The sequence below is a fragment of the Panulirus ornatus genome, chromosome 19 (assembly GCF_036320965.1).
Source record: "Panulirus ornatus isolate Po-2019 chromosome 19, ASM3632096v1, whole genome shotgun sequence".
In the NCBI taxonomy this organism is placed as follows: Eukaryota; Metazoa; Arthropoda; class Malacostraca; order Decapoda; family Palinuridae; genus Panulirus; species Panulirus ornatus.
In genome coordinates, this window is record NC_092242.1 from 10087094 (window position 1) to 10199051 (window position 111958).

Here is a 111958-nt window from a genome sequence, read left to right on the forward strand (position 1 = left end):
CTACCATAGAGAAGACAATCATGGCACGAAGTTGAGAGCTAGAAAAAACGCGTAACTTCAGGAAGAAAACGAACCAAAAAAAAACGCTTAACTTCAGGAAAAAAACGAATAACTTCAGGAAAAACGAATAACTTCAGAAAAAACGAATAACTTCAGGAAAAACGAGTAACTTCATTGACGAAAAAAAAACCTGGAGACTTTCGTATTCTGACTAAGGCTGGGTGATGGAGCCAGGTGGGTTTATACACACACACACACACACACACACACACACACATAACCTTTCCAGGTAATGGGTATTCACACTCTCTTTCCTACAGCACAGCTCGTCGCCTTCTAAACGTTCCCTGTCTTCCTTGGCAAAGCGGGTTCATCAGACTTAAGACCACTGAATCACTCGATCTACCTCCTTCCCTCCCTCGCTCCCTCGCTTATAAACAAACCTCGGGTAATGGGAGGAGGAAAGAGACACACAAACGGAGCCAAATGGGTGAAAATGTCAATAGTTAATGTGTGACAAAAGCCCGAGGAACCAATCAAGGAAATAAGCTGTAGAGAGAAAAGGACATCGTCCATCAGCTGATTAATGTTGGCTGAGGCAACAGCTGGCTGGTTGGCTGGCTGGCTGGCTGGTGAGGTCACATACCCCTGGGGTCAACGGGGGAGTCGTATGGTACGTTCGCACCGGTGCGATGTGTGCTGCGGGGAAAGCTTCAAGCTTACTGGGGTGTGTGGTGCGGGGAAAGCTTCAAGCTTACTGGGTGTGTGTGGTGCGGGGATCCCTTCAAGCTTACTGGGGTGTGTGGTGCGGGGAAAGCTTCAAGCTTACTGGATGTGTGGTGCGGGGAAAGCTTCAAGCTTACTGGATGTGTGGTGCGGGGAAAGCTTCAAGCTTACTGGGTGTGTGTGGTGCGGGGAACGCTTCAAGCTTACTGGGTGTGTGTGGTGCGGGGAACGCTTCAAGCTTACTGGGTGTGTGTGGTGCGGGGAACGCTTCAAGCTTACTGCTGCATCGCCACAGCTGGAATACATGCGGATAGAGGGGAGAGTAATGTAATCTTGCTGTGCGTGTATGCTCAACAACGTACAGGGCTGTACCAGTATAATGTAATCCGGGTAATACTCAGTACCGCGTGAGAATAATGTAATCCTAGTGCAGGTGTATGCCCTCCATTATACAGTACTGCGTGAGAATAATGTAATCCTAGTGCAGGTGTATGCCCTCCATTATACAGCACTGGGTGAGAGTTATGTAATCGTGACAATGTGCAGTACTGGATGGGAATAATAAGCGCATAATGTAATCAAAGCAGTGTACAGTATAGGGTAAAATAATGTAATCATGACAATGTGCAGTACTGGATGGGAATAATAAGCACATAATGTAATCATGGCAGTGTACAGTATTGGGTAAAATAATGTAATCGTGACAATGTGCAGTACTGGATGGGAATAATAAGCACATAATGTAATCAAGGCAGTGCACAGTACTGGGTAAAATAATGTAATCATGACAATGTGCAGTACAGGATGGGAATACTATGAGAATAATGTAATCATGGCAATGTACAGTATTGGATAAAATAATGTAATCATGACAATGTGCAGTACTGGATGGGAATAATATGCACGTAATGTAATCATGGCAGTGTACAGTATTGGGTAAAATAATGTAATCATGACACTGTGCAGTACTGGATGGGAATAATAAGCACATAATGTAATCATGGCAGTGTACAGTATTGGGTAAAATAATGTAATCATGACACTGTGCAGTACTGGATGGGAGTAATATGCACGTAATGTAATCATGGCAGTGTACAGTATTGGGTAAAATAATGTAATTCTGACAATGTGCAGTACAGGATGAGAATACTATGAGAATAATGTAATCACGGCAATGTACAGTATTGGGTAAAATAATGTAATCATGACAATGTGCAGTACTGGATGGGAATAATAAGCGCATAATGTAATCAAGGCAGTGTACAGTATAGGGTAAAATAATGTAATCATGACAATGTGCAGTACTGGATGGGAATAATAAGCACATAATGTAATCATGGCAGTGTACAGTATTGGGTAAATTAATGTAATCATGACACTGTGCAGTACTGGATGGGAATAATAAGCGCATAATGTAATCAAGGCAGTGTACAGTATAGGGTAAAATAATGTAATCATGACAATAAGCAAGACTGGGTGAGAGCAATGTAATCATGGCAATATACGGTACTGAGTGAGAATAATAATGTAATCCTGGCAAGGTACAGAATTGGGTGAGACCAGAAATCTTCCTCATCCTAATTAACTTATATATTTCCGAATGACGTAAGAAGATTAATTCAACAGAGTCGATTTTCTTTTCGTTCAGTAAATAAATGGCACACAAGTCACGGGAAATACTACAAAAGATGAAAGAATCCAGTAACTCACTGTAGATTCACTCCACGAGCAGTAACTCACTGGAGACTCACTCCACCAAGACTCCACGAACAGTAACTCACTGGAGACTCACTCCACCAAGACTCCACGAACAGTAACTCACTGGAGACTCACTCCACCAAGACTCCACGAACAGTAACTCACTGGAGACTCACTCCACCAGACTCCACGAACAGTAACTCACTATAGACTCACTCCACCAGACTCCACGAACAGTAACTCAGTGGAGACTCACTCCACCAAGACTCCACGAACAGTAACTCACTATAGACTCACTCCACCAGACTCCACGAACAGTAACTCAGTGGAGACTCACTCCACCAAGACTCCACGAACAGTAACTCACTGGAGACTGACTCCACCAGACTCCACAAACAGTAACTCAGTGGAGACTCACTCCACCAAGATTCCACGAACAGTAACTCACTATAGACTCACTCCACCAGACTCCACGAACAGTAACTCAGTGGAGACTCACTCCACCAAGACTCCACGAACAGTAACTCACTGGAGACTGACTCCACCTAGACTCCACGAACAGTTAGTTAGGCAATTTAAGGAGAGCCATGCGAGGCGGGAGCTCCGGCAAAATGGCTCCCTTCTAGACACTAATTTCCTCGAGATGTCATGTGAACTGACACACTCAGGAATACATCCCCTGATGGAACGGGAGGGAGGTGGTGTAAAAACTGATAAGATGAAAGCTGCAACTGGGATAAGCTGGAAGTGGGGAGGCTGTGAGTCTTGTCGTGAGAGAGAGAGAGAGAGAGAGAGAGAGAGAGAGAGAGAGAGAGAGAGAGAGAGAGAGAGAGAGAGAGAGAGAGAGAGATGGGGGTGGGGAGGTGGTGGGTTAGGGAAGGAAGGTAGGAGTGAAAGGAGATTAACTATTGGATGGAGATTGAGGGTGAAATATGTGTCGTGTCTGAAAGCAGGGTACTGGGAGAGCTCCTGGAACTGGTCCTTTCATGTCTCTCACCAATGAGACCGAGAGAGAGAGAGAGAGAGAGAGAGAGAGAGAGAGAGAGAGAGAGAGAGAGAGAGAGAGAGAGAGAGAGAGAGAGAGCAGGGGAGCGTGTGAGATGTAGCTACAGACACTCTCCCCACGCGACATCAACAACAGTATTACTCTCTACCCTGGATCATCACAAGGCTTATTTACGATCACAGTTCCATCACCATCACCATCATCATCTTCATCACTGTGACTGCGTCGGTCAGAACACTGGCAGGGGTGTCGAGGTGCGAGGCGGGTCCAGGTGACCTCAATTGTCCACCGCCCCCCCCAATGCACACGTCAGGACGACCCCTGAACACAACGGTAAGAGTCCTGAGTATGATGGCCTGGCATTCGCTTGACCTGAAACCTTTAGTGTAAGACCAAAGGCCACGCTATCGTACCCAAGGACCCGGCCATCGTACCCAGGGACCACGCCATCTTACCCAGGAACCACGCCATCGTACCCAGGGACCACGCCATCGTACCCAGGGACCACGCCATCGTACCCAAGGACCACGCCATCGTATCCAAGGACCACGCCATCGTGTCCAAGGACCACGCCATCGTACCCAAGGACCACGCCATCGTACCAAAGGACCACGCCATCGTAACCAAGGACCACGCCATCGCACCCAGGGACCACGCCATCGTACCCAGGGACCACGCCATCGCACCCAAGGACCATGCCATCGTACCCAGGGACCACGCCATCGAACCCAGGGACCACGCTATCGTATCCAAGGACCCGTCCATCGTACCCAAGGATCGGGCCATCGTACCCAAGGACCACGCCATCGTACCCAGGGACCACGCCATCGTAACCAAGGACCACGCCATCGTACCCAGGGACCACGCCGTCGTACCCAGGGACCACGCCATCGTACCCAAGGACCACGCCATCGTATCCAAGGACCACGCCATCGTATCCATGGACCACGCCATCGTATCCAAGGACCACGCCATCGCACCCAAGAACCACGCTATCGCATCAAAGGACCACGCCATCGTATCCAAGGACCACGCCATCGTATCCAAGGACCACGCCATCGTATCCAAGGACCACGCCATCGCACCCAAGAACCACGCTATCGCATCAAAGGACCACGCCACCGTGCTCAAGGGTCGTTACCGTTGTGCTCGAACGGTTAATCTAACTCGCCTATGAATAGAGACACGCCAGGAAGATGTAAATCATCGGGAAAACATGGAACCATACTGGAATACCGACACAGAGCTGACCCGCCATCTGGAATTTACCAGTGTACTCTGAGGGACCGATTTACTGGCACTAGTCTCGATAGCAAATATGCAAGTTTCCCCCAACAACTTTTATCTCGAAAAATCAACCAACCAATCAACCAAATCAACCAACCAATCAACCAACCAACCAACCAACCAATCAACCAACCAACCAACCAATCAACCAACCAAACCAATCAACCAACCAACTAACCAACCAATCAACCCGTGTTCCCTACACATAACTTTTTCCCAGCTCGAACCCTACGGAGTCCTTTTTCCAAAACTACCCTGATGCATCCCCAGACATACAGCAAGACCACACCGACCGTCTCCTGACGAAGCAGAGTGAACCCCGCGTTCTATGACTCACATGTTATAACTAGTGGACGAGTTAGTGAGCAAAGGTCAAGCTAGGTCACACACCCACGGAGACCTGTAACACCAGGAAGTGAGAGTCTGAAACCGAGAGGAATTCGTACCTGGAAGGTGAGGGTGAGAGTACTGCAGTCACCATAAATGGAGAGAATGACTTGAGGGGAAAATGTTGCGGCTGGACTGGACACTTGCAGGAACAGTAACTTGACTCAGGAGCTGCTGTGAGCGTCGCTGGAGACACTCACGACATGATATGAGACTTATCTAATTCCTGGAGAATAAACCTACGACCACGTGAATGTCGCAAAAAATGTATTTCGTGTACAGATGATGGCTAGAGCGGGAGACGCTGTCCAGTGAAGATGAACGGGGAATATGACGTTAGGTGCTCAAGATAGCACATATGTGTGGTCAGTTCATGGATGACCCGTGCCGTAGCGTTGACAAGACGTGTCACCTGTGGTACACAGCCGACAGTGAGAAGCAGTGCCACATCATATGGTGTGTGTGTGTGTGTGTGTGTGTGTGTGTGTGTGTGTGTGTGTGTGTGTAACGAGGCCCCCACCCACCCACCTGCCCTTAATCTGACTCCCAATTTACATGCAACCCCAACCCCATTCCTCCTCCATACTGATCAGAAAGGCTAGCGGTACAACGATGAACCATGGACCCCCTGAACACGTGACGGTACAGTCTTTGAACACGACGGTACGACGCTTTTGAACACGATGGCCTGACCTCTGACTTTCAGGATCAACTCCATGACCAAACCATCAAAGCCATGGGTTGCACCGTCGGGTTTGAAGGATCGTACCGTCGTATTCAAGAGGTCTACATGGTACGTCTCAGTTTCTCCAACTCTACATCATCATCATCAGCTCCGGGGACATTCTCTGGGCAAATATGGTGCGGGTTGTGGGTTGTGAGCAGCCAACTCCAGCGAGAAAGCCTCCGCGCACATCTGCCCTCCGCTATCTTCTGTGGTCGCGTGGGAGACGACTGCCACGGTGAGCTTCCCCAAATATGGCCACAGAGTCACAGGAGAAGTAAGATTACCAAGATACGAAAAGACGATATCGACAGAAACTGGTAACTCTTGTGATTCCCAGAAATTGCCAGGAAAGTTATATTAACTTCTCTGAACGTAGAAATATGCTAAACAAGAATACAAATGAAAACAAACACCTTACAGAACCTCACAGTGTCTAACCAAAATGAGGACACTAAAAGTATTCTTTTTTTTAATCCATGTGTTGCTCATGGCCCTAACGAAGACTTAAGTCTTGTGTACTCGAGGCGTGAGAGGAAGCACTCAAACATGCCCCCCCTTCCCCCCCCCCCCTCTCCTTAAGCTCTTCAGGAAGTCAATAGACAGGGTCTATCAGGTAAACATTAAGGGCAGAGACACGTCCAGTGTCACAAGCGTACCAGACAACCATATCTGGGCGGCGACTCCCGTAAACAAGGGGTGTGTCCGGGGGAGGGAGAGTCCTGTCCTGGCTGGAATGATCGGGTGCGTTGCGTAACACCACCAGACGACTGTTACCTGCAGAGGAGGACACAGCGTGTGCGTCTGGTTTGCGTCTCTTACGTGCCTGTTTCTGAGGCATACGCAACGGGTTGGGTGATGCACCCCCTTTGTGTTCACACCCATGAGGAGAAAAAGAATCAAAATGCAATTCAAATTATTTTTTTTTGCAGTTACATGCCCGCCCGCTCATTCCCTCGTTATGAAAAAGTGAAAACCTCTGGGAACTGGAGACGTAAATGGCGGCATGTGGTACAATATGGTCGGAATGGTAGTTGGTAGTATAACAAAGTCTCTCCCTCCCATCGTCTCCTTACATAACAATTCTTTATATAATCTGAGCAAAATCACGTTATATAATATACACTGGTCCTACGGAGCGATGCCATAATAAACTAGACAGTGGTGTTTACCTTCAACATTTCTTCACTCCCGAACATACGGTGTTACGCTCTCAATATAAAATAATCTAGTGGTCTCTGCTGTGTAACAGTTCACTAGAAAGGAAGGGCTAGTTATGCAGTACAGCAAACACAAGCGTTACGTCCCTAACTCACCACGAATGTTATACATTACACTCGTGTTACGTCCTACACTCACTACATGTGTTACACACTACACCTAACACAAGTGTTACGTCCTTAACTCACCACAAATGTTATACATTACACTCGTGTTACGTCCTACACTCACCACATGTGTTACACACTACACCGAACACAAGCGTTACGTCCCTAACTCACCACGAATGTTGATACATTACACTCGTGTTACGTCCTACACTCACCACATGTGTTACGCACTACACCTAACACAAGTGTTACGTCCTTAACTCACCACGAATGTTATACATTACACTCGTGTTACGTCCTACACTCACCACATGTGTTACGCACTACACCTAACACAAGTGTTACGTCCTTAACTCACCACGAATGTTATACATTACACTCGTGTTACGTCCTACACTCACTACATGTGTTACGCACTACACCTAACACAAGTGTTACGTCCTTAACTCACCACGAATGTTATACATTACACTCGTGCTACGTCCTACACTCACCACATGTGTTATGCACTACACCTAACACAAGTGTTAGAATCCCATATTCACCAGAAGTATCAACAGAGATACGTAGTATAATTCGTAATATAAACCTGTTGTCCTAAGTTCCCAGGAGGGGAACGTGCATCGTAGCCTAGCCCACACGAGAGGCAGGAGTTTCTGCTCTATATGCTTTGAATACAAGCCTAACCGACGTGTCTTCAGTTCATAACCCGGGGTCAGCCTTTATCACGAGCTCGCTGCAAACGCAGCCATTCAATCTGTCAGGACACATTCACACAGGAATGGACGGGAGGACAGCTTCCCCAAGCCTCCTCAACCCACCTGCTCCCCACCAACATCCACACATGACTAACGACAGAGGGGTATACAAACGGAGAAATGACCTGACGCAGTAATATTCTGGCAGTTAGCCGTGAGGTACCGGCCTAAAGCACACATGTCTGTGTTGGTCTTGCCGTGTTTACCCCGCGGGAGGAGTCAATGATGACGCTGCTGCTTGCTGGCTTTTCCACCGTCCTCTCTCAGGCTTATTATGATCCCCGGGACCTGCGGAGGCCAGCGCTCACTTCAGTGACACATCATTTATTGGAGTTCCTGAGTTTATTGTATGAGATTCCTCGGTGCCTTTATATACTGGGATGAATATGGGTATGAACTCTTCCTTGAACATAATATCGTCTCTCCAACACACACACACACACACGTAAACACAAACTTTCCCCTGTACGTTGGTAAAGTTCCACCAAGGGCCAAACAAAATGGTATAAAGTTCGTCATATAAACTCACGACTTTTCCCGACCCTCAGACCGTAAGAAGGCTGCACAGCTCTCCTGATTGCCTGAAATTTTCACGAAGTCTCTCATCTTACGTACACGACTTCCTTGTCTGTTTTCCGTATTGCCGAGATTTCACGAATTCTCGTCTCATGCACACGACTTCCTCCTCCGTGTTTTCCCTCTGTTGCCGACGATACATGGTTGCCCCCCACATGAACCACTAGCGACCGGCGTGATGAATGATGTAACACGGGAGGAACTTCATCATTCGTAAGATGTGATGTACCTCGAACTGTTTGTGGAGACCGTGTATGGGCAGCCACCACTTGACACCGGGGCCGCAGCCACCACTTGACACCAGGGCCGCAGCCACCACTTGACACCAGGGCAGTAGCCACCACTTGACACCAGGGCCAAAGCCACCACTTGACACCAGGGCAGTAGCCAAGACGTGACACCAGGGCAGCAGCCACCACTTGACACCAGGGCAGTAGCCACCACTTGACACCAGGGCCGCAGCCACCACTTGACACCAGGGCAGTAGCCAAGACGTGACACCAGGGCAGCAGCCACTACTTGACACCAGGGCAGTAGCCACCTCTTGACACCAGGGCAGTAGCCACCACTTGACACCATGGCAGCAGCCACCACTTGACACCAAGGCAGTAGCCACCACTTGACACCAGGGCCGCAGCCACCACTTGACACCAGGGCCAAAGCCACCTCTTGACACCAGGGTAGTAGCCACCTCTTGACACCAGGGTAGTAGCCACCTCTTGACACCAGGGTAGTAGCCACCTCTTGACACCAGGGCCGCAGGTGTGATGCGATAATGATCCAGGTGGCCAGGTTTTGCAGGTGGCAGTAGGTGTGACGCGGTAATGAATAAATGGGCAAGTGTTCGCCGGTGGCCACAGGTGTTGCGCCAAAAGTTTGGCCAGTGCGCTCGACCACTGGTGTACAGGAAGTCAGTCAACTGGTCCGTAGTGCTAACAGGCATCACCTTCGGTCTACAAATACCTAAACTTGTCGACCGAGTTTCCACAGACTCTTAAAAATCCTACTCTTAAGCATGTCACTTTCCAAAATGTTGTCGTGTCAGGGGAAAAAAAAAAAAAATATATATATATATTTGAAGTGAGTGGGAAGTGAGTCAGTTGTTGTTCGCTGATGATACAGCGCTGGTGGCTGATTCATGTGAGAAACTGCAGAAGCTGGTGACTGAGTTTGGTAAAGTGTGTGGAAGAAGAAAGTTAAGAGTAAATGTGAATAAGAGCAAGGTTATTAGGTACAGTAGGGTTGAGGGTCAAGTCAATTGGGAGGTGAGTTTGAATGGAGAAAAACTGGAGGAAGTGAAGTGTTTTAGATATCTGGGAGTGGATCTGGCAGCGGATGGAACCATGGAAGCGGAAGTGGATCATAGGGTGGGGGAGGGGGGGCGAAAATTCTGGGGGCCTTGAAGAATGAGTGGAAGTCGAGAACATTATCTCGGAAAGCAAAAATGGGTATGTTTGAAGGAATAGTGGTTCCAACAATGTTGTATGGTTGCGAGGCGTGGGCTATGGATAGAGTTGTGCGCAGGAGGATGGATGTGCTGGAAATGAGATGTTTGAGGACAATGTGTGGTGTGAGGTGGTTTGATCGAGTGAGTAACGTAAGGGTAAGAGAGATGTGTGGAAATAAAAAGAGCGTGGTTGAGAGAGCAGAAGAGGGTGTTTTGAAGTGGTTTGGGCACATGGAGAGGATGAGTGAGGAAAGATTGACCAAGAGGATATATGTGTCGGAGGTGGAGGGAGCAAGGAGAAGAGGGAGACCAAATTGGAGGTGGAAAGATGGAGTGAAAAAGATTTTGTGTGATCGGGGCCTGAACATGCAGGAGGGTGAAAGGAGGGCAAGGAATAGAGTGAATTGGAGCGATGTGGTATACCGGGGTTGACGTGCTGTCAGTGGATTGAATCAAGGCATGTGAAGCGTCTGGGGTAAACCATGGAAAGCTGTGTAGGTATGTATATTTGCGTGTGTGGACGTATGTATATACATGTGTATGGGGGGGGTTGGGGCCATTTCTTTCGTCTGTTTCCTTGCGCTACCTCGCAAACGCGGGAGACAGCGACAAAGTATAAAAAAAAAAAAAAATATATATATATATATATTTATATATATATATATATATATATATATATATATATATATATATATATATATATATATATATATATACGAATAAAAATAAAACAGGAATGAAAATTAGATTCAGAAATATTTTCATTCAGACAAAAGGTCATATCTACTTCATATGCGTATAACCTACCACTAGCGGACAGCCAGAACCGAGGCATCGCAGTGATAACACATTTTCACCTTCTAAAATCCAATTTCGCGCCAGAAAATTTAAGGCCCCGCGGGAAATGACGGACTCTCACGTCCGGCCAGATATTTGGGCCGAGCAGATACGGCGCCGGGAATTTAATCTGGGGGGGTCATGACACGGCACTGCTCTGGTCCGCTGGTGTGGACACGACCCTGGGAGTGAGTGCGAGGGGAAGGATGAAGGGAGGAGGAGGAGGAGGAGGATGGCTCCTGCCAGCGTTAAGGTAGACTACATGATGTGGAAGCAAACAGGAAACGACGATGAATAACAGAGGATTACCTACATCATTCACTGTAAACTGTCTCTGCTTCGAACCCTGGCCGCCACCCTTGTCACCCCACATGACCACCCTTGACTCCCCCCCCTCAGCCACGACCCTCACCCCGTCACCCCTACATGACCAACCTCGACTCCCCTCAGCCATGACCCTCACTCTATCACCCCAAACAATCACCCATCACTCCCCTACCCATTTACCCAAAGTCACCCATGTACTTCACCAGTGCCTACACGAGACTACAACTCCTGCAGTAGCCTGTATACACCCCCCCCCCTCACATGGTATACAATATGCTCCCGTCTCCGTACCCCTGCCAACATATTTTATCCCCCGGTACCCGAGGAATATACTCATAAAACATGTATGTTGCTCATGTTGTTGACGAGGGGGTGGGTGGGTGGGTTTCACATGAAAGTGGAAATCTGTTTGTTTTTACTCATGACAAGCTGCATACATAATTGCATTAATGATTTACACATCACAAACTTTAAAAATGTTTCGTATTAACATTTTCATGAGTGACTGTTCGTGCCTGGTTTGTAATTACCCATTTGTACTGTGAGGGGAGGGAGTGTGTCGCATACCTGATGAATACCGTCCATTATCCAACAGCTTCTTAAACTTAAGTATGCTGTCTGTACTAAGCAAGTCCTCAGTGTGTGTGTGTGTGTGTGTGTGTGTGTGTGTGTGTGTGTGTAAGCCCACGCCGCAAACAGTGATTCGACGATACACTTCCGTGTCACCGTCCACTGAACTAAGGAGCGGGCTGTGAAACACAAGCTACATGAAACCCGCCAAGTTCCCGACACTAATGCACCTGATCACGTGTTACGTGACCTGGGTGACGTGGGAGGGATTACCAGCAGGCGAGCTGCCCGTACACGACGTGGTCACGCACGGGTTAACTGGATCGAGTCAAGCACTGGTATCGCCTGAACACCCATTTTCCATATCAAGCCTCGGATTTTATGATTAGACGTTAATATACACGCAGAACCTTCACTACACCGTGAAGAGGTATATGCACAATCTCTTTCCAGTGGTGATTGGGTATATATATATATATATATATATATATATATATATATATATATATATATATATATATATATATATATTCTTATCCCTGGAGATAGGGGAGAAAGAATACTTCCCACGTATTCCCTGCGTGTCGTAGAAGGCGACTGAAAGGGGAGGGAGTGGGTGGCTGGAAATCCTCCCCTCGCTTTTTTTTTTTTCTAATTTTGCAAAAGACGGAGCAGAAAAGGGGGCCAGGTGAGGATATTCCCTCAAAGGCCCAGTCCTCTGTTCTTAACGCTACCTCGCTAACGCGGGAAATGGCGAATAGTATGAAAGACATATATTCTATGAAGGTGCGCATTCATATGCACTTTGTTCATATATATATATATATATATATATATATATATATATATATATATATATATATATATATATATATATATCGTTGTTGCAAAAGATTCATCCTAGACGTGTAGTTAAAATTTGCTTGGAATACTATTTGGGTTACCCGGTTTCAATTTTCCGCCACGTCATTTTTCTCTCGCTCGGTCCGACTTGTCAATAAAAGATGATGTTGCCCTTAACACTGGATCCCTCGCTGCTCTGAGCGACGTCTCAGGGTGGATGCTGCCTCACATTTTAAACCCCAACGTATTGGATTCCTTCTTCAAGGTCATCCACAGGTTGGGAAAACTATCGAGGAATTCCTACGGTGTCAGATCAACAAAATTCCCATCGATCAAATGATACTGAACTACCTATACTGCTATTTGCAGTTAGAAATATATATATATATATATATATATATATATATATATATATATATATATATATATATATATATATATATATATATAGTGGATGTTTGATAAATGATACACATGATCTATATTCAGTTATATCTGTAAAATCATTATCGGGAAAAGGAGATCAACTGTGCGAGTTTCGTTTATCTTCACATGCATATCCGATCTGCCGCTTCTCGCTAAAACACACACACACACACACAACACTGCCGAAGATTTACTACGTAACAATTTTTTTACGCTCCGCAGGGCAGCAGACTGCTTACCAGCTACTACGTCTTGGCCGATCCACCACGTTACAACGAGAAATATACGAAAAATCTAGACGAAGATACGACCCAACAGAATCCAATCACTTTCTCCCTCCTAGCACGAACAGTCTGGCGAGTATCAGTTCGTGGAAACAAACTTCGTCGTAATGTAATACAAAGCCCTTCATGCACGAACTAAATTCCTGTCGTGTGTACGTCATCATACTTGATACAAATAATGGGTATGAACGGATGTCGTCAACACACACGAGTTAAACACATAATCAACAAAGAGTGTGGTTGCTTTCTAACGACCGGTGTGTTTGGTCGCTCATTTGGGTTTTTAGGTCTATCGACTACCGGGGTCATAAGTCCGTCAAGTGGCAACTATCACTCGAGAAGTCTTTAACATCTTCATCTGCAGAAGAGAAGAATCCTTGGTCCGCGTATATGATCTCCCTATATATTCGGCCTAGGACGAGTATCTCTCTTCGTTCATTCCTCGAAACTGAATACTTCAGCCCTTCACTGATGAAGGACTCACGATCAGTTCATTTATCAGTCTACACTACAATAAATATATGATAACATCTCTCCTGTTTTTGGCACGAGGGTTAAGCAAACTAAAGGAATAAAATGTCAAACAAGGGTCATCCATACAGATCTTATAGTCTTGTTTGTTAATCATACAAGTATTGTTGTTTAGGTTCACTGAAGACTAAAATAAAGAATTACCAAATCAGCTGTTCTGCTCATTTCTATTTGTGCATTCTATAATCTTATATCAATTCATAATCACTTTCTCTCAAAATCTTTTATTTAGGCAGTTGCAAAAAAAAAGGAGACTAATTTCAAAAACATGAAAGGCACAGTGCTGTCACTCTAAAATTAATCTTTGTCCCTTGTGGACGTAACCTTTCCCCCAAATTATATTATACTTGGGAAAATAACGTTTATTCAGATTATAACGCACCATCATTTTCCTTTTTATCGGCCTGACGAATTCAAGCTGGGCCTTTATGTGAGCACTTTCCATATTCATGGTCTAATTTCAAAACTTAGGTGATTTCACTTCTTGAAATAGTATTTTATTCCTAATACAGACTAATATGAACGCGTTAAGAGAAACGTGCTACATTACTGTTCACGAGATCACTTTAAGCTTAACTGATACTTAAGCTCCTGTTCATGATGACGGTCCGATCCTTGGGTTATGATGGTACAACCCCTTAAGTATTATGGCATGACTTTTGATCTGCCGTAAGGGTAACCTTGGTAAACTCGTCTTAGGAAAACCACCAGTCATCCACCTTTACAACCCTGTAAATCAACACTGTCCACTGAGTATCAGTGTCTTTGGTACGGTTAAAATCACCACTTGTTTAGCCACTGCTCTCAGTAGTATTGTAGCCTACTACGTCAGCATGATGGGAATCGAGTAAACTTTCCCACAGTGCCAAAGATCGATAAGTTTAAGCTTTATTTATTTCAAAAGCAATTCTTACATGGAGAAATGTACACCAGGATTACGTGCAGCGCAGCAACTGCCTTTTTTTTTGGCAAAACTTCTAGATCTACCGCCACAACATTCTTACTCATCCATTCATGCTATTTTTGCGACCCACGCACACCATATCACACTTGATAAGACAACTGCACTTTCAATTCATCCACCACCGACAACTAAGCTTCAATGTCTCGTCTACAGCAGATGTCTGGAAGTGACCGGTGGATGGAGCCGGATACCGGGAGCTCCATCGCTTCTGCCAACACGGAAAGTTTGTGGATACCAAAACAGCAGCGAACGGGTTTCCCAAGTTTCATGGTTATCCCGCGTGCTGGCCACCATCCAACCGATCGCCAAGTCTTAAATAACTACATAGTTGGCGTACTGTTCTCTGATTCAATGGTCAAAACGTAAGTTATCGTCTCACAAGGCAAGGAAAAGGTTTCGATATGTTTTCAAAGCTGTGATGTACTGCAAATCGACTATGTCGGTTGTGTTTGGTACGGCAGGTATGGCTGAATTCTATAATAGCTAATGCTGTATATTGTATCAAATCCTAACCGCCATAATCATCCCGCCATTCTCCAAGAATAACTTCCAGCTGCATTAAGGACGTAGTTATAACTCTATTCCAGCTATTACCCGTCCATAGTGAAGCAAACAACTCTACCCGCACAACACAGAAATCGTATTAGGCGTCCAGTTGGCCGACTGTGCGGCGTTGACACGAGTGTAAACATTGATAAGCTGTATTTCCTATCCATAAATTTCGACGACGACATGTAGTTGCAGGTTAACTGTTCATATGAATCTGCATAATACGGCTTAGAATGAATGTACGATCAGTCTAGAAATAGTTCAACACTATGACACCCCCATCGACACATAACTTCCAATGACTCGCTATAAATCTACTGTCTTACCTTACCGGAGACCAACCGATGCGGTGGCTGGCGGTAAAAGGGCACACTGTCACACCATAAAATCAATCATGCTGACAACAGTCAACACGCGTACATTTTTAGGCAGCTGTGTCATATATTACACCATGTTGCCCATCACGTTTGTTGGGAGTTAATTATGGCTGTAATGTCAGCAGTAGCCAGAGGTTGCCACAACCAACTCACACACCGCTGAGCTGGCTAAGCCAACCGAGGCAGGAATTTTCAGTGGAACATGGTACGAACATTTAGTCATTGGTTTCAACGAACAACTCATCCCTATTTTCGAAGCATTATATTTGACTGAAGTTAGATCGATATCTAAATACATCTCACAGGTAATCTAAATTGAAGGAAACGTAAGGCTAGCTAAGGCTGTAATAAACTCATTTCACGGATGGTATTACCGGCAGGGATAAATGATTGCGTCGTTCAACAACTACGACGTCTCATTTCGAACACCATCTCAGTCGCGCGGGAGCTCCACCGAGAACTCTTAACCTTCTTCGTACATTACGTACGACATGGGACCGCTATTCGACTCACCTTCCTAACAGACGCCACGGTAAACGCTGTATGTAACCCTTCGTGTATCATGATACGGGATCATTTCCCTCCCCGCCTTACCAAGGGATAAGATACTCGTCTCATGCCTTCAAATACGTGAAACAGGGTATCGTCACTGCATCCCGTGAATCCAAAACACATCAGTAAATAAAAAGTCTTTATCTAAGAACACATGCGGATGTTGTATAAAGCTGCCGTTGACAGGAACCTTACCTGATGGTGGCGACGTGGTGATGATGAATGCCCTGGCCCCTAGACCCAGGGGCGGGAACCCGGTGTCGCTCCCGCACGCAATAACCTGTGAAAAATGACACTGTATAAACTAGCGTAATATACTGATGGAAGAAACCTGCTCCATTACTCTCTCGTGCCTGGGGATTGATCTATCATTAGTGAGAAAGCGAGGATTAATCTTTTCTGGACGCACCCGATGAACTCGTCATGCCCAACTCCTCCGGTCCTGATGGCGACCGTTAAGTCTGGAAAGTATATCTACCATAATGATCATCAAAAAATTTTGTTAGTAACTCTCGTAGCGAAGGAACTTGACACAGTGAACTTGTGAATATCATTTGTTCGAGATGACAAATGCAATAAAGGAAGATAAAACATACTTTAATCTTTTATTTTCTTGTGGATTCAAAACCTCCTCTATACACCATGCATAAACAAGCCAGTGGCTTTTGTCCTGTGCGCTTTGCGCAGCACAAGTCGGAATATTGTTGTGTTATCTAACTTAATCAAAACGTACCCTAAATTAATTACTGATTGAAGAAAATCCTGAAGGCGCCTTGTGAAAAGATAACCAATTCTTATAATAAACTTATTCCTAAATTACAAGACAGATATGATAAGGGTGAATCATAATTCCACTCAGTCACTGCTAACAGAATATATTTCATCCCTTATATAAATTTCAAAACTGATGCAAGTTAAGAAAAAAAAAAACTACAGCCTTACTGCAATGCAAAAATTATTTCAAAGTCACGTGACGATCTTGACAATGTTTAGAGTATTCAGTATATCTGGCCAATTTCAGCAGCTGATAACAAACACAGACGTCCCAGTGTTATCCTTACAATCAAAAAGCAATTAGTGGCGGATATTGGCCTTCGACCTTACTCTTTAAGGGTCAACATAAATCCATCATACTTAAAAGATCGATCCGTCGTGCTCAGGGGTCGTATGATGTGCTCAAAGGTCGTACCGTCGTGGTCGTGGTCAAGAGGTCAAAAGACTATCTACCGATCAGCGTTATAAAGAGTCAAGTTCTTAACAACCCGGGGTGAGGCTGCAGGGCCACTGGTGCAAGTCTGGTGGAGTAAAAATCATTGGTCCGCTGCTTAATTGAGACGCAACATCCCGGCCACAATGAACCGTAAGGTTAAAGTGGCATCACCCGCACCAACCCCGTGGGTTCATTTTACGCAGCCTATTACACCGAACTCTCCGACTCTGAAGGATTGTCTTTTACTCCGGGCCAGAGTATGTGCGCAGTTTTTCCAGGCTTTAAGGAAATTCTGCCTTACGCTTCAGCTTTGCTTTTAGATTACTAAAACATCCAGGAGAAAAGCCTTGGGCCTAAGGTTAAGCTAACATATTTTAGGTTGCTCTCAACACATCACATCACTCGCAAGCAAGACTATGTCATTTTACACTTTACCTCCGTTCTTTCTGGCTCTTTTTAGGGGGCGTGTTTCTTGTGCATTTCCACTAGCATACAACACTGTCTTCCCAGGTAGACGGACAGACAGATAAACAGACAGACAACTCACAATAGTACTTTATCTGACATATAAACATCCCTTCTACGAAAATAATGGAGTGATATGTCTTCAGACACAGCAGTTTTAAGTCGCACCGCAAATGGTCAGCGGACATATGTATGTATATAGCAGCCGACGCACGCTACACATGCTGCTGTTTACAGACTCGTGTAAGATATACAATGAATAATGTATACACGAGTCTCCAGTCTAAGATGAATTTCCAGTTTCTCCCAACCATCGGCGGCATACACCAGCCATGCCTAGCGTCCTACTGAACTTCGTGATACCACGGAGCAGTGCCCGGAGGTGACTCATACCGGTGAAGTCACCAAATGGCAGAGAGAAAAGACAGTGACTGCAGTGAAAAAAATAAAAGTGCTTATTTGGAAACTATTAACCATTACGGTTGACTGACAGTGGTGGACACTGTTGCACACAAAGGCCAAAGGTCATGGGAAGTGACAAGTCGAACTTCAAATTTTCTACATACGACACCTCCAAAATACTTTTTTTTAACTTAAAACAGTTGCGAAGCGACTGCACCACTGCTGCCAAGTTCACACTAACACTTTGCTTCTTACCCGTTGAGCGCCACAGTGCGACTTCTGGATACGACGGTCAAGCCTTTAACCTGACTCTTAAGGGTCAGATCGAAGGTCATGGCATTGTACCTAAGAGTACAATGGTCGCATCGTTATGCTCAAGACGTTAAAAGACAAGGATCAGGCATGACGACTGTGGCTGTGTGAAACAAGTGTACGCGTGTTTTATGGCTCCGTTGAAGCCTAGCCGTCCGTTGCAGTCTAGTCCTCCGTTAAAGCCTAGTTCTTCGTTCAATCCTAGCCCTCTGTTGAAGCCTAGGACAATGATTCCCCCCCCCCTCCCCCTTAGATGTGTGTGTGTGTGTGTGTGTGTGTGTGTGTGTGTGTGTGTGTGTGTGTGTGTGTGTATGCATTTGCATCTTTGGAAGTTTCTCTTGTCGCTCATTAAATTCAAATTCGGGAAATTAAATTTTCATTCTAGAAAGAGAATACATCCTTGAACTTTCAGAGGCCTGTAAAGAGAGTCACTAACGCGATTAGTCGATCGTCACGACTTGTGTGCGTCTGGTAATGGCAGTGGGAGCCAAGACAGGGTGTGAGTGGGTGTGCTTGTTGTGTACAGATGTTTGGATGCATATTTATGCGCAGATATGTGTGCGCGGGCGCGAGCAGAGATCTTTTATGGGGAAAAAGATGAGGAGGAGGAGGAGGAAGGTGACCAAAGTTGAACAGATAAAAAGAAAAAAGAAGCACCACTTCATCCCTATACCCTACATCTTACACCTACGGTCCTAACTTGCTTCACACGCTCCCACCCTGCCACTACTCAGTTCTACCCATGGCACGACCCTTCCCGCCACACACAAATACCCGACACCCTACCAAATATCACCAAGCCCGGGAGCACTTCAGCAGCCTTGATGCCGCCCGGAAAATTAAACGTGAACATCACAGCAGTGGAGTCTGGCCGGGTCTTTGATCGTGTTGGCCTGAGGGGCGGGTGGGGGGTAGATCACTCTGACTCAAGATATTGTGCGAGAACTTGTTACCGCCCGCCATACCATCAATATTTGGGTTACTACGTCGGAGTCTTCCCAAGTCTCAAGTGGTTCGTGCTGGTAAATGGCTTCAAATAATTTGACGCAGTCAAGCCACAAGAAAATGGGGACACGCAAGTAATAAACTTGGCGAGAGAATTTAATTAAACTATGAATTTTTCCAAAACAAAAAACTACTTCAACAGTTTTACGAGCCTTGTGGGAGCAGAGTAGCCGAGACGTCAACACATATTCCGTATACATTACGACCTCTGAACAACCAACTGGCGAGGGTATAAGCGAGCATCCCTCCCAGGTGGATGACACCTACCTCAAGCTGGGTGTCGCCCACCTCGGCTAGGTTTCACCCGCCTCAGCTCTGGAGACAACCTTCACATCACTTCTGTCACCTCTCACCTCACAGCCTTCACACACAATAGAAACTCTAACCTTGCAATGCTGAATGTGACACTAGCATAAATCATTTCTCGCTGAGAATGAAAACTTCCACCGCCACGACCTCTCATACTCGGAGAACCACACTGCCAACCCTCACCCTCATCACAAATTCTAAAAAAAAAAAAATTAAATAAAATATCACTTAAAGAAAACGTTTATTTTGCTGAACTACAAAAAACAAGAAGTAAATGGTTTCCTTTCCCCATCCTGTACGTCCCCTGTGCACTAAGGTTCGACCCTTGAGTACAATAACATATCCCTACACCTGACCCTCACGGGCCAAGTCAAAGGCCAGGTCGCCATACCCAAATGCAGCAACGCCGTGCTTAAGGATCAAACCATCGTGCTCAAAAGGTTTAAGAAAATATAGAACAAGGACGCGCGCGCCTTATCAGCTGCCTGCCCAGTTCTCGCTTCAAGCCTCCTTCCTCTTCATGTTCGACGTCCTGCTTCGCCTCTTCCTTTATTCTGTTGCTACATTCACGTCAGGGCTCTCATAAGCCTCAGCCCACGAGGTCTGACTGGAAATTCCACCCCGTAACACGTTCATGGGAAGGTGTGCCTAGTGGTACTGGTACCTGGATGACATAATAGTGGGTAGCTCCTAAGAAAACCAACATGGACATTTTTCCTTTTCTGGACACGGTCATGTGGAGGTCTGACCAGGATGTAAAGTTTTCAGTAGACTGGAAAACCGCCGGCAAGACTGACTTATCTAGGGGCACACAACAAGAAAACAAAGTCTGGAGTGACGACTGGGTTCTTCTTAACGGCAGTCAGAATTCTCGGTGATAAATACTTGGAGAAGAAAAAGAGATTTATCAATGAGGCGTTCAAGAAGTTGCGTTGCCCTGAAGGACTGTAACTCAAACTGAAGAAGAAGGCCAATTGGCATAATGGAAAGATACAGAGGAAATGTTGAGAGCAGTAAAAAAGGGAGAATTAGAAGTATACAGCATTCCCTAATTCAAGGAAGGACTCAACTGTGGGTAGATGCTTACAGACAGGGATAAACGTCATTACATCGTCAGGGATGAAGACAAGGGATGTGTTGATGACAAAAAGCGGAAAAAAGTATTTACAAGGAAAGCGTGGTATACAGTATACCATGTACTGGATTCAGGCCATGTACTATGTGGAAACATGGCGAGGTATTGCCAAAAGAATAAGTGAACATAAGGCTGATATACGCTACCGAAGGGCATCTTTTGTTGTCCATATAGACATGTATGGACACCTACCAAAGAAGCAAGAGGCGAATATGGTGCACGAGAGACTGAGCAAGCAAGCAAGCGAAGCCATGAAAGCTGCTTCCATATGCGCGGCTGAAGAGATAAACAGTTGCAAGGACTTTATACGTTTGGCCAGACCAGCGGCAAAAATAACGGTCACAGAAAACAGGGGAACACGGAGGAGGAATGTAGAACACAGCGGTTCGAGGATAAGGAAAGCGGAATCCGGCGTGATAGCACTCTCAGGCGGGGATGTATAGACTTGCGTCTTTGTTCTTGAGTCAGTTTCTCGGCAAGCTTCTGCGCAAGACGAAACGTTAGAAGAATAAAACTCAGAAACTCACCGAGTTTGCTCATCCCGATTCACACATGTCAAAATAAATAATTCATATATATATATATATATATATATATATATATATATATATATATATATATATATATATATATATATATATATACTCCAGGACCTCTTTCTAAGAGAGATTTGGTGTTACCAAAAATCTTTTCCCAAAGGCTGCGCTCCTCCCAGTAACAGGAATAATGTGTGGACTCTAGTGAAATGAGTTCTTTCGTGATACAGCCTCGCCAAAGGCAACTTTTCACTCTCGGTGTAACCACTTGCAGGCGGAGTTCGGCAACACCTATCTATTTACCTATCTCTGCACTTCGTGCCCTAGATGTCCCTTCTATCTTTATGACGGTCATAGGTCATCAAGGAAAATGATGTGTGTGTGTGTGTGTGTGTGTGTGTGTGTGTGTGTGTGTGTGTGTGTGTGTGTGTGTGTGTGTGCGCGCGCGCGCGCGCGCGAGGAGAGTGCAAGGCAAATGAGCAGTGCGCGCTCGGAAACTTCGGTGTGGCACTTGCACTGTTGGCATTGAGGGTCTTGTGATGTGATGAAACGGTGTCTGCAGCGCCGTAGGGATGGGTTATGTCTGGAGCGTAGGCGGGGAAAATACGACTCGTGTATGTCTAGGTGTTGTTCCAGTTGAGTATATGTCTGGTGGGTTGGAGTTTTAAGACCGTGTTGTGAAGGTTTAGTGCCTGGCGGGTTATTTCAGTGCGTATGTGTTTTGTCGGTCTTGCATTTGTCGGGAGGAGGGGATCTTTGTGTAGAGGTTGCTGAAATATGAGGCAGGGATTATTTTTTTTTTAATTCTTCTCGGGCATTGGTGGTAGATCTTTATTTCAGTGTGTTGGAGTTAAGTATCTGTGGTTTCTAACCTGTCAGTGATTGTTCAGAGTACACTATTTTCGTAGACTGTAGCTTTGTTATATTTCCTTTTGAGACGATGGAAGATCACGCAGGTGAGGCATAGTTTAGAGTGGAGCGGATGAATTGTCTCTAAGGATGTTCAGTGGTTCTTTTTCTTGTCTAAGTCTCGACAGTTAGTGTTCGGAGAGCATTTAGTTTGTGTCTTGCTTTAGTGTTGACGTTGTTGGTGTGGGAAGTAAATGTGAAGGGTATATCGTAAGTCATGTCCAAAATCGTTTGTGTTTTAATCTGTGGAAGTGATTGTCAGTTCGAGGTGACTGAAGGGTGTGAGTAGCATTCGTGTATCTGGAGATAAGAGTGATTGAAGACTTCTGTGGAGATACATACGTAGTGAAATATACTATTACCATAAATATACATGCATACATATATGCAGTGCAATCATGAGCATACAGTACATGCCTAACACACACACACACACAAAATGCATCTATAAATTCTGACACAAAAATTACATACACATCGTAGTATGTGAAGACGTCGACTTCATTATATGATCGGAAAGTATACAAAATACATCAAGGATAGACGCAAACACCTACCAATGGCCATCAGTAAACACAACCCCAACTTGCTACAAGCTAAGCTGATAGCAATACATTATTCAACACCGCCTTGAGCTGACGACTAGCTATAATACTGAGCGCTTTCAATTTTTTTTTCCGCTTTTTTTTAGCGTCTTTAACAGTGAATGAAATGGTTTAAAATTAAAAGTATGACTTTAATTATAAATCAAACTCATAACTTCATATTTTGCGAGGATGCATTAAATAAAAATTCTTGGATAAATGTTCATACTGGTAATCTACGGAGTTTGAGCTCAGTGTTTCAGTAAAGGCAACCCCCACATCAATGATCCATTATTCTAAAGCGGCTGAAATAAATGGAATTAATAACCAAATGTGATCTCGTCCGTACTGATTTTTTTTTCATCATTAATAACTGAACAGGACAGGGCATCTGGGGGTGGTGGAAAATGTGGCATTTTATAAACCAAGGTTAATTAAAGATTTTCAGTGTTAAACATCGTAGCCTAGCTTAAACGCGGAGAACGATTTCAAAGTTAAGCACAACTCTTTGTTGTGCTTACAAAAGCTCACCCTTTGTGAAAACTCATGCTGAATACTGATACGATCATGCTAGCCAAGTGAAATCTGCCTCCTAGATCAAGATGCACTTCTTTGTAGAAGGAATGACCAGGGCAGCCATCCAATATTTCTCTTTCATTCGTATCTCAGGGCAACGTTCAAACTGCAACACGGAATCACACTTGAAACAATGTAGTCTCGCTTGTTTCATTGAAGAATATCGGGAACATTACAAACTTTACTCAGCTCATCTTAAATACCAAAACTATACCCTACCTCTCTCGTCAGAACTATAGACGACGAAACTATCAGTATCTGGTCGACTGCTTCAAGATCCCATTTTGTCCAATAGTTTTTATGTACATTGTCTGCACAGAATTATGAAATACCTAAAGTATAAATAATGAATATGTAGACAACAGCACCACGGTTTACTGAATCTAGTGCACTTAAATCAAGACGTAAAAATAACAGTAGTTTTCTCAAGAAACGTCTATTTTCTTGGGGAGCAGATGACTGGTTTTGCTGTTTTTTTTATTAGATGCTCATGCCCAACGATGACATAATCATGTATTTCATGCGCCTTTGACGGATGCTCAAATTCTATGCCCCTAAGTTGTCAAGTCTTTTGCATTTATCTTACGTAAATATAATTACGTTTTCTAAAAATAATCGTTCTTTCTAAATCAAAGACTGTGACGTCGGCAGAGTCAGTTGATTTATTTCATCTGCACATTTTCTCTCTTGCAAAGTCCCACCTACTTTTGCCAGATCATTTACGATCGTAAAATATTTTGGGAAATACCCATAAAAGTCGTTCTTCCCCTCAGAATGTGATTTGGAGCACCATTAGAAATATATATATGCAAGTTTTGTCGGCACACAATAGGGTTGTGGCTGCCCTGTTTAAACTTATACGATGTACTACATCATCTTTTATGTTTGTCTTTGAATTCTTGGAGCACCAGATTCAGAGATCTCAAAATTCATTTCCAGCCTAAGAAAAAGGATATCTTGTTCGAAAAAGAGAGGTGCCTTATCTTTAGTATTATTTTTCTTTTCTTTTTTTGAGTCGTAGGATTTCACTTAACGGTTCTTTCCTAGTTTTTAGACAATTATTAAGGATAAATCCTCAATGTTTACCTATAGTATCTGCACGTCCAAATATCAAGACTGGAATTGTATTCGACATGTTCGAATCCTGGTTGCACAGTCAACACAGATGTTCATCCACCTACAGGGGCTGGTCGATATATATATATATATATATATATATATATATATATATATATATATATATATATATAGCGTTAATGGGATGGCCTTGACTTGGGCCACAGTTGCCCGTGCCGTGTCAGCTAGCATGAAAAAAAGAAATCAGACGACTGATTTCCAATGACTTTATATATATATATATATATATATATATATTTTTTTTTTTTTTTTTTTTCATACGATTCGCCATTTCCCGCATTTGCGAGGTAGCGTCAAGAACAGAGGACTGAGCCTTAGAGGGAAAATCCTCACCTGGCCCCCTTCTCTGTTCCTTCTTTTGGAAAATTAAAAAAAAAAAAAAAAAAAAAAAAAAAAAAAAAACGAGAGGGGAGGATTTCCAGCCACCCGCTCCCTCCCCTTTTAGTCGCCTTCTACGACACGCAGGGAATACGTGGGAAGTATTCTTTCTCCCCTATCCCCAGGGATATATATATATATATATATATATATATATATATATATATATATATATATATATATATATATATATTTCACTTCGTCCTGATACTTAACGGATTACATTTGTTGCCTCAAGAGAATGCAGACGTCGGACACGCAACAACATTAATTAATATACAGGATGCATCAGTAATATCATGTGTACATCTACGCTTTTAATTGCTATGACCTTCAGATATCCAATGGTCTTTGACAAAATGGAAAGAGCTGCAACAGCTTATCTGATATATCTATATTTTGAATGAATCGTTTGTGCACCAATAAACACGCAATGGTTAGATACATGATCATGAGCATCTGTTTGTGGCTTTGTGGGCCGAGTTGGGTAGCTACCTGGCCACTTGTGATGATGATGCTACAAGTCCCGTGTTTTGTTGTTCAAAGTCTTTATCATAGTAGTCTATCAATCACTCTTTGAAATAATGCATGGCTGGGACCTTCTTGTTTATCACATACACTTTGTTATCTTCTGTCCATTTAGAGACTTGAAGATCCTGTTAATCACCTGGATATGTACTGAATATCAAATTTGGGACACCAGGCTCAGACGAGCTTGCAAGTCACCTTGACTGTATGCTATACATAATTATTGGGCAGCGTACACATTGCGCCCCAGCATGGTAAACAATCATAACGGTGTAAAACATAACGAAACTTAGTCTGGCATTAACGGAGAAGAGACCTTTTGGAACTGCCAAACACAGAGAAATCATTTGTTAAAAAAAATGTACAATTTCAGTAACATCTTGTCTTTGTGTTGGTCATCACGTTTCAAACGCAAGCCTAGCTCACTTTATGTACCTTGACCCAAGTCTTGGTCAACCAGGGACAACGTTTTAGCAAACTTGATACAGGAGGTTGCCACGTCTTACTGTGCATAGGCGTATTTCTGGCCGTGAACACGCTCATCTGCAACCTGAAGGCTCGCTCATCTCAAGACGCTGCCGGTACGTGCTGGCTATATACCCAAGGGCAAATCTATCTTCGTTTAATTTCTACGAGAATTTATATGTAACTTTTTTGGGCGCAGAAAACAATTCACCAGGATAACAGCTACAAATAGTCAAACTCAAACCGAGACTGTCACCTGTTGTCTTTGAGAACGCACAATTGGTCACCGATAACCTTCGTAAGATCCAGGTCAGCGAACCCCTGCCTATTCCACAAGCTACCTCCTCCCAGGAGAGTGGGCCGCTCCTATGACGAACAGGGAAATCTAAACAGGTGAGCACAAGCATACAAGACGATGCACCTGACACTAAGGGGTATCTGTGTGGTCAGGGAGGGGTGGTGGGGATTTAAGGGGGCAATCGACCCCTTATTTTGCTTCTTGCTGTTCAGTTCCAAATCAACACAATTCAACCCTGTAATAACATTAACATGCTGGACATACCCATGTTCTCCACTGCCATGGAAGCCACACACAAAATTATAAAGCCTACTCATAACTCTGGGTGTGTAGGTGTCATAATTAATTTTCTTGTGACCATATATCTATCTATCTCTCTCTCTCTCTCTCTCTCTCTCTCTCTCTATATATATATATATATATATATATATATATATATATATATATATATGTCAATGCCCAATCTCAACTGGCCCTAAAAGGTAAGATTAACAGCTGGATTAGTTGTGAGCCGACAACCTTTCCGAGGTTCGAACCCGAGCCTTGTTAGATTGATGGTTACAGCGTTAACTATTGCACTAAGAAAGCACGTTTCTTTATAACCCATTTGTAAGGTATGAAGTGTGTGTGTGTGTGTGTATGTGATCAGTATTTGAGTGTTACAGGATGAGAGCTTTACACTCTCGTTGCTCCGTCGCTTGTGTATATAATGTCAGTACTCCAATGTGTTCTAGCACTCACACTCCAGCCTAATCCAGGCACCCATTTATCTATCAGCCCCTAGAAAGGATGAACATCTGGGTTGGGTGTGAGCTCACTTTGTGCCCAGGATTCGATTCAGACCCCATGCGGGCCCGTGCTGGCCCTTGGTCAGTAACGCTAACCTCTACACCACGAAGGGACGTGTGTGCATTACTGCATTTGTTATGTTACCTATTTGTACTGTATGGAATGAGTTTAATTCCAGTCGGACCCCATCTCTCGAAAAATGTCTATCATACTTCTTATATATGATTTCTGCATTAACCAAGTATTTGTGTGTGGGTGTGTGGGTGGGTGGGTGGGTGGGTGGGTGTGTGTGTGTTATTAACACGATGCTTCAATTTCTTCCAAAGTTTTCATGTTCACCAACAGAGCCACATTACATGGAATATAACTTTCTGCTGTTTTGCTCCGCCTCCCACATACAATTTACAAATCACGACTCTATTGTAAGATGCTTTAAAAGGTCTCCTAACTCTAAACAATTCACTACCCTCCGGGAGAATTCACCAAGGTCCATGGGTCACATGCATAGAGTACATATGGTCTTAAAATTATCCTTAAACACACGAAAGGAGGTTGGTGGATGTAGCTTACGTTGACGGCCTTAATAACCCTAGTAGTTGATAGGCATAAATCCCAAACAACCAAGCTCCTGCGGCTGCCGCGTCTGTCCAAAAGCACGAACCTCCGGAAGTCTTCAAGCACATAAGATATTGAGGTAAATATGATACAGCGAGGATCCATCACTTTCAATGTTTGGTACAAGGTGGAGGTCACTCCTCTAATTCCGGCTGTCAGCTACCGCCATAGATATGCCCGATGATTTTGTGACTACAAATGTTATAAGTGTATTGAATACAATCTCATACGAAAGATAAAATCAGTAATCGTAATAGCTTCACCTCAACACTGCAATCGGTGGAATAATACCACAAAAACGTGCATTAAAAAATACCGGCGATAAGCCTGATGCAATATGGCGGCCGCGTCGGTTCGCCTGGTTCGTGAGCGAAAGCTTGATGCCGGGCCAGACCTTCATGATATCTGAGGAGTAGTGTGGGAAAGTGTCAACGCCAGTTTTTCTAGGTACTTTTTTCAATTTTTGAATGCTGCTCTCAGGTAATAAGCTATACAGGTTAGGATTCTGTTTCCTTGAACTTCGTATATAATCGGTTCACAGTTCTTTCTATGACTTTACCCATCTTGATAAGAGGGAGGTAAGCCGAAGCTTGCGTGAGATCGGTGTAAGAATGAGTATAATAAGACTGACATTTCTCTTTTTCCGGAAGAACTAAAGTATTCAATGAAAATTGGTACAGTTTAGAGTGAATGATAGAGGCGGAGGCGGTCTGACGAGAAGAATGCTTGTTATTTGTCATGTTGGTACTGAAGGAGATCGTACCAGCTACTATAGAAATATTGCCAGCGTATTCGATATTTCTGTGCGACTAATACCATTACTTCAGTACTTCCCACGCTCAGCATTCAGTCTTAATTACAGGTTAGTGAACCTGTTTCTAAGGGGGAAGGTGAATTCGTAGATTTGTGGCATTTTAACATATCCGTTGATATGTTTTACACAGGACGGGCCACACTTAAATGAAATGAGAGCTGCATGTATTGGTAAGCCAGAACACGTTGACAGTCAGTCAATTGGACTAGTATGGAAGGAGTTCCAAAAAAGTCTCCGAGGGATACATAGGCCCTATGGGTTCATCTAATGGCTATTTTACCTAGCACACGAAGTTGGAATTCACTTCATAGGTATTCTTTCATGCTGAAGAACACTGGCTGGCTACGACTCTGAGAGTTCAACTATGACGCAAAGTGGTGCTTCATTCCCATAGAAAAGTTGACATGACATGTCAGCTCCATACTGTTAACTATTGACAAGTGAAATGGACACACAACTTTTAAATTTACCAGATGCTTTGGCATATAGTTCAAAACATCAACATATATACTTAAAAAATATGCTGAATAATACTTGATCAGTAAGGAAAGCATAAAGGCCATCATTAAAATTGTGCAAGTCGAAAAACCCAGAACACCATACTCAGATGCTCCAGGATAGTTCTAAGGTCAAATATGCAAACTGCATGTGTCTCATGACGGTCAAGATTGACTGGTTGGTCTGGTGAATTTTATAGTCAGCGACCTATTAGAGTCATTAGGCGTGCGATCATTTTTGATTCTATACTCAGACACTCCTGACTCTTAAATAATTAGTCTACACTTTAGCAAATTAAAAAAGCAAAGCTAAAATTGCATTTGTTTTGAAAAAATATATATAAATGTATTCTTCCCCTGCAAAATAAAAGGGGGCACAAAAAACATGAAATTTGGGAAACATGAATAAAAGAACCATATATGGAAAATTATTTATTTATTTATTTTGCTTTGTCGCTGTCTCCCACGTTTGCGAGGTAGCGCAAGGAAACAGACGAAAGAAATGGCCCAACCCACCCCCATACACATGTATATACATACACGTCCACTCACACAAATATACATACCTATACATCTCAATGTACACATATATATACACACACAGACACATACATATATACCCATGCACATAATTCACACTGTCTGCCTTTATGCATTCCCATCGCCACCTCGCCACACATGGAATACCATCCCCCTCCCCCCCTCATGTGTGCAAGGTTGCGCTAGGAAAAGACAACAAAGGCCCCATTCGTTCTCACTCAGTCTCTAGCTGTCATGCAATAATGCCTGAAACCACAGCTCCCTTTCCACATCCAGGCCCCACACAACTTTCCATGGTTTACCCCAGATGCTTCACATGCCCTGATTCAATCCACTGACAGTACGTCAACCCCGGCATACCACATCGATCCAAGTCTCTCTATTCCTTGCCCGCCTTTCACCCTCCTGCATGTTCAGGCCCCGATCACTCAAAATCTTTTTCACTCCATCTTTCCACCTCCAATTTGGTCTCCCACTTCTCATTCCCTCCACCTCCGACACATATATCCTCTTCGTCAATCTTTCCTCACTCATTCTCTCCATGTGCCCAAACCATTTCAAAACACCCTCTTCTGCTCTCTCAACCACGCTCTTTTTATTTCCACACATCTCTCTTACCCTTACATTACTTACTCAATCAAACCACCTCACACCACACATTGTCCTCAAACATCTCATTTCCAGCACATCCACCCTCCTGCGCACAACTCTATCCATAGCCCACGCCTCGCAACCATACAACATTGTTGGAACCACTATTCCTTCAAACATACCCATTTTTGCTTTCCGAGATAATGTTCTCGACTTCCACACATTCTTCAAGGCTCCCAGGATTTTCGCCCCCTCCCCCACCCTATGATTCACTTCCGCTTCCATGGTTCCATCCGCTGGCAGATCCACTCCCAGATATCTAAAACACTTTACTTCTTCCAGTTTTTCTGATATGGAAAATATCAGATTATTTATGTTTAGTTGAAGAAAAGAATCAGTTTGTCTATTATACTGATATCATCATACAACAGGTTTATTATATAGTTTATTCTTCTATTGGTTTTTATTGGTGAATGGCTGTATTCATAACTAAATTATCATGTTTTACTCTGAGTTTTGTTGCAGGTCAGGCATCTTAGTAGGTAATTTCTTAATGTACAGGAAACTAGAGATAAAAGGGTGTCAGCAAAGAAAATCAAAAGATTTGAGCTCAAAGATCAGAACCTCATGCCTTTCTGTTCTTACAGTGAAGCAATACATATGAAAGTATGTGATTAACAGATATGTTTCATCTTCAAGCAAGAGGAATAAAATATTTTGATCAAAATTAATACGAAACAAGAATTTACATGTCCTTCAACCAACAACGATGCACCTGGTTTAAATAAAACAAAAATTTATCAAAATATTCTATAACATTTATTTACTGCCACTTATACTATGTACAAAGCTGTGTATGGTCCATTCTATACAGCATATAATATATACAGAACTCCCATGTGTGCAATTTTACAAACTTCTGACACAAACTCTAGGTACTTTTATGAGATGTATTCATCCATATTTCTATATTTATATGGGTCAGTCCAAAAGGTGTATATCAATAATGCAAAAACGAAAGATGTCATCTTTAATCTTATTGACATGAGCACTTTAAACGTGAAGTCAATACTCAAAGTGCATTTTCTAAATTCCAACAAAAATTCCATTCTTTCATTAAAAGCACTAGAAGATAATCAAAAATTACAGGCATGGGCACTTCATTTTTCAACCATCTAAGCTCTTTCCTGACATTTTCATCCTATGGTCCATGGTAACACGGACCCTTAAAGCACCTTATGAGCCTATAAAGGAATGATGGAGGAGCAAGAAAATTCTGAGCAACATTTGAAAAATTTAAAGGAAAAATATGCTTCAACTGTCAGTGACAATGAAACCATTCTGTAAGTAAAGAACAAAATTACAATTGCTGCTCATATTGTTCTCTATAAAGATTTAATTTTAAGTATGATTTTCTTTGGTAACGTAAGTTGTGTTTATTCAACTACACCTCCACTAGTAATATGTATGAAAACCATCAGAATGTGACTATTTTCATATTGTATTCTAATTGTTACTGCCAAATTTAAAATTTTTGTACTCATCCCATCTGAAGGAAAAAATATTACTGATTTTTCTTCACAGCTCTGGTAAAACTAATATTAAGATATTAAGTATGGATCAAAGATCGCCCTTCGAATTATGAAGTAACCTAAAGTTTGGCTAACGTTCATCAAATCCTTAAACTTCTGAGAACATTTTCCATAAGCACACATCCATAAGAATAATAGTCCTGCATTTGCACACTTGTGGGGCATTAAAAATGCCCATTCTTAAAGTTTACATTTAATTTGTAAACTACTAACATGTATCTCATGTAAAAACTACATGATTAGGCAAGTGTTTAAAAACAATTGGAATAAAAGAATCATTTTGTAGTTTTCCTATTCTGAATGTAGACTAAAGAGTTTGGCAACTTCACTCAGGTCATCATAACTCTTTCCATCCCTGATGATCTGAAAAAATGTACAAATGAATGGTTAATATATCATGAGAAGTATATCAAGAACTCCCTCAAGGGGATGGCCACAGCAAAAGAAGTCTCCATATCTGGTGAACTCCAGTGCTGCTTCTCAGCCATTTGTGCCTCACCCTTTGCAGGCCACTGGCAGAGGGCAACACTAGCAGTGTCTTCAGAGGTTCAACAGTACTCATCATATGATTTTTCAACTTTTTTCATCTATGTTTAAATTTCTATCTAACTTATGGTAACACTAGAATCATAAAAAATTCTATTTTCTCTTCTGTCATATGGGAGGAGTGACAAAAGATTCTGTCCTTTTCATTTCTCCCACAACTGTTATGGTAGATGCACATCCGTTGACCTATCAGGTTGTGCGTACACTGATCCTACTGAAAATGTGTAGAATGTTGGGTGACCTAAATGATACCAAAGAACACCAATCACACTGTTTCAACAGATGAAAAAAGTTAGGAAGATAAAGTGGGCGGCACAGAAAAAGTAAGGCAGTGAGTGATTTCGGTGGAAGTGAGGACAGAGGCCAGCACAGAACACTACAAACCCCATTGTTCGGCCTCTGTGCAGTCACACTGAATAGATTTTGCAATTTTTCAAGACCTTATGTATGTGAACAACAGTCTATGGCATGTATAAGTCGACCACCAACTTTTTGCCCCCAAATCCTTAATTTTTCATATATCTTATGAATAAGCCTATTTGAGATAAGAAATACCACCAGTTTTGAATCCATTTAGAAGTGGGACAACATTAAAAGAACAGACATAATACTAACCACTGCCAGGTCAAAAAAATGTGTTCCTGTCAATCTACCCTTCAAACCATTCAAAAAGGAACTCATTGGCATTCTGCATTTCTTTTTTTTTTATTCTCACATTTTTTGGGTACAATTATTTGCATTACACATCATGAAACTAATAAAGAGGAGGATAACTTGATACTTATGTTTGGGAATCTAGAAATTAGTAAGTAAAACTAAAAATTTAGGTTTGGCTTTTGTTTCAAATCTAGTGAACACAAACTAGTGTTTCAGTGGAAATTACAATATCATAAATACAAGTTTGATAACATAAGATACTTTTCTTACATTACCTTGGGATATCATATTTCATATTAAATTTCATTCAACTGTTTGAAAAGGGAAATAAAAAAAAAGACACTTGGCTACTTTGGGCAGATTTTAGGGGTGGATTTAACAGAAACAGTCTCTGGTATGGCAACTGCAATCTGCTGAAGTAATGTAACAAACACTTTGTGAGATAAAGGGAGAATTTGGCACGACAATTAACACACGAGTGTGATAAAATTTCTTTGTTAACTCAACTGGAAAATGGAGAATATGGGTGGTTTTTCTCCTTACTGCACCCAAGAAGAAGGAATCTAGACTACTGTAGGCTACACTAGACCTGAGGGCTTAGGCTACTGCTGTTTAGCCAACCAAAAGCATGGTGCATCTTACAAGTAATTGGTAAACTAATTCAAGGAGTCCTTGATTAACATTTGGGATGCATTTCTAGAAAATACTACTTCAATCAAAATAGATATTCCCACAGATACAATGTCATAAACTAAGGTTATGTTTTCAAACAACAGATAGAAAACATATTTGAGGACAAAGCTTTCCAAGTGATTAATAAAACCAATTAAAATACATGCCAATAAAAAACAATTGTAAAGGCTTCATTGTTGAACTTTCTCCATAATCTTTTCAAAATCTCATATAAACTTATTTCTTTATAATTCAAGCATACCTGTACTCACAGGCATATCCTCTAGCCAAAAAATTTACAAGTACAATACTCTTCTAGAGTAATAAGGCTGAGTAAAGGAGTTAAAAGAACATAATAGATGGAGTAATAATAAGACAGGTGATTTAATACATTCCATACGCATATTGTATTTCTTAATCTTTCATCTGCAGACTTCTCAGCCTTCTCCATGCATCTATTCATTCACTTGAAAATAAAAGGTAACACTGTAAAAAAGGAGGAACGAATATACGATATAACCAGCACTAAACAGAAAACACCCATAGTGCATGAAATGAGTGTGTAAGAAAAAAAACTGTGATGCAAATGATAAATAAATAACCAAACACTGACACTACTTATATCACTTAACATAAAAAAACAGAACAATGCACCATACATGCCAAAAAGAGAAAAATAGAGTGATGATAAGCACAAAATATTCACTGATACAAGTAAGAAATCATTCTAAAAGTAATGAACAAAATATAAATTTAAAAGAAAGGTTCTATCATAAGGAACTGAAGAGTCATATGACTTCAGTACAGCCTCAGTTAATATGAAAAGACAGAAGGGCATCATAAATGCTAAAACTGCTGAAGAAATTGTAAGCATTAATGGACTCTGCCTACATGTGTTTATGCCATGAGTGAAAATTCATCTTCAGAATGGTTGTATCACCATCTGTTAACATAAGAGAGTACAGTCTCCCAAAAGGAGCTACTCACTCCAAAAGGTCTATCACTTCCCTGCTATTGCAAGTAGCATAGCCTTAAAGCTGTACGAGCCCGTTTGGGAAATGGCAAACATATAATGATACAAATATTACTACTGCTGCTACTACTACTAATAATAACAATAATTTTTTTTCATACATATTCACCACTTCCCGCATCAGCAATGTAGCGTTAAGAACAGAGGACTGAGCCTTAGAGGAAATATCCTCACTTGGCCCCCTTCTCAGTTTCTTCTTTTGGAAATTAAAACAGACAGGGGAGGATTTCCAGCTCCCCGCTCCCTCCCCTTTTAGTGCCTTCTACGATACGCAGGGAATACGTGAAAAGTTTTCTTTCTCTCCTATCCCCAGGAATAAATAATATATAAATAATAATAATAATAGATATCTGGGAGTGGATCTGGCAGCGGATGGAACCATGGAAGCAGAAGTGAATCATAGGGTGGGGGAGGGGGCGAAAATCCTGGGACCCTTGAAGAATGTGTGGAAGTCGAGAACATTATCTCGGAAAGCAAAAATGGGTATGTTTGAAGGAATAGTGGTTCCAACAATGTTGTATGGTTGCAAGGCGTGGGCTATGGATAGAGTTGTGCGCAGGAGGATGGATGTGCTGGAAATGAGATGTTTGAGGACAATGTGTGGTGTGAGGTGGTTTGATCGAGTAAGTAATGTAAGGGTAAGAGAGATGTGTGGAAATAAAAAGAGCGTGGCGTGGTTGAGAAGCAGAAGAGGGTGTTTTGAAATGGTTTGGGCACATGGAGAGAATGAGTGAGGAAAGATTGACCAAGAGGATATATGTGTCGGAGGTGGAGGGAATGAATAGAAGTGGGAGACCAAATTGGAGGTGGAAAGATGGAGTGAAAAAGACTTTGTGTGATCGGGGCCTGAACATGCAGGAGGGTGAAAGGAGGGCAAGGAATAGAGTGAATTGGATCGATGTGGTATACCGGGGTTGACGTGCTGTCAGTGGATTGAATCAGGGCATGTGAAGCGTCTGGGGTATACCATGGAAAGTTGTGTGGGGCCTGGATGTGGAAAGGGAGCTGTGGTTTCAGGCATTATTGCGTGGCAGCTAGAGACTGAGTGTGAACAAATGGGGCCTTTGTTGTCTTTTCCTAGTGCTACCTCGCACACATGAGGGGGAGAGGGGGAGGTATTCCATGTGTGGCGAGGTGGCGATGGGAGTGAATGGGGGCAGACAGTGTGAATTGTGTGCATGGGTATATATGTATGTGTCTGTGTATGTATATATATGTGTACATTGAGATGTATAGGTATGTATATTTGCGTGTGTGGACGTGTGTGTGTATACATTGTGTATGGGGGTGGGTTGGGCCATTTCTTTCGTCTGTTTCCTTGCGCTACCTCGCAAATGCGGGAGACAGCGACAAAGCAAAATGAATAAAATAAATAACAATAATAATAAAGAAATGGTAGGAACATAATTCTTAACTATCTTGATAAGCTAGAGATAAAAAACACGTGCTTTAGTATTTTCAACTGAGAAGCAGGCAGGACAAATCAGTCATGTTTGATAACTATATCAAAAGTTGTGACGGTCCCCTACTTTCATAGTAAATTTGCAAGATATTCTCTGGAACTCAATATGTTTTCATCACAAAGTTTGTAATGTGAAATACTGCAGCTACTGACTCACTTCTCATTAGGTATGAGAAGCCAGCATGGTCTAGATGGTTGAGCTGGAAACCATCGAGATGGAGTGGAGGGTGACTTTTTTTCATTTTAAAGTATGCTACATGACACAGGTAAAAACATGCCTAAATTGAGACCATCTTAAATGAAATGGAAAGTGAAGAGCATGATAAATACAATATAGAAATCACTTTGAACTCCTTCGGTGTTTGTAGCAGACTCTCAAAGGTGGAAAGGTTATAAAACAAAAGACAAAAGAGGAAGGAAAATTCCACATGTTTGCCTTGTGGGGAAAGGAGGTATCACAGTAGTCAAACCTCACATAACTGGTCTATGCTCAGAAACTAAGGGAAGCAGTAATCAGGTGTGTGCTACAGGTCCAGGCTTTATTGGCTGCAACACACACAAGCATCTCATAAAAGGAGCAATGTAACTTTAGGAAGTGACCAGCTACTTCTGTTTGAGATGGCACATTCTGTATTGGCTGAAACAAGCCACCTTACTTCCTCACTGACTGAATTCAAAAGTCTGCTGCTGAAAAGCAGGTCATTTAGTTATTGCAGTTTGGTTTCCTAAGGACTGTTGAACTATATGACTTGACAATAGAGATAACAGTTCAGTCAATTTCTGTATATCAAAATAAAGCACTTAACAGACACAAACTAAGCTTAAAACTGCAAAACATCATTAAAAGAAGTAATTTACCTTTCTAGCAATTGGCATCCGGTTGAAGACATTCCACAGCACAATGCCCACCACAATATTATCTCTGAGGTAGAATATCACACCCTTTCCGTAATCTTCACCCTTGACAGGTACATGTGGAGTACTGGAGTGTACCAAGGAACTAGTATCTGCAGCCTAAATAAGAAAAGATATAAAACTGAAACTTCAGGTGATTCCATGAGATCATGATAAGCATGAATTTTCCAAGGGAATGAGATGGATGTATGGCACTGAAACAATAAAACAATAGAATTCCTCTATACCATGAAAAAGCTACCCTAAATACAGCATGGTAAGACTGAAAATGTTTAAACTATGTAAAAATTAATTAAATATTGACTTTCTAAATGGCTTTAATAATACAAGTTTTTATTATCTTCTCTGTACACAACTGCATTTCCTGCCTTAGCAAGGTATCATCAGGAATGTACAAACAATGGCTTCATATAAACACATCCACTCTCTAGCTGTTAAGTTTAATGGACTCAAATGAAAAACAACCATCCATAGTCTAGCTGCACAAACTATTCCATGGTTTACTTTGACTGCTGTATATGCCCTGGTTAAGCCAAATGACGACATGGTGCCCCTTAGTTATCACACTTATCCAATTCACTCTATTCCATGCACACGCTATCCTCCTGAATGTCCATGCCCTACCCTAAAGCCTCCTTCACTCCATCAGAGCCATGTCATTTACAAACACCACCAAGTCATTCATCTATTCTTCCCTACCATGGACTTACCCCTCACACTAATACCCTCGCATTTATTACTCTCAGATCCCCATCCAAACACAGACAATAAAGTATCAATACATAATAACGTGAGCAATTCGTTATTGACATAATATATAATAAGCAGAGTTTAATTAAATTTTCTAAAATTCCAATTCATGACATGACTTGCCTGTTCTGTTTCAGATCTCATGCCTTCACCTGTTGCCTCCACAACAGCCTTTGGTGTGTCTTCCTTGGTGGCTTTTGCAAAGACACCCACTGTGGGTAATGATGAATCAACAATGCCAATGGCCTCATAACCAACTTCAGGCCCTAAATCAGACCAAAACATGGACTGATGCCAGTATGGCTTACCTGTAAAGGAAAATGTACTGCATCAAATAAAGCATTTCATTTACCATACTTTTCAATTCACTAATGGGTGAAGTATAAAGTAAAATATATCATTCAAGTCTTTATGTTCAGGAGCACATCATTTATACCACTATTATGAGGACAGTAGTGTGTGTATTAAACCAATATAGGACCAACATTTTCCTGTGAAATGTAGATTGTATGACAAAGACTTAACAAAGTTCTCAAACTAAAATACAGTAATCCTTGATTCTTATACTATAGAGACCTTAACATCTAAACAAAACTAAGGAAAAACTTAAACCTACAAGTGCTACGGGCATCAATCTACACATGCACAGCAGGATGCACAGGTGTCAATCAATATATTTTACTTCCACCAGCAAGACAATTTCCATACATACTTGATCACATCCTTGAACTTTCTAAAAATGGTATGACAATGCGGACAGTGAATGGTTCTTTGATAAAGACGAGACAGAACAATCACAGACAATACCAAACAACAAATCATATAAAAATAACTTTTTCTAGTATCAAAGTGCTGCAATGGAAGAATGGAAAGACCTAAGTAATGAAACTGAAAGCTGATAATACAGATTAAAAAAGTTATATGATAACAAAGAAGGTTAAAGAGATGGTGGCCTATGACTCTCCACATACAAGATGAATGTGTAACTTTCTATTTACTAAATCTTTCCATAAGCATTTCAAAAAGCCAGATCATGACACATAAAGATGGGGACGTTTGCTTATGGAATATGGGGAGAGAGAAAGAGAACAGACTTTTGGTCTGACAGCACAAAGCCATTTGATGCATACAAAGCATACTTACACACAAACATTCTAGTAAGCTAATAAGGCAGTACACCTCTGATTTTACACTAATAAATTCTCAGTGTAATGCACTGCACCACTTTCAGCAAACTGGGAACATATCATCTGACTGTTCAAAGAAATGGAGACAATAATGTAGGAATGCTGACATCAGTGACCATGTTCATCTTACAGATGAATTCAGGTAGGACTAATTAACTTCTTAAAAGCCACCTTATTTAAAGTTTTGGTACTTTTGGGTTCTCCAAGAGAGCCTACATGTCTGGAGCAAGGATGCTAATTTTCTTAACACTGTTCTTAAATAAAGACAAAAAAAAAAAAAAGGAAGAAATGATGATCTACATAACATGATAATACTAAATACAAGATATAGCTCCTCATAAATGTACAATACATGTAGCCACTTACCACTACCAGTCATGTTCTCGCCTGCTAGCCTTCCAGATACAATGGCATGGTCATGGTGCTCAACCCGTCGACGACCAAGCTTGATGTCATAGAAGCAGGCAGCATCTCCAGCCTGTAACCCAAAAATGTAAGTTTAAAGATTAAAACACCTCTCCTCTCTTAGGTGGTGTCCCATAAACAATGAAAAATATTCCTTGAGGAGTATCAGATCAGTATCATTCTTATTTTTATTTATTTTTTTATTATACTTTGTCGCTGTCTCCCGCGTTTGCAAGGTAGCGCAAGGAAACAGACGAAAGAAATGGCCCAACCCCCCCCATACACATGTATATACATACGTCCACACACGCAAATATACATACCTACACAGCTTTCCATGGTTTACCCCAGACGCTTCACATGCCTTGATACAATCCACTGACAGCACGTCAACCCCGGTATACCATATCGCTCCAATTCACTCTATTCCATGCCCTCCTTTCACCCTCCTGCATGTTCAGGCCCCGATCACACAAAATCTTTTTCACTCCATCTTTCCACCTCCAATTTGGTCTCCCTCTTCTCCTCGTTCCCTCCACCTCCGACACATATATCCTCTTGGTCAATCTTTCCTCACTCATTCTCTCCATGTGCCCAAACCACTTCAAAACACCCTCTTCTGCTCTCTCAACCACGCTCTTTTTATTTCCACACATCTCTCTTACCCTTACGTTACTCACTCGATCAAACCACCTCACACCACACATTGTCCTCAAACATCTCATTTCCAGCACATCCATCCTCCTGCACACAACTCTATCCATAGCCCACGCCTCGCAACCATACAACATTGTTGGAACCACTATTCCTTCAAACATACCCATTTTTGCTTTCCGAGATAATGTTCTCGACTTCCACACATTCTTCAAGGCCCCCAGAATTTTCGCCCCCTCCCCCACCCTATGATCCACTTCCGCTTCCATGGTTCCATCCGCTGCCAGATCCACTCCCAGATATCTAAAACACTTCACTTCCTCCAGTTTTTCTCCATTCAAACTCACCTCCCAATTGACTTGACCCTCAACCCTACTGTACCTAATAACCTTGCTCTTATTCACATTTACTCTTAACTTTCTTCTTCCACACACTTTACCAAACTCAGTCACCAGCTTCTGCAGTTTCTCACATGAATCAGCCACCAGCACTGTATCATCAGCGAACAACAACTGACTCACTTCCCAAGCTCTCTCATCCCCAACAGACTTCATACTTGCCCCTCTTTCCAAAACTCTTGCATTTACCTCCCTAACAACCCCATCCATAAACAAATTAAACAACCATGGAGACATCACACACCCCTGCCGCAAACCTACATTCTCTGAGAACCAATCACTTTCCTCTCTTCCTACACGCACACATGCCTTACATCCTCGATAAAAACTTTTCACTGCTTCTAACAACTTTCCTCCCACACCATATATTCTTAATACCTTCCACAGAGCATCTCTATCAACTCTATCATATGCCTTCTCCAGATCCATAAATGCTACATACAAATCCATTTGCTTTTCTAAGTATTTCTCACATACATTCTTCAAAGCAAACACCTGATCCACACATCCTCTACCACTTCTGAAACCACACTGCTCTTCCCCAATCTGATGCTCTGTACATGCCTTCACCCTCTCAATCAATACCCTCCCATATAATTTACCAGGAATACTCAACAAACTTATACCTCTGTAATTTGAGCACTCACTCTTATCCCCTTTGCCTTTGTACAATGGCACTATGCACGCATTCCGCTAATCCTCAGGCACCTCACCATGAGTCATACATACATTAAATAACCTTACCAACCAGTCAACAATACAGTCACCCCCTTTTTTAATAAATTCCACTGCAATACCATCCAAACCTGCTGCCTTGCCGGCTTTCATCTTCCTGCAAAGCTTTCACTACCTCTTCTCTGTTTACCAAATCATTTTCCCTAACCCTCTCACTTTGCACACCACCTCGACCAAAACACTCTATATCTGCCACTCTATCATCAAACACATTCAACAAACCTTCAAAATACTCACTCCATCTTCTCACATCCTCAACAAAACTGGTGAGAAAGCTTGCATACACTTCTCTTTTTTGGTTGATCTTTTAATCACTATTACCCTATGCTTGATTAACAGGTTTGTTCACCAGCTAATCAGCAACTGCCACAAGGTTAAAGTCACTAACCCACCTACCCATAGCCATCAGAGCTCACAATTCACAGATTGTAGCAGCAAACTAAGGTGGTTATAAAAGGCATAGAGACAAGTTTTTGAAAAAAGGAGAAAGGAGGGGAAGGCCAGGTGGGGCAAGAAAAATGGGAAACTTGCTTGTAGGACAGCACCTCAGTAAAAAAGGGCTTTTCAACTTTCTAAACCTACATTTCTTTCCTTTGCACCCTGTCCCACAAACATGAGCATACTCACATCAAAGAAGGTAAAGCAAAAGCTTTCAAATTAGACTAAAAACAGAAAGTAGATACCTTCAATGACAAAATGGAGGCACACTGGAATCAGACACTCTGGGAAACAGAATACCCAGAGCCACATACAGGGTAGATCCCCTAATGTTTAAGCTAAGGTACTGTTTCAGGAAGATGGAAGAAGAGTGCTAATGGCCCATTTCCTTAATTTCCTCCAGCAAAACGTTTCTGGAGAAGGCTGATGTTGAGGCCAACTTCTTTATACCATGTGCTCCAACAAACCCAAGGATGGGCCTACAAGAAATGCTTCTTGATCCATGCAGAGAAATTTCTCACTGAAAGGGGTTTGAAGGTTCCAGGGTACACCAAAAAATTTTTTCACACCTAAACCACCTCAAAAGTATTTGATTGCTCTATAATAATATTACAAACATCAAATATTGAGCCTTTATCCAAAATCATCATTACAGTATAAAAACTTTTTTTTTTTTTTTTTTTTTGCTTTGTCGCTGTCTCCCGTGTTTGCGAGGTAGCGCAAGGAAACAGACGAAAGAAATGGCCCAACCCACCCCCATATACATGTATATACATACGTCCACACACGCAAATATACATACCTACACAGCTTTCCATGGTTTACCCCAGACGCTTCACATGCCCTGATTCAATCCACTGACAGCACGTCAACCCTGGTATATCACATCGATCCAATTCACTCTATTCCTTGCCCTCCTTTCACCCTCCTGCATGTTCAGGCCCTGATCACACAAAATCTTTTTCACTCCATCTTTCCACCTCCAATTTGGTCTCCCACTTCTCCTCGTTCCCTCCACCTCCGACACATATATCCTCTTGGTCAATCTTTCCTCATTCATTCTCTCCATGTGCCCAAACCATTTCAAAACACCCTCTTCTGCTCTCTCAACCACGCTCTTTTTATTTCCACACATCTCTCTTACCCTTACGTTACTTACTCGATCAAACCACCTCACACCACACATTGTCCTCAAACATCTCATTTCCAGCACACCCATCCTCCTGCGCACAACTCTATCCATAGCCCACGCCTCGCAACCATACAACATTGTTGGAACCACTATTCCTTCAAACATACCCATTTTTGCTTTCCGAGATAATGTTCTCGACTTCCACACAAGTAGTGGTGATGTGAGAAGGAGATGGAGTGAGTATTTTGAAGGTTTGTTGAATGTGTTTGATGATATAGTAGCAGATATAGGGTGATTTGGTCGAGGTGGTGTGCAAAGTGAGAGGGTTAGGGAAAATGATTTGGTAAACAGAGAAGAGGTAGTAAAAGCTTTGCGGAACATGAAAGCCGGCAAGGCAGCAGGTTTGGATGGTATTGCAGTGGAAAAACTTTGGTATAACATCTAAAGCTTAATGTACATGATATTACAGAGTAGTCATTTACAAACATGTTAATTAAAAAATAAACAACCAGAAACCGTAAAAAAAATAGAATCATTATAAACAGTTATGCACCTGCAGTAGTGCACATTTCCATAAACTCACTGCAAGTGTGATGCTGGTAATGGATTTACTATAAGGTGAATATAGCATTATAGAACAATCATCTACCAATAAATGCACATTAAATGAAACAAAGACAAAAACAAAGTTATCATAACCTTTTAATAATGTTATCATAAGTATTATGCTGGGCTAACTGTGCTAGATATGCACATCTTATTCACTTTTTGGTTACTGGGACATTTCTCTCCCTTGTGGGGGAAAATACTAAGTTGCATAACCTTTTTCCTATTTTCCAGTTACTGCCATTTTATGCATTCTTCTACTATGGTCATAATTGTCAAAAGCTCAGGCAAAGTCATCACATCAGTATTTTGTTCTCAGTGTCTCTATACTCTTATAATGATTCAACAACTGAGAAAGAAGCATGATATTTCTACCCTGATACCACGTTACCCTGGCTAAGGTAGACTGTTTGATTCCATGAAGAAAGTTGACTCACAGTTTATGACTCATGAAAATTTCAATGATGTGTGATATTGTTGCTCCTGGTTCCTCCTTTACAGAGTGGGGTTATACAAGTCAGTTTCAAACTTTCTTTCATTCCACGATATATGTAATGCCTATTTTGATGGGACTTTGAATTTTTCTAATACGGCACAATTCCAAGAAAATTATACTACAGCAGAATGCATAGGCATGCTGTCAATGATACCCTCTTCAAATCCTGTGGTGTGGTGACAAATCAAGTATGTGTTCCATAAGGGTATTGCTGTTCAGAAAGTTGTTTGGGTCATTTACCCTGAAGGTGACTTTTTGTTACCTGAACACATGATTCATTCTGTTTCCTGGTATCTTATTAATCTTCTTGCTGTCTGCAAGAAGTAAAAAGGACCCAAGACCAAAGAGATGCTTGTGCATTAAGTCACACACTACATTTTAGAGCAATATCATAGGTAGGGCAATACATTTTATAGAAATATTACATGTAAGGAAATACATCTTTTCAGCAATATTACATGTAGGGCAATACATTTTAGAGCAATATTACTTGTAGGGTTAGCTTCAGCACAAGTCTTCCAAATGGTTGATAATATATCTATGGAATGCTTATTTTGAGGAAAAAGTTATTGGTACAGATTTATCATGAAATCTCATATATTATTTAAATTTATTTTTATTATACTTTGTCACTGTCTCCCGTGTTTGCAAGGTAGCGCAAGGAAACAGACGAAAGAAATGGCCCAACCCCCCCCATACACATGTATATACATACGTCCACACACGCAAATATACATACCTACAAAGCTTTCCATGGTTTACCCCAGACGCTTCACATGCCTTGATTCAATCCACTGACAGCACGTCAACCCCGGTATACCACATCGCTCCAATTCACTCTATTCCTTGCCCTCCTTTCACCCTCCTGCATGTTCAGGCCCCGATCACACAAAATCTTTTTCACTCCATCTTTCCACTTCCAATTTGGTCTCCCTCTTCTCCTCGTTCCCTCCACCTCCGACACATATATCCTCTTGGTCAATCTTTCCTCACTCATTCTCTCCATGTGCCCAAACTACTTCAAAACACCCTCTTCTGCTCTCTCAACCACGCTCTTTTTATTTCCACACATCTCTTTTACCCTTACGTTACTCACTCAATCAAACCACCTCACACCACACATTGTCCTCAAACATCTCATTTCCAGCACATCCACCCTCCTGCGCACAACTCTATCCATAGCCCACGCCTCGCAACCATACAACATTGTTGGAACCACTATTCCTTCAAACATACCCATTTTTGCTTTCCGAGATAATGTTCTCGACTTCCACACATTCTTCAAGGCCCCCAGAATTTTCGCCCCCTCCCCCACCCTATGATCCACTTCCGCTTCCATGTTTCCATCCGCTGCCAGATCCACTCCCAGATATCTAAAACACTTCACTTCCTCCAGTTTTTCTCCATTCAAACTCACCTCCCAATTGACTTGACCCTCAACCCTACTGTACCTAATAACCTTGCTCTTATTCACATTTACTCTTAACTTTCTTCTTCCACACACTTTACCAAACTCAGTCACCAGCTTCTGCAGTTTCTCACATGAATCAGCCACCAGCGCTGTATCATCAGCGAACAACAACTGACTCACTTCCCAAGCTCTCTCATCCCCAACAGACTTCATACTTGTCCCTCTTTCCAAAACTCTTGCATTTACCTCCCTAACAACCCCATCCATAAACAAATTAAACAACCATGGAGACATCACACACCCCTGCCGCAAACCTACATTCACTGAGAACCAATCACTTTCCTCTCTTCCTACACGTACACATGCATACGTGCATATATATAACATTTCCTATTGATGATTATCATAATATCAAAAATTCTGTATATGCAGTAAATACCATGCTCATAAACTAAATCTACTATCTTGATTAAATTCCATAGTACCTGCAGATTCATGTTTAAAACATTGTACTCACCACCCATAGATTGGATCGTGCTTCTAATTCTGCATTAACACGGAAACCTCCATGTGTGTCATCCACTTCAAGTCCAGATGAATGTGCTAATTCCACATTTGGTTCAAGACCAACTGCTACAACCACATGGTCTGTCACAATCTAGAGGAAAGGCAAACATGTCAGATAATATAACAACCATCTTTTACATGAAAACCTAAAAACACCATTTAATTTCTTGGTAAATGACATGGCATGGGTGGAAATGTACTATAATCATCATCATCTACGATGAGAGAGAGTAAAAGAAAACTGAAATGAATCATACCACATAAAGGTCTGTGGGGTTCTAATTTCAGCATATCATATATGACAACTAGACAGTGAATGTAAGCAAATGAGTCTATTTATTCACCTGTTCCAGGTGCTACCTCACTAATGCACAAAATGTCAAACATGCATAAAAAAGTTATTTACACCCATCCCTTGCTTTATGCAGGGGATGTATTCTGCAAAAACTTTGCACAAAGAAAAACTGCACAGAGCCATCCAATAAATATGCAAGGAAAAGTGCTTCATCATCACCACAGGCAGATTCTCCTGCTACTTTCATGTTTTGCAGCTTCTGACATCAAACAACCTATCTAGCCATCCTTTACTTGCTACATTGTTTTCTTTGCATAAACCCTCATAAATCTTCAGAGCTTTAGATCAGGCTGATTCTCTTCTTTGTCTCATGCTTTATGTATAATGAGAACATTTTCAACATCATCTCCATAAATGGATTTCTAACTCCTTTGGTTACCAAGGTACACAGTGGAGCTGAATACCTATAAGTACCTTGAATTTTCTCAGCAATCTTCTTTATGTTGCAGACTGTGTAGACTGTGTAGATTCACCCTAGCACTGATGCTCTCTCACCAGCATCAGTGCATCATACATTTTCTAGCTTCACTTTTAGGGTCAGAGGAGTTCTCTCCCATTTACCTGCTCGTTTAAGTGTAGATGTTGTTTCTGGATGCTTGAATGCCATATTAACAAACACAAACACAGCAGGTTGCAGCAAAATCACATTAGCATGTACACCCAAACTGAACAAGCAACAGATCCACACAAAACAGCAATAACTGTGAGACTGCCCTATGGCAGGATCTTGGTGTGCTCCACTCAGGAACTACACTTACTCCATCCACCAACCTTCACTAAAGTTTTGGAACAATTTCTACAGCACATACCCACATAGTAGCAAGTTTTGATCATATAAAAAGAGGGACTAGTAGAAATAGGTTCCTCACATACTGGCAAAACTGCATACAGTTATCCCCCATAACACGAGGTCTGGATGTACTTATAATTATCCCAGGAACAATTTTATGAAAGAGTCCTGGTGTTACCCAGGACTTTCATAAAGGACTCCTGTAGCCCTAGGCTGAACTAATTCCAGTAGTAGGTAAATATAAACTCCTTTGGAGTAAAAAGTTCTCGGACGAGGTATTACTCCCAATGATACAGCCTCAAAAAAGGTGACTCAGAAAACCTTTGATGGTTTTTCACTTCAAAGAAGTCCATCCTGTCCTTATTAATGCATGCAATGCAGCCTTGGGGCTGTAAAAGCTCCTGATTAGGGGAGTCAGGGGCTGCTTAATTAAAAAAAAAATTTTTTCATACATATTTGCCATTTCACACATTACTGAGGTAGCATCAAGAACAGATGACTGAGCCTTACAGAGGGATAATACCTCACATGGCCCCCTTCTAAGTTCCTCCTTGGGAAAATAAAACACGAGAAGAGGATTTCCAGCCCCCTGCTCCTGGCCCTTTTAGTTGCCTTCTACAGCATACAAGGAATAAGCGGTTAGTATTCTTTCTTCCCTATCCCCATGGATAAACAATGAAAATATGGTTTTTTCATGTACATATTGTTGTTCTATGTGTGAACATGGTAAGTAAATACATAAATTTTCTTATTATATATAACAATACATGCAACAATGAACAGATATGTAAATGATATGTACGGGATGTACACTCTCCAAAAAAGTATCCTCCCAGCCCAAAGTTTCTAATAATCTACATCTGGCCAACAGAGATTTTAATTTGACTTCACTGCCACCCTGATGTAGTTGAAAAGTGCATCAGGGTGGCAGCAAAGTCAAGTTTTAATCTCGGTCGGCCAGTTCTAGATTAGGCAAGGGGGTCGATACTTTTTTGGGAGAGTGTACATAATCACATCTGGAAAAAAATGTAAAATTATGCACGGATATGAGTTTACGAGATACAGAATTAAATCACTCCTAGAAAAAAAAAAAAAATCACCATATTCTTACATAAACCTACATTCTTTTCACATTTCTTCAGTAACACAGATATAGATATTCTGTGGAGAAATTTTTTTTTCTTTTTTTCTTAGAACTGGGTGTGTCATTTCAAGTGAACTCTTCAGTTCAAGTGTTAAATGACCATCAACCAAAGAAATCCAGCCCTTACTGCTTACAACACACTAGCCATCCCACTTTTGAAAAAGCATATTTTGCTGATGAACAATATCTTTTGTGCAACAATCTACTTTCCTGAATATGAAAACAAATACTGTGCATAAAAAATAAATAAACAAATAAAATGAAGAGACTTACCTCCTTGCCAGTGTTGAGGTTTAGCACTAACTTTCCTTCTTCTGTAGTCTTGACTCCTTTTACATAGGAGTTAGTGACCACACTTACACCTTCACTCGTGACCTTATCCAAAGTCCATTTAGACAGATATTCAGGCAAGATCTTACCCATATTGCCTGACTCTGGGTAGACCTGTGTCACCGAACCAGTGGTCGTTTTGGCTGTTGATACCCCATGAAAAGTAAAGGCATAAAAGATAGAAGACATAAACATTATTGTCTTATAGTGCAGACTTTCTTCTGTACTAGATCAACCTGATAACCATGGTTATGTGTCTTTAGACCTTTCTTATGAAAAGTTGCACAGACCCACATAAGTAAAAAAAAAAATACTTAGCTGTGCTAACCTTGTTAATAACTGGCCACTGAAAACCTACAAGTCATGAGTCATGTTATTCATGTAACATATTAGTTAAAACTATTATCCCAGTTGATCACTACATTCTAGCCTGCTGCCTTAGTTAGAATGTCTATCAAAGACATAAAATGATAGCAAGAGTGAGAGGAGGAAAAGTAACTTTGCTCATTTAGTTTTCAGTGAGTCCATGCACTTAAGAATTCTGGACTACATAATTGGTTTCTGTGCCTAGCCACCTACTGATACCTGTTCTTCAAAATTAACCAGCAATCACAAGGAAAGGTTGCTATGCTTTTGTGCAAGATCACTGAAGATGCCCATTAAATATGATACATATAGATCAAAATACCTATCACTTATCACAATCTTCAACATTTACATTATGCATTAAAAACTAGATGTTTAGCAAAGAAACAAAGACATGATTTAAATAGTATATTTGAATGTCTAACCTCATCTTTACAATAAATATGATGCACATGCATCAGTTATTCTCCCTCCTGAGACCTAAAGAAATAAACATCAGAATTATTTGTGTGTGAAGGTAGGAAAAAGGTCAGGTAAATACTTACATTTATGACCTAAAGCACAAGCCAATTCTGAGCCAAGAAAACCACCTCCAACTATGGTGATGTGCTTTCCTTGCTGAACAACCTCATAAAGTTGCTGGAAGTCAGCAATTGACCGGAATAGTGTCACATGTTTCTGTACATCTTCTCCAGCTTGGTCAAGTACTGGCAAGGATTTGGGAGTTCCTCCTGTCAACAAATTTTTCATTTTTTTACATAAAATACAGTTACAGAAATGTACAGCTCTCAAACTTTCTTGGTATTTCAAATGAAAACTTTAAACATTTCTTATCTAAAAATTTCTAATTGAGAGGAAACTTCCTTTTGTAATTTGAATGAGAATTCAATCTAAGTTTGTTCTTGCACAAGAGGAACAAGCCCACTATTAGCAACAATGAGGCACTGACAATGTTATTGTTTCTTTAGGTAAGTCATATTAGATTTACAGTAGTACTACCTAGTTGTTTTAAGTGCATGCTTTAATGTTTGGATGTCTAATGGTGAACTACAGGATTCTAATGTTGAGGAAATAATGACTATTCATATGTCATGTTTTAATGTATTCTAGGTTAGGAAGGCTTGTATATCATTATCAGTTTGCTCAACTTTCAATTTTTCTTTCTCTTTTATCAAATTCACATTGGACTTTTATGATATACATTATCAAAGTAAAATTTTCAGACCATCAGAATTTTGCTCTGCAGAGAAACTCATAATGTGGATATTACATGCATATTATCCTTTCTTTACTGGCTCTGATAATGGTATAAGTAATACTGAAACAGACAAATGAATCTGAAAGATGTTCATCTAAGTTCACTTCTATATAAGTGAAAAGTTTTTATCGAGTATGTAAGGCATGTGTACGTGTAGGAAGAGAGGAAAGTGAATGGTTCTCAGTGAATGTCAGTTTGCGGCAGGGGTGTGTGATGTCTCCTTGATTGTTTAATTTGTTTATGGATGGGGTTGTTAGGGAGTTAAATGCAAGAGTTTTGGAAAGAGGGGCTAGTGTGCAGTCTGTTGTGGATGAGAGAGCTTGGGAAGTGAGTCAGTTGTTGTTCGCTGATGATACAGCGCTGGTGGCTGATTCGTGTGAGAAACTGCAGAAGCTGGTGACTGAGTTTGGTAAAGTGTGTGAAAGAAGAAAGCTGAGAGTAAATGTGAATAAGAGAAAGGTTATTAGATACATTAGGGTTAAGGGACAAGTCAATTGGGAGGTAAGTTTGAATGAAGAAAAACTGGAGGAAGTGAAGTGTTTTAGATATCTGGGAGTGGATTTGGCAGCGGATGGAACCATGGAAGCTGAAGTGAATCATAGGGTGGGGGAGGGGGTGAAAGTTCTGGGAGCGTTGAAGAATGTGTGGAAGTCGAGAACATTATCTCGGAAAGCAAAAATGGCTATGTTTGAAGGAATAGTGGTTCCAACAATGTTGTATGGTTGCGAGGCGTGGGCTATAGATAGAGTTGAGTGGAGGAGGATGGATGTGCTGGAAATGAGATGTTTGAGGACAATGTGTGGTGTGAGGTGGTTTGATCGAGTAAGTAATAATAGGGTAAGAGAGATGTGTGGTAATAAAAAGAGTGTGGTTGAGAGAGCAGAAGAGGGTGTTTTGAAATGGTTTGGTCACAAGCAGAGAATGAGTGAGGAAAGATTGACAAAGAGGATATATGTGTCACAGGTGGAGGGAACGAGAAGTGGGAGACCAAATTGGAGGTGGAAAGATGGAGTGAAAAAGATTTTGAGTGATCGGAGCCTGAACATGGAGGAGGATGAAAGGCTTGCAAGGAATAGAGTGAATTGGAACGATAGGGGATGGGGAGATAGAATACTTCCCACGTATTCTCTGCGTGTCGTAGAAGGCAACTAAAAGGGAAGGGAGCGGGAGCCTGGAAATCCTCCCCTCTCGTTTTTAATTTTCCAAAAGAAGGAACAGAGAAGGGGGCCAAGTGAGGATATTTCCTCAAAGGCTCAGTCCTCTGTTCTTAACGCTACCTCGTTAATGCAGGAAATGGCGAATAGTATGAAAAAAATATATAGATATATATATATATATATATATATATATATATATATATATATATATATATAATGGATTTGTATGTAGCATTTATGGATCTGGAGAAGGCATATGATAGAGTTGATAGAGATGCTCTGTGGAAGGTATTAAGAATATATGGTGTGGGAGGCAAGTTGTTAGAAGCAGTGAAAAGTTTTTATCGAGGATGTAAGGCATGTGTACGTGTAGGAAGAGAGGAAAGTGATTGGTTCTCAGTGAATGTAGGTTTGCGGCAGGGGTGTGTGATGTCTCCATGGTTGTTTAATTTGTTTATGGATGGGGTTGTTAGGGAGGTAAATGCAAGAGTTTTGGAAAGAGGGGCAAGTATGAAGTCTGTTGGGGATGAGAGAGCTTGGGAAGTGAGTCAGTTGTTGTTCGCTGATGATACAGCGCTGGTGGCGGATTCATGTGAGAAACTGCAGAAGCTGGTGACGGAGTTTGGTAAAGTGTGTGGAAGAAGAAAGTTAAGAGTAAATGTCAATAAGAGCAAGGTTATTAGGTACAGTAGGGTTGAGGGTCAAGTCAATTGGGAGGTGAGTTTGAATGGTGAGAGGCTGGAAGAAGTGAAGTGTTTTAGATATCTGGGAGTGGATCTGTCAGCGGATGGAACCATGGAAGCGGAAGTGGATCATAGGGTGGGGGAGGGGGCGAAAATTTTGGGAGCCTTGAAAAATGTGTGGAAGTCGAGAACATTATCCCGGAAAGCAAAAATGGGTATGTTTGAAGGAATAGTAGTTCCAACAATGTTGTATGGTTGCGAGGCGTGGGCTATGGATAGAGTTGTGCGCAGGAGGATGGATGTGCTGGAAATGAGATGTTTGAGGACAATGTGTGGTGTGAGGTGGTTTGATCGAGTAAGTAACGTAAGGGTAAGAGAGATGTGTGGAAATAAAAAGAGCGTGGTTGAGAGAGCAGAAGAGGGTGTTTTGAAATGGTTTGGGCACATGGAGAGAATGAGTGAGGAAAGATTGACCAAGAGGATATATGTGTCGGAGGTGGAGGGAACGAGGAGAAGAGGGAGACCAAATTGGAGGTGGAAAGATGGAGTGAAAAGGATTTTGTGTGATCGGGGCCTGAACATGCAGGAGGGTGAAAGGAGGGCAAGGAATAGAGTGAATTGGAGCGATGTGGTATACAGGGGTTGACGTGCTGTCAGTGGATTGAATCAAGGCATGTGAAGCGTCTGGGGTAAACCATGGAAAGCTGTGTAGGTATGTATATTTGCGTGTGTGGATGTGTGTATGTACATGTGTATGGGGGGGGGGGGTTGGGCCATTTCTTTCGTCTGTTTCCTTGCGCTACCTCGCAAACGCGGGAGACAGCGACAAAGTATAAAAAAAAAAAAAAAAAAAAAAAAAAAATATATATATATATATATGTATGGGATGTATTTAGGGAATCAGTGATGGATTGCGCAAAAGATGCTTGTGGCATGAGAAGAGTGGGAGGTGGGTTGATTAGAAAGGGTAGTGAGTGGTGGGATGAAGAAGTAAGAGTATTAGTGAAAGAGAAGAGAGAGGCATTTGGACGATTTTTGCAGGGAAAAAATGCAATTGAGTGGGAGATGTATAAAAGAAAGAGACAGGAGGTCAAGAGAAAGGTGCAAGAGGTGAAAAAAAGGGCAAATGAGAGTTGGGGTGAGAGAGTATCATTAAATTTTAGGGAGAATAAAAAGATGTTGTGGAAGGAGGTATATAAAGTGCGTAAGACAAGGGAGCAAATGGGAACTTCAGTGAAGGGCCCAAATGGGGAGGTGATAACAAGTAGTGGTGATGTGAGAAGGAGATGGAGTGAGTATTTTGAAGGTTTGTTGAATGTGTTTGATGATAGAGTGGCAGATATAGGGTGTTTTGGTCGAGGTGGTGTGCAAAGTGAGAGGGTTAGGGAAAATGATTTGGTAAACAGAGAAGAGGTAGTGAAAGCTTTGCGGAAGATGAAAGCCGGCAAGGCAGCAGGTTTGGATGGTATTGCAGTGGAATTTATTAAAAAAGGGGGTGACTGTATTGTTGACTGGTTGGTAAGGTTATTTAATGTATGTATGACTCATGGTGAGGTGCCTGAGGATTGGCGGAATGCGTGCATAGTGCCATTGTACAAAGGCAAAGGGGATAAGAGTGAGTGCTCAAATTACAGAGGTATAAGTTTGTTGAGTATTCCTGGTAAATTATATGGGAGGGTATTGATTGAGAGGGTGAAGGCATGTACAGAGCATCAGATTGGGGAAGAGCAGTGTGGTTTCAGAAGTGGTAGAGGATGTGTGGATCAGGTGTTTGCTTTGAAGAATGTATGTGAGAAATACTTAGAAAAGCAAATGGATTTGTATGTAGCATTTATGGATCTGGAGAAGGCATATGATAGAGTTGATAGAGATGCTCTGTGGAAGGTATTAAGAATATATGGTGTGGGAGGCAAGTTGTTAGAAGCAGTGAAAAGTTTTTATCGAGGATGTAAGGCATGTGTACGTGTAGGAAGAGAGGAAAGTGATTGGTTCTCAGTGAATGTAGGTTTGCAGCAGGGGTGTGTGATGTCTCCATGGTTGTTTAATTTGTTTATGGATGGGGTTGTTAGGGAGGTAAATGCAAGAGTCTTGGAAAGAGGGGCAAGTATGAAGTCTGTTGGGGATGAGAGAGCTTGGGAAGTGAGTCAGTTGTTGTTCGCTGATGATACAGCGCTGGTGGCGGATTCATGTGAGAAACTGCAGAAGCTGGTGACGGAGTTTGGTAAAGTGTGTGGAAGAAGAAAGTTAAGAGTAAATGTGAATAAGAGCAAGGTTATTAGGTACAGTAGGGCTGAGGGTCAAGTCAATTGGGAGGTGAGTTTGAATGGTGAAAAACTGGAGGAAGTGAAGTGTTTTAGATATCTGGGAGTGGATCTGTCAGCGGATGGAACCATGGAAGCGGAAGTGGATCATAGGGTGGGGGAGGGGGCGAAAATTTTGGGAGCCTTGAAAAATGTGTGGAAGTCGAGAACATTATCCCGGAAAGCAAAAATGGGTATGTTTGAAGGAATAGTAGTTCCAACAATGTTGTATGGTTGCGAGGCGTGGGCTATGGATAGAGTTGTGCGCAGGAGGATGGATGTGCTGGAAATGAGATGTTTGAGGACAATGTGTGGTGTGAGGTGGTTTGATCGAGTAAGTAACGTAAGGGTAAGAGAGATGTGTGGAAATAAAAAGAGCGTGGTTGAGAGAGCAGAAGAGAGTGTTTTAAATGGTTTGGGCACATGGAGAGAATGAGTGAGGAAAGATTGACCAAGAGGATATATGTGTCGGAGGTGGAGGGAACGAGGAGAAGAGGGAGACCAAATTGGAGGTGGAAAGATGGAGTGAAAAAGATTTTGTGTGATCGGGGCCTGAACATGCAGGAGGGTGAAAGGAGGGCAAGGAATAGAGTGAATTGGAGCGATGTGGTATACAGGGGTTGACGTGCTGTCAGTGGATTGAATCAAGGCATGTGAAGCGTCCGGGGTAAACCATGGAAAGCTGTGTAGGTATGTATATTTGTGTGTGTGGACGTGTGTATGTACATGTGTATGGGGGGGGTTGGGCCATTTCTTTCGTCTGTTTCCTTGCGCTACCTCGCAATACGCGGGAGACAGCGACAAAGTATAAAAAAAAAAAAAAAAAAAAAAATATATATAAACATATATAATCTTTTTTTTTATACATATCCGTCCTCTTCCGCATTAACGAGGTAGCATTAAGAACAGAGGACTGAGTCTTAGAGGGAATATCCTCACTTGGTCCCCTTCTTTGTTCCTTCTTTTGGAAAATTAGAAAAAAAAAAAGGGTGGGCCTGGAAAGAATGAGGAGGCCATTATCAAGACAGGATAGAAAATAATGGGGAAAACCAGTGTTTCCCACCAGGAAGAGGGTTACAAGGTTCTACCCCTCATGTTCAATCTCAACAATATTTCAAGCAATAGGGATAGACTACACATGAAAGTAGAATGGTCACATTCTGACATTTTTATCAGAAACATATTTTTTGGGGAATGTTCCTGAAATCTATATATGCAATAAATAATGATAATGCAGTATTAATAATCTGTGAACTGAGAACTCATTAGAAAACTCTATGAATATAATCTCTCTTAACAGTCAATAGATACCTGTACTCTTAACACTCAATAGATACCTGTAGCAATAAGGCACTTATCATATGAAACTTCACTTCCATCATCCATAAAGGCACGTTTCTTATGTGCATCCAATTTAACAACTTTGCATCCTTTAAGAACAGAGATGCCACCATTGTCCCTTGCTGAAAGCTCACTGACAGGGGTATAGTAGTCTTCATGTTCAAAGTATATGCTGCAAAAACAAAGAAATTGATTATTAGTGGTTTGATACCAATACCAATTTAATGACAGAATGTCTCTGAACTGTTAGGGAAACCAGTTGAGAAACATTTATATTCTTTTTGTGCTCATATTAAGATCATATGAATACAATGAATTGTTAGACAGGGTCTGTCAAATCTTCATGTTCAGTTTAAGATGAGCATTCTAACAGGGCCTTGGACAATCGTCAATGCAACTGGTTCTATGGCACATTTTCTCTGAACCTTGAAAACATCTAGATATTGTAATAGCAATTTCAACTTCTATATTGGCTACTCAAGACTTTTACGCAGAATATAACTTTTAATGATTGATCAATATATCTTCCTTCCTGCTTAAGAGAAAAATGTTGGATTAGAGTTAGTGAAAAACACTTTCATAACTACTTAATTCCTGCTGATGCAAATTTATGCAAGTCAAGAGACTTGATTTGATTTAGAGGACCAGGCAGAAGATGATCTTAAGTTACTTGACAATGAAAATCTGTCTTCAGATTGTGAGGAGAGTAATTCTATAGACACTAACTCTTCTAGATATATCATATACAGTAAAATATAATAATAATTTGTGAGGAGAGTAATTTCATAGACACTAACTCTTCTAGATATATCATATACAGTAAAATACAATAATAATCTGATTCAATTTTTCAGTGCAAATAAATAAGAAAACCTGTGTAGTGGCAACTTATTTGACACTCAAGCCTAACCCACACTTTCATGTGTACTGTGTTGTTACAAGTACAAAACTTCTACACACACACACACACACATATATTTTTTTTTTTTTGCTTTGTTGCTGTCTCCCGCGTTTGCGAGGTAGCGCAAGGAAACAGACGAAAGAAATGGCCCAACCCCCCCCATATACATGTATATACATACGTCCACACACACAAATATACATACCTACACAGCTTTCCATGGTTTACCCCAGACGCTTCACATGCCCTGATTCAATCCACTGACAGCACGTCAACCCTGGTATACCACATCGATCCAATTCACTCTATTCCTTGCCCTCCTTTAACCCTCCTGCATGTTCAGGCCCGGATCACACAAAATCTTTTTCACTCCATCTTTCCACCTCCAATTTGGTCTCCCACTTCTCCTCGTTCCCTCCACCTCCGACACATATATCCTCTTGGTCAATCTCTCCTCACTCATTCTCTCCATGTGCCCAAACCATTTCAAAACGCCCTCTTCTGCTCTCTCAACCACACTCTTTTTATTTCCACACATCTCTCTTACCCTTACGTTACTTACTCGATCAAACCACCTCACACCACACATTGTCCTCAAACATCTCATTTCCAGCACATCCATCCTCCTGCGCACAACTCTATCCATAGCCCACGCCTCGCAACCATACAACATTGTTGGAACCACTATTCCTTCAAACATACCCATTTTTGCTTTCCGAGATAATGTTCTCGACTTCCACACATTCTTCAAGGCTCCCAGGATTTTCACCCCCTCCCCCACCCTATGATCACTTCCGCTTCCATGGTTCCATCCGCTGCCAGATCCACTCCCAGATATCTAAAACACTTTACTTCCTCCAGTTTTTCTCCATTCAAACTTACCTCCCAATTGATTTGACCCTCAACCCTACTGTACCTAATTACCTTGCTCTTATTCACATTTACTCTTAACTTTCTTCTTTCACACACTTTATCAAACTCAGTCACCAGCTTCTGCAGTTTCTCACATGAATCAGCCACCAGCGCTGTATCATCAGTGAACAACAACTGACTCACTTCCCAAGCTCTCTCATCCCAACAGACTTCATACTTGCCCCTCTTTCCAAAACTCTTGCATTCACCTCCCTAACAACCCCATCCATAAACAAATTAAACAACCATGGAGACATCACACACCCCTGCCACAAACCTACATTCACTGAGAACCAATCACTTTCCTCTCTTCCTACACATATATATATATGTATATATATATATATGTATGTATGTAGCATTTATGGATCTGGAGAAGGCATATGATAGAGTTGAAAGAGATGCTCTGTGGAAGGTATTAAGAATATATGGTGTGGGAGGCAAGTTGTTAGAAGCACTGAAAAGTTTTTATCGAGGATGTAAGGCATGTGTACGTGTAGGAAGAGAGGAAAGTGAATGGTTCTCAGTGAATGTAGGTTTGCGGCAGGGGTGTGTGATGTCTCCATGGTTGTTTAATTTGTTTATGGATGGGGTTGTTAGGGAGGTGAATGCAAGAGTTTTGGAAAGAGGGGCAAGTATGAAGTCTGTTGGGGATGAGAGAGCTTGGGAAGTGAGTCAGTTGTTGTTCGCTGATGATACAGCGCTGGTGGCTGATTCATGTGAGAAACTGCAGAAGCTGGTGACTGAGTTTGGTAAAGTGTGTGAAAGAAGAAAGTTAAGAGTAAATGTGAATAAGAGCAAGGTTATTAGGTACAGTAGGGTTGAGGGTCAATTCAATTGGGAGGCGAGTTTGAATGGAGAAAAACTGGAGGAAGTGAAGTGTTTTAGATATCTGGGAGTGGATCTGGCAGCGGATGGAACCATGGAAGTGGAAGTGGATCATAGGGTGGGGGAGGGGGCGAAAATTCTGGGAGCCTTGAAGAATGTGTGGAAGTCGAGAACATTATCTCGGAAAGCAAAAATGGGTATGTTTGAAGGAATAGTGGTTCCAACAATGTTGTATGGTTGCGAGGCGTGGACTATGGATAGAGTTGTGCGCAGGAGGATGGATGTGCTGGAAATGAGATGTTTGAGGACAATGTGTGGTGTGAGGTGGTTTGATCGAGTAAGTAACGTAAGGGTAAGAGGGATGTGTGGAAATAAAAAGAGCGTGGTTGAGAGAGCAGAAGAGGGTGTTTTGAAATGGTTTGGTCACATGGAGAGAATGAGTGAGGAAAGATTGACCAAGAGAATATATGTGTCGGAGGTGGAGGTAATGAGGAGAAGAGGGAGACCAAATTGGAGGTGGAAAGATGGAGGGAAAAAGATTTTGTGTGATCGGGGCCTGAACATGCAGGAGGGTGAAAGGTGGGCAAGGAATAGAGTGAATTGGAGCGATGTGGTATACTGGGGTTGACGTGCTGTCAGTGGATTGAATCAAGGCATGTGAAGCGTCTGGGGTAAACCATGGAAAGCTGTGTAGGTATGTATATTTGCGTGTGTGGACGTATGTATATACATGTGTATGGGGGTGGGTTGGGCCATTTCTTTCGTCTGTTTCCTTGCGCTACCTCGCAAACGCGGGAGACAGCGACAAAGCAAAAAAAAAAAAAAAAAAAAAAAAATATATCTTATTATACTTAATCACTGTTTCCCCCACCAGCAAGGTAGTGCCAGGAAACAGACGAAGAATGGCCCATCAACTCATTATTTATTTTATATTCATTATACTCTGTTGCTGTCTCCCACGTTAGCGAGGTAGCACAAGGGAACAGACGAAATATACGCATATATATATATATATATATATATATATATATATATATATATATATATATATATATATATATATATACATAAATGCCCACACACACACATACATATTAACATATACATAAACATACACAGACATATTCATATATACACATGTATATATTCATACTTGCTTGCCTTCATCCATTTCTGTTAGCTTAAACCCATTCTTTATAAAATTGTGAGTCTCTTTCCATTTTATATAAAACTTGAAAAATGTGAGATTTATGGGCTGAAAAGGAAATCTAACATAGGAGTTAAGGAGTTCAACTAATATAGTCATTCTAACAATCGCTAGGTCTACCCCAGACATTCACGGAAAACACTGACCAAAAATGTCACATTTGCATTTGATGCACATAAGAAATGAAACTACTGGAAGTTTTTAAGACACTCAGAGAAATCGGCTTACAACAGATGCTGTGATCACTAAGTTGTATTATCATTACTTGATACCAAGCAGGCCAAACTCCTGCCTCCTAACTCCATGCATCGCAGAAAAGTTGTCGAAGGTAGTTCAACCTCCATGGAAGACGGTGATTGGAAGAGGATTGAGATCAAGACATTAATTCCCAATATCAATACACTATTACTCTCTACAATACAGAAATGGAAGTTATGAAGTATGAAAAGTACTTTCTCTCCACAGTAGAGACCCATGAGCCACAATAGGTAACTTAGACCACTGAGGGTTACAAACCTCTTTGTTCCCTACATTACTGGTGAAGTAAATGCCTCTCGCCCCTTGTTAACTACCTATAAGGCAGCAAGCAACAACCCTGTCCTATTGCTGTTGTTACTGAACTATTTCATAAATCTTGATGAACAAAAGTCACCTAAAGAAAATGGCCTGAATGGATAAACCAATTTGTTCTGTGATCTGAGAAATTCAAGATACTTCAGCATTGATGACTTGGGACAATAATGTCATCATTGAGTGGAAAGAGCTGGTTAGCTGGTGAAAGGTGGACCCAGAATAAGATGATGCCATTACTGCCTAAAAGGTGGTTGGCAAGGGCTGAGAAGCATTCATCTTACCAGTAAGGTATCTGACCTCTTGTCCAAGATATCTCTTATGGCTCACACACACAAAAAAAAGTAACCCAAGAGAAAAAAAATGCATGTTTTTCACAACGTCTTGGGCAGTAATAGGTTTCCAGCCATGATATATGTAATGTAGTACTGTAAACAAGTTATGCTTTGCACTGTATGTACCAGATTATGCAGCATACTGAAATTAGTTAATGCATTAGATACAGAAATTAAAAAGTGGGGACTTCAGTAAAACAAAACTTATAGTTGGGTATACACATGATCATGAAAAATAGGAGAAAAACCTGCTCTTAATGAGTAAATGTAATTCTTCAATACAAAGTTTCTGGAAACATTCATGGTTAGATAAGCTTTATTTTATTAGAGAGAAACAACTGTAGTTAAATGACAAATATAGAATCTAAATAATATGAAGTATATAAACAATAACCAGAATGCAATGCCTTAAGTTTTAGGGCACACATTACTGGCTTACCTTCTTTCCTTTCCATTCCACTGTTTAAAGCGAAGCTTTCTGGGGGCTTCAACTTCATCACTGTACCATAATTCCTTGCTGAGAGGTGGCCTCATATATGGGTTTTCTCCCTCCCCTGATACTATTAAGACCTGCCATCAAGATGAGTTTTCACTAAATAATTCTACAATATAATGTACATAAATGATGTGGTTCTTCAGTTTTACACTTACCAGATGAGCAATTCTAAATATTCAAAGCACTGTGATCCATGCTACATTGGCATATCTAGATAAGATTCAGTACATGAAATCTCAAAATATAAAAACATTCTTCAGCTAGATGCAAAATTGCACATAATGACTTATACATTAATCAGAAAGATGTATGGAACCCTTGTCTTGCTTACATTGCAGCACATTATTGGAAATAATTCAAAAATTGGATTGTTTTGGATATTACCAAAAATAATTCTGGAAAGTTCCATTTTCAAAATGGAATTTCCTTCATGTTATCACCCTAATTAAGCTTAAGGTTAAACCTTTTTACAAGGCATACAGGTCAACCAAAATTCTAAGAAGAGTTATGAGTCTTACACCATTCAATTCTTTTGATGATTGAAAACAACTATATACAGTTCTAAAAGTTGCTGATATTTCAAGCTATGATTAAGAAAAATTTGCAAGTTAAATTGTTGGGCAGACAATGGACAAAACATACCCTGAAAGTATGCCATACCATGCAGGTGACACATTTAACTTGTATAACAGCAATATCACTGGGAGTGAAATAAGAATGGGAGGAAATACTATCTGGAAAATACCAAAAATGACTGCAAGTTTATAAGACAAAGGTGGAATTTTCTTTAGTTCATCAGCCAGGTCAAGTTGCAACTTAAACTTTTAACAAAACAAAATTCGCAAAATCCAAACTACACTTATGAGTCTTATGCTACTCAATTCTTTAGATGATGGAAGACAGCTTCATGAGTAGCTGATTTAGACTTTTCTAATTATGATCAGTTAAACTGTGACTCCCATTGAAAAACGAATGGATGACAGACACATGACGTTCGTTTATGATGACTGACAAGGTAAGCAATGTCTACCATATTATGCATCTTACAAAACGTGACCAGTCTTACCTATGTAAGATACATATTTTCAAATGTCAGAAATATTAGGGGCCATGTATGAAAATATTTCATAATTAGTATGTTTAACGCAATACAATTTCACAAAAACATCCAATGATGCTTTGAAACTAACCTTGGCCTTAGCATCCCTAGCTTTAATGGCCCTGAATGCAGCTACAGACGCTGTTCCTGCACCGATGATCAAATAAGGTACGTGTTCAGGAACCACAGGCACCGCAACTAAGAGACAAAAGTAAGCAGTAACCATAAGTACCATCAACTTTAAAAAGGGTACATAAACTAATATATAAAGGTGAAAAAATATTACATGACAGGAGTACAACGATCATACTTAAAAATACTTCATCATGCTGTTCTTTAGTTGTTAAAATTATTGGGATATGCTTTTCATTGTAATTCCTGTGCCAGTTTTGTTTGCATAGGAATGGGATGATTTGATTTCATTAATTTTGCAGTAACCAATATATACAAGTAGGTAATATGTCTTGTAGTTGATGGTAGATTCATTGGAGCTCTGCCCAGAACAGTACCCTGTCTTGACATCAACCTACTTTCTGTTAAATTTCAGTCAGATACCTATTTAAAGCTACATAAAAAGGTGGGTGTATCTTCTGAGGCAATAGTGAGCAAAACTAGAACATAAAAACATGAGCTAAACATTAAAGGGCTTTATCTATTTGGGTACTGTGACAACAACAACTGCAAGATTCAACAATACAGCTGTTCACATCTACAATGGTCACACCTCCATGTGCAATATACAACCCATCCCTCAATAAAGTAATGACCTTCTAACACAACAGTTGGAAATCCTTATTGTAATCCTTGATGTATATGGAAGAATACATTGGGACATGGCACAATTCTCATCTCAAAATAACCTTCGTCCAGCTTTCTCATTTTCTTTTCCTATATCCAGCTTTCTCTCCAACAGTCCTTTACATAACTGTGAACATCAACCTTTCCTTCTATCTTCTTCCTCCTGTTTATCAGTGATCTTTCTTCACATAATTACTCATTCCACTTATAAAGGTGAATTAACTCTACATTTCTTCACTTCTTTTGAATCCCTATCTACTATTCTTTCTCATATACATCATCTTTCACTTATTTCTGCAAATTCAGATTGAATATCATTTCCAATTGGGGAAGACTTAAGCTAGTTAAATGAACCCTTACCAGTACTCAGTAATTTCCCCCTACAGCCATTCATCCTCCAGCCATACCAGTGACATTATGTTTTTTGTCTTCTAAAGAGAAAACTGAGTGGTGTTTAGCAGAGAAACAGGTATAAAAGATGATCCTGAATTACTTGTCAATGATCTATCATAAACTCAGTCTTGCATTCTTTTCATGAGCCTGAACTGTCTCAAAGTATTACATTTTACACATTTTTCCACTCTACAATTCATTCCCTTTGCACTCCCTGCCATAACACATCTCTCACACATCCCTTCATTTCTTTCTTTATTTCATCTAAACACACCACATGCTCTTCTCAAATGGCTCATTTACACAGCCTGGATTCTTGACCTCTGTGACTCAGTCCATGTCCATGTTTCAGCTGCATAGGTCAGGGTTGGGAGGACTATGGTGTCCCTTAATACTCTCTTCACTTCCATACTTACACCTCTACCCTTCATTATTCTATTAATGACTCTTCTACCTAGTACTGCCCTCTCCCTCATCTCTCTTTCCATATCACCAAACTTATATTTTCTCACCTCTTCCAGTCTTTTTCCTCCCATAGCCAAAGCACAACTTAATACATTTTCTTCTTTCACTCTATATGGTTTTACAAAATCTATAATTTCACCCTGTTTTCTTCGAACACCTTCACTTTACTTTTACTTGCATTTCCCTTCCACTGCATACACTTACACATATCATAAAACACACTTACAACCTTCTGCAACTCTTCACCCTAAGCAAACAACACAGTATCATCTGGAAACAAGCCTGCCACTAGCTACCATATCTCACCACCACACTCCATCTCTACACCCCTTTTCCCTAGTTTTGTTTTCATCTCTCTTATCACTCCATCCATACATCCATATATTGTATGGGAGGGTATTGACTGAGAGGGTGAAGGGATATACAGAGCATCAGATTGGGGAAGAGCAGTGTGGTTTCAGAAGTGGTAGAGGATGTGTGGATCAAGTGTTTGCTTTGAAGAATGTGTGAGAAATACTTTGAAAAACAGATGGATTTGTATGTAGCAATTATGGATCTGGAGAAGGTATATGATAGGGATAACAGAGATGCTTTGTGCAAGATCTTAAGAGTATATGATGTGGGAGGTAAGCTGCCAGAAGCAGTGAAAAGTTTTTACCAAGGACGTTAGGCATGTGTACGAGTAGGAAGGAAGGAGAGTGATTGGTTCCCAGTGAAGGTCAGTCTATGGTAGGGATGTGTGATGTCCCCATGGTTGTTTAATTTGTTTATGAATGGAGTGGTTAGGGATGTAAATGCAAGAGTTTTGGAAAGAGGGGTGAGTAAGCAGTCTGTTGGGGATGAGAGGGCCTGGGAAGTGAGTCAGTTGTTGTTTACTGATGATACAGGACTGGTGGCTGATTCGAGTGAGAAACTGCAGAAGTTGGTGACTGAGTTTGGAAAAGTGTGAGAAAGGAGAAAGTTGAGAGTAACTGTGAATAAGAGCAAGGTTATTAGGATCAGTAGGGGTGCGTGACAAGTAAATTGAGATGTAAGTTTGAATGGAGAAAAATTGGCAGAAGTGAAGTGTTTTAGATATTTGGGAGTGGACTTAGCAGCGAATGGAACCATGGAAGCGGAAGTTAGTCACAGGGTGGGGAAGGGCACAAAGGTTCTGGGAGCGATGAAGAATGTGTGGTAAGAGAGAACCTTATCTCGGAGAGCAAAAATGGGTTTGTTTGAAAGAATTGTAGTTCCAACAACATCATATGGCTGTGAGGCATGGGCTATAAATACGGTTGTATGGAGGAGAGTGGATGTACTGGAAATGAAATGTCTGAGGACAATATGTGGTGTGAGGTGGTTTGACTAAGTAAGAAATAAAAGGGTAAGAGAGATGTGTGGAAATAAAAAAGAGTGGTTGAGAGAGCAGAAGGTGTATTGAAATGGTTTGGACATAAAGAGAGAATGAGTGAGGAAAGATTGACAAAGAGGATATATGTGTCAGAGTGGAGGGAACAAGGAGAAACAGAGACCAAATTGGAGGTGGAAGGATGAGTGAAAAAGATTTTGAGCAATCAGGGCCTGAACATACAGGAGGGTGAGAGGCAGGCAAAAAATACAGTGAATTGGAGCGATGACGTATACCAGAATCCACGTGCTGTCAATGAACCGAACCAGGGCATGTGAAACATCTGGGATAAACCATGGAAAGGTGTGTGGGGCCTGGATGTGGATAGGGAGCTGTAGTTTTGCTGCATTACACATGACAGCTAGAGACTGAGTGTGAGCGAATGTGGCCTATTTCATCTGTTTTTCTGACACTACCTACCTTCATCCATTCCCAGAGCCACCATAGAGACTTCACACAGCCCTGCTTCACACTTACATGTATACCAAAACTTTCACTCAACTCTCCATTCATTAATACATTTTCATTTGCTTCTCTATATAAGGTTTTCATACCATCCAGCAGTTGTCCCCCTATTCATACCATAAAGCATTCCATTTGCCTTTGTCATATGCTTTCTCCAGATCCATAAAAGCTGCATACACCTTATCTTTCACTAAATATTTTTCCATGGTCATCTTTACCACAAAAATCTGGTCCACACATCCCCTATCTTTCCTAAAATCTCCTTGCTCCTCACTTATTCTGCAATCAGTTACTTCCATCACTCTATCAATTCACATTCTTTCATGAACTTTTCCTGGTATAGGTAACATACTTATTCCCCTATTATATTACGTATCAGAGGCATCCATTTTATCACACTTTCTCCTCCATACTTCAGCATTGCAGTTGTAATCCCATCCACTTCAGGTGCCTTTCCTACCTTCAGCCGCATTATTGTCTTTTCCTCCCTTTTTGCTATAAGCCCTTGCACTTGCATCCTCTTCCTTCCATCCTCCATACCCACGTATGTAACAACTGCTGACTCCCCTTCACCCACATTCATCAGTTTTTCAAAATACTCCTTCTAACTTCCTTTCTCTTCCTCCTTTTGATTCAGCAACTCCCCTTCTTTACTTCTCACTTTAACATTTCCACTCTTACACCCACTTCTTTCCCTTTTCACCTCCTTCCAGTACAGTTTTTTATTATCCTGAAACTTTTCACTTAACTTTCTTCAAAAATCTTCATCCACTCTTTCTTTGCTTTCCTCTAAAAACCTCTTAACATTTCACTTACATATTTTATCTTTCCTTCTCCTTTGCTGAAGTTTCGCTCATACATTTCTATTAAGAAATCCACCATATGCCATTTTCTTCTCTTCCACAGCATTTCTAATCTCTTTTGTCCACTTATGCATAGCCCTTTTTATTCTCATATCCCATGATCTTTTATCCAACTATTAATTCTGCAACCTTCAATGGTATTTCTCTAAACATTTTAAGTACCTCATTCACACATAACTGCATTCCTATATTCATTTCACTTCCATCAAAGCTTTCAGTTACCTTCCTTTCATACGCCTCCCTCCATTTTTTCTAATTCATCTTCTTGCTTACCAATGCTTTTACCTCTCCAATCTTTCTTACACCATACCTCCATTTCTCCCTGATTCTCATCCCCACAGGAACTGGAAAATGATCAGTCTTTGAAGAATCCTCTCACAACTCTAGCATCTAGCACAGTCTTTCTCAATCTTTCATCCAGTGCCACAAAGTCAATCAAAGCATTTGCTCTTTTTTTCCACCATCCATGTATATCTGTGAAACATCTTGTGCTGAAAAAAAGGTGTTTGTAAGGAATAAAGCCCTCTCAAGACACAAGAACACTATTCAGCCAGCAGCTGCATTACATAATTACTATTAAATTACCATCATTAAATTACCATCACTGTTTCCTGCATCAGCGAGGTAGCGCCAAGAAAACAGACAAAGAATGGCCCAACCACTCATATACACGCACATATACGTACATATACATATCAACATATACACTTATACATACATTTACATACACATGTACACATGTACATATTCATACTTGCTTGCCTTCATTCATTCCCGGCGCTAACCTGCCCTACAGGAAACAGCATTGCTACCCCCTGCTTCAGCAAGGTAGTGCCAAGAAAACATACAAAAAGGCAACATTCATTCACACTCAGTTTCTAGCTGTCATGTGTAATGCACCAAAACAACAGCCCCCATCCATATCCAGGCCCCACAGACCCTTCCATGGTTTACCACAGACATATCACATGCCCTGGTTCAGTCCACCAACAGCATGTCAACATAATTACTATGTTTTTATTTTGGGGGCACTGCCTAACATGAAAGTTAGTGGGGTGATTGTGATGTAATAACTCCTTCAGCTGGCACACAAATTTCCCAAAGCTTCTAGAAAAATAGGTGTTTATCAAGTAAAGGGAACAAAATGTTTCCTATGAAATGAAAAAACATTATGTAGGAATAACAAAGACATGAAGTAAAACAGGCCTAAATTTTCCCCTAAAGAAATGAAAATTTCTGGTGACAGCATATTGCTGAGACAGCACTAATACATAGCCTTGTGTCAAGGTGTCTTAACTGTCACTATGGCAGTTAAAACATGGTCGCCAAAGTGATGCACAAGGCATTTCAAGGAAAAGTGGAGTCACTGTTGCCAATGCCAGCCTGACAAAACCTCCTCTGATAATGAAAACTTAATAAATCACTGCACTAACACATTTGTGCAACCAACTAAAACTGGCCACTACTCTAATCATGACTTTCCCAGGTATTACGGTCACACCACTCTAGCAAGGGGAAACGATTCTTCAGTCATCTCTAGCATCTGAAGGTCTGCTATTGCCCAACCAACAATGTGAAAAGATGACCTTTGTGATGATGCACATTCTAGGTAAGGGACCACGATAACGTGCACAGTGCTGCAGTACACTCAGTATTGCTTCTGCATCAGTTGAAGTTGTTTATTATTCTACATAGTTTTTATAAATCTGTTTTGTTCTATTTCACAAGCATTTTAGCTAATACGGACAAAACTAACATACTTAGGGCTGTCACGGTGCACTCACCACGTATCTTGCTTGAAGAACAATGCTGTTGTTTTCTGTAGCCACATATTGTCTGTAGTTGTTAATCTCAGGTTAATCAGGTATTTACTTCAGTCATTAAAACAATTTTCTTTTCAAGGTCAACATTACACTGTTTGCTTTCTTCTGGAGCATTCTTATTAAAGTACAGATTATATTTTCATGTTCTGGATATGTGACATGCATTACAATTGATTTAATTAATGCTGAAATAATGCAATGACCTCCATTCGCAATTCCATGTGGGTGGATAATGTACATACAGCCCTTCATTCTCCCTCCCAATTACTCCATTACATCTTCCTGCAAAACTAGCTTAAGCCAAAACAGGCAGTCTCTGGTAAGAGTTGATTTTTCTCTCTTATTTCTATAATAATTCTTCAAGAAAAATATCAAATTTACACCGTAAATATAATTAAAGAGGTTTTCTGCATCTTTAAGTTTGTTTCTATTGAGACTTGGGGTTAAGGGCTAAAGTTTTTCATAGGAACATACCTTAAATTATGCACTGGGAAGTTTGGGGAAATGAGTTTCACTTACTGGAATTCCACTCAACTGTCAACTTTTCAAAAATATATCTATTCCATTATGCCAGGGATAGGTGTATTTGGATGTTATAAACAATTATATTTCAATAAATCATGAAATCATAAATAACCATGTTACAATTGTTGAAGTGTGTGGTTATCTATGGAATATGATGCTTATAGCCTTGTTGCACTTCTGCACACACAATAAGTGTCCTTCCATTTATTGGCTTTTGAAGCATATATGAATATCTGACATGACTGATGAAGTTATCTTTAAATGTCTAACTTGAAGTCAGCACTGAGGCTGCTTTGTCTCATCAGCAGAGGGCATGCTTGTGTACTCTTAACATTAGAGCCATTAAGATGGAGATAAGCACAAACGCTAACATGAAACTTAGTGTGATTGGTCAATGTCACAAGGACAATGGAAATAAACTAGTTTCATAGTTCTTTTAAAATTCACAATGCTGCGGGTCTTGCAACAATCCTCTACATGAATAAAAGAAATTATAATGTTTGACACACATCAATACCTGTTAAAGGGAAATTAAAATTAGTATCAGTGGAGCACTTGATGATGATATCTGTTATCTATGAGATTCTGTAAAACATCATAAGGGATTTCTGGGACAGAAAATGTCTACATATAAATAGTATGGGTGTGCCTTTCAAATTACTTATTACTTGAGCTAATCACCTGAAAATCAATATTTCCAAAACATGAACATCAAGGATATAGGTATAAGGAACACTATCTAATGTAATATTTACATTTGGATGATAGTTTCTCATCAGCCATTATATCAACAGATCTCAACTACCACAAGGACATAAACTGGTTCAAAGGCAACTCAGAACACAGTAAATGCATTAATACATACTATGCACCAATAGAGTGAGACCAAGCAATGCAGTTAAGAAAACAGTTGCCCAAAGAATGCCCACTCATTCTGCTAAAGAAGAAATGCAACAAGGTATCATACCAAATGCACAAACTTATCCAGTCTGCATAAAAAAGCAAGACCCACACAAGAATTAGCAACGAAGACCATCAAGAGGTACCAATGCTTCCTTAGCCTGACATGGATTGAAGGCCATCTGTCAAAGGCTTTGAAGTGATTAATAATTGCAATACCTCATTTCTACCCGACTAGCTACACCACACATATATACACACTAATATCATAATTCTTACAAAGTAAAGAACATGGGAATGCTTTCTAAAATACCTTAGTTAAATAAATTTTCAAATTCTTAATGCAATTCTAGTCGAGTGATGTGTTAGTTTATCCAAAGGGATGCCATTTGATGATGTAATAATCTCTCCATACATTCTAAATATAATTATACCACACACACATATAATCTGGTATTGTCAAGTGTTATCTGTACATAAAACAGATTTGGTTAAAATATTGAAAGTTTCTCATCAGTGTCATGCCTTCACACCGTGGGAAAAACAGTCATCTTGATAAAAGCGTTACCACATGCTGTAACTTTAAATACTTCCTGTTCTGAGAACCACAGGTTAAATCATGACAATCATAAGGCCCAAAAGAGACTGAAAAATAGTTGCAACTCTCATGCTATACTATATCCCTAATAACATCCTAAAGCCCTCCATTCATGTAGTTACTTTAATTCTCCAACCTTCTAGCTTACTCGACTATAATGGGATGGTTTCAACACCTGTTTCAGATACCACCATGGCTTGAGATACTGTTGCTGATGTACCCTCATATGTTGGTTCAGTTGTTGGAGTAGGCTCAACTACAGGCTCTGGGTCAGCCTTTGCAATAGTTTCTTCTTCCACTGCAACTGCAGATGGTTCAACCACTGGCACAGACTCATCCCCTGGGACATCCTCAATCACTGGAGTTGGTTGAGCTGCCTGAATCTGCTCTGGTGTTGGTGTCTTTTCTGATAATATTGGGAATGTTTCCTTAGAAAATAAATTTTTGGATACTCACTAAATGATTTTGACTTGAGTAACAGAAGTCTGACTTTATTCAAATGGTATATATATATTTCCTGCATATCATAGAAGGTGACTAAAAGGAGTGGGATCAGGGGGCTGGAAATCCTCCCCTCCATTTTATACTTTTCCAAAAGAAGGAACAGAGACAGGGGACCAAGTGAGGATTTCCCCTCTAGGGCTCAATCCACCTGTTCTTGATGCTACCTCACTAATATGGGAAATGGCAAATGTGTGGGAAAAAATGAAGACGAGGAAGTATAAATATGTACATGTGGGAGGCAAGTTGTTAGAAGCAGTGAAAAGTTTTTATTGAGGATGTAAGGCATGTGTACGTGTAGGAAGAGAGGAAAGTGATTGGTTCTCAGTGAATGTAGGTTTGCGGCAGGGGTGTGTGATGTCTCCATGGTTGTTTAATTTGTTTATGGATGGGGTTGTTAGGGAGGTGAATGCAAGAGTTTTGGAAAGAGGGGCAAGTATGAAGTCTGTTGTGGATGAGAGAGCTTGGGAAGTGAGTCAGTTGTTGTTCACTGATGATACAGCGCTGGTGGCTGATTCATGTGAGAAACTGCAGAAGCTGATGACTGAGTTTGGTAAAGTGTGTGAAAGAAGAAAGTTAAGAGTAAAGGTGAATAAGAGCAAGGTTATTAGGTACAGTAGGGTTGAGGGTCAAGTCAATTGGCAGGTAAGTTTGAATGGAGAAAAACTGGAGGAAGTAAAGTGTTCTAGATATCTGGGAGTGGATCTGGCAGCGGATGGAACCATGGAAGTGGAAGTGAATCATAGGGTGGGGGAGGGAGCGAAAATCCTGGGACCCTTGAAGAATGTGTGGAAGTCGAGAACATTATCTCGGAAAGCAAAAATGGGTATGTTTGAAGGAATAGTGGTTCCAACAATGTTGTATGGTTGCGAGGCGTGGGCTATGGATAGAGTTGTGCGCAGGAGGGTGGAGGTGCTGAAAATGAGATGTTTGAGGACAATGTGTGGTGTGAGGTGGTTTGATCGAGTAACGTAAGGGTAAGAGAGATGTGTGGAAATAAAGAGCGTGGTTGAGAGAGCAGAAGACGGTGTTTTGAAATGGTTTGGGCACATGGAGAGAATGAGTGAGGAAAGATTGACCAAGAGGATATATGTGTCGGAGGTGGAGGGAACGAGGAGAAGTGGGAGACCAAATTGGAGGTGGAAAGATGGAGTGAAAAAGATTTTGAGTGATCGGGGCCTGAACATGCAGGAGGGTGAAAGGAGGGCAAGGAATAGAGTGAATTGGAGCGATGTGGTATACCGGGGTTGACGTGCTGTCAGTGGATTGAATCAAGGCATGTGAAGCGTCTGGGGTAAACCATGGAAAGCTGTGTAGGTATGTATATTTGCGTGTGTGGACGTATGTATATACATGTGTATGGGGCGGGGTTGGGCCATTTCTTTCGTCTGTTTCCTTGCACTACCTCGCAAACGCAGGAGACAGCGACAAAGTATAATAAATATAAAAATATATAAATAATACATACACATATTTTTTTCATACACATCTGCCATTTCCCGCATTAGTGAGGTAGTGGTAAGAACTGAGGACTGAACCTTAGAGGGAAAAGCCTCACTTGGCCCCCTTCTCTGTTCCTTCTTTTGGAAAAATAAAAACAGGAGGGGAGGATTTTCAGCCCCACTCCCTCCCCTTTTAATCGCCCTTTATGACTAAACAGTGAGTAGTAAAAGATGAATATACTGATGATCAAACTGAGAGATTGAGTGAAAGTAAATTGTTTAGTCAAAGAACAACAAAAACTCTATCTGTTGTTACCAATTTATACAAATGGTAAACCATTATTTCTGATAAACCAAAGGTTTAAACAACTCAAGAGTCTTAAGTAATCCAGTGATTAGAAGTGCTCAGTATGAGATGATAAACATACAAATGGAATTCAAAAATAATACAATAAACAATTTCATGCATGCAAATGTATTATAACATTCCCAATGTGAGAATCTTTCGAATAAATTTAACAAAAAGTTAGGGTTATCTTTCAATAAATCATATGCATAAAATACAGTCAAACCCCTAAGTGTCAGTTTCTGCTATATGCCCAATAAGCCTCTCCTTGTACTCATATGTGGAAGAGCCTTGCAGAATCTTTCACTGATATTTCTTTCACTCATGAGGTCTAACAGCTATTTCAACCAGTTACACCTTCTCTCGTCCAACCTTCTATATTCTCATCAGTGATCATAAAATCTTGGTAAATTACTATGAACTTTTACCAATTATTTTACTTCCTTCTCAGTTTTAACTTTCAAACTTAACTTCTCTTGTTCATCATCCCCTACTCCCACGCCTCTTACAGAAAAATCTTATGAACTAATTGCAGTCACCCAGTCATATATTACTGTTCCACATCATGACAGTCTTATAACTTCCATATGCACCCATCATGACATCTGGATATCAACATGTTTCTAATTATTTCCTTGTATACTGTCTTGTCTTTGCTGGTTTCCACATCTAGCATAATATGAAAAAAAAAAAAAAAAATCCTTGATCATTTGGTCACCTTTCTGAAATATCCAAGTCTGGTTCTTACTCATTGCATTTACAAATTCACCAAACTCTATTTCAACTTAAATGTTTCTTTGAATGGGTATCATGCACTTTCTTTTTAAATCATTGTCAGAAAAAGAAAAATATTCAGTCTGAGATACACAGGGAATAAGACGAGAATGCATGATACCAACAGAACACTTTTACACAAATGAAAGGTAAAAGGAACACCAAGAAAAGAAAACTAGAGTGAAATTACAAGTTCTGACAAAACCCACTTCTATGAGTTGTGATCCTATAAACACAGAACTTAGGTAATAAATGATTAAGGCTGTATACAGCATGTCTTTTTTTTTTAAATTGTATTTTCCTGTGTCAGCATGGTAATGCCTAGAACAGGCAAAAAAAGGTCTCATTTGCTCACATCCATTCTTTATCATGTCCAATGCACCAAAACCGCAGCCTCCATCTACAACTAAACCCCACAGACCTTTCCATGGTTTTCCCCTGTTGATTCATATGCCCTGGTTCACTCCACTGACAGCAGCTTACCCTCTGTATACCACATCACTCCAATTCACTCTATCCAATGCATGCCTTTCACCCTCCTGCATGTTCAGGACCTAATCACTCAAAATCTTATTCACTCTGTCCTTCCATCTCCGATTTGGTCTCCCACTTCTCCTTGTCTCCTCCACTTCTGACACATATATCCTCTTTGTTAACCTCTCCTCATTCATTCTCTATACATATCAAAATGATTTCAGCTCAACTTCTTTAGCTCTCTCAACCATACCCTTCTCTTACCCTATCATTACTCACTCGATCAATCCTTCTCATTATATACTGTCCGCAAACATTTCATCTTCCACATGTTCACCCTCTTTCGTACATTTTCATCTACAGTCCAAGCCTCACATTCATACATCAATGGGACTACTATACCTCAAACATATCCACTTTCACCCTCCCATATGATAACCTCACTTTCCACACAGAAACTAACCCCCCTACCCATTCATCTATGCTTCCATGGCTCTATTTGCTGTCATGTCCACTACCAGGTATCTCAAACACTTCATTCCTCCAAGTTTTGTTCATTCAAACTCACACCCCAACTAACCACTTATCCCTGTTCTTACATTCCTCCCTTCCATACATCATTCCACACATTTGTCTTCCGTTTCTCTTTCCACTGCTAAACCTTCTAACCTTAATTCTATTAACATCTACTCTCAACTTTCTTCTTTCACACACTCTCCTAAGCTCAGTGGCCAACTTCTGCAGTTTCTCAAATGCATCTGCCACCAGTGCTTTGTTGTTAGTACACTGACTCACCTTCCAGAGTCCCTCTCTCCAAGACTTTTGCATTTATTTTACTTATCACTCTACCCATAAAAAATTTAGCAGCCATGGTGGCATCAAACACCCCTACCATAGACCCACTTCCACCTGGACACTTTACGACCCCCTCACACGCATCTTATTCTCGATAAAAACTCCTTATCGCTCCTAATAACTTTCCTCCTGTTTTACCTACCTAACCATATCCCTGATGCCTGCTCCCTCTGGGAACTCCAATCAAGGGGGTGGCCATGGCAGAAGAGTCTTAACCTATCCCTGTCCATATATGCCTTTCCAGCATACATGTAATAAATATAAATCTATAGTGTCAAACAGCATAGCAGAGCAAACCTCTGAATAGTTCTTTTCATTGAGCAACAGAATGAGGCAGTAAATGTAAAGACTGGTATAGTAAAACAAATATTGTTGTACAAAGCTCAAAAATGTAAATGTGTGTAAATCCACACAGGTAATGTGTAATTGTCAACATACTGATGCATCAAAAATGATTAAGGGGCCTTATTCAACTCACCTCTTTAGGTTGAATAAAAAAAAAAACTGCTTGAAATTTACTTGAAAGTTTTATTAAAACTTAATACAATGGATGTGGTCTACTTGAAACTTTTATTATAATACAATGAATGCATTCTACTTGAAACTTTTATTAAAACTTAATAAAATGGAAATGGTCTAATTGAAACTTTTATCAAAACTTAATACAATGGATGTGGTCCCAATTTGCTGCTAGTTCAGCTGAAAACAAAGAGAAAGGATAACAATAAAAAGTATGTGTTTGCTGGAGGAAAAGGTCCTTTTGCTAATCTTCTTTGAATATAATGATCTTATGTTATTCTTTATCATAATGCTTCAATTTTAAAGTTTAAACCAATCATTTCACTGTATTTCCTTGATGCAAAATGTATATATAATATGCAATTCAACAACAATTAGGGGAAAGAATTACAAGAAAACACTAAAGTTATGAAAAAAGTTTCATGTGTAAAACTTCGGGTGACAATCATAAAAGAAAAAAAGGAAGATAAGGTTGCTGTTCATTACAATGGAGTTTGAGAACTTAAATTTTCATATTCTTAGAAAAAATTAAATGAAATTTAAATTTGGCCCTATTAGATTAATGCACTTCCAAATTGCACAATAACCTAAATGATAGAGGTCTTTCCACATCCTGCGAGTCTACCATTGTGTAGGAAAGTTGCCCTAATAAAAATACAAGGAAAAAAATTCAAACAAAATAAAGAGGGGGAAAGTTTGAACAATACAATTGCAAATGGCAATCAAACCAAAGGGTTTTTAAAGCTTAAGCATCCTAACAGTATATATGTATATATGCTTGGGAGTTAGAAAATGGTTGAAACAATTCTTTTTTTTAGAAACACATTTCCTGTAAATTTTTCTCTTCCTTCTGAGGTGGTCAAGGCCCCTTAAAGTGCAATGAAACTGAACACTTGTAATATCTGAAGAAAGGATGAGCTTCATATATGTAATGGCTGAAGTGTAAAGCAGCCCAACAAATGTTCTATGGGGAATCTAGAAATTTACGGGATAAGTGACATACAGTAATCAGACACATTTAAGAATGATTTCTGAGGGAAAGTGGTACATATCATTTTACATATTACGTCAGGCTATCACTAAGGAAGAAAACCTTAACTGCTTAATCAAATGAGCATAATGAGTAATTTAAAGTCATACACACACGCATATATATTTTTTTTTCATACTATTCGCCATTTCCCGCATTAGCAAGGTAGCGTTAGGAACAGAGGACTGGGCCTTTGAGGGAATATCCTCACCTGGCCCCCTTCTGTGTTCCTTCTTTTGGAAAATTAAAAAAAAAAAAACGAGAGGGGAGGATTTCCAGCCACTCGCTCCCTCCCCTTTTAGTTGCCTTCTACGACACGCAGGGAATACGTGGGAAGTATTCTTTCTCCCCTATCCCCAGGGATAGGGGAGAAAGAATACTTCCCACGTATTCCCTGCATGTCGTAAAAGGCAACTAAAAGGGGAGAGAGCGGGGGGCTGGAAATCCTCCCCTCTCTTTTTTTTTTAATTTTCCAAAAGAAGGAACAGAGAAGGGGCCAGGTGAGGATATTCCTTCAAAGGCCCAGTCCTCTCTTCTTAACGTTACCTCGCTAACACAGGAAATGGCAGATAATATGAAAGAAAGAAAGATATATATCAAGCTGAAGGGATCTGTATAATCAAAAATCTTTTATAACTTTGAAAATAGCAAAAGGAAAGAAAGCATGATTGCATATGTATCACATATTCTAATGTAATTCAGAACATATTCAAAGGTAGATGAAATGGTTATCTGGTTAAAAGGATATGATTAAAAGGCACTCTTGGCCTTTGGACTGAGGAGGGTGGATAATGTTAATCTTTAAAAGGGGTCTTCAAGCCGAAATATATATAAAGTGTATTAGATACGGTTGATGATCACTGAATGAAGAATAGAAGCTTATCTATCTAAATGAACACTTATGTATAACAAACTGTAAAGAATTCATTACACAATTTTCTTGTGAGACTCCATGAGCACAAGTATGGAAAAGAACTGCTTTTCTTTCTTAATTGTAGTTACCTGCTTTTTGAGGCAGATACATTCCAGAAAAGAATCAGTAATTACTGCAGCATATGTGATACTCTGAATCATACATTAATCCATTTACTGTTAATACAAAGCTTTATACTTTATACCATGGTGCTGTCATTACATATTCGTTTTCATAATAAACTTCATTCTTATTTATACTTCTCATACAAATAATATATATAAGAAAATACAGAACTAAATGTTAAGAAGAGAGAATTACCTTTGGTCTACTAAAATACATATGATCACTGCAGAGTATGGAAGGTTACAATGAAATCAAGCTTAACTTTAGATAAATTTATTTAATTTCCTAAGTAATGACAGCATTTAAGAGCAAGTATTAACTATTAGTTGCTGTACATTCCTATGTTTGAGCAAAGCCTGGTGTTTTCCCTTGACAAAAGATCTAAGTAATGCATCTTAATATCTACACATTTGCCACCATGGGGAGATATAAAACTTTCATGGAAGACGTACACTGTACAATGATACCTGAGGAAGATTTGCTGCACTGCATCATTTAAGTTAGCAGTTGCCTGAGAGTTTTTTCATGTGAGGATGAGAAAATTCACTGCATCATGTTAGGTAGCAGTTGCCTGAGTTTTTTTTCATGTCAGGAAGAGGAAAGATTAGATATCAACCTAAGGGAAAGTTAATACGTAAACCATAAGGAAGGAACATTGCGATGCATCCAAAGTTTCTGTGCTCAATATTCCAGAGGTTTTTAACCAGTTATACAGTAACCCTTTAATATTTCAGATGCCAGAATCTGCAAGTACTAGTACAATTAAAATTTAAATCATAAATAAGAAGTCTTCAACAAATTTAATTTAAGCAACACATAGAATGATGTATCAAGATAAAAAAGGAAAAAAATTATGTACACTGCATTCAAAACAAGTTCCTGTACAGAAAAATATTTAATATTACCCGAGTATGAATTTAAAGCTAAGAAAAGGAAGTCAAGTTGCTAAATTTGTGCGTATGATCACCTAAGCTTTCTCAAAATCTAATACTCATTACACTCTGAATTAATCGAGAAATCAGCAAGTCATTCCCAACTAAAGTCAGTGAATATAATGGCTGCCAAAAATATTTCTATATACATGTAACAGCCCCTGACTACCATGTATATGTAGCAGCTTAAACATATATGGTAGCTTATGAGATGAACCTCCTTATTTCCTGTAATAACTGCAAAATATCTAATAACAGTTCATAAGTAATGTCACAAACTGTGGTGTTTTGTGTGCTTGTGTTATTATGAAATGAAAACTGATATACATACTCTGATGTGATATCAATAACTGCTAAAAAATGTATTACTACAATAAATAACTTTTACTGCTAAGCACCTGATGTCTCACAAGCCACTGGTTCTGAAGCTCCAGGCCCTGCTGTTGCCACAAATTCAGTAACTGTAGGTTCTGTGGGTACAAGTTCCACAGCTGTAGCCTCTGCGGGCAAAGGCTGAACAGTTACAACCTCTGTAGCTATATCTGCTGTCTCTGAAGCTACAGGTTCAACAGTTTCAGCCTCTGTAGCCACAAAAACTACAGTTGCTAGCTCTCCAGCCACAGGTTTAACAGCTTCAGCCTCAAAATCACCAGTTTTGACTACAGCCTCAGCGGACTTTGGTTCGACACTTTCAGGTTCTGCTACTACAGGTTCTGCAGCTATTGATTCTGTAGCTACAAGTTCAGCTGATGCAGATTCTGCAGTCAAAAGTTCTGTTGATGCAGATTCTACAGTCATAGCTTCTGCTGATGCAGATTCCGTAGCTACAGGTTCTACAGCTGCAGATTCTGCAGCTACAGTTTCAACGGCTGCAGGCTCTAAAGCCATGGCTTCAGCAATTGCAGGTTCTGAGGCCCCAGATATAACATCTGTAAACTTACTGGTCACTTCATCTGATCCTGTAGAATTATCTGAAGTTAAATCGGCAGCAACTGACTCACCAGGAACCTCATCAGCTAATGGGGTAACAGGTGCAGGTGATTCCGCTGTTTCTGAAGTAGCTTCATCGACCACAGTTTCAACAGGTTCAGCTATACCAGTACTAACTTGGGGTTCAGCTGGAGCAGCTTCTACAACTTGTTCAGGCTCTACAGGTGCTGTGGAATTTAGTATATACCAATTACCAGATTATAAGGATGAAAGCAAACACATAATTGGGTTCAATAATTTAAGAGGATTCTCTACAATAGAGGCATTACTATTTGGAACGATCACTAATATCTAGATAGCAATGAATCAATGGTGTTACAAGTGTCCATGAAATGAAGTACACTTAAATCACTTAAGTACATGAATGCATCATAAGAGATAGGTGGTGATTTAAGAGAGAGATACGTACCAGCTAAAAAAGTGAAAGATACACTACAGCCCACATTATGCATGGATATGTGTGTGTACACATGTGCATATGTTCAAACATCCAAAAACTGAACTGGTCAAGGATGAAACATTTAGTTTTGCCACTTACTATACAATCCTATTGCTTTTAAAAGCTTAACATTTACACATACCAAAAAATACAACAGCAGAAAGAACTGAAATATTTCCTGTAAGAAAGCAAATCAAAATGTTACAGCATGTATTTCAAACCAAACAGTTTGATGAAATTTAACATTATAATTACATCAGCAATAGACTAGCTCCACTAACAGCCTCTAACAAAATGAAAGTCACAATTTCACCAAAGAATAATGGTAAGTGGCTACGTCACTGCTGAACAATAACAATGTTACATCATCACTTCCTCAATATAATCACTTTCTTCAAACATAGCTAATTCTGTCTCCTTTCTTTGAACAATACAAATTTGAATTCATCTCCAAAGAAAGGAAAACAAGCACATTTCTTGTGAAATGACCAACATTGTAAGTATACGTATCAATCCTAACATCACACACAAGTCTTAATCTATGCAAAGTATAAGACAATCAGTATTGCCCTATGACTTGACGACTTTTTACCAAAAGGCATGATTACCTTCCATTGTACTCACAAAAATGGATTGTTCAACCAGAGAAGTTTTGTACTAAATGTGTCAGTATATGCATAGTATTACATCATTAAGCATTTTTTGAGCCAAGTCAACAGTCAACACAGCATCTAACCCAGAAAGCTTAACAATACACAGATTGGCATTAGGATCTACAAGTATCTTACTCATTAAAGAATGCCTAAAATTACACCAAGAGGTAGTCTACAATGTCCCTGTTGTGTAGCAGAAGCTGTTATGAGGTACCACAAATATAACAAGACAAAAACCATGAAAAAATGTTTTCAAGTGGAATAGTGATACACCATAAAAATCAAAGCAAGCTGCATCCTCATTCTATTATACCAATTACTAAATCATATGTACCTCAATAATGTCAATGCCAGCAATCTCTTCATGGGGAAAGACAAACATAGGGTACTGAAAACATGTGTTGAATCCTTAAATTCTGGAAACCATCATATGAAGACCTATGTAGTTTAGTAGTAGGCACTGGGAGTAATTCTATGATGAATTAATGTTTGTGGGATTTCCTTCAGCCCCCCTACCAATTTTTGGCATTTGTACATCTACTATATGTTGCCTTGACCGCAAGAGGTGCATATTTCAAGAGACCACCACTCCCTACATGCAATTCTGAAACGTAAATATGTGTGGAGCTTGGCTATGAACAAGGGACTTTCATTTTGGTAAGTTATATATGACTACTAGAGAGTGGATGAGATTAAATGAGGCCATTCTTTATCAGTTCCTAGTGCTACCTTATAATGCAGGAAGCAGGAAGTGGGAAATAAGTATAAAAAATATAAGCATAATGATGTCAGACCAATGTTCTTTCTTAGCTGAGATGGCATGAGCAACTGAAAAGCACTAATAAAGGTCATCTCATTTCATATCTCAACTACTAATGCCTAAACATATTCACTAACACCAGGAATACTGCCAACACATTACCAATGTCTAAACATGTTCCCTAACACCAGGAAAACTGCCAACATATTACCAATCACAAAACCTTCCAAATCACCAAACTTCCCTTCCTCCTACCTCCGTATCTCATTTCCTTCCTCAGCATCCAAACTCGAGAAAAAATTATCCATAAGAGAATCAAACAACACATCCCAATCTCATCCACACAACCTGGCCTCAGAGCTGAACACTCTACCACCACACTACACACTGAGCTCACACAACATATCCTAAATGTTTTCAGAACAACCACATCCCCATCCTTGCATACTGCGAGTAGAAACACATGTCTGATGTTGTCCCATAATGCATCCTCACACTGATTAATACTCGACAAAACCCTCCACAACAAAGACAAAAAGTGGCTGCCGAATTTCATAGCAGGTTGCCATGCTAGAGTCACTCACAATGGCTTTACTTTTAAAACGAAAAACTCCAGAGTTCCCATGGGAGCAGTTTTTCTCCAACTCTCTAATCTCCTTTTACACTCTCTCCCAATACCTCCGTCAAACTTCATTATGAAGGTTCTTTTTATGCAGATGACCTCACAATCACATCACAACACCCTGACACCACAGAAGCGATATTATACATTTCTTTATCTCTAAAGCTGTTTTACTGTGCATCCTTAACCTTTTAGCCATGGAATTAATCTCCAGCTTCATTCCTGAATAGTGTAAATTCTGCAGTAAATTCCGAAAACTGTAATTGCACCTATTTTTTTTTTTAACAGTTACGACAAAGAGGATATATGTGTCACAGGTGGAGGGAACAAGAAGTGGGAGACTAAATTGGAGATGGAAAGATGGAGTGAAAAAGATTTTTAGCAACCGGGGCCTGAACAGGAGGGTGAGGTGCATGCAAGGAATAGAGTGAAAGGGTAAACCATGGAAAGGTCTGTGGGGCCTGGATGTGAATTGGGAGCTGTGGTTTCGGTGCATTACACGACAGCTAGAGACTGAGTGTGAACGAATGTGGCCTTTTCTGTCTTTTCCTGGTGCTACCTTGCTGGGGAGGGGATTCCTATTTCCTGTGTGGTGGGGTAACAACAGGAATGGATGAAGGCAAGCAAGTATGAATATGTACATGTGTATGTATGTCAATGTCTGTTGATATGTATAAGTATGTATTTGTGCATGTATGAGCATTTATGTATATATATATATATATATATATATATATATATATATATATATATATATATATATATATATATATATATATATGTGTGTATATTAGTGGATGGGCCATTCTTTATCTGTTTCCTGGTGCTATCTCACTGATGTGGGAAACAGTAATTAAGTATAATAATCATAAATAAATAAATTATTCAATTAACTTGTTCATGAGATAGCTACATACATTATGGAGAGAAACATGTTTAACTATACACAACAATACAATGTACCATATCTTATTTATCATTTTTCATTACACTTAATCGCCATCTCCCGCATTAGCGAGGTAGCACAAGGAAACAGACAAAGAATGGCCCAATCCACCCACATATACATGTATATACATAAACACCAACACATGCACATATACATATCTAAGCATTTCAATGCATACATACATATACATACACAGACATAAACATATATACATATGTACATATTCATACCAGCTGCCTGCATCCATTCCTGTCACCAACCTGCCACACATGAAATAGCATTCCACACCCATGAGGTAGTGCTAGGAAAAGACAAAATGGCTACATTCGTTCACACTCAGTCTCTCTAACAGTCATGTGTAATGCACCAAAATCACAGCTCCCTTTCCACATCCAGGCCCCACACACCATTCCATGGTTTACCCCAGACGCTTCACATACCCAGGTTCAATCCAGTGACAGTAAGTTGACCCAGGTATACCACAATGTTTCAATTCACTCTATTCCTTGCAAGCATTTCACCCTCCTGTAGGTACCATATTACTTACTAATATATGCTGGACATCTTGCCATGGGTACCAAGAACTAACTCGATGCTTAGCGCTTAGCACCCAAAGAAAAATGTCCAGCATTTTCTCATAACATGATAATTTGTATTCATACATATCTTTTCTTCTTCATTAGGATTTTTAAAATCATGAACTAATAATTACAGAGATATCCACAAAAACAACCATGAAAGTAGGTAGTAGAAATGGAAAAGCATTCAAGTGCTGACATATTACCAAAAGCAAGCAAAATGTTCGACATACTAGGTACCCGGTACCGTAAAAAGTATTTTCACAAAAGCTTTTCTCACAAAATTCGATGTACATTGTTCCCTAAACCATGAATTGATGTTTATTCGTATATTTGTATAACTGATGATCATTTACTTAGAAATATTGTTGAATAGTCTCTAAACAAACATATCTGAGATATCAGTACGAATCAAAATGTTAGTTTATTTAAATCTAAATTAGATTATTCTATAAGAAATTTCTTTTAAACATGTTTCTCAGAACATAGGTTAACCTGAGATCGTAATTTAAGAGAAGTGAGGTCAAAGAGAGTAACCTGTGCCCTAATCCCTTCACCTGTTTCTTAATTCACCTGCCAGCCCTGTCTAGAATGGCTGGAGTATTATATACTGGTTCTAGATTCTTGTTCTATCCAACTTTATTAAGTCCTGACAATGTAATTATACGAAAGAGCTTGGATGTTACTGCAGTTGAATTTATCAAGAAAAGAGGTGAATGTGTTGTTGACTGGTTGGTAGGGATATTCAACTTATGTATGGATCATGAAGTGCCTGAGGATTAGTGGAATTCATGTAGTGTCAGTGTACAAAGGCAAAGGGCATAAAGATGAGTGTTCAGACTACATAGGAATAAGTTTGTTGAGTATTCCCAGAAAATTGTATGAGAGGGTATTGACTGAGAGGGTGAAGGAATGTACAGAGCATCAGACTGGGGAGGAGCAATGAGGTTTCAGAAGAGGTAGAGGATGTAAGGATCAGGTGTTCACTCTGAAGAAAGTGAGAAATACTTATGTAGCATTTATGCATCTGGAGAAGGTATATGATAGGGTTGATAAAGATGCTTGTGGAAGGTCTTAAGAGTATATGGTGTGGGTAAAAAGCTAGAAGCAGAGAAGTTTTTATCAAGGGTGTAAGGCATGTGTAAGAGTAGGAAGAAAGGAGAGTGATAGGTTCCAAGTGAAGGTCAGTCATCAGCAGGGGTGTGTCATGTCCCCATGGTTGTTTAATCTGTTTATGGATGGGGTGTTAGGGAAGTAAATGCAAGAGTTTTGGAGAGAGAGGAGAGTATGAAGTCTGCTGGGAATGAGAGGGCCTGGGAAGTGAGTCAGCTGTTCACCCACGATACAGCTCTGGTGGCTGATTCAAGTGAGAAATTGCAGAAGCTGATGACTGAGTTTGGAAAAGTGTGTGAAAGGAGAAAGTTGAGAGTAAACGTAAATAAAAGCAAGGTTATTAGGTTTAGTAGGGTTGAGGGACAAGTTACTTGGTTTGTGAGTTTGAATGAAGAAAAATTGGAAGAAGTGAAGTGTTTTAGAATAGAGCGACTTGAAACGATGTGGTATACCGGGGTTGACATGCTGTCAATGGAATGAACCAGGTCATGTGAAACATCTGTGGATGTGGATAGGAGCTGTGGTTTTGGTGCATTATACATGACAACTAGAGACTGAGTGTGAATGAATGTGGCCTTTTTTGTCTGTTTTCCTGGTGCTACCTTGCTAACGCAGGAGGATGGAGATGCTGTTCCCTGTGGGGCAGGGTGGTGCCAGGAATGGATGAAGGCAAGTATGAATGTGTACATGTGTATATGTCTATGTATGTGTATGTATATGTTGATATGTATGTATATGTGAATAGATAAGCATTTATGTATATATATGTGTATATGAGTGGATGGGCCATAACTTGTCTGTGTCTTAGTGCTACCTCGCTGACATGGGAAACAGCAATCAAGTATAATAAACAAATATATATCTTCAAATCCCAGGGAATACTGGTGAAAGGATACTTCCCATGTATCTCTAACAAGCTGCAGAAGGCAACTAAAAGGGGCTGGAGCAGGGGCTAGAAATCCTCCTCTCCCATATTTCTTTCCAAGAGGAAGAGCAGATGAAAGAGCTAAATGAGAATCTTTTATCCTCTGAGACTCAGTTGTTTACACTGGATGCCACCTCACACATATAGAAAACAGTAAATAAGTATGAAAGAAAGACCTGGCACATTTCAAAAGTGGGGTTTTTCACATTCTCAAAAATTCATAAATACTTTCCCCTCGTCTTCTCCTTTTCCATTTCAAAATTCTCTGCATTCCAATTAAGCCCAGCCTTGATGCTGACTTTTGTCTGTGATTGGAGCTTTCAACAAACAAACAAAAAATATAAGTCATATACTATAATAAACCAGTCCTGTCTGAGAATATGCCAAGGAAGTTGCCATAAGTAAACAATCAACCCCTGTATCTCGGTGCCAATAATTCATCCAATGCCTTGGCAGGATAGAAACTCCTTGCTGATGGGAAGATATATTTTCAGAAAAATATGTTAGTGTTAAGCAGGAATGTTGTGCTGGCAAAATGGAAAGTATGAACAGGTAAATGGCATGAGTGATAATACCACTGAAAAATACCATTCTGTGATGCAGTTCAACATGATTAGGGAATCTTCTTAGTGTAAGCCTAAGTCCTAAGGTTAACTGCCAGTTGGTCAGTGGGCCCCTTAGCCCTACAGAACCAAGGAGACATGAGCCCAAATCCACAAGATTTCATTATGACTTTGCTCATAAAGCCATGTGCAAACATGATTCCACCAAAGCAATATGGAAATGGGCTGCAAGCTCTCTGAATCAGCCATGGTGGTTAATCACCTAAAAAAGGTTGAGAACCACTGACCAAGGTGGTGGGGCTTATGGGTACCTAACACTACATGCAGAGGGTTAACCTACTACTGGAAGAAAAACACTACACATTGAAAGCAAAAAACTATCATACTTTCGTTTGAGTGTACCAAACCAACCAACCTACGCTAAATTGCAAAGACTGAGAGGCTGCAGTATGCAAAAATCAACTGCATTCTCTGAGGCATCTGAAAAACTTGTTAACAAACTTATATACCACATTTGAGTTGCAAAAAGCATTCAAAATCTGCTGACTATTTAAGAACTTGAAAAGTATAGGCTGTAGCACTAAAAAGCAACCTTATAAATCAGAGGAATTAACCATGAAAAAAATTCAACTTTGTCTGTCAACACAAATTCATCATTCTTTTTTTGGCTCAGTAAATACCATATAAAGAGCCAACTTCTCCTAAAGCTTAAGTTCACATTTCATTTAATTGTTGGTGCACAAAACAATGTGAGCAATTACATCAAAAGCTAAACCACTGAAACAATAAGTGTCACATCTACTTCATATAGTAAAAACTTTTAATGCTAAAGTAAACATGTAAACTCCTCCACCAATGCTGATGGTAAAACCAGACCTTGCTATTGTGATTTTGCTAAAAATGTGATAAACAGAGCACACAAACACAAACAAACAAAAATAAAGCTTTAATCATATACTCATCAGTCTTTACTAAATCATAACTTCCCAATGATGAAGTTAGTAAACAGTTACAATGTTGTACTTTAATCCCAATAACCAATGAAACAACATAAACTCAATCATAATGCATTTTTCAGTAACACATTCACTAACATACTTGAACAAAATATTGCATTTCTCATAAATATTCTTTTTGCAACATCAGATCCTCTCTGGTTAGCAATAAAGCAGAACAGAGGAAAAACTGCAAAAAGATCAAAATTCATAAAGGAAAACAACCAAAGTATCCTTTTAACCACCTAAATCAATCTTTCATCATACCTTCTTATAACTATCTTTAGCTCTGATGCTCATTCCCTTGGGGAACTCCCTCAAAGGGGTGGCCACACCAAAAGGGTTCCTTGGTCTTTACTGCCTCACCCTTAACAGGTTAATGGCAGAGGGCAACCCTACTGTAGTGTTTAAAGAGGCTCCAACCTAATGTTCCTACTCAACTCAATATCAAGTATTCAATGATGGAGATCTTAATGAAGAGGACACTTAAGCTTCGACAAAGTTCGCCTATCAGTGTTCCACTCAAGTTATCTTTCGGAGAATCAAAACACTTCTACCAGTATTCTAATATTACATATCTTGTTTTTTCAAGAGTGATGAGTTTTTTACAATTATCATAGGTATATTGTAAAATAAAAATTTCAAGATTCACGCATTAAAACAATCTTCCCCTAATCAGGTATAATCCTGAATTACTCTATAAACTAATACCACTGCTATAAAGCAAGTATGAAGTCTGTTGGGGATGAGAGAGCTTGGGAAGTGAGTCAGTTGTTGTTCGCTGATGATACAGCGCTGGTGGCGGATTCATGTGAGAAACTGCAGAAGCTGGTGACGGAGTTTGGTAAAGTGTGTGGAAGAAGAAAGTTAAGAGTAAATGTGAATAAGAGCAAGGTTATTAGGTACAGTAGGGTTGAGGGTCAAGTCAATTGGGAGGTGAGTTTGAATGGTGAAAAACTGGAGGAAGTGAAGTGTTTTAGATATCTGGGAGTGGATCTGTCAGCGGATGGAACCATGGAAGCGGAAGTGGATCATAGGGTGGGGGAGGGGGCGAAAATTTTGGGAGCCTTGAAAAATGTGTGGAAGTCGAGAACATTATCCCGGAAAGCAAAAATGGGTATGTTTGAGGGAATAGTGGTTCCAACAATGTTGTATGGTTGCGAGGCGTGGGCTATGGATAGAGTTGTGCGCAGGAGGATGGATGTGCTGGAAATGAGATGTTTGAGGACAATGTGTGGTGTGAGGTGGTTTGATCGAGTAAGTAACGTAAGGGTGAGAGAGATGTGTGGAAATAAAAAGAGCGTGGTTGAGAGAGCAGAAGAGGGTGTTTTGAAATGGTTTGGGCACATGGAGAGAATGAGTGAGGAAAGATTGACCAAGAGGATATATGTGTCGGAGGTGGAGGGAACGAGGAGAAGAGGGAGACCAAATTGGAGGTGGAAAGATGGAGTGAAAAAGATTTTGTGTGATCGGGGCCTGAACATGCAGGAGGGTGAAAGGAGGGCAAGGAATAGAGTGAATTGGAGCGATGTGGTATACAGGGGTTGACGTGCTGTCAGTGGATTGAATCAAGGCATGTGAAGCGTCCGGGGTAAACCATGGAAAGCTGTGTAGGTATGTATATTTGTGTGTGTGGACGTGTGTATGTACATGTGTATGGGGGGGGTTGGGCCATTTCTTTCGTCTGTTTCCTTGCGCTACCTCGCAAACGCGGGAGACAGCGACAAAGTATAAAAAAAAAAAAAAAAAAAAAAAAAAAAAAAAAAAAAAAATAAAGCAAAAATTGCATAGCAGAAAATACTGGAATTTGAGATATATGAAACATCTACAAAAAAAGAGAATTTCAACCAATATATTTTACTGGAATTTAATCCCCAAGATATAAAAAAAAAAAAATTGCAGTTTTGAGAAATACACCTCATTCAAAATTCTAGATAATAAAATACTTCTAAAAATTATGTTTGGGTTCCATAAAAGTACAGTGAGTCACTGCAAAGGTTACTCTGACAAATGAATACTCTCTTGTTTAGTTCAGGAGTTAATACATGAACATCTTTCAATGTTAATATTGTAAGTATATTCCTGAGATGCTATTAAGAAATAGTGACTAGCAAAGTTTTTCCAGGGTTGGATAATAGCCTTCTACTAGTATCGTAGCTCTAAGTGAAAAATGAAACAAGAGATAATACTGCACATTTATTGTGCTTCTAATAAATAGCTGTACATTATAAAAGATTTGTATTTACAATATGGCACCAAATCATACTTAAGAAATACCTGAGATACCTGTCCCAGTAGCAGGCCATTAACCATTTCAGAGTTGTTGCAAACCATAACCATATTATTTTAGTGAGATTGTTGAGAGATCTGTTTTTGTTTACTCCACCCGAGCATGTTTGTACTAAAAAAAAATGCCAGCATAAAATATCCTGGCAACCCTGACTGTATATTCTGAGGTGGTTTGGGCATTAATCTATGACAAATTAATTTTCACTACCTTCAACAAGGGCAGGAGACACTTCAATGGGAGCAAAGGGTGTCTCCTCAGCAGGCACATCAGGTGCTTCAGAAGGGGCAACAGGTGCTTCTTCAGCCACGGTGCCAGGTGCTTCTTCAACTGGGGTAGTAGGCCCTTCTTCAACTTGAGTAGCAGTTACTTCCTCAACCAGGCCAACAAGACCTACTTCAGCTGGAGCAGAGGCCTCTTCTTCAGCAAGGACAGCAGGTGCAACTTCAGTTGAGGGGGATGGTGCCTCTTCAGTTGAGGAAGTAGGTTCTACAATGGGAGCTACAGGTTCTTCCACAGGGGCAATGTGTTCATCAATGGTGGCAGACTCTTCAACTGGGGCAGCAGGTTCTTCAACTGGGGCAGCAGGTTCTTCAATGGAAGCAACAGGTTCGTCTTCAACAGGGGCTGCAGGTTCTTCAATAGCAACAGAAGACTCTTCTTCAACAGGGGCAGTCACAACCTCCTCAATTGGTGCACCTTCCTCATCAGCAGCCTCAATAGCTTCTGCAGGTGTCTCAATAACTACTTCATCCTCTTCTGGAACCTGTTCCACTTCTTCCTCATCAGCCTCCACAGGAACAGCTTTTTCAAATTCAACATTTTTTGGGAAAAGTCCAAGCTCTATCAGCCCACTCTGTTTGGCCTGCAAATAAGTAATAAATTTCAGAATTACTATAAAAATCAGACTTGCAGTAAAAATATAAAACTTGGTGCATTGCACATGACACAGAGAAGGAGTGTGAGCAAATGCACCCTTTCTTTATCTATTCCTGGCATTACCTCAATAACATAGGAAATGGTGATCAAGTGAAAAGTCACCTTTAGCTAAGCTGTAGCATTGGGAATACAGTTTTGTCAAAGAACTTCTCACTTCAAAAGAGTCTACATAACCCTGCTACTAAAAGTAGCACAGCCTTGGGTTGCTGGAACCTTTAGATAAGTCCTGCAATTTCTCTATCACTGAAATTGGTCTTGAGTTATTTACAATAACAATAACATATACATTTATTACTAACTACCCCAGGACTTCTCTCTAGGACCCATGGTGTTACCCAGGACCTCTTTTGAGAGGCTCCTGCAGCCCAAGACTGCGCTACTTCCAGAAGCATGGAAATGTGCTCTTCTGAAGTGCTAAATTCTTTGACAAGACCTGACTCCCAATAGTACAGCTTTCCAAAGGCGACTTTTCATTTGCGATTCATACGACATATCCTTGCCCTCCCTTCGATGAAGACAGCAGTCATTTTCATTTATTTACCCTGCACATCTAAGAAAGTCAATGCTGAAAGGGCCATATGGAGAGGGAAGAACAGTTATAACATGAAAGGTGATGAGGGGTTGTTTTGATCCATAGTGATGATTATACCAATCATCAGTGAAAGTAAGAATGCTATGAATAATGATAAGAATAATCCACGTAAAATATCTTTGTCCATGCAACATAAAATAAACAAAGAAACCAACTTGCAAATACTAATTTTCCTCCTCTCTCTATCTACAAAGCTAATAACTGTTGCATATAATCCTTCAAGACTGAAGGATAATATGATCAATTCACAGAGCTGAAACAGCTAAGTACCAAAATATCAAATGTAAATTTCAAGTCACATGAATAAATGATAATGGATGGCCCCCATTGTGAAAAGGAGGTAAACCTTCAAAAACAGGGTAGATTCATTGAAATAGTGTCACTAAAGCCAATAATCATACTTACAACAAAGAGAGAAAATCCACAAAAGCCAAGGCCAAATGCTAGTTGCATGTTGTATTTTCTCTGTAAACGCTCATGGCTCTTGGCCCAAGAGCCTTGTGGGTGTGGTAAGTCATTCATTGTCTTGTGTTTGTGAGGCAGGTTAGCATACCCTCTACTGGAACGTACTGTAAAGTAAATGGTCAAAATTAGTTACCTCAGCACACTTCAAGCTATGTTAATTATATGTTTCATTTGGTAACTTTTCCCTAAATGACAAACTATAAATAATTATTCATACAGAATAAAACAATGTCAACAAAATTTCTCTCTCCTTTATTCATCCAGTATCTATGTTTTATACTCTTCAACAAAGAAGCAAAGCAAAAATCTGGTCAAGACACAACTTTGCATCTCTTGCTGCTTACTCTGCAGGCAAATAAGTGAGAGAAGCACCATATGATGATTTGCTACAAATTTGAATTATCCATTAAATACACCTTATTTTCCCAATTCCCTTCCAATACTTACTATTTCATTTAATCTTTCAGCTATCCTGTTCATAACCTCTCCTTTATTCACTTACTGAAGACACACTTCACTCTTTCCACAAGCTCATATTTTAAGTAAACTCAGTTTTACCTTTATGACAACCATGATAACTTGAATGATTCTTCAGTAAAAATCTAAATACTGTTGCCTAATCTCATACAATATGGTGTGGAGATGGTCAGCAACTAAAATAAGAGGGTATTACTTTACTCGTGTCACATTGTGAACACAGGAAAAGGTATACTTGATACAAAGACAGTAGATATGACTGAAAAAGCTGCCTGCATCTGTTAATGCATTCATGCAAACTCATTAGTACAACATTATTCAGTGAGTATACAGAAGTCTCTTACCAACCACAGGAGTTATGTTCCTGGAACACCTCATGGTTAGCATGGTACAGAGCCTATGGGAAATGGAGGTTCAGGGAAATGACCCAAAATACATATCTAAGTCCCATAATGAACAACTCTAGGGTAAATGTAAGCATGTTTTACTTCAAAACAGCAAAATGCTCATTTCATAAAAGTACAAAGAAACGTATAAAAAGTTTAAGGTGCTAGTATGACTGCAGTAAGTAGCTAACGATGCTGCACCTCCATAATCCCCCACAGCAACAAGCCAGCTACACCAAAAAAGGCTACCTCAACACTTACCCTACCAACTCCTTAAGAGACTCCCACCTCACCCTACTAAAGGTGGTTTGCTGGGCTGGGCCAAATGCAGCCAGCAGCCACATGACACTTGCCTAAAGCACACATAAAATTTTGATGATGCCTTGGAAAACTGTGGATACTCAAAACATGATGCCAATGTTGGTAAAATGGTACAGTATACATTATTCTAAGTATGTAAACTCAAATCCATAGTAGGCAAGGGACCTCTGGAGCAGATGGCAGTTGATACAAATATGTATCTAAAAATTCCATTTAGGGATGTTCCTAAACACCTCGAAAGGTATTCAATAGTTTCTCATTTTCGTAGTGTCATTGATAAACAAAGCCAGCATCCCTATCAAATGATAATATCCAAGAAAACATATAAAAGCTTCACCTGTGTTTAAAAATGTAATGCCCAGCATGTGACGATACTTTATTGGCTCACTGTAGGCATCATCACTCATCCATTCTCTTTGGCATTTATGGTTTACAAGAGCGTTTGTTATTATGCATCATGTATCTATGGTGTCATTCTCCTCATACTCTCATTTTCATTATTATCTTTTCATTTTCCACTCATTTTATATACTAAAAATGTAGTGACTGTTTATCACTAATCAAATATATCCCTCCACGTTCATAATGTTACAAATTTTCACACTGAGATAGAAAGATAAGATAAACAGACGACTCAGAAGACTGCAAATAAAAGTATACTCCTTAATGGTATTACCGCTTTCCTAACCTAACGGGGAGTAATCAAGTATATCCATTTAATGCCTTTATTCGGGTCTTTATATCTAGTATCTACATTAATTGCTAGTTCTTCACAAAAATTATCAAATCCACTGAAGGAACAGCCATTCATGTACATGTTTACCTAAACTTTTTGACAAAAATCCCATTTTTCACACAACTTGGGTACAAGTTAGCCTGAGATTCTGTGGTATAATAGAATAACGTTTGAAAATTAAATTGCTGGGTATCATCTTGAATGTAAAGCTTGTGAATATTATCTGTGTTTTATGGGGAGAAACTTATACACCGGTATTTCTCCTTCTCTTATCCTCATATAATGCACCATGTCCTTACTACATAGTGTGTACTTACCCACACACACACATACACACAAAATCTAGCCAAGGAACACACCCATTTACTAACCTGGGTTATGTGTATATGACTGCCACAACCAGGATTTGAACCTATGTTGCCTGATGGTAAATAACACTAAGCATTATACTATGGAGGCAAGCGTTAGCATATGTAATTACAGTAACTATCAGTTATGTACCAGAAAGTTTTAATCACATGGGAGCCCATCTCTTGCTAATTCTCTCTCTTCATACAACCTTTTAAAAATCTATATGCTATCCAGCTTTACCATGTCCTCATTAAGTTTACTCATCCACCACTATTATAGTTTACAAGTACTTTATCCCCTTTTCAACAAGATTTTCCTTTATTTCATGTTATGTTCTTAGAATGTTCTATAACTATATATTTCAAAGAACTGCTCACTGTCTACCTACACCATTAATCAAATTTAAAAACAGTGATCTGGTCAACCCTCACACTTTTCAGCAATGACCAAAATTGAGGATTCTGCTTTTCCCTGTAATCAACTCTTTTAATTCCAATGCCACCTTTGCTGCCCTCTGAACCTTCTCTCTTTGTACTTCTTTAGGTGATGTGACCAAACCTGATAAAGAATATTCTAGTTTTAGCCTTATGTAGGATATAAAGAGGTTACTATTTATTTCCTTATCCATATTCTTGAAAGCTACTACAATATTTGCTAGGAAACAGTTTGTCTCCTTTATTATTCTCCTAATGTGGGACACTGGTGACAAGCTGATAACTCCCAAGTCCCTAATATTCACAGAATCCTTTAGCTTATTTCATGCAGAATAATATTCATACTAAGGCCTTCTCTCCTTGTGTTCCTTCCTCATTACCTTCCAAAGTAACTGTGAGAGTAGATCTACATCTAGCATCCCAAGCCTTCTTTCAGATACATCATCACAGTAAGTGTTCGACACTCTAACATAACCTAAAACTGTTAATACAAACATTTCTCTTTAGTCAACTACATCTCCCACTGTATTATATTTCAGACACTATTTTAAAACTTTTGCTACCTTTAACTACGACAAGAACTTGTGATAACCTTATCTAGCCTCAGAGTCACTCGAAATCTATTTCCACAATCAACATTCTGGTTAAAAAGTAAATAATTCCAGAAAAGCATCATAAACCTCGCTCCATATATAAACAAACAGCACAATCATGTTCTGGATATAGATAATGTTAATGTATTTCGACTGTCATTTCAGCCCATGAGGTTAGGCGCACTGTAAATAAATTCTGGTGATATCTAGAAAAAAAATGTATCACCTACTTTAACATAAATCACTTTGCCTTTTCTTAAAAATACATAATCATTACAACCTTAGATATTACTACCATACAATTTTTTTTTTTTTTTGCTTTGTCGCTGTCTCCCGCGTTTGCGAGGTAGCGCAAGGAAACAGACGAAGGAAATGGCCCAACCCACCCCCATACACATGAATATACATACGTCCACACACGCAAATATACATACCTACACAGCTTTCCATGGTTTACCCCAGACGCTTCACATGCCCTGATTCAATCCACTGACAGCACATCAACCCCGGTATACCACATCGATCCAATTCACTCTATTCCTTGCCCTCCTTTCACCCTCCTGCATGTTCAGGCCCCGATCACACAAAATCTCTTTCACTCCATCTTTCCACCTCCAATTTGGTCTCCCTCTTCTCCTCGTTCCCTCCACCTCCGACACATATATCCTCTTGGTCAATCTTTCCTCACTCATTCTCTCCATGTGCCCAAACCATTTCAAAACACCCTCTTCTGCTCTCTCAACCATGCTCTTTTTATTTCCACACATCTCTCTTACCCTTACGTTACTTACTCGATCAAACCACCTCACACCACACATTGTCCTCAAACATCTCATTTCCAGCACATCCATCCTCCTGCGCACAACTCTATCCATAGCCCACGCCTCGCGACCATACAACATTGTTGGAACCACTATTCCTTCAAACATACCCATTTTTGCTTTCCGAGATAATGTTCTCGACTTCCACACATTCTTCAAGGCTCCCAGAATTTTCGCCCCCTCCCCCATCCTATGATCCACTTCCGCTTCCATGGTTCCATCCGCTGCCAGATCCACTCCAAGATATCTAAAACACTTTCCTTCCTCCAGTTTTTCTCCATTCAAACTCACCTCCCAATTGACTTGATCCTCAACCCTACTGTACCTAATAACCTTGCTCTTATTCACATTTACTCTTAACTTTCTTCTTTCACACACTTTACCAAACTCAGTCACCAGCTTCTGCAGTTTCTCACATGAATCAGCCACCAGCGCTGTATCATCAGCGAACAACAACTGACTCACTCCCCAAGCTCTCTCATCCCCAACAGACTTCATACTTGCCCCTCTTTCCAAAACTCTTGCATTCACCTCCCTAACAACCCCATCCATAAACAAATTAAACAACCATGGAGACATCACACACCCCTGCCGCAAACCTACATTCACCATACAATAAACTGAGATATTCCAAATCGCGCTCACATGTTATATCATTCTCTAAAAACTACACTTGCACTATAGATGTCAATATTCAAACCTACGTTATGCAAAGTGAAAGGAAACAGTTATCATCAAGTACATTTCACTTGTCGGCAAAATAGTTGCTATTAGTCCCTATGGTGCTATCTACTTAACAAAATATCTCAATGTTCAAAATCACGTTCTGCAACCTATTTTCGATTCTATAAATATTCCACATTCCGCCTAGGGAATAATCACACAATATCCAAAGCCAGTATCGATGTGTGGCTAAACTTAATTTAAACGTTAGCTAATACCTCGAAAACTATGCATTTCTAACAACCAGAGACAATAAAAATGATAGCGAAATCAGAGAGAGAATTCAATATTTCACTACAGATATATGGATTCCTAACACCAGCCGTTACTGTAATTATTACATCTCCATTTCTATTCTTGCCCTACTTCACACCTTACGTAAGCCAGTCCCAACGTAGTGAAAGCAAATTATCCTAACCAACTTTCTACTCATGAAAGGTTCACTATTTCCAGAGCTTCAAAATACGATAACAAACAAGATAACAGGGAGGACGGCGTTGTGTAATCGTAAAACAATGCAATAAATATATATATATATAGCATCTCCATCGGGCACCTAAGATCAGCTGATCCCTTTCCCATGCCGGTTATTACATACTACAAACGATAAATTACATGTAGTTATGTTCAACGTCATGACACTTGTTTTAGAAATTACTTAAATCTACCATTTACCTCTATTAATGCCCCGATTTCTGACATGATGTACTACTTCTGAGGTTGGGTGTGAAAATCTTGAGGCGATTGTCCGACACCTATACATCGTGCCAAGGCTATGGGTCTACTACTAGGGACTGGTGTTCCAGCAATGATAACATGTACACAAGATTTCTGGAGAGTTCTTCAATATCATTACAGCTATCCTAAACATTCTCATATAACATCTCATTATTCATCAATTAAAGAAACATACTTTTTCTGAACATCTAACGCTCAGAATGCCAATTTCAAACAGCGGAATGAAATTAAAAACGCACCTATTTCTCCTCTGTTTTAAAGATAGATTATATGTTTTTGTCTTTGCCCAATATCATGGAACTTCTTTAATATTTTAAGTATACCCTTTGACAAGAAAATGGAAAAACAGTCTTATTTACACTGTTTTAAAAGCCAATGTTTTTATTTAAAGAATTAAACGTACGATATGACACGCGCACGAGAAGAAACCCGGGGTCCTCTACGGCAACCTTACGTAACGAAGAAGAATACGTAATCACACTAGTGATTTTCAACTTAGTTTACACTGCTGTATTTACTGTTAAGCAGCTTCCTGTTAATGACATGGTCATCTAAAAATCTGCTTCTGACTTAAAAGTTGAGTCATAGGGATGAAATATATTTCCATAGGTTGATCTTTGGTCATATATTTGGTGAATTCGGTACTTATCGCTTACCAGGGATCATACATGCAATTAGACAATGTTTGGTTTTAGGACTACCTTGAAGACAAGGCACGCATTAAAGAAGAAAAGAAATAACGTAAATTACCTGTTTTAGAGTAATAGGGAGGGAGATTTGCCCTCTTTGGGAATTCTCTTTTTTAGGTATTATACCTCTAAAAGATCTATGAAGATACTGAGTTTTAAATTAAAGCGAGATATTCACACACACACACACACACACACATATATATATATACATATATATATATATATATATATATATATATATATATATATATATATATATATATATATATACTAATTTATTTATTTATTTATATTGGAAGAATGTGAGGAAATAGAAGTCGTTATCTGAGAGGGTGAAATGGGTATGTTTAAAGCAAAGATCCTATCTTTGATTTGAAGATACAGTAGCCCCAACAATGTTGTATAGATGCGAGGCATTGGCCATAGATGAAGGTATACGGAAGTGGAGTGGATGTGTTGGAAATTAAATGTCTGACGACAGTATGTGGATTGAGATGGTTTGATCGAGTTAGCAGAAGGGTAAGGGAGAAGTGTGGTAATAAAAAGGATGTGGTTGAAAGAGTTCAAAAGTGTTTGCTGATATGGTTTGGACAATTGAAGAGAGTGGGTATGACGAGATATTGACAAAGAGAATATGTGTGTTAGGAAGCTTCAAAATATTTTTCTTGTATAAGGATAACGGAAACTCATTTTGCATTGGGGAGGGACGGAACCCATTGCCAAGAAGCAATATAGGCTATAAACGGTGCGCAGCGCACCCAGCCATTCATCCTTTCCCTAATTGGTAGGTAAATAAGAACCAACTTCATCTAGGGTGAAACACCACAGATAGGAGAGGTCTAGTAGCCAGCCAACAGCATGTAATTCGACTCGTGTTAACCCGAGGGTGTCTAGATTTGGGGCCGCGACCCTCACTGACGGACCACTAAGCCTATCAAGAACCGATCTTTACTTTTACTTAAGTCTTATTATATTACATACCGTAAACACAATTCATTACAAGTACACCAAAATCGCAGGAGCAGAGATCGCAAATTTGCAAGCTATTTCGTATGACACATTCTCAGACAAATTTACTCGAAACTTAGTACACCAAACCACATCTACAAAGGAAAACACACACACACACACACACACACATACTCCTTGACACACATAGGCCTAGGTGAGGTGTTCTTATGTAACCAGAGCTCCACCTGACTGGGAACCACTCACAGATCAGGTTCTTCAGGTTTATTACTCATACAACGTCCATTCTTTATATGGATGACTTTTCCAAAGGGACCTGCGGCTTAACGGGATTGAACAACATTTTCTACAACATTGTATCTGTCATGGAGGAAGTGTTTCCACCCCACTTCATATGTTGGTCATAAAGAGGCTATAATGCTGCAATAAGGCACAGTTCTGTAGAAAATTTCTGAAACTTATGTTTTGCTAGTTTGTGTTACCAGTTGTTTCCCAGTCTTATCATTAATATCAAGATCATTAGTAAATACGGTAAATATGTCTTATATCTAGGCCTACTCTTTTCCCCGTGGTGTGCCCTTATAAATAAATAAACAAATAAAAAAATGGCTGCATGACATTATGTTATATTCTGTACAGGGTGCTGGAGCTTATTGCTTATACCTGACATGATATTCATTTCATCACCTAAAATTATAATACATAGTCTTCACAATCTTGTAAGCTCTTACAAATACGGAAATATATATAGCTTTAGTACATATTTGACATTTACTTACCATCAAGTAATTTTTCGATAATGTGTTTAAAAGCGAAATTTTTTTCTCATGATAGCTACTCATTGCACTGATATACAATATTTCAAAGTATTTTGAAATTTTCATCACAACGATATTATATGATTTTTATTAGATACCTCATGGTACGTATTGCATTGTGCGCGTGCGCAGTGTCAATATCAGTTGTTCTACTTCTAAACGGATTGTCTGTACCTCCCAGTTTCCCACCACCATCATTTGTTAGTCCACAATCAGATGGCAGCTAAATGCATACAAAATTATGACCATCGTAAGTGTACCGTGGCTTAGTCATATTTTTGAGAATTTGTTTCTCCATAACTGTAATCATGCTATGTGTAGAGTTATACATGTAATTATGCTATGTGTAGAGTTATATGTAGATTTTATTCCAGCAGTCGCCACACGGCTCATCGCCATGATTTATTCCCATCTTAATCCTCTAGATACATGATGTCACAATAGTCCAATTGCACTTTCATCGTCCTTAGGTTGTAAAACAACTTTAGTAACATATTCCAGGAAGCACAACATTGATATAACACAAACACACACACACACACCAAAATGCACATCAAAATGACAGGACAATCACGAAAAATCGCCTTCCCAATTCAGTCTTAAACGCCATCACACTTGACTTACCCATCTCAAACCTGAGACAAGAATTATTCTTTCTCGCGTACACTGTGGACGTCAACCATTTTTTTTTTTTTTTTTGCATCACTGCAAACACCAATTCATCATATCTCGGTGCCTTGCTCAAAATGCATCTTCCACATAACTGTATGAGTCTTTACACCGTTACAACCACCAGACTTTTTTCTTTTATAATAAGAATGTTACATATAGTGTACACTATGTGGTTTTACAAATGTTGTGAAGGAGTTACCGGACTACACCTGCATTGTGATTTTAAGCCAGGAGTGAAAATTTTTCGGGGAGGGTTTTATCATTGTCATTGGACAAAAAGGAGTATATTAACCATTGGGAACTCCTTACTCCAAAGGAATCCATTATTACCTGCTAATGTATGACGAAGCGCTGGGGTTATATATATAACGATGTTAATGGCATTAGAAAATTATTGATTATGAGGCTGGTTAATTCATTTTTTTTTTCATATAAATCTTCTGGGAAAAGATTTCAATGGGTTCCACAGAACTGATGCGGTTGTGGGAAATCACTCGGTAGTAACGTGTAGTAAAGAGCCACCACAAAATTATTTCAACACCAGTATAAACTGAGAAACCATGTTGACGGATTAGCCTGTGTTAGGTTATATGTGATATTAAATATATGGAAGATAATGAGTCGTGAGCTGAGAGAAGTTAGTTGTTTACCCATGGTACATGGGAGACGTTGGGTTATTTTGGGTTGGAACTTACGTCATGGTAGCGGTGGATAGGGTACGTTGAGGACATTAGAATAGATAAGCTAGCCAAGAATAGGAGACGATAGGATTGTACCTAGGCTAGAGTTATGTTAATACACGGGAGACTAAAGTGTATGTTATTAAGGAGAGGGTTGTGATTTAGTGGATACATGGGAGATGTTTGGTTATGTGAGCTAGGCTAAAGGAGTATTAAGGTGGATGTATATGGAACTTCAAGGTTATGTGATCTAGCCAAATAATGTATATGAATCGTTAGGATATGTGAACTGACCAAGGTCTTTAATAAAAAGTGTTAAGGTGGATGCATAGGAAATGAAAAAAGGTTATGTGAACTGCCCTTGTAAATACAAAGACATTGAAATGTGAACTCAGATAATGTAAAGGTAAGATTCAGTGAAGCTGTGATATGCATGCTGATACAAGGTACATATTTTTTAGGTTAGTGCCTGCACAAATATTACATCTATATATATATATATATATATATATATATATATATATATATATATATATATATATATATATATATATGGAAGTAAGGGGAGTGGGGGAGGAATGGGATGTATTTAGGGAATCAGTGATGGATTGCGCAAAAGATGCTTGTGGCATGAGAAGAGTGGGAGGTGGGCTGTTTAGAAAGGGTAGTGAGTGGTGGGATGAAGAAGTAAGAGTATTAGTGAAAGAGAAGAGAGAGGCATTTGGACGATTTTTGCAGGGAAAAAATGCAATTGAGTGGGAGAAGTATAAAAGAAAGAGACAGGAGGTCAAGAGAAAGGTGCAAGAGGTGAAAAAAAGGGCAAATGAGAGTTGGGGTGAGAGACTATCAGTAAATTTTAGGGAAAATAAAAAGATGTTCTGGAAGGAGGTAAATAGGGTGCGTAAGACAAGGGAGCAAATGGGAACTTCAGTGAAGGGCGTAAATGGGGAGGTGATAACAAGTAGCGGTGATGTGAGAAGGAGATGGAATGAGTATTTTGAAGGTTTGTTGAATGTGTCTGATGACAGAGTGGCAGATATAGGGTGTTTTGGTCGAGGTGGTGTGCAAAGTGAGAGGGTTAGGGAAAATGATTTGGTAAACAGAGAAGAGGTAGTAAAAGCTTTGCGGAAGATGAAAGCCGGCAAGGCAGCAGGTTTGGATGGTATTGCAGTGGAATTTATTAAGAAAGGGGGTGACTGTATTGTTGACTGGTTGGTAAGGTTATTTAATGTATGTATGACTCATGGTGAGGTGCCTGAGGATTGGCGGAATGCGTGCATAGTGCCATTGTACAAAGGCAAAGGGGATAAGAGTGAGTGCTCAAATTACAGAGGTATAAGTTTGTTGAGTATTCCTGGTAAATTATATGGGAGGGTATTGATTGAGAGGGTGAAGGCATGTACAGAGCATCAGATTGGGGAAGAGCAGTGCGGTTTCAGAAGTGGTAGAGGATGTGTGGATCAGGTGTTTGCTTTGAAGAATGTATGTGAAAAATACTTAGAAAAGCAAATGGATTTGTATGTAGCATTTATGGATCTGGAGAAGGCATATGATAGAGTTGATAGAGATGCTCTGTGGAAGGTATTAAGAATATATGGTGTGGGAGGCAAGTTGTTAGAAGCAGTGAAAAGTTTTTATCGAGGATGTAAGGCATGTGTACGTGTAGGAAGAGAGGAAAGTGATTGGTTCTCAGTGAATGTAGGTTTGCGGCAGGGGTGTGTGATGTCTCCATGGTTGTTTAATTTGTTTATGGATGGGGTTGTAAGGGAGGTAAATGCAAGAGTCCTGGAAAGAGGGGCAAGTATGAAGTCTGTTGGGGATGAGAGAGCTTGGGAAGTGAGTCAGTTGTTGTTCGCTGATGATACAGCGCTGGTGGCTGATTCATGTGAGAAACTGCAGAAGCTGGTGACTGAGTTTGGTAAAGTGTGTGGAAGAAGAAAGTTGAGAGTAAATGTGAATAAGAGCAAGGTTATTAGGTACAGTAGGGGTGAGGGTCAAGTCAATTGGGAGGTGAGTTTGAATGGAGAAAAACTGGAGGAAGTGAAGTGTTTTAGATATCTTGGAGTGGATCTGTCAGCGGATGGAACCATGGAAGCGGAAGTGGATCATAGGGTGGGGGAGGGGGCGAAAATTTTGGGAGCCTTGAAAAATGTGTGGAAGTCGAGAACACTATCTCGGAAAGCAAAAATGGGTATGTTTGAGGGAATAGTGGTTCCAACAATGTTGTATGGTTGCGAGGCGTGGGCTATGGATAGAGATGTGCGCAGGAGGATGGATGTGCTGGAAATGAGATGTTTGAGGACAATGTGTGGTGTGAGGTGGTTTGATCGAGTAAGTAACGTAAGGGTAAGAGAGATGTGTGGAAATAAAAAGAGCGTGGTTGAGAGAGCAGAAGAGGGTGTTTTGAAATGGTTTGGGCACATGGAGAGAATGAGTGAGGAGAGATTGACCAAGAGGATATATGTGTCGGAGGTGGAGGGAACGAGGAGAAGAGGGAGACCAAATTGGAGGTGGAAAGATGGAGTGAAAAAGATTTTGTGTGATCGGGGCCTGAACATGCAGGAGGGTGAAAGGAGGGCAAGAAATAGAGTGAATTGGAGTCATGTGGTATACAGGGGTTGACGTGCTGTCAGTGGATTGAAGCAAGGCATGTGAAGCGTCTGGGGTAAACCATGGAAAGCTGTGTAGGTATGTATATTTGCGTGTGTGGACGTGTGTATGTACATGTGTATGGGGGGGGGGGGGTTGGGCCATTTCTTTCGTCTGTTTCCTTGCGCTACCTCGCAAACGCGGGAGACGGCGACAAAGTATAAAAAAAAAAAAAAAAAAAAAAAAAAAATATATATATATATATATATATATATATATATATATATATATATATATATATATATATATCATACTATTCGCCATTTCCGCGTTAGCGAGGTAGCGTTAAGAACAGAGGACTGAGCCTTTGAGGGAGTATCCTCACCTGGCCCCGTTCTCTTTTGGAAAATTTAAAAGAAGAGGAGGATTTTCAGCCCCCCTCCCCTCTTAGTCGCCTTCTACGACACGCAGGAAATACGTGGGAAGTATTCTTTCTTCCATATCCCCAAGTATATATATATATATATATATATATATATATATATATATATATATATATATATATATATATATGAATAAAGATATGACGTTTCAGCATTAATGAGATGATTCTGAAAGACGTAATGCATCAGAGAGAACGAATATGTGAGCTACTAGTGTTGTATAGGCCCTAAGGCACTCGAACGCCCCAGATATGTCAAGATAAGCTTAGCGTATTGCGACACGTTCCATGTAGCCAGTACAACAATTCCTCTCGAAACTCAAGTATCAGTGTCTCCTCTGTATCCGAATGTATGATTTATTTATAAGGAGTTATTTTTATCGAACTGGTCGGCGCCGGCGAGTTGGATACCATCTGTGTCAACTAGTATGTTTCCTTTATTTCCAGTGGTTTACTGGATTTATCAGCAATTCTTTAGAAGACAAGTCGAAGGCAGATATCAAAATTCATGAAATGATCAATCCTTCGAAGTCTTGCTAAGAGCGGCATTTCTCTTTGCCTGCACCTGGGTATGAATGGCTTGTGCGGTTCGTGTGTGTGTGTGTGTGTGTTAAGGGGAGTTTTACACTCGTCCCGTTCCTTAACTTGTATATATTTACCACGTCTTTTCTTCGATGTATGTATACACATAAATATCCCAGTCTAAGTCAGGTACCTGTTTATCAACTAGCCTCGAGAGGAGGATGAACACCTGATTCTCATAGTCCTCCCTCGTATTGGATTAGTCGTAATCGTTCGTTAAATGGAAACTGGCATACTTCATTCCTGTTGTTTTGGTCTGAAATTATCATCTGCAATAAACTGTACGATTCTCTGAGAAATTTTGCGAGCCTTCACTGCTCATATGGAGGTGCTAAAATGAAACTTTACCACTGATCTAGATGTCCTGTTACAGATATACTGCCAAAGGATTCTCATCAGTTTATCATCCCATTAAAGTAAGGGTAGCGCCCTAAGTGATTTTAACTTTGCCAAACAAACCTAAGCTGGTTTTGATTTTTTTTTTCTTTTCAATTTCGATGTAGTCGTTGCTACACTTCAGGTCAAAACCTAGTAACTTTTGTTGTGGGAGGTTGAACTAAATTTTAAGGTAATTCTTTGTTTTATTTGTTAGGTAATTTTCGAGATGGGATCCGTTACAAAGGAAAAGAAGGCTTTCTGCAGTTTTTAGAGGAGAACTTGGAGTACGACCCGGCTTCGAATGATATGATTTACAAACACGACCTCCATGCAGCTCTTGGAGCGTACTGTATCAAGAACAACCTCCAAAAGGCTTCACCTATACGTATTGGCCATCATCTCGGAGGGTTAGGTGTAAAGGTGAAGCGATATGGAGCTACATTCCATCAACGTTATTGCTACGTTGGCTTCCAATGGAAAATACCTGATTTCGAAACAATAAAACCCCAGAAACCAGGGCGAAAGAGACTAGATATAACGGAACGAGATACTAAACCAGCAGCTAAACCAGAAAGTAAACGAAAATCTAAACGGAAAGCCAAAGAAATTGCTGCAGAAGAAACTGAAAAAATCATTGAAGTTGCAAGTGAAAATGAAAGGGATCTTTCTAGTCTGTGCACGATAGATGTTACCCCATGTGCTATGCAAATGAATGATCAGGGACCGAAGCTAATAAAAAGGACCCAGGAAGAAAGGGCGGAAGAATTATCTTTACATGTTATGGAAGAAGGTTAGTGGTTATTTTTAAAAATTTGGTGGTTTTTTTATGTGTGTGTGTGTGTGTGTGTGTGTGTGTGTGTGTGTTTTCAGTGCCACTGAAGGTACAGTTCCTTGGATGAGCGAGGTGTATCTGGGGGTGGGGTCATTCGCTGTGAAAAGTGGGATGGGACTGGAGTAGCAGTTCCATAGTACATAGTCTCTGGGATGATCGGGGTCGGGCCTGGAGGGACAGTGCATAAGATAAGCGGGTTGGGCCGCCTGGAAGGGCAGTCCGTGAAATATGTAGCATCTAAAGGCCTCAGATTTTGGGAGTAGGTAATTCAGAAAATGTGCGGGATTTTAAGTTCACGAACGTTGGCCTAAAGGGCCGTTTTAAGGCAAAGACCGTCATCCCCCCCCCCCCCCTTTTGCAATGCTGGGGGATCTATCTTGCTAGTCATGAATATGATTAAAAACATTCATTGTATTTCTGAAATATCTAAACTCACACTTTCCTTGATTCTCATAGCCCTCTCTCCTACAGGGCTAGACGTGGTCGTGCGTAGATTGAAAAAAAGACATGACCAAGTCTTAGAGTTCTGGCCTTTACTTATTCCCATCATTTAATCGTACATATCCACGAGAAATGTTGTGAGCCTTCAGGGCCGATATGGCGGGCTGTACTGAAACTTTACCACTGATATGTTCAAGATTACCCGTCAAGGTATTCTCATCAGTTAATCATCCCATTAAAGTAAGGATAGTAGACTGAGTGACCTTACCTTTCCCGGTCAAACCTTAGCTAGTATTGTTCAGAACTGCTTTTTTTTTTTTTTCATTTTCATTTTCGCTACAAGCTTTATTATTTTGTTGTGGGAGGCTGGATTAGATTTTTAAGGTAATCCTTGGTTTGTTTGCTAGGCAAGTTTGGAGGTGGGACCAGTTACAGAGGAAAAGAAGCCTTTCTGCTGTTCTTAGAGGAGAACTTGGAGTACAACAGGGCTTCGAATGATATGATTTACAGGAACGACCTCCTTGCAGCTCTTGGAGCGTACTGTGCCAAGAACCACCTGGTAGAGGCTTCACCTGTATGTATTGGCCATCATCTCCGAGGGGTAGGTGTACAGGTGAAGCGATCTGGAACTGCATTCTATCAACGTTATTGCTACGTAGGCTTCAAATGGAAAATACCTGGTTTCGAAACAATAAAACCCGCGAAACGAGGGCGAAAGAAACTCGACAAAGCTAAGAGAAGGCTTGCAGAAAATCTTCAAGACATCATTGAAATCACGATTGAAAATGAAAAGGATTTTTTAAGTATGTGCACCGGAGATATTGCCCAATATGCTCTGCACTCGGATGGTCAAAAATTACAGTTAGTGAAGAGACCCTTGGCAGACCGGATGAAGGAATTAAAGCATTTGATAACAACGGGAAAACCGGGTTGGTGGAACAACCCAAGTGCGAGCGGCACATGATCATATTTGTTTTGCGTAAAGGTAATGAACATGAACTCTCATTACTATCAGTTAAATTTAGGAATATTAGGTTTTACTACTGTCACTTTGTTGGGAATACCAGGTTTAACTCCTACCAGTTAGGAATACCAGGTGTTACTCCGACTAATTAAATTTAGGAGTACGTTTTACTATAATTTTATGCTAATGATACCAAGTTTTACATCTACCTGCTTAAGTTAGTAATACTAGGTTTTACTACTACTAGTTTAAGTTAAGAATACCATGTTTTACTAATACTAGTTTAAGTTAAGAATACCATGTTTTACTACTACTAGTAGTTTAAGTTAAGAATACCATGTTTTACTCCTACTGGTTTATGTTTGAAATATCAGTATCACTATTAACACTAAGTTAGGAATATCAAGCTTTATGACTTAGTTTAAGTTAGGAATTCCAGGTTTTACTACTATCAGTTTAAGTTACGAATATAAGTTTTACTATTATCACCTTAAGTTAGGAACACCAGATTTTACTGCTGTTACTTAAAATACAAGATTTTAATATTGTTGTTTTACGTTAGGAATACCAGGATTTACTATTTAGTTTAAGTTAGGAATACCAGGTTTTATTAATGTTGGTTTGACTTGTAATGCCAAGTTTTACTACTCTCAGTTTAAGTTAGGAATACTAAATTTTACTCTGTTCAAATCAGGAATATCAGGTTTGACCTCGCATTCTAAATGAAGAATACATGATTTAAATTATTTTCATTTATTGATGATTACTCCGGGACCAGTTTCTATAAAAGAGTCCTGGTGTTACCAAGGTTCTCTCTAAATGTTCCTGCAGCTCAAGGCTGCGCTGCTTCCTGTAGCAAGGAAATGTAGCCTCCTTTAAAGTGAAAAGTACTTTGAAAGGACTGCAGTCCCGATGATATAGCCTTGTCCAAGTGTGACTTTTCACTCGCTATGTAATCTTGAGCTGGGGGAATCCAGTAATATCATAGTTTAAATTGATAAGTTTAAAGTAAATATCATTACTGTATGCCACTGACATGGTCTTATAAAAAAAAAGGTAAATTGTACTAATCATTGTAAATAATTGTAAACTTTCATGTAAAAAAGAAAGTAGGTTTAAGCATTGTAAACACTAATAAAGTGTGTTAACAAGTATGGATGCCAGGAACACCATATATATATATATATATATATATATATATATATATATATATATATATATATATATATATATATATATATATATATATATATATACATCTATAAAACTTACACTTGTTCATCAATTCTGTCCTTGAAGCTGTGATTTATCACAAACGCTCGAATGTATCTTAGTGTTTCATATCCTTGTGGCTACCTGCCTATTTCCTAAGCAAGAGTTCTTTATTTGCATATATATATATATATATATATATATATATATATATATATATATATATATATATATATATATATATATATATATATATATATTATCCCTGGGGATAGGGGAGAAAGAATACTTCCTACGTATTCCCTGCGTGTCGTAGAAGGCGACTAAAAGGGAAGGGAGCGGGGGTCTGGAAATCCTCCCCTCTTTCTTTTTAATTTTCCAAAAAGAACAGAGAAGGGGGCCAGGTGAGGATATTCCCTCAAAAGCTCAGTCCTCTGTTCTTAACGCTACCTCGCTATCGCGGGAAAAGGCGAATAGTATGAAAGAAATATATATATATATATATTTAATGTATGTATGACTCATGGTGAGGTGCCTGAGGATTGGCGGAATGCGTGCATAGTGCCATTGTACAAAGGCAAAGGGGATAAGAGTGAGTGCTCAAATTACAGAGGTATAAGTTTGTTGAGTATTCCTGGTAAATTATATGGAAGGGTATTGATTGAGAGGGTGAAGGCATGTACAGAGCATCAGATTGGGGAAGAGCAGTGTGGTTTCAGAAGTGGTAGAGGATGTGTGGATCAGGTGTTTGCTTTGAAGAATGTATGTGAGAAATACTTAGAAAAGCAAATGGATTTGTATGTAGCATTTATGGATCTGGAGAAGGCATATGATAGAGTTGATAGAGATGCTCTGTGGAAGGTATTAAGAATATATGGTGTGGGAGGAAAGTTGTTAGAAGCAGTGAAAAGTTTTTATCGAGGATGTAAGGCATGTGTACGTGTAGGAAGAGAGGAAAGTGATTGGTTCTCAGTGAATGTAGGTTTGCGGCAGGGGTGTGTGATGTCTCCATGGTTGTTTAATTTGTTTATGGATGGGGTTGTTAGGGAGGTAAATGCAAGAGTTTTGGAAAGAGGGGCAAGTATGAAGTCTGTTGGGGATGAGAGAGCTTGGGAAGTGAGTCAGTTGTTGTTCGCTGATGATACAGCGCTGGTGGCTGATTCATGTGAGAAACTGCAGAAGCTGGTGACTGAGTTTGGTAAAGTGTGTGGAAGAAGAAAGTTAAGAGTAAATGTGAATAAGAGCAAGGTTATTAGGTACAGTAGGGTTGAGGGTCAAGTCAATTGGGAGGTGAGTTTGAATGGAGAAAAACTGGAGGAAGTGAAGTGTTTTAGATATCTGGGAGTGGATCTGGCAGCGGATGGAACCATGGAAGCGGAAGTGGATCATAGGGTGGGGGAGGGGGCGAAAATTCTGGGGGCCTTGAAGAATGTGTGGAAGTCGAGAACATTATCTCGGAAAGCAAAAATGGGTATGTTTGAAGGAATAGTGGTTCCAACAATGTTGTATGGTTGCGAGGCGTGGGCTATGGATAGAGTTGTGCGCAGGAGGATGGATGTGCTGGAAATGAGATGTTTGAGGACAATGTGTGGTGTGAGGTGGTTTGATCGAGTGAGTAACATAAGGGTAAGAGAGATGTGTGGAAATAAAAAGAGCGTGGTTGAGAGAGCAGAAGAGGGTGTTTTGAAGTGGTTTGGGCACATGGAGAGGATGAGTGAGGAAAGATTGACCAAGAGGATATATGTGTCGGAGGTGGAGGGAACAAGGAGAAGAGGGAGACCAAATTGCAGGTGGAAAGATGGAGTGAAAAAGATTTTGTGTGATCGGGGCCTGAACATGCAGGAGGGTGAAAGGAGGGCAAGGAATAGAGTGAATTGGAGCGATGTGGTATACCGGGGTTGACGTGCTGTCAGTGGATTGAATCAAGGCATGTGAAGCGTCTGGGGTAAGCTATGGAAAGCTGTGTAGGTATGTATATTTGCGTGTGTGGACGTATGTATATACATGTGTATGGGGGGGTTGGGCCATTTCTTTCGTCTGTTTCCTTGCGCTACCTCGCAAACGCGGGAGACAGCGACAAAGTATAATAAAAAAAGAAATAATAATATATATATATATATATATATATATATATATATATATATATATATATATATATATATATATATATATATATATACCTTAACCAATGGAAAATTTGTCTAAATTTGATTTCGAATATTGCTCGTAATATTTATGTAATATTTTACTAACTTATCGTTATTTGTACATGTGTGTGAAACTTGGTGGCATGTGTGTGTGTGTGTGTGTGTGTGTGTGTGTGTGTGTGTGTGTGTGTGTGTGTGTGTGTGTGTGTGCAGAAGTGGGAATGGGAAACACGTATGACTCCATTCGGCCTGTGACCTTAATTTAACACCCCAACCAAGACGGCAGAAGGCTAGTGTAAATTCGTCTGTTCACATAACTACAGGACCGCTTCGGTGAGCACACAAGATGTGAAACACAGGCACTCCATCTCGTCCCCATCTGTGATAGGCTCGTATGGGACAGTGGGCACAGATGACTTTTTGCCAAGAGGGCCTGGCTTTCCCAGCCGAAGCTGACACAGGAATGAACGATTAATGCAGGCAGACCATCAACAGCCCCCTCCTCCCACCACCCTTAAGCATCAACGGCAGCAAAGAACCTCAAAAACAAACAAAATGAAAGATGATTCTTCCCTAACATCCATTGCCTGCTGGATACCTCCCGAACGATACCTGTAGCGGTCTATTAGTGTGGTGGATTGAGACGCCTTGAGACATGATGAAGACGATAGCGAAAGGACTGTTGTTAACACATGTATATCGACAAATTTGCAAGAATCTACGGAGGCGTTATTGTTGGAGGATTGCGTATGGCAGATGAAAAGGTTTAGGTTCCGTAAGCCTGGGTAAGGGGTTTCTAGGTTAGGTTACGTTAGGCGTTTTCTTAGGTTACGAGAGAATATCTCAATTACAATTTTTTTTTTATTTTTATCAACCAGTACCGGTTAAACGAGCAAGCATTAGAAATTAACTTTATATTTGCCTCTCCTGTTATGGGATGGCCAATATCACGACGAATGGCGCGTGACAAAACAATGATTTAAAAAATGATTCATAACGTTTTATGCGGGCGAAATTGTGCACGAGATCCTCGTACAGGAAATAATTTATACCAAAGTGCATCACCATCTATGTCTGTCGTAATATCCCTGTGTTTATGTCTTCATGAAGCCACATCAAAAGCACTGAATGTATGATAATCAGCTTTAGTTAAAGTCAATTGTGAAACAAATTAGAAAAAAAAAAAAGGGGCTCATAAAAGATCTACTTTTGTTACCCATAAAATACGTTTTCTTAAATGAGATAATGATTTAGAAAATGTAGAAATTTCAATTAGAATGGGATACCCTAAAAATTGATCTGCTTAAATCGTAAATATCTAGACAACAGATATTACTTGTCATTCAAAGTTGCCTTAGAATGAGTGATATCAGAGTACTATAGCTGTGAAATTGCATTGAGTTTACCTGATATGTGACTTACACGGAGACCCAGCTGGTCTCTACCTCGTGAGGAAGATGACAGCGTTGGCGATGTGTCAGCCATTGTCATTGAAGACAACCAGTGTTGTCCTCAACCACGGCACACTGAGCTGCAAAAAGGCATAGATACCTAAAGATTAGGTCATACTGTGTCGAAACTCGTGAGATGATGTTTAAGCAAAAAGCTATTCTAATTGTAGATATAACCATTTGTAGAGGATCGACTGATTGGCATGTATTTAAAGAGAATGGGTCTTGAGGATCTTAACATCCAGCAAGCAAAAACAGTTATAAACGAATGATATAACTGATAGGAGACGTTCACCAGTGAGTCATATTTTCCAAAAATGTAAAAAAGAAAACTATATAAAGTATATGACTACATAATAGAAAAGTGTAGCGAGATATATCACCTGATTTGTAACAATATGATCACCTCAAATTCCTGTGGCGTCTGCTTAACATGTACAAGACTACATCTATATATGTGGCCATTATACAGATTTTGAAAGGC

At 40.0% G+C, this 111958-nt stretch overlaps 2 protein-coding genes and 1 long non-coding RNA gene across 7 annotated transcripts; 2 read left to right on the plus strand and 1 right to left on the minus strand.

The window, feature by feature from the left end:
• The first annotated feature begins 28166 nt into the window (after positions 1–28166).
• LOC139755382 (uncharacterized) lies at positions 28167–38273 on the plus strand. Its single transcript, XR_011714086.1, has 2 exons — positions 28167–28300; positions 38060–38273. It is a non-coding gene; the product is annotated as an uncharacterized lncRNA (long non-coding RNA).
• AIF (Apoptosis inducing factor) lies at positions 31092–96692 on the minus strand. 5 transcript variants are annotated; one of them, XM_071673610.1, is made up of 15 exons: positions 96543–96692; positions 90966–91129; positions 89240–89894; positions 79157–79312; positions 70419–70649; positions 62115–62221; positions 60868–60998; positions 55672–55847; positions 49482–49667; positions 48514–48713; positions 45902–46042; positions 39476–39587; positions 38046–38230; positions 37116–37271; positions 31092–32250 (listed from the first exon to the last, which is right to left on the minus strand). In XM_071673610.1, exons 1-15 carry the CDS (start codon positions 96628–96630, stop codon positions 32179–32181), a joined length of 2760 nt encoding a protein of 919 aa, XP_071529711.1. In that variant the 5' UTR covers positions 96631–96692; the 3' UTR covers positions 31092–32178. The 5 variants fall into 5 exon arrangements, with proteins under 5 accessions (XP_071529711.1, XP_071529710.1, XP_071529709.1 ...); XM_071673609.1 differs by having other exon boundaries at positions 70464–70649; positions 79097–79312; XM_071673608.1 differs by having other exon boundaries at positions 79097–79312.
• A 6956-nt stretch (positions 96693–103648) lies between these two features.
• On the plus strand, positions 103649–107822 carry LOC139755669 (uncharacterized). The gene is made up of 3 exons (XM_071674319.1): positions 103649–103670; positions 104642–105217; positions 106108–107822. The coding sequence occupies exons 1-3, from the start codon at positions 103649–103651 to the stop codon at positions 106662–106664; spliced, it is 1155 nt and encodes a 384-aa protein (XP_071530420.1). The 3' UTR covers positions 106665–107822.
• The last annotated feature ends 4136 nt before the right edge of the window (positions 107823–111958 follow it).

Coding starts and splice junctions, on each gene's coding strand:
- AIF (XM_071673608.1), bottom strand. CDS start 96,630: ATGTATAGGTGTCGGACAATCGCCTCAAGATTTTCACACCCAACCTCA. Junction 91,130..96,542: donor AAATCGGGGCATTAATAGAG/GTAAATGGTAGA, acceptor TTTACTTTACAG/TACGTTCCAGTAGAGGGTAT. Junction 38,231..39,475: donor CGAGAACATGACTGGTAGTG/GTAAGTGGCTAC, acceptor TTTCCTTTACAG/GTAAGCCATACTGGCATCAG.
- LOC139755669 (XM_071674319.1), top strand. CDS start 103,649: ATGCATCAGAGAGAACGAATAT. Junction 103,671..104,641: donor GCATCAGAGAGAACGAATAT/GTGAGCTACTAG, acceptor TTTATTTGTTAG/GTAATTTTCGAGATGGGATC. Junction 105,218..106,107: donor TTTACATGTTATGGAAGAAG/GTTAGTGGTTAT, acceptor TTTGTTTGCTAG/GCAAGTTTGGAGGTGGGACC.